The sequence below is a fragment of the Oryctolagus cuniculus genome, chromosome 9 (genome assembly GCF_051225735.1).
Source record: "Oryctolagus cuniculus isolate XC-2025 breed Fujian yellow rabbit chromosome 9, ASM5122573v1, whole genome shotgun sequence".
NCBI classification, from domain to species: domain Eukaryota; kingdom Metazoa; phylum Chordata; class Mammalia; order Lagomorpha; family Leporidae; genus Oryctolagus; species Oryctolagus cuniculus.
The window spans coordinates 84,617,754-84,761,932 of record NC_142875.1 but is presented as its reverse complement, the minus strand read 5'-3'; the positions used below and the strand labels follow the sequence as shown (position 1 = coordinate 84,761,932).

Below are 144,179 nucleotides of genomic sequence, written 5' to 3'. Positions count from 1 at the left end.
CAAGGACACCACCCTTCTCTGGAAGCTTCTGTGGAGGTGGTTGTGAGCTGCTGGTGGCGGTGGTGGGGGTGGGGGTGCACTTTCCCACATGCATTCTGAAGTTGGCCCTGTCTGCCGGGTAGGTGTTCCTGGAGTGGAAGTCCAGGCTCCCCAGGGCCCAGCCCAGCACAACATGCCTGGGACCTCCATGTGGGCAGTTGCTGTAGTGGGCTGAATCATGATCCGCAAAAGGTATGGCCACCTAACCTTGGAACCTGTCGATGTGACCTTATTTGGAAAAACAAGATGTCTTTGCAGACATCAAGATCTTGAGATGAAATCATCCTGTATTCACGGTGGGTCCTAAAGCTAGTAAGAGAACAGGAGGGAGACACGAAACATTGACACACAAGGGAGAGGGCCACATGGAGGTACAAGCAGAAATTGGATGTCTGGAGGCCTCAGGAGCTGGGAGAAGCAGGCAAGGCTCCTCCCCTATGGAAGCCTGGCCCCGTTAGCACCTTGACTCCAGAACTCTTGTGACGGTTCAGGCTGCCAGGCCTGTGGCCATTTATCATGCAGCCCAGGATACTACCAGACAGGCTCCTTGTCTGGGGCCTGTTTTAGCTGGTACCTCCCCATCCCCAGGTGTTGACAGAGCGCAGTGCACTTGCTGGGGAGGCTGCCACCTGCTGGGCGCACTCTGACTCTGCAGGCAGAGCCCCAGGGCGGAGAATCAGATACTGGTGAAGATGGTTCATCCCGGCTCAGAAGGTTCTCCGGGCTCAGGCTCTGGGAGGCACCGACTCCCCACCCCCACCGAGGATGCTTTTGTGGGCCAGCTCCTGGGGGCGGGGTCAGCACCCTCCCTTTCTGCAGGGATCCTCTCTGCTTTCCTCCAGTGCCTTCCCAGGGGGTGCCCTTCTCTAAATAGGTCCTAGTCGGGACCCCATGTGCTTTGTTAGCGTCACAGACCACTTTCTTCCTCAAGGCACCTGGAGCTTGAGACAATTCCAGTCATTTTTATCACCTGTTTGCCAACTGTTCCTTTTGGTGCATCCCCATGGCTGGCTGGGCCTAGGGTGTATGTGTGGATTTTTCTAGTTTCACTTGGAGAACAATTTCTGAGTTCTTGAGGGATGGCGAGGGTGCCTCTGGTTGGAACTCTCCAGGTTCAAGGGCAGCATGGCTGACAGGGCTGGGCGGGGGGGGGGGGGGTCTGCCACTGTGGGGCAGAGCTGGTGCTCCCAACAACATGAGTTACAGAGCGGCACACAAGATGCAAAAGTGACGTCCTTTGGTTGGTGTTTGACCTTGGACAGGTTCGTCCTATGCTGCTTTTTCCTCCGTGCAAGTATGAAGTGTGAGTGTGTGTGTGACTGTGTGTGTGTGTGTGTGTGTGAGTGTGTTGGGGTGGGAGACAGCCCCTTGCTCCAGAGTGTTTGCCTTTCTTCAACCATAACCATAAGGGAGGGGTTTTGAAGTTCTTACTCACCTCCCCCTCAGCTCTAAAGTCCTAAGATTCTAGGGAGTGAATCCCAGGAAAATGTAAGACAAAGCATTCGGCAGCTTGAGCTAGGAGAGAGCTCCAGGACCCCAGGAAAATGGACTTCAATCTGGGGTGGGAGTTCTGTACTGTTCCTCCGTTGTTTTGTCTACGCCATACTCATGGACTTGGTTTGGAGCATGAGGCCTGCGATTCCCCGGGGAAACGTTCCTCCCTGCAAAGCCGATTCGATTCCCCCACTTGAGCCTTGTGGGTGCTCAGCTGACTCCAGTGGACAGAGCAGCCCAGGGACAGAGCCCACAGGGTGGCCTACAGGAACCTGTGCTTGATGCTCGTTTCCAAGACAACGGCAAAGGCAAAGAGACAGCCTAGGGCCAGTGCAGTCCATCTCCGGTCTGGTTTCCCTGGCATTGTTCAGTTTCCTGCACCGCCTCTGGGTGCCAGCCACCGCGCTGCGGATAGACTGACGGACTAAACCGAGAGGAATTCTGTCCTTGACCCACTCAAATGGCTGTTTCCTTTCCTAACTGGGGAAACGCCCAGGCAGGGAGCCACTTTGCCTCCCCGCTTCTCAGAATGTGCAGATACGGGGGGGTCAGCAGGTGCAGCATCCCTGCCCGGGTCGGCGGTGAGCAGAGCCTCCATCCCTCTGGTCTTGGGGCCAAGCCTGGTTCCTCCAGGTGTGGGGCGCCCTCTGTTGGTGGCCTGGACCCAATGCCCTGGGCGTGGGGCTCTGAAGCCAGGTTGCGTGAGGAGCCTTGGCTGTTTCGTGCGGGTTGTCAGTCCGTCCATCCCAAGGCCCCCCGCGTACTTCTGCATGCACAGGATAACCTGTTGGTCTTCTGGCAGGTTCCAGGCTCAACTAATTCCCCGCCTTTGAAGGAGGATCCCACCGATGGTAAATGGATTGGGAATGGGGCTCATTCTAGACCCGAGTCCTCTTCCAAGAACCTGGGTTGAGGGGTTCAGGCCCTGCGTAGACCCTTGGCAGCCGCTCTTTGTCTCCCAGAGTTCCCGTCCTGAGTGGGCAGACCCGACCCCGCGCTGCGTGTGAATTTTTTGGGGGAGACGCCCGCTCCTGTGCCTGCCTACTCAGGTACCTCTTCTCCCCCTCCCCAGGTGAAGGAAGACCAGGGAGGGACAAGGCCCCAGCCGAGGCCTCTTACACCTTCCTTCCAGCCAGACCTCGGCTGCAGGGTCCGTCGCGCCTCTGCTGGCCCCCTCCCCGCTCCCCTCTTAAAAGCCAACTCGGGCGCGGGGCTTCTCGGTCACACGGGCGCCCGCTCTGGGCTTCGGCCGAGAGCGGTGCCGGTCCCGGAGCTGCGCGCATGGCGCCCTCCAGAGGCCAGCTCGTGTCACCGCAGCCTCGTGGGGCTCAGCAGGCAGAGCGCGTGGTTCTGGTCTAAGGTTTTTTTTTTTTTAACTTTTGTTTTAACACAACTGCTTTATTGAGCTATCATTAGTCTACCGTACAATTGCTCCTGTAAAATACGCAATCCAGATGGCTGTTGGCATATTTGCATTCCTGCAGCCATCACTACAAATCGCATTTCACCCCGGAAAGAATCCCAGACCCATTAGCTGTCACTCCGCGTCCCCATTCTCCTTCCCAGGCGACCCCAGCCCCGGCCAGCCCCCATCTAGTGCTGTCTCTACTGGGTGGGCCTCTTCTTGGGCGTCTCCTGTGAATGGAATCGCACACTATGTGGCCTTTTGTCTGGCTTCTTTCACAAAACAAGCCCTTGCTCCTAATTTCATTTGCAGATTGACCGTGCAATTTATCCGCCCAACTAGGACACTTTCAGGGAGAGAGAAGTAATTACGATGTGACAAGAGGATGCTCCGGGGCCGCCCCCATGCGTAGCAACAGGTGTGGCTACCGCTTCTACCGAAACAGTTAAATAATGCACCTCTCCCGCCCACTCTGAAGCGCCCGCCCCCTCCGCGCTCAATCACCTGCACTAGCCTCCAGTCTCACCGGAACGGAAGTTAATTTACTTCCCGAGTAGCTACCGCTCTGCTTACAACCAAAGCGTCCGTATGATTTATGGGAGAAATAAGACGAATTTCCCCCGAAGAGATGAGAACTGGCAGTTTTATTTTTCGTTTAGGATGTATGAAATTTGACTGCACCGGGTGCAAACTGCAAAAGCAACGCAGACGCAGAAAGCAAAGCTGTTGTGACAAATGGCGAGGGCTGTCGGGCACCAGGGCGGGCTTAATTGGCTGGGTCACGCCCGGCGGCTCTGAAAAGGGCGAGGTAATTATTTATTGTTGTGCTGTTAAGCGCACCTGGTCCACCTCATCTCTCACTGCGCAGTCTCTCCCCGGGTCTTTTTTTGAGGGGTGGGAGTGGAATTCGTGGATGTTTGTAAGCAAACGAAAAATACATTATTTTTCAATTGTAAGTATGTGTTGGGTAGAGATAGAAATTAAGCCTGTTGTGCAAAGCTGGCCCTCAACTGCTGACTGATGAGCAGGGGAGGCAGCTCAAAGATAGACATTTTGTAAAAGTTTTATTTGTTTGAAAGAGAGTGAGCAAGAGAGAGACCTCTTCTACCCACTGTGTCTCTTCCCAAGTGTCCGCAACAGCTGGGTCTGGGCCAGACCGCAGCCAGGAGCCTGGAGCTCCCTTTGGGTCTCCCACATGGTGGGCAGGGGCCCAAGAACTGCTGGACGCTGGATGGGAAGCGAGCCAGGACTCCAACCCCAGCTCCGTGATGTGGAACGTGGGCATCCCAAGTAGCATCTTAAACTCCATCCCCAGCGAGAGACATTTGTAATCCTGGAGTCCCTCCTTGGGCAATCAACCTCGATCAAATAAGGAAATCTGTCACCATACACAGCATCCAGGCCCACTGCACGCAAGACGCTCTGCCACACTCCCTCTGCACTGGGAGCAGAATATATGGAGGCTGCCTTGGAATGCTGCCAGACAAAAGGAAAAAGTATATATAGTAACCAAGAAATCACCTCCCCCTGCCCTGTCCTTGGCTCTGCTCAGGCCCTGGCGTCAGCCTTAAGCCTAAATTCTCCAAGGCACCGAAGGATTTGTCGTGTTCTGCAGTCACCAGCAAGGCCGATTTGGGCCACCTGTCACAGCGTGGTCAGGGGTCACCCCAGGGCCTGCTGGTTTGGTGCAGGCTCTGTCCCGGAAGCCAGATGTCGGGTCTAGATGCCTCCAAGCTGAGCAGGCCCCTTGTGCCAGTCCAAGTGCTGGCCCCGGATACAAATGTGCCCCCCTGGGATCCCCAGCAGCCTTTGTTTGAGCGTGTTTTGTGTGTGAGCTCCTCCATCTGGCGCCCCTTCTGCTACCTTGTCTTCTGTTTCCACCCCCACCCCCTTCGCAATTTCTCTCCCAGCTCTTTCTGAACCAATTATGCTACAGACAGATTCAGTGGGTTTCTAGGCCAGATGCTCTACAACATGGTCTTCGGAGTTGAAGAAGGGTCGGCTCCCAGGCAGCCAGGGTGCTCAGAGACCCTCGGCGTGCTGGGACAGAAGGGCGCAGATCCCTTTCTGATTCTGGCACACTCCCCAGACGCGTTCATCAGGAATCGGGCATTGCTGCTGCAAAAGCACGGCACACACTTTAAATGTCTGGCCAAGAGCACCTGCAGCAGGTCTTTCCTGGATCACTATGCCTCGTGGACTTGGCCACCGGCCACTTCTAGGAGAGAAGAGCCGCTTGGAGGGCGTCCGTCTCCCAGCCACGGACCAGATCCCCCTCAAGCCTTGTCTGCACCATTCCCTGCTTTGTTGCTTCCTCCCTGCTGTAGTGCACACTCTTCTGTATTCTCAAGGTGTGTGCTGTGTTTAAGATAGGACCATCTGGGGCTGGCGCTGTGGCATGGCGGGTAAATCCTCCACCTGTGGCACCAGCATCCCATATGGGCGTCGGTTTGAGTCCCAGCTGCTCCACTTCCGATCCAGCTCTCTGTTATGGCATGGGAAAGCAGTGGAAGATGGCCCAAGTCCTTGGGCCCCTGCACCTGCGTGGGAGACCCAGGAGAAGCTCCTGGGTCTTGGCATCCTATTGAATCAGCTCCAGCCGTTATGGCCATCTGGGGAGTGAACCAGTGGATGGAAGACCTCTCTCTCTCTCTTTCTCTTTCTCTCCCTCTCCCTCTCTCTCTGGCTCAGCCTCTCTTTTCATAGGCATCAAACTCCACTGGCTCTCAAGTCTCTTCTGTAAAGTGGTGTAGTGTTTGCACAAACCCCATGCACAGCTTCCTGCTTGTGTTAAATCCTCTCTAGATCACTTAGAATACCTGATCGCTGTGTGCGTCATTGGAATATGCTGTTTAGGGCATGATGCCACAGACAGCCTGCACATGATCGGCACTGAAGCCCGTTTTTCAGAACATTTTGGATCTCTGGTTTGCTGACTCTGTGTATGTGGAATCCATGGCTACCTGGAAGGTTAACTGTATATATTAAAAGTTGGATGTTATTTAACGAACACTCAGGCTAAGCTGCAAACTAGGGGCCCTTCTGGTGGGAGGGAGCGGCATTTGGGCAGACCCTGCAGAAGGCAGAGCTCGGGTTGTTCACTCCTGAGGCTGGGGGTCTGCAGAGTGGCAGCGTCCACATCTCCAGGGAGTGTGTGCAAAATGCAGACTCCCAGGCCCTACCCCAGACCTCCCGAGTCACCGCCTTTCCGAAAATTTGTTTTTGTTTTACTTGAAAGGCAAGGAGACACAGAGAGACAGATACAGAGAGATCTTCCAGCCCCTGGTTCACTCCCCAAATTCCCACCAACTGCTAGGCCTGAGCCCGGCTGAAGCGAGGAGCTCCCTCTGGGTGTCCTCCGTGGGTGGCAGAGGAACCCAAGTACTTCCGCCATCTGCTGCTGCCTCTCAGGGTGTGCATCAGCAGGAGGCGGGGTGGGAATGGAGTAGCTGAGATTCGAAACAGGAGCTCCGCTGACGGTGCGGCAGTCCCAGGGTGACTACCGTGGCACCCAATGCCTGTCCCTGGGTTAGAGGCTTTCAACCAGACGTCCTGATGATTTGCTCGCACATTAAAAACTGAGAGCGCCGCTCGGCTCCACACCAAGCCCTGGGATTCACAGGGACCTGAAGGCTTGAACCACCTGCCCGGGTCTCACTACTTGTGGCTGCAGCGGGACTTGAACCGAGGTCTGCTTCCTCAATCAGTGGGCTTCTGGTTTTGGCCTTCTCACAAGACCTGCGTCAGCCCTTGCCTTTCTCTTTTCTTTTAAAGACACAGTGCTGATTTCTAACTATACGTGATCCCCACGTAGAATGGCAGGGCTTTGCTCTGCCATAGTGGGCAAGGGCAGGAATTGTGGACAAGTGCTGACGTCTGACAAGTCAGAGGGGATGGCTCAGACACAAGGCCTCTGAAAATCATAAGCACACCGCTCACACCTCTCACCTCCAATGCCAAATCTGTGTCTGGGTTAATAAGGCAACTTGAAGACCTCAGCTGCTTGTTTAGAGAGCATCATCATGGTTGGTGTTTCTTCCCACAGTCTTGGGGCCGAGCACTGGGCTCTGCACTCTTGGTGAGACCAGAAACATCTCAGGCAGGGCGCACCTGCTGCCCAGGGCTCTCAGCTCCATAGCACCACCAGAGCCAGCGGCCACCATGTTTTCTGACCACAGCGGCAAAGGCCAAAGAAGGAAGAAGGTCCTGCCCCACTGCCTGCACGGGGCTGAAGTGAGGATGGCCACTCAGGCAGCCCGAGGGGCCCCCTCAGAGGCTCTCTCGCATCGTCCAAGCCCAGCCCAGGGCCCTCGGCCACCCCGCCTTACACGCGGCCGGAAGCAGCGTCTCCGGAGCCCAGGGGCTCTGATCTCCTGGTGTCTTGCTCCCTGACGCAGCTGAGTTACTCTTGGGGGAGGCAGCCATCCTTCCTGCCTTCTGTCCTCCGCTCATCTGTGATGGCAGAAGATGGGTGATGCACAAAACCTCAGAGATGCATTTCACAAAATGGGCTGCTCTATGCCCTGATTAAACAGCTGCCACCCAAATCCAAGGCTGCAGACGGAGCCCCAGCGACAACCAGAGCCACAGGACCCAGCTCTGCATGCTTCTGTCCACCTCTGTGCCTTTCTAGCCCGAGGGTTTGAGACTGGGAGGAGGGCGGGGTGGGAGGGGGCGAGCTCCCAGGACGGAGCCAGCCGCCGAGCCGTGACCGGAGTCCAGCCGTCCAGACGGCCGGTCCAACATCTGATCCAGGAGACAGCACGTGTGAGTGTTTGCCGAGCGAGAGGCACATTCAGTGTGACTAATGGGCGGAAGTGCCGACCGCAAGCTGCCACGGGGCGGAAGCCACTGTGCCAGCGCCATCTGCCCACGCTGGTGGCCCTCCCTGGCCGCCCCCGCAGTTCTGTCCAGGAATAAAGCACCAGTCGGCCTTGCTCATCCTGGGCGCAGGATTGCAAGCATTCAAGGAGTGGCCTCAGGTCCTCGCCTCGGGCCTCGGGCCTCGGGCCTCGGGCCTCTGGCTGGCTCTGGGTTCCCGTGACTGAGAGCAGTCTAGAAATCTCGGCGTCACTACAGAGAGGTGAGAGGGCGGAAGGAGGCTTTTGGGGAAAAACGAGCAGCCTCTGAGATAGGAACTGCGAGAGTCAAAGACCAGCTTGGAGTCTTGGCTCTCCACCTCGTTCTTGGACAGTCAGTGAAGTCCTCAGTTTTCCTCATCTGCGAAATGGTCACAATGTTAAGGATCTCACGGGCTCTCTCAAGACATCAATGAGAAAATACAAATGTAATTGCCTCGTGCTTATTAGGTACCTGGTAAATGTTTCAGGCTCTGGAACCTTGCTCTTTGTCATTGTGCGGGACAGGAACAGGGAGGACCCGTTCAGGTCTTCCATTGGGAAGAGCTGTTGGCTACTTGGGGAGCTAATCCTTAAGGGGAGATTTCCCGGAGCACCCAATGGGTGGCAACTGGGCCCCAAAGAGTTGTGTTCATGGCAGCGCTCTGCTGTATTTACAGGGACCCTAGTGCCGGGCTCGCTCGGATGGGAACTTGAACATGGAATTCCTTTCTACCACGGCGGAGTTTGAACACTGAAGCATCGCCCCGGGGGGGTTCACAGAAACCAGTACCGGGCCACCTGCTGGTCAGGCACAGCTCTGGGGCTGGTATGCTCTGGGTGCATTCTCCAAGTTCACCTGCTGGAAGCGGTGCTGCTGGGAGGTGGAGCCTAAGGAGAGGTGGCTGGGCGGGGGGAGCAGAGACCCTGGGAGCGGATGACTGTCAAGATCACAGGGGTGGGGCAGCTCTTGCAAGGGGCGGGGGTGATCGTAGAAGCGGATTCCCCCCTCGTGCCTCCTCTTTGGCGGGCGCTTGTTTTTCCTCCCACCTTCCCGGGGAGGCCCTCGCCAGGTGCTGGCCCCATCTTCCTGGACTTCCCAGGCTGCAGAACTGTAATAAATAACCTCTGTTCTTTATAAATTACCCAGACTCCGGCATTCTGTCATGTTAGCAGAAAATGAGCTAAGACAAGGTATTTTTGGGTAGATGTTGATGGGCAAAACTTAGAACTCCCTCTAACCTTGCTATCAGGTTTTCGTGACAATGATTTATTTTCTTTATTTGAAAGACAGACTTAGAGAGAGAGGGCAGGAGAGACAGAGAGAGACATCTGTCGTTTGCTGATTCACTTCCCAAATGGCCCTAATTCCCTGGGGCTGGGTCAGGCTGAAGCCAGAAGCCAGGAGCTTCTTCTAGGTCTTCCACAGGGGTGCAGGGGCCCAAGAACTTGGGTCATCCTCTGCTGCTCTCCCAGGCACATTAGCAGGAGCTGGATCGGAACTGGAGCCCCTATGAGATGCCAGCATCACAGGTAGTACTTTATCCGCTATGCCGCAATGCCGGCCCTGCTATCAAGTTTTATTGCAAGCAAATGTCACTTCAAATCCTGACACATTTGTTTTAAAAGAAACTAGCTATTTATTAACAAAAGAGCACACATATCACATCATATTATCTGTTTGGTGAGGTTGCTGGTATCCTAGCTCCTGTGTGTAGATCCAAAGGCACACACAACAACACTCTGAGGCAGGCTCCGTTGCTTCCACGGTCAATGTCAGACACAAGGGCTCTTCCAAAGCTGGACACAGGGGGCTGTTTATGCATTGAGCCTGAGCATCGGCCTTTTAAATCCAGGCTATCGATGTTCTGGTTGACTCACATGTCTTAAACGCCTTGATCATCTTCATTCAAGCCCATTTCTAGTATGCATCATGTTAAATATTCAGCACCTAATCTCACCGTGCAATATCCTTTCAGACATTCGCCATCCTAACCACTGCTCAAGATGTGGCTGCCAGAAGCGTTTGTTGTGCCTTTTTCTGGAGAATATCATTTCCGGGGTGCGGCTTCTCAAAGCTGGTAGTTGACGTCCCTTGTCAGCCAGCCCTGTGTACGTACTAGCCTGTGGGAAGAGGTTGAACGTGAGTCGTGGATACCCAAAGGGGCAGTCCCATGACTCAGCATGGACCCCACACAAATGAGCATTGGGGCCGCTTGTCCCATAAGGCCAGCTCTGTGATAATCACCATGGGGCCTCATTTGCCTTTAAGTCATGTATGAGGTAGCACAAGGTGGGTGAGTGTGTCTGTGTTTGACCTTCTAAAAGTTCATGGAAAAGGCATATTATGAATAAAAAGCTATGGATTTCAATTTTTTTCACCAGAATGAGTTTATCTTTTACTTCCATTTGCTGTGAGCTTTTTGAAGTTCCCTTGGACATGTGGACACTTAGATATGGCAGAGGGAGAGAGAGAGAGAGAGGGAGAGAGAGAGAGGAGAGAGAGGAGAGACTGCATCCCCAAGTTCAGGGATGGCACCATTACTGGAAGCCAAAGCACTCAACAGAAGGGCTGGATTGTTTCAGGTGGTGGACAGGCAGAGGGTGAGGAGTGGGGGACACTCCTGTCTGATGTGGGGCCAGGCCTGGGGGGCCACTCCCCTCGTCTTCCTGCCCAAAGGCACAGCCCAGGGCAGGGGCGGCTGACCCTTGAGTTGGAATTCCCTGCGGTCAGGTTTGTCCTACGCTCTTGGTCACCCAGGCCAGTTCTCCTGCATCCTGTGGGGACCGGCTGCGCCTGGTGCCCACGCTCTCGGCACGCATCATGGGGACGGCTCCGTCCTTACCCACCAGGTTCTGTAGGGTAGGCGGATGCCGCCACTGGGCCCTCTGTGAGGGAACTCAACTCCTGCTTCATGTGTCACATGGTTCACGATTTTTCAAGCGCTATTGAAGTATTTGGGGAAATTTTGTTTGGACAACTATAAAGTGATTAAAAAGAAAATTAATTACATTTTAATTATAAAATATATATACAATATATAATTTGAATGTTCCAGGACAGTTAAGGTTTTTTAAAAGATTTATTTATTTATTTATTTATTTATTTGAAAGTCAGAGTTACACAGAGAGAAAGGAGAGGCAGAGAGAGAGAGAGAGAGAGAGAGAGAGGTCTTCCATCCGCTGCTTCACTCCCCAATTGGCCGCACTAGCTGGAGCTGCACCGATCCGAAGCCAGGAACCAGGAGCTTCTTCCAGATTCTTTCACATAGGTACAGGGACCCAAGGACTTGGGCCATCTTCTACTGCTTTCCCAGGCTGTAGCAGAGAGCAGGATGGGAAGTGGAGCAGCTGGGACTCGAACCTGCACCCATATGGGATGCTGGCAACGCCGGCGGCAGCTTTACCCACTCCACCACAGCACCAGCCCCAACTCACACATCTTGACCACAGGCTGGAGATCCCTTCCTTCCAGGAACTTCTGGAAGTGCCTTTGTGTGTCACTTTTTAAATTCTGTTTCACGGCTCTCAAGACAATGAAACCCCACGAGAACCGAGGCCGGGCAGGGGAAGCAGGCAGCAGAGGTTCCCAGGGAACATTGTCCCTCCCGCCGTTCCTCTGAGGCGTGCTCTGAACTGAGCTGCACTCTTCGAAGGAGAGAAGAGACCTTGTGAATTCTGTGTCTGGTGGGAAAGGCCCGCCTTCCCCGGGCTGAGCTGCGGATTGCTGATGGAGGTGAGTCCCTGCCAGCCTCTCTCCCAATGAGTGACCTTCTGTCTCCATCCCGTCTCCCCTGGAGAGCTCATCTCCCCCTGGAGCCCAGGCCCCCCACATCTCTCCCTGATTCCCGGCTCCCATCTCGCCCTACGCCAGCCGTGCCCTCCGGAGGTTCCCAAGAGAGTCAGCGTGCACCGCGCCCCTCTGTCATGACCTGCCCCTGGGCTTCCTTCCGCCGCAGGCCTCTCCCAGGTCTTGGCCATTGCTCCCGCCTTCACTGAACACATCCGCTCTGAGATTCAAGGTCATCACAGGGGCTGCCTTCCTGGATGCATGAGAAAGTGGCCGCAACAGCATGGTACCTGGCTGTGTTAAAAGGTCAGTAACTCTGGTCTGGAGCCATATCCAGGACGTGCCACCCAGGAGACCATGAGCGCAGCTGCAGGGGTCCCAGCTCCTGGGAGGGCGGGGTCAGAACAAAACAGAGTGGATCTGTGAGGCCGCCAAGGCTTGGGACCCACCTGAGCGCTGTGTCCACCCAGGGCGGGCTCCCCAACCCCTGTGACAGCCTGCTCTGTGCGGAATGCACTTCACTGCCTTCGGGAGATGCCCTGCCCCAACCTGGCGTGTGCACGAGGGAAATGCTCGGAGGCTGTTAGTGCATCGGCTGGGTCTTGGCAAGCAACATGCTCCAGCGGTGAAGAAGGCATTGCTGGGTGAGCCAAGTGGGCTCTGCTGGAGGGAGCCCTGCCTGCCAGCTGTGCCAGCCCTGACAAGGCTCCTACCTCGCCAAGACTCAGCTCCCTCCTTGGAATTGGGACTGTGACTTGAATGAGATACTCGGGTCCTAGGTGTTGCATGCAGTAAAATAACAGGAGCTGGCGCTGGTGCTGTGGTGCAGCAGGTTAAAGCCCTGGCCTACAGTACAGGCATCCCGTATGGGCGCCAGTTCGAGTCCCGGCTGCCCCTCTTCTGATCCAGCTCTCTGCTATGGTCTGGGAAAGCAGTAGAAGATGGCCCAAGTCCTTGGGCCCCTGTACCACTTGTTGGATGGCAGGCAGCGAGCAAGTGGCAAGAGACCATGTGGGAGGGAGGGTAGGAGGGAGGGGGGTGCGAGCCAGCTTCGTGTCAGCGCCTTGCCGGAGGCTTGTGGTGGCAATCCCATGTCCCAGTGGCACCTGTCTTTCCATATAGCCCCTACCAGGGCAGCACTGACCAGCCCTCAAACTATTCCGAGAGCCTCCCCATCCTCGCAGAGCAGGGAGACGGGCCAGTCAAACACACAGCCCGACCATGGTGGCAGGTGCCGCAGCAGGGGCAGTCCCAGGGGCCACAGAGCAGGTGCTGAGGACAAGTGACATCCCTGCAGGACAAGGAGCATGGGGGAAATGAAGAGGTAAAGCGATGGTGCCTCGTCCCCAAAGCCCTGTACCCACGGTGCTCCTACCTGTCTGGGCAGCGCCTAAGGGAGAAGCCAGCAGCCTGGATGTCTCCATTTGCTGGATGCTGGTGCAGGGGCGCACATTTGTGAGCTTCCGGTCACTGCTCAGCAGGAACAGGGCCCACAGTGGCAGCTGCCCAGGCCGACTGGGGCAGCTGACTCCTCCCCCAGCCCTGCAACCATGAAGCCCAACTCCATGGTCCATGATGGTGGTAGCCACTGGTGATGCAAAAAAAAAAAAAAAAAAAAAAAGGAAGTCACAACTTAGCAGGGGCTAAGAGACAAGCAGTTGCCAAACAGGGCGGGGAGGAGGGGGTGACCAACAGCCGTGGCAGCATCCCCTACGGTTGGGGCTTAGGAAGGTCCCCTGGGAGAAGATGACCTCAAGCAGTGCACGAGGAGGCGTCACTGGCTGCACACCTGGGGTTGGCCCCCAGCTCCCCGCTCCACCTGCGCGGGCAGCTGCCCTGTGGTATTTGCATGCAAGTCCCCATGCGCCTGCTCCTCAGTCAACACTGGAAGCCTTTACTGCAGATTCCGCAGCTGCTTTGTGCTCAGCAGGCATCGGGGGGGGGGGGTGGCTCTGCAAGGAGAGAAAGACCCTCAAGACCAAGTGGGGACGGCTGCAGAGCCTCAGTCTCCCATCACCCCCGGATGGAGCTGTGGGTCTCCCCGGGGTGCTGGCCTGGGCCTTTGGAGTCTCCGGGTGGCCAGGGCACACGTTGGGGCAAGACCATCGCATACCCCAGCAGGGTTTCTGCACCATCTTGCGTCCTAACCTGACTCTCATTCCCTCGAAAAGACTGGGGGATTTTTAAAAATGCAGTTGAGGCACCGTACTGAGCTCTTCCATCCTCCGTTGCTGTGAGCTCGAGACCACATCCAGTCCCATTCTGCCCCAAACCCATATCTCAACTCCTCCATCTTTTCCCCTGTCACCCACTTACCCAGCAGTTTTCTATCCTTGCAAATGGAACCCCCATCTTGCTTCTGTTTTGAGTGAAGCTTCTGGGGGCGGGGGAGAAGTTTGGGTAGTCTAAGATTATGCCAGTCATTTAGCACCTGGTTACATGAATAAGCATGAGATGCACTTCTGTCCCATAAGGTGTGAGAAATCTGCTGGAGGTCTCTTGGAAAGATGTCATAGTTCTTAAAAAGGGTACAGAGAAGTAATCTTCCCTCTCCTTAAATGGGACATGGTGAATTGATGTGATGATTGGAGCTGCAGCAGCCATTTCATAGCCATGAGGGACCTATTCTGAGGATAAAACCCACAAAATTGAGGATGACCAAGCAAAGAGTGGAAATAACTCATGTTCATGCTGATAATGTTTGTCCACCGAGTTAACCACTCCTATGTTCTGTCCCTTCATTGTTTAAGCCAGGAGTCAGCAAACTATGACCCATAGGCCAAATGTGCCTGCTGCCTGTGTAATTTTCTAGGTAGCTTTATTGGACACAGCCATGTGCACCTGTTTCTGTCCTGGCTATAGCTGACTATGTGCTGTAGTGGTAGAGTGACGCAGTTTCAAGAGAAGCCAAGCTGAAATATTTCCTATCTGGTACTTCCTTGAAAAAGGTTGCCATCCCCTAACTTAAGCCTTTAAGAGTAGTTCCTCTATGATGTGAAACCCAGAGCGTCAAAAACCCAGAACCCTGCAAGCTGGCCTGTGCTAAAGCTCTCCTTCTTGTTTAGTTTTCGCTGTAAGAATCCCGAGCTAGTGGGTGGGTGTTTGGTGTAATGGATGAGAACCCTCTTGGGAGGCCTGGATTCAAGTCCCTGCTCCGCTTCTCCTCCATCTGCCTAATTATGCACAGCCTGGGAGGTGACAGATGAGGGCTCAGTGCATGTGTCCCTGCCACCCACGTGGAACACTGAGGTGGAGTTCTGGCTCCTGGCTTCAACTTGACCCAGCCCTGGCTGTGATGGGTATTTGCACAAATGAACCAGGAGATGGAAGATATCTCTTTCTTTCTCTTTCAAGGCATAAAACATTTTTTAAAGTTTTATTTTTAAAAAATGAATTATTGGGGCTGGCACTGTGGCGCAGCAGGTTAAAGCCCTGGCCTGAAGTGCCGGCATCCCATATGGGTATTGGTTCAAGTCCCTGCTGCTCCACTTCTATTTATTTATTTATTTGACAGGCAGAGTTAGACAGTGAGAGAGAGAGACAGAGAGAAAGGTCTTCCTTCTGTTGGTTCACCCCCCAAATGGCTGCTACGGCCGGCGCACTGCGCCAATCTGAAGCAAGGAGCCGGGTGCTTCCTCCTGGTCTCCCATGCGGGTACAGGGCCCAAGGACCTGGGCCATCCTCCACTGCCTTCCTGGGCCACAGCAGGGAGCTGGACTGGAAGAGGAGCAACTGAGACCGAATATGGCACCCTGACTGGGACTAGAACCTGGGGTGCCGGCACCGCAGGCGGAGGATTAACCTAGTGAACCGCAGTGCCAGCCAGCTCCACTTCTGATCCAGCTCTCTGCTATGGCCTGGGAAAGCAGTAGAAAATGACCCAAGTCCTTGGGCCCCTGCACCCGTGTGGGAGACCCGGAAGAAGCTCCTGGCTCCTGGCTTTGGATCAGCGCAGCTCCAGCCGTTGTGGCCATTTGGGGAGTGAACCAGTGGATGGAAGACCTCTCTGCCTCTGTCTTTACCTCTCTCTGTAACTCTGTCTTTAAAATAAATAAAATAAATCTTTAAAAAAGCCAAAAAAATAAAAAAGAATTATTAATTATACAGAATTCAGTCACAAATTCAACAAAAAGTATTGAGAATCTAATAAAACACTTCCCAACTTATTGCATAAAAACAATGAGTTGGAGGGGCAGTGATGTGGCATAGTAGATTGGGCCTCCGCCTGCAGTGCCAGCATTCCATGTGGGAGCCAGCTGGAGTCCCGGCTGCTCCATTTCTGATCCAGCTCCCTGCTGATGTGTCTGGGAAAGCAGTGGAGGATGGTCCAGGTGCTTCAGCCCTTGCACCTGGGTGGGAGACCCAAAGGAGACTCCTGGCTCCTAGCTTTGCATCAGCCCAGCTCTGGCCATTGTGGTTATCTGGGGGGTGAACCTGTGAGTGGAGGACCTCTCTCTCTGTGTCTCTACCGGTCTTTCTCTGTAGCTCTGCTTCTCAAATAAATAGATAAGTCTTAAAAACAAACAGTGTGTTGGGGCAGGCACTGTGGCACAGCAGATTAAGTGGCCTCTCTACGCTCACAACCCACATCGGAGTGCCTGAGATACTGCCTGTCACCTCCACTTCTGCCCTAGTTCCCTGCCACCCACATGGAAGACCCAGCCACAAAACCTTAGTGTCTTAAAAAGAACCGTATTTTATTGCCTCCCGTTGTTTTGTGGGCTGATGGGTCACAGCTGTGTGTTACTCTCTGGGTCTTTCACATGACTGCAGTTAGGTGTGGCCTGGGACTGACAGTGCGATGATTTGCAGGACTAACGCCAAGACGGGAGCCTGGAGAAAAGGTTCAGGGTTACAGCCTGAAAGGTTGCGATGCCTTTGAACTTCATAACACAGAACATGGCATCTTCTAGAAGAATTCTGAGCAAGAGAATGAGGTCGTCAGGTTTTTCATCCGAAAAATGAGAGCTATGCGGGGAAGGGAGACGCGATCGTCCAAAGACTTGGAGGGATTCTTGGAAGACCTGGAGGAAAACAGTAGCTGTGGAAACAGAGAGGAAAACTTGAGGTTTTTTACTTTTTATTTATTTTAAAAGATCTATTCATCTATTTCAAGAGCAGAGTTAAAGAGAGAGAGAGAGAGAGAGAGAGAGAGATCTTCCATCTACTGCTTCACTCCTCAAGTGGATGCAATGGCTGGGGCTGGGTCAGGCTGAAGCCAGGAGCTTCTTCCCGGTCTCCCATGCGAGTGCAGGGACCCAAGGCCTTGGGCCATTTTCTGCCGCTTTCCCAGGCCATGGCAGAGAGCTGGATGGGAACTGGAGCAGCTGGGATTCAAACTGGTGCCCAGGACTCAGACTGGTGCCCGTATGGGATGCAGGTGCCGCTGGTAGCGGCTTTACCCCCTACACCATGGCGCCTCCCCAGGAACTTGAAGTGTAAAGAGAAAGTGGTGCTCGCGTCTTCCCCTCTCAGCTCGGGTCTCAGCCACTGTGGGCTAGAACCAAGCAGCATTCCCAACAAATCTTGGATAATGCTCAGCATAGAGACGACATAAGAATCTTAAGAAAATTGTTAGGAATTATGCATTAATGGCTACTAATGAGCTTTCTCTCCTCCCTAAATCTTCCAAAGCACTCTTTCTGGAGTTCAGAGATCACAGCACGCTCATGTCCCTGTCACACTCTTGTTCTCGGCTGGTATCTAACTCGAGTTGTCAGCATGGCTCTCATCTTTGTCCCCTCCTCCTGGACACACACCGTTCCCCTCATGTCCACACCGTCCCATTCTGGCTTTTCTCCCACCACTCTATCTACAGTCTGTCCCTTGGTAAATGTGTCTTCTCTATGTAGTCATCACACACTAGGCTCCTCAAAGTCCAGTCCTACCCTCACCTCCCTCCTTGCCCCTTACCTCATACTCCTTTCTTAGAAACCTTACTCTAAACTCAATGGGTTGCAGTATTTCTCTGTTCCTGTGGTTCTTGCAATAGTAAGGATTATATTTGCAGAGATTGGAAAACCCTAAAACCACTATCTCAAATTCTATAAAAACATGTATCTTATACAGACACTGACAGTCCTGGACAGGTGTGGCGGCTTAGGATGACCAGAGAACAGGGCTCCTTCTGTCTGTCTCTCTGTAACTGTCAGCATCGTCTGCCATTGTGATGACCCCACGTGACTTCTTGGGCTCCAGTCATCAAAACTACATTTCTACCAGCAGGAAAGATCAAGGCAGGAGATTGGATACATGCTTTCTTTTAGGGAAACTTTAAGGAAGTCATACAAGATACCTATAGTTCATTGATTGAAATTTAGTTGAGTGGTCACCTGAGCTTAAGGGGAGACATGATGGGCCAGCTAAAAATTATGTGTCTAACACTAACAAAGAAGGGCAATTAGTGTGGGGAGCAACTCAGACTAGACTGTTACTCGAATTAAGACTTATTCTATGCATCTGCTCTCCCACAATATGGCGCTGGGAGAGGAGAAAACAGCTTCTACACAGCTGCCTCCAGTTCAACCAATAAACTGTAGGACCTGCTCCTGATTGGAGGAGAGCAGCGTGCTCGGCGTGTGGGTAGCAGAGTTGGGATTGGTGGAAGAGGACTATAAAGGAGGAGAGAGACAACATGCACCAGGAACATCTATCTGAAGGAACACCTGAGCAGCCCCCGAGAGAGCCGGCTGGCGGTGTGCCGCTCCCCCGCGGAAGTGGGGTGTCGCTCCCCCTCTTCGTGGAGGAACGACACAGGACCCTGCGCTGTTCTTTTGTCTGCTCGGCCCTCCCCGGGTTTGCTGCTGGTTCTTCCTGGGTTGGCTACCGTCCCTTCCACCTCCGTGGAAGGGCGGTTCCCCCTGCCACTTTCCCCACTTCCGCGGGGGAGCGGCACACCGCCGGCAGGCTCTCTCGGGGGCTGCACAGGTGTTCCTTCAGATAGATGTTCCTGGTGCATGTTGTCTCTCTCCTCCTTTATAGTCCTCTTCCACCAATCCCAACTCTGCTACCCACACGCCGAGCACGCTGCTCTCCTCCAATCAGGAGCAGGTCCTGCTGTTTATTGGTTGAACTGGAGGCAGCTGTGTAGAAGCTGTTTCCTCCTCTCCCAGCGCCATATTGTGGGAGAGCAGATGCATAGAATAAGTCTTAATTCCAGTAACTTAGTCTAGTCCGAGTTGCTCCCAGTTGCTCCCCACAGTGGGGAAAGTGGCAGGGGGAACCGCCCTTCCACGGAGGTGGAAGGGTCGGCAGCCAACCCGGGAAGAACCAGCAGCAAACCCGGGGAGGGCCGAGCAGACAAAAGAACAGCGCAGGGTCCTGTGTCGTTCCTCCACGAAGACGGGGAGCAACAATTAGGCAGACATTAGGAGACAGCTGGTAGCCTTTGCTACAGCTCCCCAGTCTACACCTCCAAGCCAGACTCATCTGTTGTTCCTGCAACCTTGGAATTCGAGGACGTCCCAAGCCCAAATAACCAAGGCCAAGCCTGTTCCACTCCTTGCAGTCACTTCCCCAGTGAAAGTTGCTGTAATCTATGCAGCTGCACAAGCCGGAAATGTAGGAGCCATTGCTGACTCCTCAGGTAGATAGTGAGTCCACACCGCGTCTTCACCAGGGTACAGTGTGATTCCCTGCCCCACTGTCTTTGGCCTCCTGTGGCACATTTAGGTCTTCTCCTTCCGAGGCTTGGAAGGTGCCTTGTGTTTTGGCATGGCCTCTTGCCCGTCTACCATTCAACATGGAAGGGCTTGCTCCTTGCAGCTGCAGGTCCCGCTCCATTAAATCCCACGATTGTATCTCAGCCAATCTTGTAATCCAGTCCTTGTCTCATCTCCAGTGTCATCGTCATCTTAGCTCAAGCTGCTGTCGCTTTTTGCCTGGGCCCTGGAACAGCTTCCTGTCTGTCTCACAGCTCTGCTCTGATTGCTAGCATCCGGTTCTCTTGCCAGCAGCCAGAGCGCCCTTCGCAAAAGGCCGATCTCATTTATACCAGGGCTGGGTCTCAGCGTCATCCTGGCCGCGGGTGGTTCTGCTACTCCCATCCCTGAGCAGAGGGTAACCCTAGCCACAGCAGCGGATCTCCCCCACCTGCGTGTGGCCGCGTTACTACAGTCTCTCGGGGCAGGGAGCCTACATATGCCCAGTGCCATTGACTTGGGGGTGATACTGTGGGTGAGCTGAACCTTCCTGCTGGGCAGGAGCTTCCTGCCACAGCGCCGGCCCCAGTGGTATGGGTTTTGCTTCTCCCTCCAACTAATTGTCCACGCTGGTTGGAAACCCAGCCGCTGTGTTCTGCCTTCTGAGCTGCCTCTGCCGCTGAACCCTCTCTCTGCTCTCCGCTCTTAATCCTCCTTCCCCGGGAAGGCTGGCCAGAAGCTCCTGGCCCGTGTGGGGCTCCCCCTTCTGGAATGTGCCTCCTTTGATCCGAGCTGTTTCTCTCCCCCTTGAGTGTGTAAACTGTTGGAGAACTGACGTGTGGTTCTCTGGCCTTCAGTGAAGGAGGGCATGGAGCAGACAGATGGACGGTAGCAGGAGAGGGAGGTCGGTGATTCAGACAATGCTGCTGCAGAACGCGGTCCTCCACTGCGGCCCATCAAAGTGGCCAGTGGACAGTGACTGTCTTCTGAATGGCCAGGGTACAGAACTGCCTTCTTACACTTTCCCATTCAGTATTACACCTTAGGGTTGGTCCTCGGAACCTACTACCAAAATTCACATAATTCTCAGTGGGTTCCAGCCTCATGAACTACATTTTAGGCAGCTGAGTTGACTGCTGATCCCTGGGTTCTAGGAGAATAGGGTTGAGGAAGCTAAGGAGATGAGGGGAAAAGGAGGAACGGGGGGGGGGGGGATCCGGAGGCAGCGGCAGACCCCTGAGAGGGCAGCCACGCCACCCAAGGTGTCACCGGCATCACACTCTTGCCAGGCTCCCATCCAGCAAAGATCATGTCTCAGCTTTGATCTCGCCCCACCCCCACTCCCACCACCACCCAAGGAGCAGATACGGAAGCAGGAGAAACTTCTCCCCAGGTGAATACAGCAGAGAGACAGATGTTTCCTATTGGGCATTTCTTCTTGGAACACTTCTCTCATTTATCCATTCCCGCGATGCCGGTGAGCACCGACGGGGTGCCAGGCACTAGCAACACACAACGAACAAAACAGACACGGTTTTTACCCCATAGGAAAATGGGTGGGAGCTTCTCCCAAGGGCTCTTAGAGATCTGGGCAGGGGTTGTCCTGGGTCTGCCTGGACAGGCCTGCCTGCCTGAGGTTATAACTTCCAGGAGGGGTGGGGGATGGGAGCTTGAGCTTGCTGGGAGGCAGGGGAGCCTCTGTGGGAAAGGAAACAGCACTAACCGGATCCTGCCTTTTCCATTGCGGGTGACAGGGCGCGGAAGACGGGCGAGAGCGCGGGGCGGGGTGGATGCTGCACTCCTGCAAACGTCTCCTCCGCAGTGAGCAGTCCTCGGCCGCCTGATGCTGGCCTGAGGCTTCCAGGCTTTGCTGGAGACAGAACAGACGGCCGCCCTGCAAAGCAAAGTTGAAGTGCTGGGGACACGAGAAGCACTTTCATTTGCTACAACTTGCTTCACTGGGTGCACCTCCTCTGGGTCCTCATCTCCAGCGCCTACCCATTTTCAGGAGTGTAAGGACAAGATCTTCAGGGCCAGCATCCTTCGCTTAATGAAATTCCTTTTCCTACGTTTGTCACACATCCTCCCTCCCAGGGCCTGACAGAGGCCAGGTACAAAATAAAGCCCCCTGGCCGGCGCCGCGGCTCACTAGGCTAATCCTCCGCCTTGCGGCGCCGGCACACCGGGTTCTAGTCCCGGTCGGGGTGCCGGATTCTGTCCCGGTTGCCCCTCTTCCAGGCCAGCTCTCTGCTGTGGCCAGGGAGTGCAGTGGAGGATGGCCCAAGTGCTTGGGCCCTGCACCCCATGGGAGACCAGGATAAGTACCTGGCTCCTGCCATCGGATCGGCGCGGTGCACTGGTTGCAGCGCACCGGCCGCGGCGGCCATTGGAGGGTGAACCAACGGCAAAGGAAGACCTTTCTCTCTGTCTCTCTCTCTCACTGTCCACTCCTGCCTGTCAAAAAAAATTAAATAAATAAAATAAACAAAATAAAGCCCCCTACGACTTCAGATGCAAGCTATGGAATCTCTGTAAAACACTGCTCCGCTGTGGAAAGTCACCATTTGTCCCTTAGCCTTTTCCCGTAACCTGGTCAGTTTTACAAAATAAAATCTGCAAAATCAAACACCAAGACAACAGTTGTATCCTTTTTTTAAGATTTATTTTATTTATTTGAAAGGCAGAGTTACAGAGAGAGGGAGAGACAGAGAGCGAGGTCTTCCATCCACTGGTTCACTCCCCAGATGGCCACAACGGCTGGAGCTGTGCTGATCCGAAGCCAGGAGTCAGAAGCTTCTTCCGGGCCTCCCATGTAGGTGCAGGGGCCCAAGGACTTGGGCCATCCTCCACTGCTTTCCCAGACCATAGCAGAGAGCTGGATCGGAAGTAGAACAGCCGGGACTTGAACTGGAACTCATATGGAACACTGGCACTACAGGTGGCGCCTTTACCCACTATGCCACAGCGCTGGCCCCAACAGTTGCATTCTTAAAAATTCTCCTTAATTTATGACTCTCATATTTCTCAGACTTTTATGGCCCATGTCATTGCTGGCTAAGCAAAAACAAACAAACAAACAAACAAAAAACCAAACAAACTGGTCCTGAACACTTTGAGAAGAAAAGAATAGTTAAGGTCTCTTGGTCTCAGAAAGGGGTGTGGAGCAAGGGCTTGGAATTCTCAGCAGGATGAGAGGATGAGGGCAATCCTGGGAGCCCGGTTAACAATGTCCACCACAGAGGTCAAGAGCAAGTTTTTCCCTCCCTCCTCTACCCTCACCCAGACTATGGGAGGAGGGCAGCGCTGGAGTGGAGGCGGAGGAAATGCCAGCTAGTCAGACAAGGCATCCGGGCTGAGGTTGAGAGCAGCCAACTGGGGAAAATTAACATCTTTCTCCATGGTGTGGGGCTGTGCCCTGCACGCTCCCTGGTTGGCACTAAAGAAAAGCACTCGAAAGAGCTGTGTGCCAAGCGGTGTGTACTTCCTCCGCCATCCATGTCCCTGCCTTGCGCTGAAGGCCCTAGCTCAGATCACCCGTGCCCTCCCTACCGCCAGCTCCAGGGTTTGTTTTGTCTTGTAGGCGCTCTACTGGACAAACAGGGGCACTCCAAAAAGTTCACGGGAGATGGAGTTCAAAGATAAGTTTATCTTGGTGCAAAAACTTTGTAAAAATGCATGCATACTGTGCTCATTTCCCTTGGGCTTTTTGAAGACCTATGAATGGATTTCAACATTCTTTGCATCAAAATAAACTTGTCTTGTGATTTCCTTTTCCATGAACTCCTTGAGGCATCCTTGGCTTTGGCCTCTCCTTCAGCAGCACACTTCTCTCGTGAGCGCCTGAGCCTCTCTCAGAGGCAGATGCCGCTCCAGCCCTGTCTTGCTCTTGTCTCCTCGACTTAAGTCTTGCGTTCTGCCGTCTCCCACATGTTGGACTTCCTCAAGGCCTGATCCCAGGCCCTCTGCTACTCTCTACATTTGCCCTTCAGATGGTTTCATTTGGCAACATTGCCACTTAGGGCAGGTAGCGTAGGGCAGCTGTTTGTGACACCTGCATCCCATATCCGAAGGCCAATTTGAATCCCAGCTGCTCCTGTTCCGATGCAGCTTCCTGCTAATGCATCCCGGGAGGCAGCAGAAGGTGCCACGAGAGCCTGGGCCCTGCCACCCACGTGGGAGACCAGGATGGAGCTCTGGGCTCCTGGTTTTAGCCTGGCCCGACCCTGGCAGTTCCGGGCATTTGGGGTCTAGACCAGCAGATGGAAGATTCTCTCTCTCTCTTTCTGCCTTTCAAGCAGATGAAAATAAATAACCAATAAAAGCCAAAAACAAAAAAAAAAAAACATTTCCACTGTTAGATGCCTCGCAGGCATTTAAAATGAAGATGTGGAAACACATTCCTTGAGGCCCCTTCCTCGTTCCAAACCTGACTGCCCCTTCCCGTCTCAGTAGGAGACGATGCCAGGCAGCTGGTGAGAAAGCGCTCAGTCCCGGGGCGGTCCTGGACTCCTGGCACTTCTGTCCCTCTCCCCCTAATCCGACAGCAAGTCCTATCGGGCAGCCTCCCACATCTATCTGGTCTGATTGTCTCCCCCTTCATCTCCACCCCAGCCATCCGGGTCAAAGCCACGGCCGCCTCCCTTGTGGTTGATGTAGCGGCTTCCTAACTTCCCTGCTTCCTCTCCTGCCCGTTCCCACCCTTTCCCCACAAAGCAATCATTGAAAGGCAAATGATGTCACTTCCCCACTTCCATCCCATCAGCCATGTTCCGGTGCCCTAGAGAAAAGCGTTCACAATGTTCGGCCTGTTCTGGCTTCATTTAACTTTACGACCTCATCCTATGACCGTCTCCTGCTCTCTCACTCTGCACCGGTCACACAGCAGTTCCTCAGTCTTCGAAATGCATAAAGCTCTGTCCTGCCCCAGGGCCTTTGCACTCACTGGTTTTCCTGTCGGAAACACTTATCTCTATTTTCTTGGTGGTTACTGTCTTTTTTTCTTATCATTTATCACTCAGCTCAGCATGAAAACCACCTCCTCAGAAAGAAGCTGGCTGGTCACGCCATTCTCTGCCCTAGGGACACAGCTATTTGTCTTTAAGAAGAAATCACCATTTGCTATTATTTATGTGTTTATTATACTTCACACAGGGAAAGTCACATCTATCAGGTTCTCCATTTGTCCTTAATGGCAGAGGAAATGTGCTCAAGGAATATATTTTTTTAAGTTTTATTTATTTATTTGAAAGGTAGAGTTACAGAGAGAAAGGGGGAGAGAAATCTTCCATCCACTGGTTTGCTTCCCAAATGGCTGCAATGGCTAAGGCTGGGCCAGGCCAAAGCCAGGAGCCAGGAGCTTCTTCCTGGTCTCACAGGGGTTCAGGGGCCCAAGGACTTGGCCCGTCTTCTGCTACTTTCCCAGGTGCATTAGCAGACAGCTGGATTGGAAGTGGAGCAGCTGGGATGCGAGCCGGTGCCCATATGGGATACTGGCACTGCAGGTTGTGGCTTACCCTGCTGTACCACAGCGCCAGCCCCAGGGAATAGGTTTTGAATGAATGCATTGAACTAAGATCAATGATAACTAATACAATGGCTGTCAGGGCTCCAATTTTGAGTAATGAACTATAAATGTTTTTGTGAGATTTATTTTGGGAAATATTTACACAATCTGGAATTGGGGCCATGTTATGTCTTAAAATGTACTCAGAGGGGCTGGCGCTGTGGCGCAGTGCGTTAAAGCCCCGGCTTGCAGTGCAGCATCCCACTTGGGGGCTGGTTTGAGTCCCAGCTGCTCCACTTCTGACCCAGCTCTCTGCTGTGGCCTGGGATAGCAGTAGAAGATGGCCCAAGTCCTTGGGCCCCTGCATTCACATGGGAGACTCGGTAAAAGCTCCTGGCTCCTGGCTTCAGGTTGGCCCAGCTCCACCTGTTGAGGCCAACTGGGGAGTGAACCAGCGGATGGACGACTTCTCTCCTTTCTCTCTCTCTCTCTCTCTCTCTCTCTCTCTCTCTCTGCCGCCACTCTATAAGTCTGCCTTTCAAATAAATAAATAAATCTTAAAAAAATAATGTACTCGGAGAAGTCTGCGTTAGTTTCTCAGAGGACAAAGCTACCTTCCTGTAGCAGGCATTAGAGGAGGAAGATCGCCAAAGCGAGATGATTTCTGACTCCAGTCAAAAGTGATCCCAGCAAGCTGGGCATTTAGCAGTTTGCTACTGGGAGGACGCGGACTCTGCCCTGGCACCTGCGTCTGTGAGCAAGCAGGAAGATGAAATAATCCTCTGGAAACAGAACCACATCTTGCTTCAATAAAACCTCTCAGTCTCTGCCTCGCCAACCCCCGCAGGAAAAATCACAAGGAATCACTTCAAAAGAATTATTTAGAGCTAAGAAAGAGACGATTCTTTGAAGAGGGTGTGAGGGGATATTTGAAGATAGCTGCCTCCTTGATTCAGCTGAGGTAAGGTGCAGAGAGCTTTGTCCATGGCAGCAGCATTTTTGACCAAACCATGTTCACCATTAAAAAATATACCATTCTGGCCAGGGCTGTGGCACAGCGGGTTAATGCCCTGGCCTACAGTGTCAGTATATCATATGGGCGCTGGTTGGAGTCCTGGCTGCTCCACTTACGATCCAGCTCTCTGCTATGGCCTGGGAAAGCAGTAGAAGATGGCCCGAGTCCTTGGGCCCCTGCACCTGCGTGGGAGACCCAGAGGAACCTCCTGGCTCCTGGCTTCGGATGGACCCAGCTCTGGGCGTTGCGGCCAATTGGGGAGTGAACCAGCGGATGGAAGACCTCTCTCTCTGTCTCTCTCTCTACCTCTCTCTGTAACTCTATCTTTCAAAAAAATAAAAATAAATCTTTAAAAAAATATACCATCAAGCCTCTTTGATTTTTATGACTGAACTCTGAGAAATGATCCGCGTTTATTTCATTTCCGACGATGCCATGAAGTGTACTTCATTTTATGTAGCACTCCCCTTATTTTTCAAACGTTTCCTTTTTAGTGAGTTCTCCTTTAATAATTTAGTAGTGAATGATAAATTTACCAATTAGAAATGCTACTCTTGCTCTCTGTAGGACGTTGATAATTTCTCTGACGCGCAAGGCATTAGATATTTGTTTTCACGGATTGCTTTCCAAGTTCGTAAATTCCACATGCTTAAAATGATCAGTGTCAGTGTCCCTATTTCAGCCTGAGTCTAAAAAGATGCTGACCACACCGCGGCTTCTGAGTTCTCCGGCAGCCATCACAGCAGTTGCAGGCAGCAGCAGACAGGGGGCGCTCTTCCCGCGACGCCCTCAAGATTTGCTGGTCAAGGCTTCCATGGCCTACCTGCTCCGCTCTCGGCTGGTGGCAGGCCTGATCCGAACTGAGGCCACGTGATTACTCACCCAAGGGTAGGTATGCCTCTCTTGTTACCATCCCAGTAGCCCTGGCACATAGGTAGTATCGGGACTGGTTTGCAATTGAGGACTCCAGGGCTTGAACATTTTTAATTTTAAATATTGTATTTATGTATTTGAGAGGCAGAGTTACAGACAGAGGGAGAGACAGAGAGAGAAGTCTTCCATCCGCTCGTTCACTCTCTAAGTGGCCACAGCAGCCTAAGGTGGGCTGATCTGAAGCCAGGAGCCAGGAGCTCCATGCGGGTCTCCCATGTGGGTGCAGGGGCCCAAGCTTTCGGGTCATCTTCCACTGCTTTCCCAGGCCATCATCAGAGAGGTGGATTGGAAGAGGAGCGGCTGCTGTCCATATGGGATGCTGACGCTGCAAGCTGAGGCTTCGCCTACTATGTCACAGGTTTGGCCCCAAGGGTTTATATATTTTTAAGTTGTATTATTATTTATTTATTATTTTATTTGAAGGACAGAGAGAGATCTTCCATCCACTGCTTCACTCCCTAAACACCTACAAAAGCTGGGGCTGGGCCAGGCTGACGGGAACCTGGAATTTCATGCAAGTCTCCCACGCGGGTGGCAGGGACCCGAGTACTTGAGCCATCACCTACCGCCTCCCAGGGTGCACATTAGCAGGAAGCTGGAAGGCGGAGGCAGGTCGCAAACCCAGGCACCCAATGTGAGATGTGGGCATCACATGTAAAATCGTAACTGCTGCACCAAATGCCAACTCACTTTCAAAAAAAAATTTTATAGATTAAAATATTATTATTGAATTACTTTCATTTTATTAGAAATATATAGAGACAGAGAGAGGCAGACGGAGGCATAGCGGGCACGGAGGTATAAAGAGGTTACGTCATATCTCCACATTCTGCATCTGGGGAGGGTGAGAACCAGGAGTGGATTGCACGCCCCACACTAGCAATTCCAGCTGTGTGCGTCCCACGGTATGGGGAACCACCGGAAACTGCGGAGACCGCTCCGCTCCCTCTTCCTGAGAGAAAGAGGGGTCCAGCGGCTCTGCCCCGGGCCAGGACGCTGCAGGCGTCTCAGAAGCAAGCTCAAGGCTGCGCAGGCTGACGTGCGGCGCTGGTCACGAGCAGGGCCCGGCTCACAGGGCCCCATCGCCGTGGCTTGGGATGAGCCGACGGCTCGATGGAGAAGGGTGGTCTCATTCCTGCTCTTGCCTCCAAGGACATCTGGGGAGAGTCTTGTCTCTGAGAACATCTAGGGAGGCTTTTCTCGGAGTTGAACTCCTGTAAATATCAAAACCCTGTACCACTGGAGCTGCAGGTACTTCCTCTGCTCCAGTGCGTGATAATGCTTCCCTGACTGCTGCCGGCACCGCTCCGCCGGCCCCCGTCAGCCGCCCACCGGTGCTTCCTCGTCCACCCAGATCCTCCCCGACCCTGGCAGGGAGGGGAGGAGCGGCGAGGAACACATAAGATAAAAGCTAAAGTGCAGCTTTGTGCTGAGAATCCCAAGGCTCTCCTATGCACGGGTACTATAAATAGTGGAAAGAAATATCTTTAGGGTATTACTATTTTTACAGTTGTATATCCCAACCACCAGTTACTAGGTACTTAATGTCAACTTGTGTCAGGATGTTCTGTATGCTGTTTGTTGGGAACTGATTTTTAAATGCAGTTTCTAGATCTGAAAAAAAATCCCTGTTTGTTTGTTTGTTTGTTATTTCTTTAAAAGCAGAGCAGTGGAGACAGAAAGGTGGGGGCGGGGGGGGGGAACTAGAGAGAAAGAGAGCACTTCCACCCACCAGCTCACCCTCCAAATGGCCACAACAGCCGGGTCTGAGCAGGACTGAGGCCAGAAGCTAGGAACTCAGTCCTGGCCTTGCCCGTGGCTGGCAGGGGCCCAAGCACGTGGGCTGTCCTCTGCTGCCTTCCCAGGTGCGTCAGCAGGAAGCAGAGTAGCTGAGACTTGAACCGGCTCGTTGATACAGGATGCCGGCATGGCAGGTGGCGGCTCAACCCACGGCACCACGACACCAGCCCCAGATTTGTTTTTATTCAGCACATATCCTATCAGATTGTTGTGTTTGCTTCTGTTTCAACTTCAAGTAAAATCTATTTGCGGCTAAATTGAATAGGTAAAATGTACAAGTAATAACTGAGCAAACATTTGTGACTGTAGATAAAGCAGAACGCCTTTGGAAATAGAGGATGTTTGAACAATTGTGTGCACCCAAAGTATTGTAATACACAGAGTTAAATCTCTCTTAGGTAATGGCAGATTGCAGGGGCTGTCACATCTGGCGTGTCCACAGACCTAAAACAAATGATATCAGCTTCTTAGCCTAGGAGTTTTGATTTTAATTCAAAACCACCGAGACCTATACTGGGTTTCAATGACATGCAAATGGTCACCAGGCCTTGCATGTGCCCAGGGTTACAGCTAAGAGAGCGAAGGAGCAGAGTCCTACCAAGCCTTACCATCAACGGTCAATCTGCCTGTTAGGTAAATAAGCACTAACGAATCAGAAACCCATTTAGGTTTGGGTGTAGGTTCTATGTGTTGGAGAAAGTAACCTTCTTCCCCTGGAGTTTTTAATATTATGATTATTTTATTGAAACCATAAAATTAAGATTTTGCTAAATTCTTAAGCATCTGAAGCCTCAGGCGATGTTTGCACTGTTTGGAAGCATAGATACTCTATTCCAAGTAACTATTCTATTCCCTATGCAAACTTAAAGAAATCGAATGATTTAGGTTGTCAACTAGACCTAAAGAGCTATTTTCCCAAAGTAAAGGCTTTAATAACAAACATTTGAAACAATTTAAAAGCACATCAACACAAACAGTGCTAAAATGTAAAATATCTCAGAGCTAAGGCATTAAGCAAAAAATAAGTTGCAGAATAACGCCATCATTTTTATTAAAAAAAAAAAAAAGAAGAAGAAGAAGAAGAGAAGCATAAAACACTGTGAATGCAGGTACTTGTATGTTCCAGACTATAAAGGTTCCTGAAAGGAAAGAGGAGATGAGTGGCTGGCACTGTGGCATAGTGGATTAAGCTTCGGCTTGCAGTGCCAGCATCCCGCATGTGTGCCAGTTCAAGTGCCAGTTCAAGTCCCAGCTACTTCACTTCCAATCCAGCTCCCTGCTAATGGCCAAGGAAAGCAGTGAAAGAGGGCCCAAGTGCACCCGTTGGAGACCTGGAGGGAGCTCCAGGCTCCTGGCTTCAGCCTGGTCCAGCTATGGACGTTTAGGTAGTGAACCTGCAGATGGAAGAGCTCTCTCTCGTCCCTTCTTTCTCTTTAACTCTGCTTTTCAAATAAACAAATAAATCTTTAACAAAAATACATAGGATCTCAGGCGACAGGAATAAAGCCTGCTCCATGCGTTACCCAAAGAGTGCCCAATTCTACCTCGAAGGAATCACTTTTTTTGAGCGCTCTGTTGTCGTTTGCTTAAAGTAACACTCTCCAGCAAGAAGAGTTTGGGTGGGAAGGAACGAGCCCTCTTGCTCGCTTCCTCATACTCACAGCACAAACTGATTTGTGGGCACATATTTGTACCCAGCTCAGCCTCTGTTCTAGGTCCAGCACGAGTTGCCCGGGAACATTCAGTTCAGGCTTTCACACTTGACTTTGACCTTGGAGACCGTTCTCAACTGTTTACAGCAACTTCCGCACTTCTTACTCCAGAGCTGGTTTGGGGCACCCCCATAACAGTTTGGGGAACTGAGACCAGAGAACAAATTTGCCTGTCTGGGTCACGCACCTGCCCCACGTGCTGCCTTCCGAGTGTCCTGTTGCTGGGACCTCAGGCATCCTAGCAGCTTGGGACAGGCAACAGGAAGACCCCCAAGGTCAGGTTCACTCTTTGCTGGATTGTGGATCCCCTGCCTCCCTCCAAAGGTACCTGTGGGCACATCGGCAGAAACGAGCTAGCCCATCACAGAAAGACAACGGGAAGGAAATTCGCACATGTTGGGTGCTTACCGTGTGTCGGCTTCTGCACAGATGTGAGCTCATTGAATCGCAACGGTGCGAAAACCTGCCTGGAGACTGGGTGTTCACAGTGTGGGTTTCACAGGGAGAGGCTGGTGTTGGGGGAAGCCGAATCATGCGTCCACACCCATTTAACTGCTTTGTGATGTGTCTGGGATTCGAAAGCACCTGTCTCTGGCTTCCACCTTGTCCACAACCCCAGCAGGCTCTAAGCCAAGACTGGGCGGGTGTTAGACGCAGGAGACCAGCTGAAGAGGGTGCTGCAAATGGAGAGAAAACAGAGCCGAGAGTTGCCAGGCAACCAAGGAACAGATTGTGGGGTTCTCATCTGATAAATAGGTCACAGCGATTCATCAGGACAAATCCACTTTCCAAGAAATGTGTTACAGAAATCGCTTGTAGTAATGAGATCGATATAATTATGTTCCATGCTCCCCACCTTCCAGGGACTTTCTCATCTCCCTCCCTTGGACAAGGTTGCACTGAGAGGATGTGGGTGCAGCAGGGGGATGGGGTCAGGGGGCCAAGCCCTGGGGAGAGTGAGTGGCAATTACTGGAATAAGAGGCCAAGGAGAGGCCAGGCCAGGCTCAGAGTGACCCAGGCATGGGCAGGTCTCTAAGCGGGATGGATCTGGGTTGAAGGATAGAATCAGAGTGAGTGAGGCAAGTTGCGCTTGTCCGGTGCCTTATTTGCTATTGTTGCTTTAATAGTTGCACCCCTACGGCTTCCTGATGCACCTCTCAGACCCCTGCGAAGAAACAGGCAGTAGGGGTTTCCAGCTGGCCATTTTTGACATCATCCCGTGATTATGGGTGGGCCATCAGCGCATCCCCTTTCCGACTCTGAAGGGAAGGGCTGGGTGTGACCTCCCACAGGGGCGGCCACTTCTGCCGGGTCAGTCATCTGCCAGGCTCCACAACACTTGCTCTTCGCCGCTGACTTTGGCAGAGCCGCTAATGAAGCCCAGCATGCCCGAGTCCTCTGTGCTCTGGGCCTGGTCGTCCGCCTCCTTTGGAACAGGGACCGGGAGCAGCTTTGGACGGTCACCAAGCAGGCCCTTGCTGTGGCCTGGAGGCCCCGGGCCACAAGCTGGGTGATTGAACATATGCAAGTTGTTTGCTTTGTCCCTAAAGCCCTGACCACGTTTGCAGGCAGACTGGCCTTGTTAGAGACCTGGTTCTCTTCCTTCTCGCTGTGCCTGGCCCTGCCCGCGCCAGGGATTTGCTTCCTGGTAATTAAATTAAACAATTGCACATGTGCACCGTCAACCTTGCAGGTATCAGGAAATCAAGATGTCACAAAACTTGAAATAAAATGTGTTTATGAGCAGGGTGGCATTCTTGAATTGGCAAGTGCCTTTTCTTGGAGTTTCGGACTCAGCTTTAGAGTTAGGCGAGCATGTGGTGCCCACAGGCTCAATGTCCACATCTTGGCGGCGGAGGAAACAGGATGAGTTTCCCCGGAGTCACCGCTGGTCAGTGGAAGAGCTGAGACCGAGCCAGCCCCAGACTCTCTGTGCTGTCCGTTGATGACGGGGGGCGGGGGGAGCCACAGGGGACAGAGTAGGCTGCAGGGAGAGATTTGGCTCAAGATCTTGGATTAGAGGACCCAGTGGGAAGAGGATCAGGTGTGGGGGAGGAGAGTGTGGTAGGGGCAGGCAGTGGTTAGACCCCTGGCTGGGACACCCGCAGTCCGTGTCGGGGTGCCTGGGTTCAAGCCCTGGCTCCACTCCCGATTCCGCTTTCCTGCTGCCATGCACCCCGACACAGCAGCGAGGCTGCAGCCCTCGTGTCTGCTAGGTGAGAGGCCCGGGCTGAGCCCCTGCATCCCGACTTTGGCCTTTGTTAGCGTTTTGGGGAGTGAACCAGCAGATGGCAGCTGCCTCTCTTTCTCCCCACCTCAAATAAATGAATAGTGAGCATGGAAGCAGAGGCTTGGGGCAGGAAAGAGTAAGGGAACATCCCTGGGGCCAGAGAAGGGGCTGACCTGAGAGGTTTTTGGAGGAAAGTGTAAATGAAACTTGGAGAGGAAATTGATATGCATTCATAATTGCAAAACCCAGGCTGTGCTAGCTGGTGAAAGGAGGAAGGGCTTAGCACATAGATGTCCCCTGGTATTCATAGGGAATTGGTTTTAGGATCTCCCTAAGATACCAAAGTCCACGGATACTCAAGTTCCTCATATAAGATGGCTTGGTATTTGCATAGAACCTACACAGAGCCTCCCACCGACTTTAAATCATCTCTACCTTACTAATATCTATTACAACGGACATGCCAGGTAAACAGTTGTTATGGTGCATTGTTGTAGGAACACTGACTCCCAAAAGTCTATACATGTTCAATACAAATGCAGTTTCTTTCTTTTTTTTTTTAAGAGTGTTTTAAATCTGTGGCTGCCTGAATTTCAGCATGCTATGAAGAAACTATGCATAGATTTCAAAACATTTTTTGCTCCAAAATAATTTTATCTTTTAATTCGACTTTTCACAGAGCTTTATATATTTTTTTAAAGATTTATTACCTGGCCGGCGCCGCAGCTCACTAGGCTAATCCTCTGCCTGCGGCGCCGGTACTCCAGGTTCTAGACCCAGTTGGAGCACCGGATTCAGTCCCGGTTGCTCCTCTTCCAGTCCAGCTCTCTGCTGTGGCCCGGGAAGGCAGTGGAGGATGGCCCAAGTGCTTGGGCCCTGCACCCACATGGGAGACCAGGAGGAAGCACTTGGTTCCTGGCTTCGGATCGGCGCAGTGCGCCGGCTATAGCAACCATTTTGGGAGGTGAACCAACGGAAGGAAGACCTTTCTCTCTGTCTCTCTCTCACTGTCTAACTCTGCCTGTCAAAAAAAAAAAAAAGATTTATTACCCTATTTGAAAGGGGGACTCACAGAGAGGCAGAGGCAGAGGCAGAGACAGAGAGAGAGAGAGAGAGAAAGGTCTTCTATCTGCTGGTTCCTCCCCAAATGGCTGCAACGGTTGGAGCTGGGCTGATCCAAAGCCAGGAGCCAGGAGCCAGGAGCCAGAAGCCAGGAGCCAGGAGCTTCTTCCAGGTTTCCCATGTGACTGCATGGGCCCAAGCATTTGGCCCATCTTCCACTGCTTTCCCAGGCACATAAACAGGGATCTGGATCAGAAGTGGAGCAGCTGGGACTCAAACCAGCACCCATATGGGATGCTGCTACTACAGGCAGTGGCTTTACCTGCTATGCCATAGCACCAGCCCCAGAGCTTTATTTATCTATTTTTTTTTATATTTTTTAGGGCCGGTGCTGTGGCGTAGCAGGTAAAACCTCTGCCTGCAGTGCTGGCATCTCATATGGGCACCAGTTTGAGTCCCAGTTGCTCTACTTCTGATCCAGCTCTCTGCTGTGGCCTGGGAAAGCAGTGGAAGATGGCCCAAGTCCTTGGGCCCCTGCACCTGCATGGGAAGACCCAGAGGATGCTCCTGGCTCCTAGCTTTGGATCAGCGCAGCTCCAGCCAATGGGGCCAATTGAGAAGTAACCCAGTCATTGGAAGACCTCTCTCTCTCTCTCTCTCTCTCTGCCTCTCCTCTATTTCTGTGTGACTCTGACTTTCAAATAAATAAATAAATCTTAAAAAGACTTTATTTATTTTACTTGAAAGGCATAGTTAGAGAGAGAGAGAGAGAGAGAGAGAGAGAAGGAGAAGCAGAGAGAGAGATCTTCCATCTGCTGGTTCACTCCCCAAATGGCCATGATAGCTAGAGCTTGGCCAGGAGTTTCTTCCAGGTCTTCTATATGAGTGCAGGGGCCCAAGGACTTTGGCCATCCTCCACTGCTTTCCCAAGCGCATTAGCAGAGAGCTGGATTAGAAGTGGAACAGTCAAGACTCAAACTGGTGCCCATACAAGATACCGGTGCTACAGGCTGAGGCTTAACCTGCTGCACCACAGCGTCAGCGCCTGAAGGAGCTTTTTGAAGTCCCTTGGTACATCAGCAGATCTCCAACGAGGACAGCGCTGGCTACCTTGGAGTTCTCTTCCTCCCTCTCTCTTCTATTGCCTTGCTCCATCTCCTGAAAGTGCAGAACCCTGTAATCAGAGAACTGAGGTGTCAATCTGAGAAGGTGGAGAGCTGGTCGTAGCTGAGAATCCAGTGCTGCCACGGAAGACAGACTCAGGGTCAGCTCTGAAAGCAAGCGAAGAGGAGAGAAGTGCGCATGGCAACCGAGGAGGTCACATCCACGGTGCAGGCATGGAGATGAACCAACACAAGAATAATTGTGCCCCCGAACTAGCGGGTTGACAGGTGGAGCAGAAGAGGGCCTTGAAATCACACACACAAAATCTCCCCAACAGAATGGAATCCACACCCTAACAGCACAGCCCATGTTCTTGGGGGCTTTGATGCTGAACATCCCGTGCCAAGGCAAACAAAGGAATCTCTAGGCCGCCGGAAGAATACAAGCCGACTACAAATGAGACTGGTCTCAATGCTGCACAACTACAGTCAAAGATGCACAGGGCTGGGAAGGGAAGCATTGCCTAAGATCCTTAGATCCCGTCAAGACAGCTCTCAGATGTGAGGACAAGAGGCAGGCAGCTCCAGACTGTATCATGAGTCTTCTTGGAAGAACATTTTATCATAAAACCGTAGCAATTGGAGATGAATCATGATTTAAAAACCAACCAAACCCATCAGGATATTGAGCTAAAACAGAAACATGATGAAAATATATCAGTACAGGGGCTAGCGCTGTGGCGTAGCGGGTAAAGCTGCCGCCTGCAGTACTGGCATCCCATATGGGCGCTGGTTTGGTCCCAGCTGCTCCTCTTCTGATCCAGCTCTCTGCCATGGCCTGGGAAAGCAGTAGAAGTCCTGCACCCATGTGGGAGACCCAGAAGAGGTTCTTGACTCCTGGCTTCGGGTCAGCACAGCTCTGGCCGTTGCGGCCATCTGGGGAGTGAACCAACAGATGGAAGACCTTTCTCTCTGTCTCTCCCTCTCACTGTCTATAACTCTATCTCTCAAATAAATAAATAAATAAAAATTAAAAAAAAAAACAGAAACATGATGAAAATATATCAGTACAGAGCAGGATGTGTAGCAAGATGGAAAACTATTGAAATCATATCATCCATGAATTTTGGAGGGGGTCAGATGAGAGAATTAACATCTCCATTTTTTCAGAATAGGCTTGATCAGCTTGGCCTAACGCTGATGTGTTGATGCAGTGAATACAAGCTATAGCCCTAGCCTCTACCCTCTTCCCTCCCCATAACTGCTCTTTCCTTAACTCCAGGGGGATCATTAGGAAACAACCCCTCTGTGGGGAAGACATTTTTATGTGACAGCCAGGGATTCCTTCAGTTTCACTTCAGTTTCTTTGACAAATTCAGCTCCAATTCAGTGCCTAGAAAATTAAGACCAGCTGCTAGTCTGTGGTCCCAAGTTGACAGGGGGAGTTTGCTTGTTAACTGTTCCAGCTGTCTACAGGGAGAGCAAACACACAGTGAGTGTTTCGGTTATGTGTGCGGAGCCAGCGGTCACATGAGGCATCTCTCCATGTGGAGAACCTTTGGCACAGCTTAGAGCTTGTGCTTTTTTTTCTTTTTACAAAAACAATAAAGTAATTTATAATTCACAGTGCTGAAAAAAAGCGGAGGGGCATGACCGTCTGAATCACACGGGGTGATGTGAATTCGGACGGTGCTTGTGCAATGGGCTTGGAGAAAGCCTGGACTTCAAAGGCATTGGCAGAGCTTCCAAGGCCCCTCGCATCGTGTTCCTCGCTCAGCTTTTCCAGCCGCATTTTCCCTCATCCCTCCCCATGAAAGTCCCGTGTCCTGTGCTCCGGCCGCTTGGAGCTGCTCCTAATTTGCTGGCTGACTTGCCCTCTCGCACTTCTGTGTCTTTGTGTTCCAGCGGCTTCCTGTTCCTATTTCCTGCCTAGGTACCTGCTTTTTGTTTTTTTAATTTTTCTTGTGGTAAAATAGGTATAACACACAATTCACTATATTGGCAATTGTTAAGTGTCTGATTTGGGGGTTTTTAAAGACTTCCACCATGTTGTGCAACCATCACCACTCTCAATTTCCAGAACCCATTCATCTTCCCAAGCGGAAATCCACTGAAACGTTTACTCTCCTTTCTTCCCTCTCTGGAATCCCAGCAACAGCCATTCTACCTTCTGCCTCTGTGGAGGAGAGGACTCTAGGGACCTCCTAGGAGTGGAAGTCCTGATCGTAGTTGTCATGGCTTACTTTATTTGGCAGGATGCTCTGAAGGTTCATCCATGTAGTAGCATGTGCCAGAATCTCCCTCCTTCTCCAGGCTGGCTAATATTCCACGGTGTGTCGTTATCACACTTCGTGCAGTCACCCATCGATGGTCCTTTGGGTCGGTTCCCTCTTTGGGTGTTGTGAACAGTGGTGCTGTGAAGAGTGATCTAAGAGCCAGCAGTGAGCTGTCGTGGGTTAAGCCACACTCTGCACCACCGGCATCCCATATGGACGCCAGTTTGAGTCCAGGCTGCTCCTAGGGAACTTCTGATCCAGTTCCCTGCTAATGCACCTGGGAAAGCAGCGGAAGACGCCCCCACGTGCTTGGGCCCCTGCCACCCATGTGAGAGACCTGGATGGAGTTCCAGGCTCCTGGCTTGGTCTATCCTTGGCCATGGCAGCCATTTTGGGAGTGAACCAGCAGAAGGAAGATCTCTCTCTCTCTTGCTCTCTCTCTCTCTCTGTAACTCTGCCTTTAAATTAATTAATTAAAGCAAAACAAAACACCCCTCACTGATCTACAAGCCCTACTGGTTTTCAAGGGTTCCACTTAGACATCATTGTCTGGAAGCCGTTCCTGATTTTCTTATTGTTCTCATGACATCTAGCGCATTGCCATCCTCCACAACTGATCTATCACAGCCTCCACTTTATGCACACTGCTTGCCATCTTCCCTGCTTAAGAGCAGGAAGCATTTCAGAAGCCCCAGTGGCTCACGGAATGCTTAGAGCACAGGCCGCTGTGTGTGGGAGGGTTCCTTGGCCAAGCTTGCCACAGCTGGGCCAGGAGCATCAGGGCCCGTGAGACTCCCACAGACGCTCTAACATGCAGACCTGCCAGAGTCCAAAGCTGGTACGGGAAAGAGGAACACGAAGTTACAAAAACGAGGAAACAAGAGAGAGTGAGGCCAGGTCTCTGAAGCTCTCAGGGTGGGAGAACCACAGGCCACGCGGGTTGCTGGGCCTCACATCTCTTGAGCAATTTCTGTAGCAGAGCAATTGTCAGAACTCTCCAGGGAAACGGAACCAACAGGATGTGCGGGGGAAGGGACAGAGAGAGAGAGAGAGAGAGAGGGAGACTGTAAGGAACTGGCTCGCACTGCTGTGGAGGCTGGCGAGCCGTGATAGCCCCGGGCTGAGTCAGCAAGCTGGAGTCCCCGGGGAGCTGATGGTGGCAGGTCCAGTCCGGATGCCTGCAGGCCTGAGACCCAGGAAGAGGCAATGTTCCAGTTGGAGTTTAAAGGCAGAAAAGAGCTGAGCAAGCAGGAAGAAGTTTTTCTAACTCAGGGCGGATTGGAGGTTTGGGTTCTGTGGAGTGCGCCCACGGATGGGGTTAGGCCCCTCTGCTCCGTCAGTCCACGCGAGGCTCCGATGCTCATCTCACGCCACAGCACGCTCACAAGCCGCACATCTGGGCGCCCTGGCTGTGTGGCTCAGTCACGTGCAGCCCCAACAGCAACCGCAGCTCAGAGCTGTCCAAATCGTGCCTGTGCCCGGGTTTCTGGGGCTGAGATGGGGCAGTGACATTCAGAGGGGAACCCGCTTACCTTGCAGGGAGGTGGAGAGAGCTCCTCCCTCAAAGGCAGCTGCAGGCCACCCGCCGACGCGGGGTCAGGGTCATGGCCAGCTGGCTAGGAAAACTCATCCGAAGATAGGAAACTGAGAACATCAAACAATGACTATTGATTTGAATCTTATTTTGAGAAAATGGAATTCTAAAATTGAGTTAAACTAAACTGGGGGAAAATGAGGAGAAAGCAAGCTACACTTCAGCTCCTTACGCTGCCTCCGGTGTGGAGCCCGGGTCACACACACTTTCCTTCCAGAACATTCCGCTGAAGCTGCCTCCCAGCAACTGGAGACAGAGCAGCTATGCTGAGTGAATAATGAGCTTATTTGTCCCTTGGAGAAAGAGGACTGGAAAATATAACCCTGGAGCTTTCCATGGAGAGAGGTGTTCGTACTTGCGTTTCAGAATTCAAGGGAAGGAGGGGGCGTGCACAGGAGAAGTTGAAAGCTTCATCTTTGTCTCCTAAGACTTTGGGTGGTCAGTAAGTGCTTTCTTTGAAAAAGGCCAAAGAGTAAAGTCTGGAAGAGAATGACTCTTTTATTTTAAGATTTTATTTATTTATTTGAGAGGTAGAGTTACAGACAGTGAGAGGGAGAGGGAGAGAGTGAGAGAGAGACAGGGAGAGAGAGAAGTCTTCCATCCGCTGGTTCACTCCCTAAATAGCCGCAACAGCCGGAGCTGCGCTGATCCGAAGCCAGGAGCCAGGAGCTTCTTCCGGGTCTCCCACGTGGATGCAGGGACCCAAGGACTTGGGCCATCTTCTACTGCTTTCCCAGGCCATAGCAGGGAGCCGGACGGGAAGTGGAGCAGCCGGGACTCGAACTGGTGCACACATGGGATGCCGGTGCCACAGGCAGAGGATTAACCCACTATGCCATGGTGCCAGTCCTGAAAATGATTCTTACAAACAAATTACTTGGCTGGAAAGAGGGAAGTTGCAGAGAAAGCGTGAGAAGTATTTGTGGCTGTAGGAAGGGAAAGGTATGTGAGTCAAACAGAGTTTGAAGAATGTAGGGCAACAGACAGAGGAATGGATAAAGATGTGGTATATACACACACACCAGGGTATTATGCAGCCACAAATAAGGGGGTGAAAACCTAGTACCAGCGGCAAAATGGAAGGTCCTGGGGATCTCTATGTTAAGTGGAATGAGCCTGGCACAGAAAGACAAATATTGCGTGCTCTGTCTTATATGTGAAAACCGAAAAAGTCAGCCTCAGAGGAGGAGAGAGTAGAGGGGTGGTCACTGCAGGCTAGGACTTGCAGGGCAGAAAGGGGACGGAGGGAAAAGGGGTACTGAAGACCAGAGCAGAATGAGATAGGAGGAACGAGTTCCGGTGCTGCACAGCAGGGCTGGCGGTCTGCAGTTTACAAAACTCCTTTATGGGTTTAAGAAAAATGAGAAGAGACTTTGGAGGCTGCAAACACAAAGAAATGATAAGAAGATGGAGATGCTAATGACCCATTACACACTGTATATGCCTTTTGAAACAGCACACTGTTTACCTCGTAAATATGTATGGTTATTATATATTAACAAAAAACTCTTTTTTAAACGTAGGGGAGCCCAATTGAGACGAATCCTCCTCTCCTGGGAGGCCATATTTGTGGAGAGACACCTGAGCTTTGGGGAGGTGCAGGAAGGAACAAACACTGTGAAACATGAGGTAAGCGCTCAGTGTTGCATGTGTCACACGCGTCATCGCCAGCTGTCTGGTGAAACAGACGTCCTAGGTCTCATGCTACTAATGAGAGAAGGCCATGTAACTTACCTGAGTTTACCTCGGTCTTGCGGTAGGACCCACAAAGATGCCCACGTTCCAATCTTGGCACCTGTGAAAATGTTGCATTACACAGCAAACAAGAGGTCAGGTCACGGATGAAATTATGGCTGCTCCTCAGTTGTCCTTAACGCAGAGCTTATCCCGGATTCTCCAGCTGGACTCCAAGTCATCACAGGGGTCTTAAGAAGTGCAAAAGGGAGGGAGAGGATGGGGTCAGGGTGGGGCATTGTGTGTACGACTCAACCCACCGTGGCTGGCTTTGAAGGTGGAGGATGGGGCCACAAGCCAAGGAATGCAAGTGGCCTCTGGAAACTGGAAAACCCAGGGAAGCTGATTCCTCCCTAGAGCCTCTGTGCGGAGGTGCAGTCTCTTCATCACCTACATTTGAGTCCAGTAGGATGTTTTCAGACCTTCGGCCTCCAAAGCTGGAAGGCGAGCCATTTGCATTGTTTTAACCAAGTTTACGCTAATTCGTTACAACAGCAACAGGAAACTCCTAAGCATCCCTGTGATCTTTCTTTTTTTTTTTTAAGGTTTATTTCTTTGAAAGGCAGAGTTATAGAGAGGCAGAGGTAGAGAGAGTAAGAGAGGTCTTCCATCCGCTTGTTCACTGCCCAGATGGCTGCAACAGCTGGAGCTGCACCAATCCGAAGCCAGGAGCCAGGAGTCTCCTCCAGGTCTCCCACGTGGGTGCAGGGGCCCAAGGACTTGGGTCATCTTCTACTGCTTTCCCAAGTCACAGCAAAGAGCTGGATCGGAAGTGGAGCAGCCGGGACTAGAACTGGTGCCCATATGGGATGCCGGCACTGCAGGCACCCACTACGCCACAGTGGCAGCCCCTCCCTGTGAGCTTTTGATGTCATATTGTCTTTCCCATGGCCAACTGTGACTCACTTGTCCATCCAGGCCACTTAAAGTCGTGATGTATATCACATATAAATACAAGGCATTTTTACACATAGCCTTTCATTTGTCCCCACAACACTTCCTACAAGCACAGTGGGGTGAGCCTTCTCTTTTTTTTCTTTCTTTCTTTTTTTTTTTTTTTTTTTTTTTTGACAGGTAGAGTGGACAGTGAGAGAGAGAGACAGAGAGAAAGGTCTTCCTTTTCCATTGGTTCACCCTCTAATGGCTGCTGCAGCCGGCGTACCGCACTGATCCGAACTCAGGAACCAGGTGCCTCTCCTGGTCTCCCATGGGGTGCAGGGCCCAAGCACTTGGGCCATCCTCCACTGCACTCCTGAGCCATAGCAGAGAGCTGGACTGGAAGAGGAGCAACCAGGACAGAATCCGGAGCCCCAACCGGGACTAGAACCCGGTGTGCCAGTGCCGCAGGCGGAGGATTAGCCTACTGAGCCGCGGCGCCAGCCCTCTTTCTTTTCAATACTTAAGGGAACTGAAAAATGGAGTTTAAATGAATTCCTCAAGATCATGCAGCTTTTACCGACTGAAATAATAACATGGGATTGTGTTGATGTCTTCAGGGTGCCGATTGCTCATCAGGCCAAGAAAGGAGGAAATAGGAGCAGGTAGGAAGGGACAGGGGGCTGTCCAGGAGGTTCCCGGATGCACAGGGACGTGCAGGGTTCAGGAGTACGGGGAGTGGTGAGGATCAGTGGTGATAGGGGCCAGCCTAGGCCAGGCTGCCTGTGTGGTCTTGACGCTCCAGCCAGCTTGTAACACCACCCTGTGTGTGCCTTCACTTTATTCCAACCTCCTTCCCTCTTCTGGCTCACTCCTAGTGCCTTGGGATGGGAACTTGCAGAAAAGCCTTAAGATGTTAGCTTTTCCCGAGTCTCTATTTTGTTGCGACCCTTAGCTTAGACAAAGCTATGGGACAGTCACACTTTAGTTGAAGCATAAAAGTGGTTCCTCGGAGAAGCTGAGTATGCGAGGAAGATTGATGATTAAGTAGAGGTCCCAGGAGCATCCTGGATTGGTCTTGTGGGGAAAAAGGCAGTGAGGGGCTGCCTCCGAGTGAACGCTGGGTGAGCACAGGCAGCCAAATAACCTTGTGCAGCTCGGTCCTGCAAAGCCACACGGTCGGGAGAGCAGGGCGGAGGTGTCCTTTGCCCACAGAGAAACACCGGGTAAGGCTCCGATGAACATGTGTGTTTAACAACAGCCACGTACGCTTTTTAAAGAGCAGGGAGGAGGGACGTAACTAACTCAGGGGAACGCTAACTATAGGACAGAACCAACACTGGCGCCACTCTGCTTCTCCAGTCAGCTTGAAGGTCACGTAGCTTTGCAGGAGGGCCTGATGGGCCTGGGCCACACCAGGGAGCAGTTTGCCTGATTGGCAGAAGGCGGGGGTGGGGAGAAAAGTGCTCTGTTGGGATCGCCCACAACCTTGCCTTGGAGAAGAGCAAGAATGGACAGAGAAATCCAGCAGGGGTGGAATCGGGGCTGGAAAGGAGCACAGGCTCATTGCACTAATTCATCCTAACACCGACGCCTGATCCTCTGCACCTCCCCGCAATGCAGGGCCCAGAGCTCTCCGTGGGGCCAGCGCTGTGGCGTACTGGGTAAAGCCGTCACCTGCAGTGCTGGCATCCCATATGGGCTCTGGTTTGAGTCCCGGCTGCTCCACTTCTGATCCAGCTCTCTGCTATGGCCTGGGAAAGCAGTAGAAGATGGCCCAAGTCCTTGGGTCTCTGCACCTGTGTGGGAGGCCTGGAAGCTCCTGGCTCCCGGCTTTGGATCAGCACAGCTCCGGCCATTGTGGCCAATTGGGGAGTGAACCAGTGGATGGAAGACCTCTCTTTCTCCGCCTCTCTCTAACTCTGCCTTTCAAGTAAATAAATAAATCTTTCAAAAAAAATCTACCTCCCTGTGAATTCTGTCCATCAGCTTTGGCCACTGTTGCAACTGACGTGAGATATAATAACACTTTTCTACATAGAGGCCCTGCAGATATTTGAAAATGGGGATCTGTCTCTTTTCTTTCTGTGGGGGTTGAACTTCCCCATTTCCTCTGATGGCCCCACCCACGGCATCATTTCTAGATCCTCAGGGTCCTTCTCGGTCATCTATGAATGTACTCAGGTATGTTCGTGAACCTGAAATGTGGAACCTGGGATGGAACACCACATTTCTTGTGACCTCATGTGACCGGAGCACACTCCTGTTACTTGTATGTTGAGATTTATTGTTTAGTGAACAAAGTGTGAGATCGAATGTACTCTTTGGGAGCCATTCAACCCTATTGAGCCATAACTAATGTAAAAAAAAAAAAGTTTTGAAACAACTTCCTGTCTTCAGGTCAGAGCATATATCCTAGGGGTGCTCTGGTTATTTGATTTCCGTTTATTATTAAAAAATGTTAGGATGAGCACAGTATGGTGAACTTTAAAAATTATCCCAAGGAAGAGACATTTTTTTAAAAAAAGATTTATTTATTTATTTGGAAGTCAGAGTTACACACAGAGAGAAGGAGAGGCAGAGAGAGAGAGAGAGAGAGGTCTTCCATCCACTGGTTCACTGCCCAATTGGCCGCAGTGGCCGGAGCTGTGTTAATCCGAAACCAGGAGCCAGGAGATTCTTCCGGGTCTCCCATGTGGTGCAGGGACCCAAGGACTTGGGCCATCTCCCACTGCTTTCCCAGGCCATGGCAGAGAGCTGGATCGGAAGTGGAGCAGCCAAGACTCGAACCAATGCCCATATGGGATGCTGGTGTTTCAGGCGGTGGCTTTACCCGCTGTGCTACAGCGCTGGCCTCAGGAAGATACTTTTTAAAAAACAAAAGGCTATTTCTTATTCAGCATTAAAACTCCAGTGCCAGCATAGTTGCAGGCATAAAGAAAACTCTAATAAATATTTGATGAATGAATCAATTGCTCTCAAAAATAACAGACACAGGACTAGGGAAAATGATATCAGATGGAATTTGTAGCTAAAAAGGAGTGTAGACTTTTAGAACTGGTAAATATACACATAAATGTAAGAGCATTAGCAAGGAACTGGATCGGAAGTGGAGCAGTCAGAACTCGAACCAGCGCCCATATGACATGCTGGTGTCACAGGCGGCATCTTTACCTGCTATGCCATAACTCCAGCCCCTAGATTTTTATATTTAAAGCAAGAACATACTATACGAGGCTGGCGCTGTGAAATAGTGGGTTGGGCATCCATCTGCAGCACCAGCATCCTATATGAGCACCAGTTTGAGTCCCGGCTGCTCCACTCCCTATCCAGCTCCCTCTAATGGCCTGGAAAAGCAGTACAAGATGGGCCAAGTGCTTGGGGCCCTGCACCCATGTGGGAGGCCCAGAAGAAGCTCCCGGCTCCTGGCTCTGGCCTGGCCCAGCTCCGGCCATTTCAGCCATTTGGTGAGTGAACCAGCAGGTTCTGTCTCTTCCTCTCTCTGTTTGTAACTCTGACTCTCAAGTAAATAAATAAATCTTTAAAAAGAAAAAGAACATACTGCATGAAGTTTATAGGAAACACACTTTAAATATAAAAATATTAAATGCTTAAAAATACAAGTACGGAATGGAGTGGGCATTTGGAGCTGCATGTCACATGCTGACTGGGACAGCCCGCCCGTGTCTCATATTGGGGTGCCTGGGTCCAAGTCCCAGTTCTGCTCTGATTCCAGGTTCTTGCCTGTTGCACCCTGGGACGCAGCAGGTGATGCCTCAAGGAGTTGGGTCTACGCTACCATGTGGGTGACCCAGATTCAGTGACCAGCTCCTGACTTGAGCCTGGCCCAGCTCTGGCTATTGCAGGCATTTGCAGAATGACCCAGAGGATAGGAGATTGCTGCTTGCTTCTTTTTCTCTGTCTTTCTGTTTCTACGTCTTTCAGATAAATAAAATAAATACGCAGAAAAGATACACTTGGAAACTCCAGTCGTTAGAAAGTTGCAGTGGGGATAAAGCATCAAGGAAAAAGTGGAATTTAGGAAAAGTAATATCTGAAAGAAGGAAAGACATTTTGTGGGGCTGGCGCTGTGGAGTAACAGGTAAAGTCGCTGCCTGCAGTGTCATCATCACATACGGATGCTGGTTTGAGTCCCGGCTGCTCCACTTCCAGTCCAGCTCTCTGCTGTGGCCTGGGAAAGCAGTAGAAGATGGCCCAAGTCCTTGGGCCCCCTGAATCCACATGAGAGACCTGGAATAAGTTCTTGGCTCCTGGTTTCGGATCAGCACAGCTCTGGCCATTGTAGCCAACTGGGGAGTGAGCCAGTGGATGGAAGACCTCTCTCTCTCTCTCTCTGCCTCTCCTCTTTCTGTGTAACTCTGACTTTCAAATAAATAAATCTTTAAGAGAAGAAAAAAAAAAGAGATTTTGTAATGCTAAAAGGTTCAAAGAGATATAGCAATCTTGATTGCGTATGCACCTAATTACATAGCTTCAAATGAAGACTAACCAACAAAAAGAAGAATTAAACAAACCCAGATTTATAGTTGGGAATTTCAACAGTTCTTTCAGTAATAACTTGAAAGGTAGACAGAATATTAGTAAGACCTGAACAACCATACCAACAAATTTTATTTAATTGGTATTTATAGAACACTGCACACAAAAATTGTGTCCATAATACACCTTCTAACCAAGGGCTCATGGAATTTCCACCAAGGTAGATCCTGTGTTGGGCCATGAAGCAAGTTTTAGTACATTTAAAAGACTTGAAATCATACAGAAATGTTTTCAGTCTCTAATGGAATTAAATTGGAAATCAATAACCAGGATAGTTCTTGGTAATAAAACATATACTGCTGAATAACCCGTGGGCAGAAACCACAATGGAAACTAGAATTCTTTTGACTGAATGAAAATGAGAATGCAGCATATCAAAGCTTGTGGGATGCAGTTTAAGTAGTGCTTAGAAGGAAATGTATGCTTTAATACTTATATCAGGAGGAAAAAGTCCATCTAAACTTCTGCCTTAGAGGCTTGAAAAAGGAAGAGCATATTAAAATAATAAATTGAAAGAAAAAAACAGTAGAGATCAATGAAATAGAACATTTGTAAGTAATATAACCAATGAAAAAGGCTTCAATAAAATCAGTAACATAGCTGGGAGAGAGAGAGAACAAGTGGGAGGGAGGGAGGGAGAGAGAGAGAGAGAGAGAAATTACCTGTATCAGAAGTGGGAAAAGGTCACATTGCCACAGCTTTTACAGGCATGAAAAGGATAACAGGTAACTATTATTCACAACTTTGTCAATAGGTGTGCCAGTTGTAAAATGAACACCTTTTTTGAAAGACACCTAATAACCACAACCGAAACATGGCAGAATAGAAAATATGAATAGCAAATTGATCGTGGTGGCAGCTACAAGGCTGCAGACATTCATCAAACACATTGAATTACATACTTAAAATAGGTGTGTTTTATCTATGTAAATTATACCTCAATAAATCTGACTTAAAAGAAGACCTAGAGGGGTAGGCTTCTGGCACGGTTGGATGCCTGCAGCCTGTGTTAGAGTGCCTGGTATCAGCTCTGCTGCAGCTTTCTCTCTCTCTTTCTCTCTTTAAAGATTTATTTATTTATTTGAGGGGTAGAGTTAGAGAGAGAGAGAGAGAGAGATCTTCCAAATGCTGGTTCACTCCCCAAATGGCCACAATGGCCAGAGCTGGGCTGATCCGAAGCCAGGAACCAGGAGTTTCTTCCAGGTCTCCCACGCGGGTGCAGGGGCCCAAGGACTTGGGCCACCTTCTGCTTTCCCAGGCCACAGCAGAGAGCTGGATTGGAAGTGGAGCAGCCGGGACTCAAACCTACTACATATCGCCCGCCCCTCAGCTCTGCTTCTGATTTCAGTTTCCTGCTGATGCACACCCTAGGAGGCAGCAGGGGATGGTTCAAGCACTTGAGTTCCTATCACTCTCTTCTTTTTAAAAAACTTTAAGACATACAACTTTCATGTATTTTATGTATACAGATTTGGGAACATAGTGATACTTGCCACCTTACCCTCCTTCCTGCCCACACTCCCACCCGTTCTCCACATTCCTCTCCTTTTCCCTCTCTTAAGTCTTACATTAGTCTGCTTTCAGTTTACTTCATACTCAAAATTTCTGTCTCTCTGCCTTTCAAGTGAGAATGGAAGTTTTTTAAAAATTAAAAAAATATTGGCCGAAGCCGTGGCTCACTAGGCTAATCCTCCGCCTGCGGCGCCGGCACACCGGGTTCTAGTCCCGGTCGGGGCGCCGGATTCTGTCCCGGTTGCCCCTCTTCCAGGCCAGCTCTCTGCTGTGGCCAGGGAGTGCAGTGGAGGATGGCCCAAGTGCTTGGGCCCTGCACCCCATGGGAGACCAGGAGAGGCGCCTGGCTCCTGGCTTCAGATTGGCGCAGTACGCCAGCCGCAACGTGCTGGCCGTAGCGGCCACTTGGGGGCTGAACCAATGGAAAAAGGAAGACCTTTCTCTCTGTCTCTTTCTCTCACTGTCTAACTCTGCCTGTCAAAAAAATTTTAAAAAAATACAAAAGACATCGGTCACAGCTGGAATTGTTAATCAGGGGGTTTTGCTTTATTTGCTTGGAGGACTGCATGTTTCTGGGCTGGAGGAGGTGGCCCAGGAGAAAGGAAGAAATTCAGGAGACACAGGCAGTCGCCAACTTCCAGACATCTTCGATAGAGGGAATGGGATCTACGGTACAGCTTGAAAAACTGGTCTCAAAGAGGAGCGGCTAACAGAAGAGGACGCAGAACTTACATGTAGATCCTGACCATTGCACACATGGCGGAGGGAGGCGGGACTTGGGGAATTCCTCTTCTGTTTGTTCCCATGGGGTCTGCACAGAAGTCAGTATGTGGCGAGGGCGCCAGTGGCCGCACCAAGCCGTGCACTTAGACCAGTGAACGAAATTTGTGTTTTCCTTTAGTCCTATCTGGCTGTGCAGTTGCGAGTGCAGAAGGGGTCAAGAGTTGGACTTAACCAGGTTTAGGATTTTGCCTGCAAAGCAGGAGAGGGTTGAGAGAGCTGAGGGTATTTGCAAACAGCAGGATTAAAGGAGCGTCCACTGCATTCAGCTCTGTGGGGGAGGGAAGGAAATACACCAGGAGGGGGCCCAAAGAGGAAGCCCAGTGCTGTGGTGCAGCAGGTTAAGCTGCTGCCTGCTACAGCAGCATCCCATATGGCTCCAGTTCGAGTCCCTGCTTCTCCACTTCCGATCTAGCTCCCTGCTATGGCCTGAGAAAGCAGTGGAAGATGGCCAAGTCCTTGGGCCCTCGCACCCATGTGGGAAACCCTTAGCAAGTTCCTGGCTCCTGGTTCCTGGCTTCGGCCTGGCCCAGCCCTGGTGGGTATGGCCATTTGGGGAGTGAATCGGTGGATGGAAGATCTCTCTCTCTCTCTCCCTATCTCTACTCCCCCAGTAACTCTGCCTTGCAAATAAATAAATGAGTCTTTTTTTAAAAAAAGAAAATAAAATGCACGAGGAACAGAGAAATGCTGTCGGGTCGTTGGCTACAGACGGAGGTGAGGCTGTTGGGGTGCCGGGTGGAGTGACCCAGGAAAAGGGGGGAGGTTTCACACTGAGACGGTGGTGGGGCTGCTGGCAGGGCGGAGGGGAGGACCCGGTCATGAGGATTCTGAAGTCATCAAGAATGTAGCAGGAAGGAGGACTGAAGGGAGTGGGGTCCTTGGATGAGGACAACAAGGAGGGGGACCGTGATGGGGGGAAGTGGAGGTGCTGATGTGATACGGTGACACCCGGAGCTGGAGGCAGGATGGTGGTCCCTCGGGAGCACGGAGGCCCGAGGAATGCCAGGATGCGGGAGTGAAGACCCCCCCGACCCCCAATGTCTCTGAAGAGGCTGCACAGCAATAGGCTGGGCTCTTCAGAGGCGTCCGTGTCTTGGGAGACGAAAGGCCTCTGGGAGTTGTTCTGAGTGAGAGAATGACGCGGCCTGCCAGCTGCAGGGCACTGCGGGCCGGCGGGTTGGATCCTATGCGGTGGGGAGCAGGGGAAAGAAATTCTAAGACATTTCTAGGGAATCGGGGGTAGAATTTGGTACTGGCTGTGTTTAGATAGTATATTTAACCCCATGTGACATTTCTTGGAGAGAACTGGGATGGAACAGACCCATAGTATTTAGGGATACAGCATCAGGAGATGTGCACTTTAAAAAAGATTTATTTATTTATTTGGAAGGCTGAGTTACACACACACAGAGAGAGAGAGAGAGAGAGAGAGGTCTTCCATCCGCTGGTTCACTACTCAAACGGCCGCAACAGCAGGAGCTGTGCCAATCCGAAGCCAGGAGCCAGGAGCCAGGAGCCAGGAGCCAGGAGCCAGGAGCTTCTTCCAGGTCTCCTACGAGGGTGAAGGGCCCAAGGACTTGGGCCATCTTCTACTGCTTTCCCAGGCCATAGCAGAGAGCAGGAGCAGAAGTGAAGCAGCCGGGACTCAAACCGGTGCCCATATGGGATGCCGGCACCACAGGTGGCAGCTTTACTGGCTACGCCACAGCGTTGGCCTTGAGATGTGCACATTTAAGAAATTCACTTCTTGCCTCCAAACTCTCTGTCTCTATCACATGTATCTAATTTCTCTCTATATAGAAACAGAGAGAAAAAAATGAGCCAGATATGTGGTTAAGAAATATATAGATTAGATTATTTTATAATTTTATGTGTTTCAAATTTTTTACACAGCTGGGGAAAATTTTTTAAAATGTATAGTCTTCATGTAGTCAAACATTGGTAGTTTCCCCTATGTGAGGAAACATTTGAAAAAGCATGTGGTTCACTTTTGAGCTCCGGTAAGCTCCAAGGTGGACAGCGCTATGACCATTATATCCCGAGTCTTGTGTACTTTCTGGCACACTGTAGGAACTTATTACTTGTTTCTTTTTACATTGTTTTTATTGAGATCCAATGTATGCCCAGAAATTATATGCAGTAAGTGTACTCATCTGTTATAAGTAGACAGCTTAATGATTTTTTTTGTTTTGGACAGGCAGAGTTAGACAGTGAGAGAGAGAGATAGAGAAAGGTCTTCCTTCCATTGGTTCACCCCCCAAATGGCCACCACGGCCAGCACTACGCCAATCTGAAGCCGGGAGCCAGGTGCTTATCCTGGTCTCCCATGCGGGTGCAGGGCCCAAGCACTTGGGCCATCCTCCACTGCACTCCCGGGCCACAGCAGAGAGCTGGAGTGGAAGAGGAGCAACCGGGACAGAATCTGGTGCCCCGACCGGGACTAGAACCAGGGTGCCGGCGCCGCAGGCAGAGGATTAGCCTAGTGAGCCGCGGCGCCGGACAGCTTAATGAATTTTTAAATGGTGGTATTAAATTAGTACCAGGTGGCCACAAACATTTCGATACAGGACATTTTCAGCACCTGGAGAGCCCCCTCATTCTCTCCTGGTTAACAGCACACCACTACCTCACTCCCCACAACTGAAGGTGGTCACTGATTTGACTTCCATAAACTATTTTTGCACGTTTTTGCATTTTATTTAAATGAGCACATCCAGTGTGTATTTCTTAATGCCTGGCTTCTTTCCTGGATGTTGCATGCTGCAGGAGTGGGCTCTTTGCTTCTGTTGCTTTGGTGCGGCTCACTGAGAATATCCTGCTATTTCAGAATCCATTCTGTTGCTGATGGGTATCTGCGTTGTTTCTGGTTTGTGAAGGCAATAACTGAGTATCTTGCTTCTTATGAACAAGCACAGTTTTCTGTTGGCTACTTATCCAGAAGTAAAATTGCTGGAGCAGAGGGTGTACAAAATGTTTAGCTTTGGCAGACACTGTATACAAGCCCTCAGTGACACGGTTGTTCGAGTGTCCACCCGTCTAGGAATATATGAGCACTTCGTTTGCACCCACATGCTTGCTAACACTTAGTATTGTCGGGTCTTTTCATTCTGGCCATTCTGGTAGAATGTAATGCTATTCCATGTGGTTTTCACACTGGACATTAAACAAATAAATGAAAATGGCATGCCAACAAAATGGAGTATCACACAGCCACAAGGTATGCTTTAAGAGAACATTCTATGCTGGGGATATGCAAAGATGAAAAATATAAACTCTGTATGTAGTGTATTTAAATTTTTAAGATTTATTTATTTGAAATAATTTATTTCTTTGAAAGAAAGAGAGGAAGACACACACACACACACACACACACAGATAACCTTCCATCTGCTGGTTCACTCCCCAAGTGGCCACAACGGCCAGGTCTGGGCCAGGTTGAGGCCAGGAGCTTCTTCTGAGTGCAGGGGCCATCTCCCACTGCTTCCACTGCTTCCCCAGGCCATAAGCACCGAGCTGGTTTGGAAGTGGAGCAGCCAGGACTCGAACCAGAGCCCATATGGGACGCCAGCACTGCAGGCGGCGGCTTTCCCTGCTACACCCTAACACAGGCCCCTAAAATTTTAATGTAGGCATGGGAGTAATTCCTCCAGACGCCAAGAGCTGATTTGAAGGTGGCGTATGGAGCATCAGTTGAGGTGCTCTTGGAACGCCTGCTCCCATAACAGAGGGTCTAGGTTCCAGTTCCAGCTCTGGTTCCTAATTCCAGCTTTCCTGGGAAGGCAGGGACTGATGGCCCAAACGCTTGAGCCCCTGCCCTCCATGTAGGAGACAGGGACGGAGCTCCTGGCTTTGGCCTGATCTCGTCCTAGCTGATACAGCCATTTAGGGAGTGAGCCAGCAGATGGAAGATCTGTCTCTGCCCTCTCTCTTTCTCTGTCTCTCTGCTTTTCAAATAAAAATGAAAACAATTAAAAAATTTTAAAAAGAGGGCCATGTTAAAGCGGGAGGCAGCATCTCCCAGTGGGCAGGGTCGGCAGGCCCAAACCCCCACCAGCAAGCCAGCGAACAAAACCAAGAGCAGCGTGAAAGGCATCCCTCCTTTTAATTCATGTTGTCAAAATGGACTTTTGAAGCCAGGAGATGCCACCCAGGCTGCAAAGGAAGAGCCTAGGAGGAGAGCACACTGGGAATGCCTGGGGCCTCAGAGCTGGAACACGAGTTTCCTAAACAAACTGCGCTAACGGCTTAGGACGATCCCCGGGAGCCCAAACTGCGCTAACGGCTTAGGACGATCCCCGGGAGCCCTCTGCCGAGCAGCCTACACCCAAAGAGTGCCACCTAGATTTGCCTGCTCTGTTCTAGGCCAGCCTTAAACCAACCCTGGAGCAACTGTAAGCACCAATTGACCCAGCAATTCCTCAAATACCAAATTACAAGCTGAGCAGAGTACCTAGCACTCTAAAAAAAAGAGTTATGAAGGCAATTCTATTTTCAAAAACAGTTGATTCTGGGTGATGACATTACTTTTCTTCCTTCAGACTTTTCTATAATCATGAAATGTTCTACAATGAATAAAAATCAATTAAAAAAACCTTTTATTTATTTCAAAGGTAGGTTGACAGAGAAACAGAGGTCGCCCATTCACTGGTTCACTCCCTGAATGGCTGCAGCCACCAGAGCTGGGCCAGGCCAAAACCAGGAGCCGGGAGCTCCATCTGGGTCTCCCATGTGGGTGGCAGGGGCCCAAGTACTTGGGCCATCTTCTGCTGCTTTCCCAGGCACGTTAGCAGGAAGTGGAGCAGCCGGGACTTGAATTGGTGCCCATATGGAGTGCTGACGTCTCAGGAGGCGGCCTAACCCACCAGGATACATCAACCCCAGACATCAATCGTATAAGCAGAAAAAAACAATCAGGCATATATACTAAGGCATACTTGCCCAGTTCACCGCCCAAATGCTGTTATCAACTGGCGCTGGGCCAGAACTCAACCTAGGTCTCCCACGTGGGTGGCAGGGACCTAACTAGTCCAGCCATCACCTGCTACCTCCCAGGGTGCACATTGGCGGGAAGCAGGATCCCAGTGGAGGGGCTGGGACTGGAACCAGGCACTTGGATGGGAGGTGTAGCCACGCCAGGCAGCGACTTAAGGGCTTCGCCAAACACCCACTTCCAAGAGATTTTTTTTTTCCTCTTAGCAAAGTGAACACAAACTCATCTTTGTATTTTCTGACCTTTTCGCGAGCTCATTTCAGAAAGCTTGGAGTACACGTTGGCGTTGTATCACTAGAGACGCTTTGGACTTGCCCTAGCAAGTACATCAGGTTACCCAGCAGGCGGCCTGGGCGCTCCAGGGCCCGTGGCTTCTCCTGCTGTGGCTCCCACTCGGTGAAACTCGTGGCATCTTCACAGAGCAAGGCCCACCCAGCAGTAAACACAACCTCGCTCTCCCACCGCCAACCAGCCACATCAGAGCTGGGGTAAGGGCCAGGCTTCCTGGAGTCACGGGAAAAGAAAAGCCAGGGCCCGTCCAGCTTGGCAGCCGCCAGAGTGTGCTAGTGTTATCCACGCGAGCCCACGAGGGCACACCCACCCCCCTCCTCGGTGGGCTCCCAACTCCCGCTGCCTCCTCCTCTCCCTCCGGGCCCGAATGAACCCAGGAAGAGCTCCTTGCTGCCCTTAGCTCTGCTAGCCCCGTTGGGTGGCATTCTCAGCAGGTCGAAGAGCTACAGACTCTGAGCAAGTAAGGTGGGTTCTGCTCATTAAGCCACTGTGTCACCACAGGGTCTTGCCTCAGTGTTCGTCTGAGCAGGCTCAGAACAGAACTCCCCAAGCCCCGGGGCCGGCGTTGTGGTGCAGGGACAGTCCTTACTTCACCCCAGAGCTGGTCCCAACGTTCCCTAAGACTTCTTTCTGTTGAACAGCCTGTGTGCGTGTTTTTCTACCTTAGTAACTAACAAACCCCACCTCAGATTCCCCGCCAGCTTCCATCCTTAGGGTCAGCATGACCAGTTCTGCGTCCTGTCCAAGCTCTTAACAGGGTGCAGCTGAGGCCACGTCTCACTGCTGAATTCCTGCATCCTCTACTCAAATACATGTCTTTGGACATAGAACCATCCACGTATTTTCCATGGCCCTTCTGTGAACTACTTTTCTAGTCCACATTGGTGCCCAGCACACACTGTGTATTTCCCACATCCAGCCCTAGGCAGGTTTGCCGGGCACTGGTTCTTAGGCAAAGTCGTGCTTTAAATATCCACTGTAAAGTAACCCTCGTAACAACCCTACCGAATAGGATGATTTTACGTAGGAAAATCTGAGGCTGCCTTAGTAGCTGGCTCAGTCACCCAGCTCAAACCCAGGCCTGACTCCCAACTCCAGCTATTTTTGTGGGGTTTCTGATTTGAAATCTCAGGTGCTACTGGATGACTGCAAGCTTCTCCCGCCACATCGCAGACTTCTCTTCCACCCAGTAAGCTTCAAGCAATGCTTCACATACTGAATGTCGGGATATGCAGCAGCTACCTTCTCAAACCAGTCATGCGCTCTGCCCCTTTAGGAAGCTTACCCAGCCCCTCGCTCACTGGCCAAACACTGGACGAGAGTGACACGCCTTCTCCCGAATGTCGATTTACAATGTCTACTCTGTATTTCTTAAAAGCTGTCATTTTGAAAAAGAGGCAGAAATATAAACATTTGTCCCCATGGTCAAGGACCACAGATGAAACTATTTTTCACACTGCAGTATTGGCTTACAGCTGGAAATCTAAGGGCTGGATGTTTCTCACTTCATCTCGGCCATCAACTGTTCCCGAAGTCAACCATGCCCCCACCCTGTGCGGACAAGAGCTGTAACCCGTTGCAGACTTCTGGGGGGTGGGTGGCCGGGTAAGCTAGCAGTCCCAGAGTCACCTGCCTCACTTGGGGCACAGACCCTGTGCCTAGGAAACCGCCAGGAGTCTGCGGTTTGTTTCTGCCCTGGTGACAGGCTATGTACTATGTACTACACCTCTTTAACGCTCCCTCCCGCCTCTATCACTCTGCTAGTAAGTGACTCTAGTAGAAGACGATAATGGGAGAAAGTAGAGTGCCTCTAAGATGGGGTTCTATTGACTGGGATGGGAGGAAGGCACGTCCCATGCTGGTTGATCACTTCTCTTCCATTTAGGTAAAATAAAGCCACAGTAAAACCTGAATTTTACTCAACAGGATAATAAAATATATTGGCAAAAAAAAAAAAAAGAGGAGAAAGATAGCAGAGAGGTAAAGGACAGGAAAATATACCAACATTATGAATGGAAGTCACTGAAAAGAAGAGAGAGATTCTACAATAGATGAAGAAAGTTTTAATTTCTTTTCACATTAAACATTATCACAATCAGCTAACAGAAATTACTTTAACATTGGTCACGATGACGTCATAAAACTAAGGATAAAAGCTTTGTTATGGAAAAAAACCTCCTTTAATGTGAATGGTGATGTTAGGTTCGTTTCGTAAGATACAACTTATTTAGAGAGAAAGCAGAGTTCAGACCAGGAGCCAGGCTGGGGTCTGAGTGATGGAAAGCTGCTCTCCCTGCCCAGGAGCCCTGTGGGGAGGAGCGGAGAGGGCAGCGCGAGGGGAGGGGCACTAGCGCAGCCGTGATGCAGGCTTCCGTCCCCAGCGGGGTCTCTGTGGCCCTCGCCTTCGGGGAACAAAGCTGCTGTTTTTGGCAGAAGGATTTTCAATAGTAGCCTTGGAAAAGATCAATCATATTTCATCCATCAGGCGGTCCAAGGAGTTATTTTCAACGGGACAGCTGAGTTTTTTTTCACATATACACTATTAAGGCATTTAAATTTTTGGTGTTTTCAGTATATAATTTTACTGATACTTTTTATTTTTTTCATTTTGTACAATATGATATTAAGTGACATAATTCTTTCTCTATGAATGAACCAGTTTATCTCACTTGGCAAATTCTAAATCGAGGTCTTATTAAAGGGAAATATATAATGTGGGAACATACAGAAAAATATATTGAAAACCAAGAGAGAATATTTAACCATCATTAAAAAATCATAATTAACTGACAATCTTTATGGAAAAACAGAAGAGTAATTAGAATTAAAATAGGTATTAAAATAATTACCAGTAGTTTGTCTTACAAAAGAACAGAGCCATAAATGGCATCACTGCCCAATTAAGTAACTACCAGATTCTTCTTCTTTCAACACCAACAGAATTCACATTTGAGCTGGTTAACAAGGCATATAAATATTTAACATCTCCCGACTATAACACTTTAGTGAAAACAGAGGCTACATAATTCTATCCGTTGTGTGACTGCACACAAATTAACTAGATTAAATATCAAAGACACACTGGGAATACTCCCAAAACCAAGAATAGAATATTAATTTAATGAATTTTTAAAGACTCAGAAATAAAACTAGAAAACATGGATGAGACGCTGCATTAAACAATTAACCTAATCAAAACCTTTAAAATTACCACCAAAATGCACTACAATATTTTTTATTTAGTTTACATAAAGAATCTATAAGTACAGGTTGCAGAAAGAAAATGTTTAGTGCTATTTACATTCGTTTTAAAACTCTGCTCTATACAAATTTAATTCTGATCAGTAGGAACAGTATCTTCGTAGATCTACTGCATATAAAGCCTCGCATCAAAGCATTAACAATGAATAAAATAACCTGATTACATTTAGACAAAGCTGACCATCTGAAACCACTTACACTTAATGTTTGCAAGGGTCATGGACACTCCTTAGAAGGACAGAACATAATGTCAGCCTGCAACTTCATTTTTAAAAAGGCTAAAGTTATTTATACGGATTATTGTTCTATATTCTACACGCCAATCTATATTTAGGTTCTACAGTTAGGTATTTTATAAGTCTTTTATTAAATATATTCTACATATTATTTGTAATTTCATCCAGGAAGAATTTCTTCCCAGTGAAAAAATATAAAATCTTTCATATTTTTACAGGTTTGGATGAAACTAGCTCATGCTTTAGTGCTGTGCAAATTGTTTTTAGCATATCAATCTTTAAATTATTGGTATAAAATAAAAGGGCATTCTTAATCATGTATGCCTTTAAAAAATCAGTTTTTGATTTTAATACAACTGCAAGCACTGATACCCAATGCAACTACATAAAGAAACAGAACTAGTTATCATGGAGATGCATCTTTGAATGGTAAGAATTCACCTGAACTCTCTACTGAGTATGCCTGACACAGGGACACTGTTACAGATGAGCAAGTATTAAGGAAAATTTCAATTTGCTGATATTCAAATACACAAAACTGATCAGTCAACGAGGTTTTCTGTTTCCGCACAGAACGAAAGCCTCCGGGCGACTGGAGCCCGCTCCCACATTAAGGCTCGGAGGTGCAGCCCCCTCCTGTGCTGTCTCAGCAGGCACTCCGCTAGTGCAGGACTCAGTGCTCGTGCTGAGGAAAAGCTTGGTTTGGTCAGCCCTCTCCCGAGCGCTTTAGCAACAGGCACGTTTTGTTTCTGTGTTTCCATTAGTTGCAGGGAGAAGTCACACTCAGGGCAGCATCCTGTGTCTGCACGCTGGATCCACCCAGCATTTGACTCCCTCTCCCATATTTTTCCCTCTCCAGTTGGCCCAGTCATTAATTAACTTCAGTAACTGCTGGGTGTCTTCCTGTGGGGAACTGTACGTATAAGTATTTCTAGGTACCACAGACTGTTATCAGTTCTCCTGGTGAGGAAAATAGTGTCAATCTTTTTTAGTGCAAACTGTATTTGGAACACCTGATTTGTTAGTTCTGGTGATGAAAACCTTCGTGGCAGCAAAGTGGTTTCTGCTACGAGAGGGAACTTGTTAACTTTTTTCCTGGAGATTGACTACTTTCAAAAACCAATATATTTTAAAACTGCTCAACACAATAATACAAGAAATAAGAAATGATAGTGAAGAATGTTCCTGGTTCTCTTTAGCTCCTTGAGCAAAGACGACAGTCCGTGAGTAGTTCAGCTCTGGGATGCACAGGCAGGCTGCGCCGCCAGGTCTCTGGCCCCATGGCTACAGGATCACACAGCAGTTGCTCTCGCCCGTCTTCTCACGGTTCCTCTGACCTAGGAACGGAAGGAAAGCTGAGCTCACAGAAGTGCCGGAACCAGAGGCGGTGGCAGCAAGGCAGCCACGCACAACAAGAACTGTCTTGTTTCACTTTCTTTTTACGTTTGCATTTTTTAAATTAAAAGGCCAATACATGCTTTTTTATTTTAGCATGTTTCCAAAGTGGTTATTGGCTTGACAAGCTCTATTCATGAACTGTGAAGACCTCCTTACTCAGAATTTCCAAGGAAAACCCGGCCACCGCTGAGCGTGACGTCTGTCTCTGTGACTCAAGTGAGCCACCTTGGCACGCAGCTTACCTTGGGAGTTTGGCTCTGGCAGCGTCTCCCTGGCCACCAGATGCATCACTGTCGTTTTGCCGAAAGGAAGTTTCAATGCTATGTGAAAAGTAGGAATAAAACCGTTACATATATAGTGACCCACTAAAATCACCAATCAGAGCCAAAACCATTTAAAAAACTCAATTGCTTTTTGTATGATCTCCTCAACAGATCGAACTTACCAAATGGAGCATCTCCTCTACAGAATTAAATTAGGTTCATATTTTCAGAAATAATATTTACAATTTAGAAATCACTCTTCCCAGATATGGCCATTAGCTTGACACAAATATCCACATTATTTAGGAAGAGGATACAAGAAAAATATACAATCGGTTAATATCAGAGATCGCCTTTAGAGGAGAAGAGAAATAGGAGTAAGAAAATTTTTAAACATGCTTTTTGTAGATAAAGGATAAAAAAAATCTCACATTAAGAGACATGTCTCTCTATATAATTACATGTCTAATTAGCTGCCTAACAAAATTATTGCACTGAAAAGTGACTTTAATGTAGAAATATAAGAAATGACAAATTATTTTAAGCATTTATTCTCAACCTTCTATTCTTAAATTAGAAAATAATTTGAAAAGGTTAGATAAACAAGAATGTTTGCATTACTAATAATCACTGTTTTCTAACCAAGTCTTTAGATGTTTTTTCACTCAAAAGTAACATTTACTATGTAATATTTCAGACACAGAGACAATATCAAAATATCCATCCACACATCAATGAAGTGAATACAAACCTTGAGTTTTATGACAAATCTTTCTGTTCTGCGTACAAAAGTAGTCAGTATATCTCACTTCTAGAGACGTCCCCACAGCTGGGATGCTGCAGTTCTGACACCTCAAACTGCCTTCTCTTCACTAACTACAAACTTAAGTAAGGCTTGGGACCAAGACTTGAGCAAGTTCTGATCCTCCTGCTACCTGCCTTTTCAGTCTTGTCTATTTTAATCAAGGTGAGTTTCTATCTTATTTACAGTAGGCCAGCATAATTTAGCCCATTAACTTCTGAGGTTCAAATGAAGCAGAATGGCTCGTACACACGTACACACACAGAAAAATGAGTCTTTTAACTTACTATGTCTGATTGAACACAAAAATGCAAACAAGTATTTTTACAGAATTAAAAGTTCACCAAAGTTTTGGTAAACATGTTAAACTCTGAAATGAACTTAAATAGTGCATGTAACAAGCTATGAATCACTCACATCCTCCTCTTGATGGCATGGATGATCTAGACTGGGCTAAAAATGGTCTTCACTCCTGACCAACTGCATAGCTCTGAGAGAGTTATTTACCACTGCCTAAGCCTCCACTTCCTCAACCTAAGTTGTAGATGTATTTCTTGCCTCTTACAGTTGCGCCCACTAAATGCAGCAATCTAAGAAAAGTACCTTGGCCAGGGCTTGGCAAAAACAAACAAATAGAAAAAGCATTAACTATTACCACCATCATTAGCATTTTGTGAAATCAAAGGGAAACAAATCTCAGAAAACAGGCAGGTGGAATGGAATTGAAAATTCAAGGAAAGGCCTGGAAAGTTGAGCAGCTTACCATCTGAAGTTATAAAGTTAACTGTGCAGGGATGATTATTTTTCTCTGCCATTTGAATTTGAACTAGAAATGGTACTTATTGATGCTTATAACATTAAGGGTGAAGGAAGAGAGATACTAGAATCTAAAACGTGGTCTCATTCCTTCACTGTGAATGCTTCCAATACTGGGCAATATACGGAACAGAGGCTTTCAACCTTTAATGTATATAAAAAAAATTACCTGGTATATCAATTCAGTAGTGAAACTGGGAGATGAGGGTGAAGGATGAGGGGGACATACATAAATCTGTATTTTAAAGAATTTACTTGAAAGACAGAAACACAATTAGAGAGAGAGAGTGACAGAAATCTCCCATCCACTGTTACACTTGCCAGGCACTGGGGCCTGTCCAGGCCAGGCCAGGCCGAAGACAGGAGTCTGGAACTCAATATGGGTCTCCGTGTAGGCGTAGGGATACAACCACTTGAACCATCCATCACCACTGCCTCCTCAAGGCACACATTAGCAGGAAGCTGGAACCAGGTTTGGAGCTGGGACTCAAACCCAGGCACTCCTACATGGGATGTGGGCATCCCAAATCTGCCAATCACCATAGAAATGTGCATTTTTTTTTTTTTTTTTTTTTGGACAGGCAGAGTGGACAGTGAGAGAGAGAGACAGAGAGAAAGGTCTTCCTTTGCCGTTGGTTCGCCCTCCAACGGCCGCCGCGCTGCGGCTGGCGCACCGCACCTATCTGAAGGCAGGAGCTAGGTGCTTCTCCTGGTCTCCCATGTGGGTGCAGGGCCCAAGTACTTGGGCCATCCTCCACTTCACTCCCTGGCCACAGCAGAGAGCTGGCCTGGAAGAGGGGCAACCGGGACAGAATCCGGCACCCCGACTGGGACTAGAACCCGGTGTGCTGGCGCTGCAAGGCGGAGGATTAGCCTAGTGAGCCGTGGTGCCAGCCAGAAATGTGCATTTTAATTTAAGTACTGGGGGGTTTCTCATGCCCATATCTCAACACTGTATTTCAGGAAACACTGAGCTGGGATGTACTGAACATCAAAGCTTCAGCTGATCATCTTGAACTTCCAGTTAGTAAGGCTGTCACATCTTTCCTTTAGTGGACTCAAGTTCTATATGACTAAAAGGTTACACCCCAAAGAGGATTCTGGGCAGTTAAAAGACTTCATTGCCAAAATTTCCTATCTGAAACTTACTAAACACAGAATCTCAAGACAGCGGAAAATGCCCAGGCCTCCTCCTTTAACCTTTCTCAGTGACTGAATTCCATCAATGGCTGAATCCCTGATACTTCACAATCACCCACTGTTGACCATCACCTATGACAAGGCTGTTACTCTTTCCTGTGGTGCATCATTCTTTCTCTAGGCAGCTCAACACATTCAAATATTCTTTCTTATACTGAATAGAAAACTGAATGCCTTTGATTTCTAGCTATAGGTCTTAAGTCTAATTCACAGGGCTATGCTGAGCAAGTATGGGGTGCTGACAAGTCTCAATCTGTTTCCACACTGGCCATTCAAAACAGCGGTTACCAGTCTGTTTTATAATTCACATTCACGAACACAGGAGGAGGTAGGTGTTTGGCCTAGTGGCTGACACTGATGAAGATACTTGTGGGCTGGTACGGTGGCACAGCAGGTTAAGCCACTGCCATCTCATACGAGTGCCAGTTTGAGTCTTGGCTGCTCCATTTCTAATCCAGCTCCCTGCTTAATGCTTGGGTCCTTGTCACCCATGTGGAAGACCCAGATGGAGTTCCAGAATCCTGGCTTCAGCCTGGCCCAACCTCCACTGTTGCAGCCATTTGGGGAGTGAACCAGCAGATGGAAGATCTCTCTCTATTTATTTAAAATAAATAAAGAAACAAATGTTAACAGTAATAATAAGATACTGTGTCCCACAGTAGAGTGCCTCAGTTGGATACCCATAGCTACTGCACCAGGGAGGCAGTGGTGATGGTCCTAGTGACTGGGTTCCTGCCACCCATGTGGGAGACCTGGACTGAGTTCCTGGCTCCCAGGTTTGGCCCTGCCATTATGGGCATCTGCCTTTCCCTGTCTCTCAAGTAAATAAATGAAAGATTCTTAAAACTGCCACAGGGTGACTAGCTGTGTTCATCAACTTGAGAGAACCATCTACAATCCTAGGTTCCCTCACTAAATCACCATGGTCAGAAATGGTTCGTTTTGCTTTTTAAAAGATTTGACAGTAACAAACACAGAGTTACACTAATAATGATATGTCAATTTGTTACTTATCCTAAAACAAGTTTTTAAAAAATATCAGCAAAAATTCCTATCTTAGAGGGAATGAATATTTTAACGTCAATTATTATTATTTTTATTTTTTGTTTATTTGACAGGAAGAGATATAGTTAGTGAGAGACAGACAGAGAGAAAGGTCTTCCTTCCATTGATTCACCCCCCAAATGGCTGCTATGGCCAGCACTGTGCCGATCCGAAGCCAAGAGCCAGGTGCTTCTTCCTGGTCTCTCATGGGGTGCAGGGCCCAAGCACTTGGGCCATCTTCCACTGCCCTCCTGGGCCACAGCAGAGAGCTGGACTGGAAGAGGAGCAACTGGGACCAGAACCCGGCACCCATATGGGATGCTGGCACCGCAGGCAGAGGATTAACCAAGTGAGCCATGGCGCCGGCCCCTTAACCCCAGTTATATGCTCTTTAATATGAAGTTGCAGTTGGAAGGACACAACAAAAAGGAGTGGAAACTGCTTACAATGGTCAATATTCAAAGGGAAAAGGGAAATCTCAAGATTCACTCGTTTATCAAGAAATCAAATTTAACCAAAATTTACAAATTTTTAATCCACACAAGATCTTGTGTGAGCCACAGAGAATTATAAAAGACTAAAACATGGCCTCACCCTTCATGAATGTACAACACAGCCAGGAAGCGAACAGTCAATGACATTGAGGCCTGGTCTATCTAACTACGCAAAAACCATACACCAAAAGCTTCTGTTTTAAAATGGAAAATACTGCTTAGAAGAAGTACTTTTTAGGTCAATTTTAACACTGCCACTCAAGTTTGATAAAGTGTGATAATACATCTTGAAATGTTCTGTTGATTTGATGTTGTCATAAAAGCATTTGTGTTCATCTACTCTAGAACTTATCACATAGTGGATTTTATCTCTGTCCTATGTAATACCTGAGTGCCTTGAATGGAGAGATTCTATCTTACTCACTGTGTTCAGCACAGTGTTGGCACATTAAGTATTCAATGAATATATGCTGAATGAATGAATAAAAATATTCTACTTTTAAGGAAAAACAATTGAAATGTTTCATTGTTACATTCAGAGAAAAAAGACTATACTGAAATAAAGGTATATTTAAATAGATCATTTCATTTGCCCACAAATTTCCAATTATCTGAGTATAAGTGAAATACATTTATTAAAACAAAACAAGCAGGGCTGGTGCTATGGTACAGTAGGTTAATCCTCTGCCTGAGGTGCCGGCATAACATATGGGTGCTGGTTCTAGTGCCAGATACACCACTTCCGATCCAGCTCTCTACTATGGCCTGGGAAAAAGTAAAATATGGTTCAAATGCATGGCCCCTGCACGCAGTGTGGGAGACCTGGAAGAAGCTCCTGGCTCCTGGCTTTGGATTGGCGCAGCTCCAGCCATTTGGGAAGTGAACCAGCGGACAGAAGACCTTTCTCTCTGTGTCTCCCTCTCACTGTCTGTAACTCTACCTCTCATATAAATAAACCTTAAAAAAAGCAGCAATATTTATTTAAAAAATAGAACAAAACAAGCTCTGTTGATAGCAGAAAATGCTCCCCCCTAAGGGGGCACTATTGAGCTACATTTCTCCAATCACATATAAAGACCAGTATCAGCTAACAGTGTTTACCAAGCACCACTTGCTTGCTACTCTAAGGAGTCTAAGTGCTCTAATACATAAACTAATTTCTCTCTCCCCATCTAGGTGGTAGGCACTATTGTTATTACATTTTACTGATGAGGAAACTCATTGGCTAAGACACTTGCCCAAGGTTACACAGCAAATAGGCAGTGGAGTCAGGATACAACTGGGACAGTCTGGATCCCAAATCTGCTCTTCCAATCTCCTTAAGATACTGCTGCTGGGGGGAGGGGGAGAATGCTGTGGGTAGAGCACTGCCTGCAGTGCTGGCATCCCACATGGGCGCAGGTTCAAGTCCTGGCTGCTCTACTTCTGATCTGGCTCTCTGCTATGGCCTGGGAAAGCAGTTGAAGATGGCCCAAGTGTTTGGGCCCCTGCACCCACGTGGGAGACCCAGAAGAAGCTCCTGGCTCTGGACTGGCCCAGCTCTGGCTGTCGTGGCCATTTGGGGAGTAAACTAGCGGTTGGAAGACCTTTCTCTTTGCCTCTCCCTCTCTGTAACTTCAAATAAATAAAAAAAAGATACTGGTATTCTCCTAAGTCATTTACATTCATTCTCACATAATCCATAATTATATCAGTTGAAATCAAATGGAAAATATTCCCTCATTATTACATTTAAAAACCAATTATCATAAATTTTTCCCAATTAATATCTCCAGTTTTAACTTCAAATATTACATCTAAATTATATTATTCAGAAATGCAATAAAATTATACTTATAAAAGAGTAGGTATGAACTCTATTATACAGGGACAGAGTTTATTTCATTAAGTAAAGCACATGAATCAGAGTTAAATTAGATCTAATAGAATGCAAAATATAAAGGAGTAGCCATACCAAAAACAGCCAGAAGTCATAGTTTGAATTTATTATTATTTTTTAGTAAACTGAAGATATTAACATTCAAAATGAAGAGATAAAGCTACACACCATGAACATTAAACCCATTACAATGGTGGTTATTACCTCCTAATGTGACGTTTCCATGTAGAAATCGTCCTTGATAAATAAGTCGTAGAATATTTGGACTGCTGACCTGTTCTTCTTCCCAGTCTGAAAAGAATCCAGTGATCTGGTTAGGTGCATTTCACCACATAATTAAGGTTTCAAAAATTCATACCTAAATCAGTTAGAGTATGTCGAAGAAAAGACCTAGAGCTTCCCATAAGTGAGATACAGGTTGAGCATTCTTAACCCAAAAATCCAAAACTTAATGCTTAGAATCTACAGCTTCTTTTTTTAAAAAATATTTATTTATTTACTTGAGAGGCAGAGTTATATAGGCAGAGAGAGAGAGACAGGGAAAGGTCTTCCATCGGCTGGTTCACTCCCCAAATGGCTGTAATGGCCAGAGTTGGGCCAGGCCAGAGCCAGGAGCCAGGAGCCAGGAGCTTCCTCCGGGTTTCTCATGCGGGTGCAGGGTCCCCAGTACTTGGGCCATCTTCCATTGCTTACCCCAGGCCAGTATCAGGGAGTTGGATCGGAAGTAGAGCAGCTGGGATTCAAACCAGAGCCCATATGGGATGCAGGTGCCGCAGGTGGATGCTTAACCTATTACACCAATGTGCTGGCTCCAGAATCTGCAACTTTTTGAGCAATGACACTAAAAAGCCCCTGAACCCATGTGGGAGACCCAGAAGATCCTGTCTCCCGGCTTTGGATTGATGCAGCTCCAGCCGTTGCAGCCATCTGGGGACTGAACCAGCGGATGGAAGACCCCACCCCCACCCCCACCCCCCGCTCGCTCGCTCGCTCGCTCTCTCTCTCTCTCTGCCTCAGCCTCTCTGTAACTCTGCTTTTCAAATAAATCTTTAAAAAAAAAAAAAAGTTTCAGAGTTTGGAACATTTCAGATTTTGGATTTTCAAATCTGGGATACCCAACCAGTAACCACTGAGGTCTATTTTAAGTATTTCAAAATCTGAAAAAGCTCTAAACTCTAGAACATTTCTTTTCCCAAGCATTCTGGATAAGCAGCACTGGCTCTTGCTTATTCTCCTCAGCAAGTGCTACAAAAATACTAGTTTTAACTTCTCAAAGAATACTAAAATGTCCCAAATTGTAACCCATAGAAGTTTATAAAATGCAAATGAGTTAGGAAAAATCTAATCCTAGTAAAAGATACGTCCTTTGAAGATTAATTTCAGGGGCCAGCACTGTGGTGCAGCAGGTTAAAGCCCTGGGCAGCAGTGCCGGCGTCCCATGTGGGCACCGGTTTGAGTCCCGGCTGTTCCTCTTCCGGTCCAGCTTCCTGCTAATGAGCCTGGGAAGGCAGCAGAGGATGGCCAAGCAAAGTGCTTGGACCCCTGCATTCACAGGGGAGACATAAAGTAGAAACTTCATGATTTTTGAGTTTTCAAAATGATGAATTTGAGTTGGATAAAATCATGGCCTCTCAGGGACTTGAGCCCAGCAGAAATTGGGAGAGGGAGAAATGAGTTTCAATCATTCCCTGGTCCAAACCCTAGGCCTTTCCCTTCCCCTTCTCTCCTTCTGACAAGCCTTTTGTCTTTTATTCCTCTGTTCCCAGATTTTTTCCTCTTCTGGAAGAAATTCATAACTTTCCTAATTATTGTTTAATAAAATATTTCTGACCAAAATGGAAACATTCCATAGACATAAAGGCGAATGACAGTAACCATTTAATTTAGAGGGGAGAGAGGTGAATATTCCAATAATATTTAAAATACTATTTTAAGATGCAGAGACTTGGGAGTCTCACATTGCATTCTCTTACACTGCACTGTCTTACACTGTTCATGATGTCCACATCCTGCTCTGGTTTAGTATACTATTTCTCTTTCCCTCTCTCCAAAGATCTGAAATTGAGAGAGGCCTTAGAACAAGGCTTACATGAGTATTTTCAGGCATTATTAGTATTTCTCCAATAACAGCTCTGTGCCAGATTTCTGCCTATTAGCTGTATTTCCAGTAAGCTACATAAAGGTCTGCTAAAGTAGATGAATTCCTTCCAAAAGCACATTTTACAAAGTATTTCCCTCTACTGATTTAATGTTTACTACACCTTTGTCATTAGCATCAATATGTGCACTTGTGACCTTCAGTACTTTACACAACATAGCAGATCTAAGTCTTTAATTTAAATATTTCATATAAAATTATTCCTTCACATTTCCTATAGAGTCTAAAATTGCTGAGTAGATTTGGCAAACAATGAAAATTAAAAATTTTTCAAGTAATATTTAACTGATATGATTAATACTCAGCACCTATAACAGTTCATTCACTTCAGAATATGCATTGGATTCTTAGCTTTGTTTATCATTAACCAGAACTTTGTAAGGAATTAAAACTAATTTTAAGTCAAATAATTATGAAAGTAAAAGCATTTTTCACCTCAAGTTATTATATTGCCCAAATAAATTTTTCTAAATATCCATGTATCAAGATATCTGTACTCCATCAAAGCTCCATAAAAGTGAACTTTTACATCATACTTAGCACAACATCACTCCTTCCATTTATGAAAATGCCTGTCAAACTGACAGTTACCTATCCCGCCTGGTTATCAGGAATATGTAACATTCTTAGCTCAAATTTCATCTACTTTAGCTTTTCTGAAATTCCTTCTTGCTCTGTTAGCTTTACTCCCTTCCTTTTTTTACGAACTAGCCCCCTGGTTACCAATGGGAAGAAAGACCCAGTAATTCAAAGTATTTGTCTAAATCAGGGTTTCTTAAACTCAGGACTGTGGGCTCACAAAGACATGTTCTTATGGTCTCAAAGTCCTCATCAAGAATTTTTTTAAATGATGTTTTCATTTTAACAATAATCTGGAACAGATTATCTGGATGATTCAAATAATTACTTTATAACCAAGCGCAGCCTTGGGATTTTAGTGCCCATGAATGCACGAGGTTTACGACTGTACTGGCGCCGAGCAGCCAGCACTCCTTTAATTGTCAAGAGACTAATGAGAAAAGAACAGAGGTTCATTTACTGCATATATTCTAAGAGAAGACTGAATGACAATTTGGTACACTTATGAATGAAGGTTTTGTTGTGAACCTACAGATAACCTAGCTGTCACACACCCACAGGCAGGCCATATTCAACAGCACTCATGATACAAGCAGTGGGGTTGCCTTTAGCAAAAATACATTATTGGAACATTAATGTTAATTTGAACATTATTAGTTTTAGAGTTACAGTTGCATTTTCTTTATAGATCTGTTTTAGTTCCATGGATATAGTTTTAATTGGGTTTTCTGTTTCTACATTTAAAATTATACATTATAAGTAATTTAAGTCACTACTAGGGAGAATCTGTAAGAATTTTTTTCCTATAAAAAGATTCTACATATTATTTAAGGTTAAGAAACACTGAACTAATCTGATTCATTTTTTGTATATATACACTGTTTTCTCTGTTAGAAAAAAAAGTCTTGTCCTCTAAAAGTTCAAATTGCTCCTAATAATGTAAAATCAGCTGTTTAACAGTTATAGCCCTAATCGTATATGCCACAAAAAGGGCCAAAAGGACAGCTGGAGAAGTTTAAAGGAAGAAAGTAAATCAAAGATTCATTTAAGGAAGGGAGGTCAGAACCATCACATAGAAAAGAAATCAGAGAAAGAAGGAGACCCCCCACACACTCTCCAAATTTGCTTGTTATAAACGCTGGCTTGAAAATGGAAAGCAAAAATGGACTGCACATCTTCGTCACATTTTAGTAGTTCAGAGAACATGAACTGACACAAATTAGATGTTAACTTTGTCTCACTCCTAACTTTTACATAAGCTTTGTACAGAGTAGACCAATGAGAACAAATTAGAATCTGTGAAAGACAGCTTTTCTTTCCTTTCACTTTGTGTTTATGATGCAAACAGGTTTATGGATATAAGTACAAATATATTAACTATTTTGTGGTTTGCTCTTTAATACTTTCCACTAAGGCAAAAAACAGGGATTTTGTGCACTGGGCTCTTTCATCTTTTGGAATGAGATAGCTGAAATACAAAATCTAGGGAATGATATAATGATCTCCTTTGAATGAGGCTTATACCTTCAATTATTTGTTTTTCGATATTTGTAATATTTTCAAAATGTGAAACAAGGTAGAACATAAAGAATTAACATTATTTGTTTTTAAGAGAAAAATCCCACTCACCCATTGGCCAGTTGTCATACACATGCTTTGCAATGTCAGAAGCAGAATCATTAGGAGAAAACAGGAACTCTTTTGTTTTTCCGCTTACCAAGATGAGGCGCAAATTTATCTGAAAGAAGAGAGTGATTTTTTTATTGTAACTCTTAAAAGATTTTTAAGTTAAAAAATATGATTCACAGGTTTTTTCATTTCAATCACATTCTAAATATTATCAATGCCAACTTGTGGTTTTACTTACTTAATTCTAAAGCTTTTTTAATGCAAAGAATAGGAATTTTGCTATGATTTTATTTTCCATTAAGACATATGTGTATGTATGGCACATATGTATATGTATGAGCAAAGGAAAACTAAAGTTTATTGTACTTTCAAATATAACTACCCCAACAATGTTCAGAATTGGACTTTTGCAGGTTTTCACTATTACCACAGAATACAAATTTTGCATGTCTTATCCTAAACAGAAATATATCCGTAACTAAGAAAATAAGTATTATACTTTTACCTTTCAAAAATTATACAAACCCAAATTAACCAGAAACTATAATTTAAATTATTTCATCATGATTAATAGGAATCTATTAATACCTGCATACCAAGTACACAATCACTTATTATTTTGGTAGCTGGTTGGGGAATGTGGAACAAAGGATGTAAATTTACCCTCAGAGAAAATTCTGAGGGAGAAAACAGACTTGAAATGTTTGAGACTTACTGGATTCACACTTTCAAGTAAATAAGCATTTCTTATACCATCCTCAATATATTTTTCAAAATGTTCACTTTTAAATTTTTATCTGGCATAATTGTTATTTGTAAAAACTACCAAACTTATTCATTTCCCCGTAAGTCATAGAAACATGGCATGGTTTCCTACAGCTCTGGGCCTCTGATTAAGGGGTAAAGACGACCTTCCTGGAAGCTGAGCCCTGGGACTGGGCAATCTAGCCTCGCTTCTTTTCTACAGAACAGAGAATGGCATTGTACCAGCTGAATTGTGCCAGGTCCCAGGTTGCACCCAGACTCTCCTCTTCAGTTACAATATTGTTTTCCTTATTAAAAATACCAGAAAATCTTTTAAGATGCCAGAGTCTACAATAAATAAATCGGCAGCTACTGCAGAACCATCTAGATACTACTGAAGACCAACAGCACTCCCAGAGCCTCACCACTATGAAAATGTGTTGAACGTTCTATCTTCTCCAGAAATAAACAACTGCATTCAGTGGAATGCAACTGGACTCCATATTAGATGAGTGGAACTGGGTTCCATATAAAACCTGCATTATAACTATAGATACTTCAATAAAAACTCATTTTAAAAATTTATATTCATCTTCTGATACATCCAGTAAGAATTTCTTACTGTTTTTTTCTAATCAGAATGAAAGCACACCAAAGAGTCACATACAGGAAGAGATCTGATGAAATCACAATGCTGTAAAGTAATATGATCCAGAAACTGTGTGTTCCATTTGAACAAGTTCAAGTTTGCAAAATGATTAAACAGTAAAATAAATAAAAGTACCACCTTTTTTATTTCTTATAGCAAATAAGTAATAAGTGATTCTTCAAACAAAGTACCCAAGATTTATGCCACACAATGTAAATTTTAGTTCTCATGGAGCTATTATTCATGGCTATCTCCTTACATATGAATATTAACAAAGATATAAAGCCTTCAGTCATTAATGCCCAAGGAATTATGTGCTTTAAAATAGTCTGGCTATAAATGTTTATTTAAACAGGGAAAAAATTAAACTCAAGCTTCCAAAGAACTATGTAAATTATATGAATCTAGTATTTTTTGGAATAGTTTTCTAAGTTTAAAAAATTAATTTCCTTTAGACTTTTATTCAAATTATAATATTTAAAAATAACAAAAGGAAAATTTAGTCGTTAGGACCTATAAAAGTACCACTAAAGCATACTTTCAATTCTTCCCGCTGTCCACGACTACATTAGTGGAAAGCTCAATGATGGTAGTCCCTACCATGGAAATCCGAGCAGTTGTTAGTAACAGGAGACACAGGTCTAGGTGATATGACCTGAGAAGATGCCCACCATATATCACATGAGAGAAAGCTAACTGCTTCGTCACTGCTGACTGACCGGTATCTTCTGGAATCCTTGTATGTTGAAGCCCTGACCCTCACAATGTACTGCACGTGGAGACAAGGTCTTTAAGTGCTTCTAACAGTTTACAAATCTAAAATACAAAGCAGAGTTTGCTTATACTTTAGTAGTATAAACGTCTCTCTCTTTTACACACACACACACACACCCACACACCCAAACCAAAGTCTAGAAAGATGTACCAAGTACTAACAATAGTGACATCTATTAAAGTTGGATTCTAGTTTCTTCTTTATGTATTTCTGAATTTCCTTTCATTAAATATGTATTACTTTTAAGAGAGAATATGACACTATTTCAAAGAATATCCTTAGTCATCTCAGGATATATCTCACATACTATTAAGATTTTAAAAATTGGCCGGTGCCGCAGCTCACTAGGCTAATCCTCCACCTGCGGCACTGGCACCCCGGGGTTCCAGTCCCGGTTGGGGCGCCAGTTCTGTCCCGATTGCTCCTCTTCCAGTCCAGCTCTCTGCTGTGGCCCGGGAAGGCAGTGGAGAATGGCCCAAGTGCTTGGGTCCCTGCACCTGCATGGGAGACCAGGAGGAAGCACCTGGCTCCTGGCTTCGGATTGGTGCAGCGCGCTGGCGGTAGCAGCCATTTGGGGGGTGAACCAATGGAAAAGGAAGACCTTTCTCTCTGTCTCTCTCTCTCACTAACTTTGCCTATCAAAAAAAAAAAAAAAGATTTTAAAAATTGTTAAACATATCAAGTGCTGTATCAGGATGGGCTTACAAAGCAATTTAAGTATTTTCTTGCATAGATATTCCCCTTGAGGATATAAAAATAATAATAAAAGCACACTATGCACTCTAACAAATGTATCATTTGGGTGAGGGGTGTTCCTAATGTGGCTGGGCTATACACTGTAGGGGCACAGGGTATTTGAGAAATGTCCAATGCCTTTCTCTCAATTTTGCTGTGAAACCTCAAACTGCTCTAAAATAAAGTCATCTTCTTTCTCTATAGCTTTTTTTTTTTTTTAAAAGCTAAGCATAGAGATACAGGACTACAATGTTTTAATATGAAGTTGTAAGAGTTTGTGAATCCTCTGAACACTATGCAGTGAACTAAGTTAAGGTCTTTTGTTCTAGAAGTTTGGCATTCCCAGTTACTCTCTGAGTTCCTTTCAGCAGCTTAAAAACAAAACAATACACACACATCTCCATCTATAAACATTCTGGGTTCACGCTGAAAATTTCTCAGCATTCCCTAATTTTAAAACTGACACACAACACTGTCAGCAATGCACTGGTAGGTAACACAGGATCCTTCCTAGGCACACTGGCCTGTTTCACACGCTTAGGTTCTGTCTAACCCCAGGGAAAGCTGAATCTGTAACTTAGGGTGGAGGCTGAAAGTGGCTTCAGGCTCTGAAAGTCAGAATAAAAAGCAGCAAGATTTATCTACTCAGGGGGCAACTGACCATGCCTCTGGGGAGGGGGGAAGGGGAAAATATGACAGCTCTGAAGAGTAAGTCAGTAAGTACATAAATCTTAGAATTTACTAAGTCAGACAGTTCAGGGAAGAAGCTTCCATTCCCATTACAAAGAGCAACAATAAACTCTCAACATTAAGCTTTTAACTGAAATAACAAATTGCCTGAAACATTCTCAGCGCCTGCTGCATTCCGCATTCCAGGTGGTCAACCAGTATTTACTGAATTTCAGTTTCTCTCTCAAGAAGCAAGTGCAGACTGGAAAGGTCACAGCTAGGATTTCACTCCTGGCTTCAGAGTTCTGGACTCCATAACAATGACCAGTGCAGTATACAGACTGGGACCGGACAATAATGCTTTCTTAGTAATGCTGTGGACAGGTGGAGTTCATACTTGTGAACACCTCAATCTACAATTTGTTGTGTTAGCAACATGCCACAGTTACTATAAAGGCTATCATTTATCAAAGCATTTTGAAAAGTAAAATTCTGAGCCAACATATCAAGACATGTATATTGGGCCTCATTTTCAAATGAAGGCAAAAACTGGACTATTGATATGGGAGATTAACAGATTGGTCTTGACTTATTATGCTTCTACTGATGGGACAAACTTGCTCCTACACTGGAAACACAAATCTGCCTCAGAATTCAATTATATCTTAGGATTCAAGTGCATCTTAGGACTGTAATACCAACGAAGAAAAATCCTGACTTCCTTCAATTTCCTCTAGAAGAAATCTTGAAAGTAATCACCCAGATAAACACTGAGATACTCAGCTGGTCACTAGTTAACTGTTCCTCTTTTATAGCAAGGATCTCCTCGGGCTTATTCCTAAAATCATGTCAATTATAGCTTTTTGCAGTAACCGTTTGGTAATTTCTATAAATATGAGCTAGTTCCATACAAAACATTAAATATTTATTAATGAAAGATCTTTTTAATTCCTTGAAGCTAAGCTAAATCAATCTATAAAATACATGTAAAAACCTCTGCTTGTGGGGCAATGGGATCTTCTACAAATCAACAGTAGGTTAAAAACAGGACATGCATAGCTTAAAATATGATACACTTTGTATTCATACTTGTCTAAAAAGAAAACTTAATCTGGACTCTGAATGACTTGGTAAGAGATGGAACTCTTATTATTTAATAAAATTCCCAGGAGATAGAATTTAGATCTTCTGAATGAATATGTATTTTATAATTATTTTTGTAGCAAAACAAATCTTAACAAGACTACTAATGAAGAAGAATGGCCATGATCCTTTCCTGCAAGGCCAGTGGAAGAATGTTCCAGTGCATGCAATTTCAAGTTTATCAAAGTTTTAATTCAAATTTCCATTTCTACTTGATAGAGTACATCTATTTGGAGAAATCTCATCCACAACTTGATTCACACAATAATGTGTTTTTAACTGGTCAGGGTGGAGAAAATGAGGGGAAAGAGACAGGAAGAATGGAAGATGGAACAAACAGCCTTTGGAAATAAAGCAGGCAAGGTGATGGACCACACCTTTCACAAAGAAATAGACACTACTGTTTCAAACAAAGAAACCAACACACTGACCTGAAAGACTTCTCTCTTCTCTTCAGAGTTTTTGAGTACTGGCGCCCTTCCCTTCAAATGTGCAGCTTCCTTGTGGGCAACGATGCAGAGAAGCACCTCTGCCCTAGTAGCTCTCATTCCTGCCATTTTGAGTGAATGGCTAAGTGGTGAGTGGGGAAAGATGTGGGACCCTCTTTGCAAATCACTTTTTAAAAGCCATCAACTTTTCTCAAGGAAATTACGCTGAGGGGAAAAAAGTTAATCCCAAATGGCTGCAGCCTGTATGGTTCCCCTTGCATGACAAAACTACAGGGACGCCTGGTGGCAGGTGTCGGGAAGGGGAGGTGGAGGCAGGGCTGCGACTTCTATACAAGGGAAGCATAAGGGGCCTGGTGATGGCACTGTTCTGCATTTTAACTGCGGGGGCAGTCACCTGTCACAACTAAAAAAATACATATATACACACACATATATATATACATACATATATACACATATATACATATATGTATATACACACATATATATAAACACTCTATACAACACAAACACACAGACAAATGCCCGTCAAAGTAGACAAATCTCAACAGCCTGTGAGTTTTATCAGCCTGTGATATTCTACTGAGGTTATGGAAGATGCTACCATTAGCGAAAACGGGGTGAAGAGTATGTAAGGTTTCTCTGTATTACTTATAATTATCCCAAAATAAAAATATTTTCTAAAAACTAATAAATTTTTCAGAAATTCATATGGTGTTTATTGTGTGTCTTGCCTTTGGTTATTCATGTTATTTGCATTTGAAGATGAACAGTGCCTTCAAAAAATAATTCTGTATATTAAAATAGCTACTTGATCTAGAAAAAAAGGACACAAACCTATCTGAAAACAGGCAAATTTCTTTGTCCTAGAGTTATGGGTTTATAAATGGTATATTTTGAATTTTTAAGTGTCCCATGAAGCAAAAAAAAAAGACTGAGGGAGAAGAGAAACGTGTTCATTTTTCTACTGATTTAAATTCATGGGGCAGGTATTGTGGTGTAATGGGTTAAGCTGTCACCTGAGATGCCTCCAGCCCTACTTGAGTGTTGGATCAAATTCCAGTTGCTCTGATTCAGACCCAGCCCCTGCTAACACATCCGGGAGGCAGCAGATGACGGCTCAAGCACTTGGAACCCTGACTCTCACGTGACACACCCAGATGGAGTACCTAGCTCCCAGCTTTGGCCTGGCCCAGCCCTGGCTGTTGCAGGCATTTGGGGAGTGAACCAAGGGATGGAAAACAGAGTGAGCTCCCATCTGCTGGTTCACTCCCCAATCATCTATATGGTCAGGGCTGGGCCAGGTTAAAATTGGGAGCTAGGAACTTAATCCAGGTCTCCTCCATGGGAACAGGAACCCAATTACATGAGTAATCAACACTGCCTTCCAAATTACATTAGCAGGAAGCTGGAGTTAGGAGCTGGGGCTGGGAGCTGATACTCAGATACAGGCCATAAGTATCTTAACCACTAGATTAAACAACTGACCCCATCAGCTTTCCTTCATTCATTTATTCAAACATTTTCTGAAACAGAAACTGTGCTGGATGCCTGGATTACCAGAGATTTCAAGATTTCATAACCTTGAAGCTATGACAGATAACTATGGGAGAGAGGAGCAGCCAGGATATAAAATTTGAGTGTCGACCATGTATCTTTTGCTGAATGAATGTTTAAAATGACTGGCCCAGCTGTGACCATTTGGGGAATGAACCAGGGATTGAAGACCTCTCTCTCTCTGTCTCTCCCTCCCTCTGTAACTTTGCCTCTCAAACACATAAATCTTAAAAAGAAAAAAATAAAGTAAAAAATAATGACCTCTACTGAGTGGCTTACTATAGCTCAGATAGTGAACTTTTAATTGTCATTATTCCTTTACATACAACACGTTTATAGTGTGTTTATATATGTACATATATAAAATACACTTACATGTAGTTATATTAGGTATTACAATTAATCTAGAAATGACAAAGCATACAGGAGAATCTGCCTAGATTATATGCAAATAATAGGCCATGTTATAGAAGGGAATTGAGCCTTCTCAGATTTTGGTGTCTGAGGGGGATCCGAGAAGCAACTGTCAGTGGATACCAAGGGAGGACTGTCTGCCAAGTTCTTGGGGCCTTTACACACATCGTTCCTTCTGCCTGCAGAGCTCTGCCCCTGCACCTCCTATCCCAGCTCACATGCTCTGGTGTATTGCATATGACAGAAGATGACAAGAGAAATCCCCCTGAGCCTAATTATCTGGATGAAGCCATCAAACTAAATTTTTGAAAAAGGGAGTAGCAGAAGAAATTCAAAATAGAACTGGAGGAGCCAAGAAAGCATTTCTCTTCCCCACTGGAATGGAGCAGCAATCATATTTGTAAGGAAGTCATATTAGGCAGCCATAAAACGGATTTTGACCTTTAAGAAAACATATCTGAATCCCTGCCTACGAACGTACTTGTATTTGATGGCTTAAGAAATGCAGTTGTAAACTAAGGTACACTGAGATTTGCTTAACAGAATGGAGCTATGGGATATTGTTCTATATTCTCTTCAGCACTTAGCACGATGTAGATTCTACTATATGTTAAATAGGAAATCTTTATAGGTGAAATTTCAGTGGGACCACTTGTTTTTAATTGTAGAAACACTTACCCACCATAACAGGAAGATAAAACAAAGTCAGAGAGCTTTTGAAGCTTAAATTTCCATGTAAAAATTTTACAACTTCTCATTTACTTGGAAGGTGAATTTCCAAAACATTTTAATGCATAACAAAATCCAGGAGGAGAACCACAATTTAAAGCAATATTTAATATTTTATTAATTTATGATCATTCAACTATTTAATTAACATAATTTTGAACACTGAACATGAACAAGAAACTGCTGTAAAGATGAAAGAACAATAATAGTAAATTACTTGCCTTTTATCCAGATTCAATTTTTTTCTCCAACTCGGTTCATAATATAAGTACATTTCAAAGTATGCAGTTCAGAATTTGTAAGGCATTTAGTGCCCAGCATATGGTAAGTACATAATTAGCTGGCTATTATCACAAATTATATATCATCACCATCATAATCATCAACAATTTAGAAAACCACATAACACTATACAGTGCTCTTTGCTTAAGTACTTTACAATGTATATTTACTTTAAAATAAGTTTGGGAAACTTTTATCAAATCCATGAAAATACAGACAATATATTTTCTTCAGAATTCTTGCAAATTATTCTTAAAATTACAATTTTTTCAAGTTCTAAATCCTTTAAAGATATGAAACACACTGTTCTGAAATTAAATTACGGCCTGTATCCCTTTAAAAACTGCATGTAGGATACTAACCAGCTGCTTTAATGTGTTATCAATATGCAAAGGTAGCAGTCTAATTTTCTATAGGTACTATCAGCTAAACAACAAACCTGAACCAAACCAGAGTACTTTTTCCAGGACACTGGATTTGTATCTAAGCAAACTTTTGTTTTGAGCAGTTGTTTCTGGTCTCATGGCTCACTAAATTAACTGCTGCATCAGTACAACTGTTTCTGAAGCACCAAAGCTTGTTTCACAAGGGCTGAAGATATTAAACTAGAGATGGGAGGAAAAGGGCTGGCAAAGGAACAGAGGGAGAGAGCAGATTTTTCCAATATATGTGATATATTTTCACATCTTTTGGGGAGATGATCATTCTGCCTACCTCCCATTAATGCAAACATGATGACAGAAGTTCTATGGTTAAGACAACCAGAAATCATGGGGAAGGAAATTCACATTTACTGAATATCAGTTAGGTACCAGAAGTTTTCCTTACATGTATTATGTCCTTTGACTAGTTCTAGCATGTATCCTATTTCAACATCTAATAGATAGTACTTTTAGTTCCCTCTTATCAACTAGGTATACCAATAAATCCTAGCATCACACAGAAAAATCTTAGATGGGGGCCAGCATTGTGGCATAGTGGGTAAGGCTGCCATCTGTGATGGCATCCCATATGGGCACGGGTTCAAGTCCTAGCTGCTCCACTTCCAATCCAGCTCCCTGCTAATGCACCTGGGAAAGCAGAGAAAGATGGCCCAAGTGCTTGGGCCCTTGCACCTACATGGGAGACCCAGAAAAAGTTCCTGGCTCCTGGCTTTGGACTGGCCTACCTCTGGTTGTTGCAATTATTTGGAAAGTAAACCAGCAGATGGAAGACCTCTCTCTTCTCTGTAACTCTGCCTTCCAAATACATAAATAAATCTTTTAAAAATATTACATGCCTTTAACGATAGTCCTCAGTTATTCAATCCTGAATAACTTTTAAAGCTGGACAGTCTCAGAATTCATCCAGTTTATAAACAGGGTCTATCAGAGGCGAGATGGTAGCAAAGCACAATAAAGAGCCCAGATTTTCTCTCTCCTGGGCCAGGAAGTATCCCAGTATACTTCAGTACCACCTCAAAGCACCTTCTCAATACTCTCCCAATAATTTTTTAATACTGCATTTCTGTGCTATTCAAATAGTCACTCCATAAGGGCCTTTCTCCTAAGAGTCACAAAACTTTTGAGATGAAATATTCTATAATCTTGGAGCTGGTGCTGTGGCATAGTGGGTAAAGCCTCCACCTGCAGTGCCGGCATCCCAGATGGGGGATGGTTCGAGTCCTGGCTGCTCCACTTCTCAACCAGCTCTCTGCTATGGCCTGGGAAAGCAGCAGAAGATGGCCCAAGTCCTTGGACCCCTGCATCCATGTAGGAGACCTGGAAGAAGCTCCTGGCTCCTGGCTTTGGATTGTCGCAGCTCTGGCCATTGTGGCAATTAGGGAGTGAACCAGCGGATGGAAGACTTTTCTCTCTGCCTCACCTGCTCTCTGTAACTCTTTCAAATAAATAAAATTTTTTAAAGAAATATACCATAATCAGTGTGCTGCTTATTAACTGAAAATTAATCTTGCATTCCTCTGAGCCATGGAATGTGTAAGGAATTCAAGTAGATATTAAGTGAAAAGTGGTTGGAAATGGTGGAAAAATTCAAACAATGTTGTTGCCAGAGGCCAGGGGATGGGATAATAGAGTTACTACTTGACGGATATAGGTTTAGCTTTGCAAGACAGAGTTTCTCAGATGAATAGTAGTGATGGTTGCAAAACATTAGAAACACACTTAACATCACTGAACTGCACATTTAAAAATAGTCTATATGGTAATATTTATATGTATTTTATCACAACCTAAAAATCAACCAAAAATTTAAGCAAGTTTTTTTCACTGCAAGAGGTCTTCTTACATGCCAAATCCTGAGGGTAAAGGAGTCCTACACTAGAGTGTTCAAGACTGTTCTACTTTAAAATGACACTTAAAAAACTAAACACACGAATGTGGGTTAACAGGCACCAGGCTAGCTGCTGGAGAAGATACAAAACATAGCCACTAACTCTACAGTACTCTGGTTTTGCTTTTTTTGTCTGATGGCAGGAGGCGGTGGGGCTAATACAGATAGGCCACTGACACTCAAGTCTGCTTACTCATTTTAAAATTTGTTGGGAATGGTATATTGCCATAGAAAGAAATTTTACTTGTAGGGGCCAGCTCTGTGGTGCAGTGGGTTAAGCCACTGCCTGCATTGCTGGAATCCAGAATGGGTGCTAGTTCGTGTCCCAGTTGTTCCACTTCCAATCAAGCTCCCTGTTAATGGTCTGGGAAAGCGTCAGAGAATGGACCAACTGCTTGGACTCCTGCACCCATGTGGGAGACTGGAAGAAGGTCCTGGGTCTTGGCTTCAACCTGGCCCAACCCCAGCTGTTGCGGCCATTTGAGGAGTGGATGGAAGATCTCTCTCGCTCTTTCTGCCTCTTCCTTTCTTTCTGTAACCCAGCCTTTCCAATAAATAAAAATCTTAAAAAAAAAATTTTACTTGTCATGGAAAGTCAGTCCTACAGTACTGTACCTTTAAAAATGCTGAAATAACTATAACGAAAATAGTCAACTTGTGTGTGACTTTCTCCCTATTATACTATAATGGAGAATTAAACATTTCTATCACTGTTCTATGGAAGTGTAAAATATACCCAGAGATGAGATGAAACTAAAATTCACATTAAATAAACACATAAAAACATGAATTGAATAAGGCTTCTACTTCCCACATCCTTTTCAGAAAACATGGGGGGAAGGATTTAGACTTGATGCCATGGCTGTGGTTAGAAAGGAGAATACTTTTTTTTTTTTTTTCAGGCAGAGTGGACAGTTGAGAGAGAGAGAGAGACAGAGAGAAAGGTCTTCCTTTGCCGTTGGTTCACCCTCCAATGGCCACCGCGGCCGGCGCGCTGCGGCCGGCGCACTGTGCTGATCCAAAGCCAGGAGCCAGGTGCTTCTCCTGGTCTCCCATGGGGTGCAGGGCCCAAGGCCTTGGGCCATCCTCCACTGCACTCCGGGGCCACAGCAAAGAGCTGGCCTGCAAGAGGGGTAACCAGGACAGAATCCGGCACTCTGACCGGGATTAGAACCTGGTGTGCCGGCGCCGCTAAGCGGAGGATTAGCCTGTTGAGCCATGGCGCTGGCCTAGAAAGGAGAATACTTTTAATGAGTGCCTTTACCTTATGAAAAAGAAAACTAATGGTTCTCAAAGGGATTGTTCTAGATCACTGTTCAAAGTCTCATCTGGCACTAGTATCATATGATTAGCCCTAAACAAAAGGGCATGTTATTTAGAAATATAAAAATTTTATTATATAATAAAAGTAATATACATAGGACATATAAACATTCAGTAATGATCAAATCATTCCTATCAGTCACACTTTACACTTGAATTAATAAAGCTGGAATGATGCAAGCTCAATGTCTTTATTCCCTCATCATCAACTCTTTATCTTTGATTCACTATAAACCTGTGCTATTGAAGTCATGCTCTGAAATCCTACCTTTAAAGGTCACTTATGACTAATAAAAATGTAAAAAAAAGCTTCTCATTACTCATATTCCTTAGTTTTTTGGCAACACAGCACATAATTTAACTCCTTCCTTCTTAAAAATCTTCCTTCATTGAGTTTCTGTAATTCCTGAAGCGTGTTTTTGGAACATGAGCCCCCATGAGATATTCTGGAGGAGAAAAGGGTTCAGCAATCCATACAATGCCACTTCAGATATCCTCCTCTTGGAGACATATGCCATGCATGGTTTCTAAAGCCCAGAGAATTCCTATACTTTTAACATGGTTCCAATATTAAACCACAAAACTATTTTTCTTTCCTACCCCAAAGATCTAGCTTTTGGTAAAACATTACCTAGGAAAGAATACTCCTATTTCCTTAAGTCTATGAGTCTTGCTTTTTGTTGTTGTTTGTTTTTTTTTCGTTTCATAATAAAATATGGGCTTTTCCAAGGTTCCCATATTAATATTTCCCTTTCTTACTACTCCATCTTTGAGAGACTTCACCCACTTCCAAGGCTTCAACTGCCACCAATTTGGAATAGTCACACACTGTATGGTGATGTTTCAGTCATCATTGGAGTACATATACAATGGTCCTACATTAGAATGGAGCTGAAAGACTGCTATTGTCTAGTGACATCGTATTCATCACAAGGCCCCAGAGCAATACATTACCCCCACGTTTGTGGTGATAACACACTGCCAGTCATAAAAAGCAAAGCACATACAATTATGTACAGACATGATTCTTGATAATTACAATAAACTGCAAATGATGTACATATTTATTTGCAAGGCAGAGTTAGAGAGAGAGAGAGGCAGAGACAGAGACAGAGAGAGAGAGAGAGAGGTCTTCCATCAGCTGGTTCACTCCCCAAATGGCCGCAATGGCCAGAGCTGCAACGATCCAAAGCCAGGAGTCAGGAGCTTTTTCTGGGTCTCCCATGCAGGTACAGGAGCCCAAGGACTTGGGCCATCTTCCACTGCTTTCCCAGGCCATAGTAGAGAGCTGGATTGGAAGTGGAGCAGCCGAGACTCAAGCCGGCGCCCATCTGGGATGCCGGCACTAAAGGTGGTGGCCTTACCTGCTGTGCCATAGTGCTGGCCCTCAATCCTTATTTTAGAGTGTATTACTACTTATACAAAAGTTAAAATGGGGCATGTCATGTCATCTTGGCAACAGACTCATCCATCTCCTCTTCACTGCATCTCTTAATTGTATCATTTTCTTGTGCTCAATTTAATCTCATGTTGTTTTGTGTCGTGTGGACCTAGGAACAATAGGCTATGTTATACACACACACACACACACACACACACACACAGCCTGGATGTGTTGGCTATGCCACTGAGGTGTGTGGAAGTACAGTGAATGACATGCACACAATGGTGAAATTGCCCAAGGACACATTTCTCAAAAAGTGTGCGCACTGTAAAGTGAGGCATGTTTCTATTCTCAAATTCTATGGAGAACCACTTTCATTTCCCCAACTGTTGGCTGACTATTTCCAATTAGGTAGCGCTTACTGTCCCCTTAAAACTGATTAGGTTTAAAAGTAAACCTATTTCTGCTTAAATAACAGGTTAAATTTTCTGACTATTTCTAAATTCTCCTGGTCTCCTCAGTCATTCGGGCTTGAAAATCTAGGGTCATCATTTAGTCCTGCCCTTTTTCTCACCCCTCCTTATCCAGTTAGTAACTTTCAAATTCTCTCTGCTGTCAGGGTCCTGGCGAAACTCATCTTGCAAACTGTCACTCTTCCCAGTAAACTGTGGTCTAGATAGGTAACACATCCTGATTGCTTGAAAGTGCTACACAGTACTTGGCACGAGGTATACAGTTAATCAATAGTCTACTCTGAAATACGTACTATTCTCTTCATGTTACAGATGGCAAACTGGAACCCTGAGGTTAAGTAACCCCTAAGAACACAGAGTTCGCAATTCAAACTCTTCAGTCAAACTATTAGTATTTCTCTACCCAAAGTCCTATTTCAGCCAAATTGACACGTTCATTATCCACCCATTCCTATCAAGAATCACCAGAATGACTTCCTGATTGCTCTCCTCTTATTCTGAGGCCTCCTTCTAAGCCTGTGTGAGCTCACAAGCCCTTACTACTCTTTCTTTCCTCAGAATTTCTACTCCATCATTGCTGTCACCTATCACTGGTGAGTTGTCCATGCCCAACTGGGAACAATTTTGATTTGCTTCTTGTCTCACTATTATTATGAATAGTGTGTCCTCTTTTACTGCCACTTTAAAGGATAACTTTAAGGTCATTCTACATATACCACACCAGTAACTGTAGCAAGATACAGTTTATATAGGTGTCTTAATTCCTCTGGAAAATCCACCTTAAAACTTCTTGTATGTTTAGCACCAAGAACAATGTACCCTGTATGTGGTTCCAGAACAATTTTGGAGATGATGTGCTTTGGCTACATTTTGTTTCTCAATTAAATCCTGCTTTTAGATAAAAAAAAAAAAGAAAGAAAAACAATGAATTTTAAATAAATCATATACTTAATTCCAATCATAGCACCTGAAAAAGTAAGTAGTTACTATGTTGGAAGGAAGAACTAATATTGTACCAGAGTATGCCAGGATGCAGGCAATATTCCTAAAGTATTTTAATATTGTACCTGTAATTAGATATTTTAGGTATAAGCAGGAAATGAATCTACCAACAGTTACCCTGAAATGTTTTCTAATTTTTTTTTTTTTTGCTGGCATGCACAGTTAAGAATATAATAGACTATTTCCACATATGGAATACATGTTCTAAAACAGACCACACTATTTTAAAAAAAATTGCCCTAAAGTTGGCTAGAAGAAAAAAAGTTTAAAAATCACCCTATTCTTTATTACAAGTCTGTCAGTCAACTCATTATTCACAAGTGATAGCAAGCTCTCCTATTTAAGAAGAATACATTCTGTTTGTCTATGAAGAAAACGATTGTTTCCTACTGCCTGTGCTTTGCTGTGCTATTCAGCTTGCACAGACAATTTGCATCAACCTGTGACTAGTGATACTGTCACTTAGTGGTGCCCCAGATAACCATGACCTCATGTGCTCTAATATTGAGATTCTCGTTATAAATTAATGTTCTGAACTACTCATGAATTCTTACTTGCATACACGGCTCTTACTAATTACTATTCATTAAAATTTAAAGTCCTAATCATTTATCAAGCTACTTAGGATTGGTGTGACAAACTATCCAGTAGGAGAGCCCATAACAAGCAGGAGGAGGCAAAAGTGAAAAACGTCACTGTGTGACATTAAATACAGTTATCAGTAGAATACAGCATAAAATTCTGTGTCTATGCATATTTTCTAAGCTAAGAATGCTAATTAACAAAATCATGAAGTGCTAGTCACTGGAGGTAAATACATCATACCATTTTTAAAGTGAATGTTCATAAACTATACTTGTAAAGAATATAAATCCAGCAACATCAAACACTTGGTATTATTATAAAACAGAAAGCAAAACAAAGGGCAAGATATAGCTTCCAAGACAGGAAATAAAGAAGACTATATTATACATAGGGGCCTATTAGAACAGCTTTGCTACTTTATGAGACTTGGGAACTTTCTATAATGAAAACCAGAGAGATAGACATGAAAAGGCAGAGTTCTCCAAGTGAGAAGGAAAGGAAGGATCTCTGAGTCAGTGACCAGGAGCTGAAGTGTGGATTACTTGTTGACTCCCAACTTGCAGACAATTAAGGTCAACACTGGCTGCCTTGTGTTGGCACAGGATGGTGAAAGAAAAATCTTGTCCGCTTACCAAGGTATAAATGAAAAGATGAGTGGGAAATTTCCTTCCTAGTGGAAGAACAGTGGACACACAGCTGTAATTACACCGCATTAACCCTCAAATTATAGACGATGCCTCTTATCACAATGACTTGCAACTTAGCTTCAGAGAAATTAAAATCTGCTTAAAACTGATGTTATTCCTTGTGAATCATACTGGCACTCTTGAAATCGCACTTCTTGTAAGTCAGTAACTTGGCCAAAACTGTTCCAAGACAACAGATCCAAGCACAAATTAAACTAAAATGTCACAATCTCTATCAAGTCAAAACCTCCAATTGTATATAAAATCAGGATTTAGGATGTCTTTAAAAAGTGTGTTATGAGTGATTGTAGTGAGAGATGGTTTTTTAAAATCTTTTAAGTTTTTAATGCCAGCTTAAAAAATTTAGTTCTGTTGATCAGAAAAGCCTGAAAAGAGAACAGAAAACGATTAAAAGACAAAGGAAAAGGAATATTACAAGCGGTCTAACAGAAATAGATAATAAAAATTAAACTATTTGCTAAGAGGCTAAAGATAGAAGTTGCTTTGACAATACCTGAGATAGCTTTGTGCACAGAAAACACTATTTAGAAATTTCCTTCAAGTTTAGTATTTTAAATTAATACTTGACTTACAAAAGTTACAAATTAGAAGTTAATTCTAGTTTTAAAGTTAGCGTTAAGCTTTTATTCAATATACAAATCTGTCAAAATGTGTAATTTATCCATGGCCTTCAAGTAACTACCAGCCATCACTCATTTGTGAGTTCTGTATCAGCAGACTCAAACAAGGATCAAAAAAATATTTGGACAAAAACCAACTATCTGTATTGACCATGGGCAGATTTTTTTTCCTTATCATTATTCCCTAAGCAATACTGTGTAATAACTATTTACATATTATTTGCACTGTATTAGGTAATGTAAGTAATCTAGAGAAGATTTAAAGTTTACAGGAGGATATCTGTAGGTTATATGCAAATACCATGACATTTCATAACAGGCTTGAACATCTGCAGATTTTATTTATGAGGATCTTGGAACCAATTCCTGACACATATAATGAAGGATAATCGTACTTAGATTTTAAACTGCAATTTTAAATTGAATAGCTTATATTTCCCTTCTAGATATTTCAACTACATGATGGCATGTCTTTCCAATAACCTAATAATTCTTATAAATCTATCAAACTAAACATATAAGACTGATGAACCTTAAATTCCCACAAATGTTACAACACTGTAAATAATTTGTAAGCCTTTATCCTAAAAATCACAAACAAAATCTATACTCAATTACATATCTTAAATTGCAAGTATAAAGACCAAAAAAATGTTCACCATTTAGTCATTAGAAGATACCTTTCCAAACCCTCTAGGATGGCTATAATCAAAAAGACTGTCAATAACTTAACAGTTATCCTGAGATTCAACAAGTCCAGGGGCCGGTGCCATGGTGTGGTGGGTTAAAGCCCTGGCCTTAAGTGCCGGCATCCCATATGGGCGCCGGTTCGGGTCCCAGCTGCTCCTCTTCCGATCCTGCTTTCTGCTATGGCCTGGGATAGCAGTGGAAGATGGCCCAAGTTCTTGGGCCCCTGCACCCACCTGGGAGACCTGGAAGAAGCTCCTGGCTCCTACCTTCGGATCAGCGCAGCTCAGGTGTTACGGCCATCTGGGGAGTGAACCAGCGGATGGTCTCTACCTCTCTCTGTAACTCTTTCAAATAAATAAAATAAATCTTAAAAAAAAAAAAAAGTCCAAACCCAGCTACAGTCAAACGTTGCTATTGTGGTAACAAAGTAGTAGTTACATATTCTTATCTGTTAGACATTTGTTTCTGAAGATTTAAGGTGAAATGACCAGACAGCTAGGGTTTCTTTCAAAATACTGGATTAGAAAGAAGTGGCTGGGGAAGGTGGTGTGAATAGGTATAACAAGAATCATGTATGTTGCTAATTGTTGATGCATGGTGATAGGTACACAGGAGTCCATTAGAATGTCTCTTCTGCTTTTAAGATTTCTGAAAATTTCCACAATGAAAAATTTTTAAAATTTGGAACTTTAAGGCATTCTTAACTTTCCAGGGACTTTTATCTGATAAGAAAACAACTCTATCATCACAATTTAACCATGAACTTTTTAGGGTTTGCCTCACAGTGGTAAGTCTTCCTCAGGATCTCAGAGGCCTTGTTGGGATCAGGATGTACTCCTGCCTGCAACCACAACTGCAAGGCTAAGCCTGTTCTCCTGCTGATACAGTAATGACTCCATAACTTAAACAAGAAAGCCTTTGGTAGACTATCATGAGCCTAAACGATGTCTTCCTGCCCTCAGACAAGACACCCATCTGCTAGAAAGTTGTCAGAGAATATACAAATCACCCTTTTTATAGTCAATAAAAATATGAAAAAAAAAACTTTCAAAATAATCAAAGACCCAAATGGTACCCCAGCTTTAATGGAAGAGCCCGTTGAACAATTGTGTATAGAAACTCTGATGCTCAGATTCAAGTTATTTAGTCAATATATATAATACCTAACTTTTCTGCCAAATGAAAATCTTTAAATCTTACTAAGGTGGCTGCCTCACTGATTAGATTTGGTATTTATTTAAATCATGATGTGTAACTGTCTTCTTATAAAACTACAGAACTTTAAACTTGCTAAAATATGCATATTTCCATGTATTTCCTATCTTTTAGAACTTCAATTCTTTTAGGGGATAGAATGATTTAATCTTGGATTTCTATCATCACTTGTTCTAAATTATGATGACAACAGATAAGGCCATTCTACTAAAAGATATCATTTGAATATTCTTTTAACCTTCCTAAAAGTACTATTCTACTACAGCCACAATACCTCAGGGTTTCACATCCCAGACTTAGAGAAATTACAGTAAGATTTAGAGAAAAACCTAAGGGCAGGAAGTACCTGTCAAAGAAAGTGAATATAGTTTAAGTTCCTTTTCTCTTTAACTACTGACATTTCAATTACAGTGCCATGGAATAAGCAGTTAATATATTTATAAATTATTGATAAATTAATTAGTAGAAATGCTTTATGAATGCACAACTTATCAAACAGGTTCTTAAGAAAAGCAATTGCTAATATATTCTTGTTCTCCACATTTTAGTACCTATTTTCTGTTGGTTTTTCTTTATTTTTGTCTCCCCATCAAAGCTGTGTATCTCTTCAGGCACAAAGGGGAAAGCAGAGGAAATTATGTAAGTCTCACAGCCAAGGAAACAGGCTTAGCTGGTGAGTAAAATGTGGTTTGAAGAGTACAGACAGAATCTTACAACTGAAGGTCTCTGTAAGATACTTTCATCAAGATGTGGTTACCTGGTGAATCCCTCTAATCCTCTTTGAAGTCTCCTAATGCATTATCTTCCACTGGCCAGGACACACTTCTAATGCCACACGAATATTTCCCTATGTATTTTCACAACCTCAACATTTTCAAACCTATCACTTAATTGGCCTTACATACATTACCTATAGGCATTTGAAAGACATTCTTTGTAGCTGCTAATTTACCTCTTGTAATTACAAATAATTACAAAGATAAAATAAAAAAAATACAACATTTAATGTGTATTCTAAGTCCTTAAACTGTTGTTCATTTTGTATTTATATAGTAAGGAGTAATTAATCTTTCATCAAAGAAAATAGCTGTCCTTGAACTGTCTTTATCCTAACCTTACTCAACTCAACTTCCTGTCTTATTTATGAAGTCTGTCATACATTTAAACCTGTAAATCCTTTGAGAATAAATAAAACACCTATTCAAGTCACATATCCTCAACTACAGCATAAACTCCGTAACAGCAGGATCAGGACACTTTCTATTCCTTCTGTGTCTGTCTGTTCCTACTTTTCTTCTCCATTGTTATGTTAGACAGTGTTCCAGTGGGTATTTGTGGTAGTAACATATTAAACATCCTTAATGAAGGCATGGGAAAAGTACTGAACCAGCAGATCATCCTCCCTAAAGTGCGTCAATAAAATCATCAGGGGGTCATTAGAGAGGAAGAGAAAAAAGCCTACTACAGAAGAGGCCTTCAATAATCTCTAACAACTACTGCAGAGGTACCCTAAAAAGAAGAGACTACAGGCAAATGCTTGCTATTGTACCCATTCTGAAGACTCAAGATTCTTTAAACATCTGCAGTCATTCTATCAATTTTTGCAGTATTTATACCATTATTATTTTGATCGCTTAAGTTTGAACAAGGTCTTCCAAGGCACATGACTCATTAGAAAGTATGTGGAAAACAAAAACTTCTAAGTGATCTTACTTTCTATTTACAACGATTACAACTTTATTTATTTCTATATACAACTATTACACAAGATACCTGAATTATTTGTCAAATGAGGGAAATTAGCAAAGAAACCCCAAGCTTTTAAATACTTAACAAACTTCATCATTCTAGTAATTACTGACATGTGTGAAATTTGTGATTATTTGAAGTGATAAGTAAGAAGAGAAATACTTACTGACTGCTTACTATGTATCAGAAATGGTGCTAAGTACAATTACTCTGGTAGATATCATCTTTACTTTCCAGATGAGAAAACTGAGGCTTAACAGGTTAGACAACTTGCCAAAGGTTAAGCAGAAGACTGGATACAACTTTAGTTCTGAACACAAGATCTGAAAACAGGCTTTTCCAACCTCTACACGATATTTTAGACTGGGTAATTCCTTGTTGTGGGAGGCTGTTTTGTGCACTGTGGAAAGTATACTACCGTTTCTTGTGTCTGTCTGTCTATCTATCTATCTGGATATATACTTTGCCATATATCTTCTAAGTGGCAACATCACCTTGGATGAGAATCACTGGGCTAAGCCTTTAAGTTGTTGAATCATCAAGACCACATTCTTAGAAAAATCTAGGGCAACACATTAACTTTATATTGTAAATTATTCAGTAAAAAAGGATTACTCCAAATCATTCAAAAATAAGACTAACTGAATATATATAGTCATATAAAAAGATCTTAATGGTATCTAAACTCAATAAATTACATTATCACACATTATTGTCTTTGCTTTTAAATACAAAGACTGTAAGATTATAAGTCTGGCAAAAGCAAGCCTTTTTGAGGGTGATTTTTCAAAGTAGTCTCCCTGGACCAGCTGCATACAACTGTTGCCATTGTGAGGCTGGCGGTGAGAGTGGGAATAGCCCCACTACCACCACCACTGTCCCAGTGTCAAATCTTACATTTTGAAAGTAATTGCAAACCCAGTTTAGGACCACTTTCGTTTTCTGTTCTCGATTACCTCCTTTCTACATCACATTCATATATAAACTTTGCCTCATTATTTTACAAATCACATTTGCCTTTTTCTGAGCCTAGAACAGTATTATGCAGTTTATCACCATTTTATTTCAGATCATGTTTTGAAAGTTTTTTCTTATTCTTAAATCCAGATCTCAAAAGACAAATTTGCCACAATTGTGGATATTGGGGGAGGCCAAAAAAAAAAAAAAAAAAAAAAAACAAACTCCAAATTGGGAAAGACTTGACCTAATAGCAGAATCAACAGATAGAGAATAAAATTTCCTAAGATGATGGAGGGGTATGTTAGTAAATAAATCACTGAATTTCACATGTAAATTTAAAATATTTTTTTGAAATTCTAGTTTTGACATCTTCCTTGAATATGAAGAGATACTAACAAGTAATGACTGATGGGTTAAACTTCAGCCTCTCATTTCTCCTTCTAACTTGAACTGGATGAATTAATGAGTTCTGTTTAACATGATCTTCAGGCTATGCATATAGTCTGTGCAGTATATGAAATATAAATGTATATAAATGTTGTATAGTATATGAAATACAAATGAATTTCATGTTTAGAGTTGTATCCATCCCCAAGATATCTCATTATATATATGCAGATATCTGAAATAAAAAAAAATCTGAAATCTGAAACACTTCTGCTTCCAGGTATTTTTATGATGAGACAATTTACCTGTACCACCAACATCAGTGCTATAGGGTTTTAAAAAATATTCACATATATGAATTCACTGAATATTCATACCACCCTCATTTTCTCATTTTGTAGTGACTCATCCAAGGTGACATGCAAGACAGGGCTTACATATAATTAATACTCCGTTCAGAAGACTACTTTGAAGCTCAAGTGAGATAATAGGTATGTGAAAGTATTTTGTAAACTCAAACTTTTTGCAAAAATGTGAAGTAGCATGTTGTCCATGTTCTCTTATTAGGGAGATTATAGAGGTTGAATTCAATGAGCTCCAAAGTTATGTCTCAATATAATACTGAAAAGGAGCTTTCTTTTCTTGTTAGAAAAGTTAACCATAAGGAATTGCATTCCGAGGGCAGGCATTGTGGTGCAGTGGGTTAGGCCCGTACCCCATATAAGAGTGCAAGCTCAAGTTCCAGCTACTCTGCTTCCAAACCAGCTTCCTGCTACCATGTATGGGAAGCAGGTGATGGCTCAAGTACTTGGGACCCTGCCACCAATTTGAGAAACCCATCTGGATTTCCACGCCTGTCTGTTGCAGACAACTGGCAAGTGAACCAGTGGATAGACAATTTCTCTGTCTCACAAATAAATAAATCTTTTAAAAAACTGGATTCCAACTACCTAAAGACTATGAGCATTGGTAATATTGTATGATCATGCTCAACAGAACACAAAATTTTCTTTTCTTCAGAATAATTTAAGTACCTCTCCATGATACGAATCATGTGTTCAGAAAAGAATTTTTCTGAGCACCTACAACAGACACACAAAGCACACAGGCTGAACAGCACATACGTCTCTGACAACATAGAGCTTACAGTATGGTGACAAACACACAAAAGGCAACTGGAGAGAAAACCCAAGGAAACAACAGGGCTCTAGAATAGGAATCCAGGGAGAGAGAACCTGAGGACGGCCTTTGCTGAAGACCTCATTGAGGAGCTAACTGAGACCTGAAGTAGGTACCAGAAATGCGAGGAAGAGATGGCAGAGTATTCAAAGCATTGGGACTAGAATGTAGGAAGACTTCAAGCAGAAATGAAAAACAACAACAACAACAACAACAACAACAACAACTTGGTACATCTGAGGAAAGAGAAGTACAAATGTCAGAACAGGAACTGAGGAACAGTGAATGGTACAAAGAAGGCTTAAGAGCAGGCACGGGCTGGGAAGGAACCCACACTGAGAACGAGTTAAAACGTTTTCATCAGGGAACAGCACATACTCCATCATTTACATTTAAGATCACCTGCTAAATGGATAAATAATTCTTTCTTTAGAAAAAAACAGAGGTAGGAGACCAGTTAGGGGCTGTTAGAATAGTTCTGTTCAAACAGCAACAGCCTGGACAGGTGTGGGGGCAGTGAGGACATGCTTAGGTTAAGGATATATTTTAGGGGTAAACAACACAGTTTGCTGCAGTACCAGGTGTCAGTAATGGAGAAACTGAGGAATGAAGGTTACTGCACACATGCATTTGAGCAACTGGAGTCAATGATGGTGGTCCATCTCTTGGATCAATGCTAAGTTTGAAATATCTGTAAAATATAAAGAAAATAACTGCAGATGTACACAACTGGCTAAATGACTTAGGAATTCAGAGGCGAGAGTCTGTCTGGGCCAGAAATACAAATTTGGAGGTCATCAGCATTTAAGGTGCATTTGAAGCCTGGTGACTGATTCTGTCACAGAGAATAAAATTAGAGATGAGAGCTCAGACTGAGCCCAGAAGACGACTAACATTTAAAAAGCAAAGAAAGAGCTGGCAAAGGAAACTGAGAGAGAGTAGCAAATGAGATAGCAAGAAAACCTTAATGTGCATGCATGGGAGCCAAGAGAAGAAAGCGTGAAAATAGGCCAGATGAAGTTGGTGAAGCATCTTCTGGATTTACAATCTGAACACCAGTGACCTAGACTAGGTCCACAGATATGCAGTATATTTTATACACTTTTTTTTTTTTTGCAAATATTTACTGACTACTTAATATTCTATTGAGTGGAATATATAGGTATCATTTATATAATGGTAGGTTTTTTACACATGAATGAGGTATTTTAAACTCAATTAAGGAAGATGATTTGCCATTTTCGAGCTGGTACTGCTCACAACACATTCTGCTATGGCTGAAATATGGTTGGTCCCCACCAAAATGCATGTTATGGCTTAATGCTTCAGTGCAGAGGTGGGGCTCAGAGGGTGTGTCTGGACCACGAGTAGATTGACGGCATCTTCCAGGAGTGAGTTCAGAGTTCTCGCAGAACTACATTTGTTACTACAAGCCGGGTTATGAATGCACTCTCTGTTCCACACAAACCACTTGCCTTTCAGCTTTCTGCCAAAGGAGACCCCCACCAGATGCAAAACACATGCTGGTGCTTTACTCTTGGACTTCTAGAAATAAACATCTTTCTTATCCAAATCACCCAATCTCAGGTATTCTATTAGAGCAACAGAAAACAGACTAAGATACAAATATGATTGGGAGCCAGAAGTCTGCTTAGGAAATACTAGCAGCATACAAGACACAGAGGGACACAATACAAAACTACTATTTAAAAGATGGCAATTATGTGGATGTTGTATTCTTTGTTCACCATTAACAATTAGAAATTTTGAGATTTTAGAATGAAGACCAAAAGGAAGTACTAAAATTTCTGGTACCTAGTCATGGGCCCTTGATATATTTCAAGTCAGTGGGGCGTTAGGTTAAAATACTTGCTTCTCAAATGAAATACTGCTGAGGAAAAGCCTTTGCCTTTCCATCTTTCACTAGCTGCAACATGATATGATGTTTAGAATTACAGTAATCTTTGGGGGCCAGCATTGCGGCATAGTAAGTTGGGCCACTGCCTGAGACAGGCATCCCTTACAGCACCAGTTCCAGTCCTGGCTGCTCTGCTTCTGGTCCAGCTCTCAACTAGTGTGCCTGGGAAGGCAGTGGAAGTCGGCCCAAGTGCTCTGGCTCAGCCCCAGCCGTTGTGGTCATTTGGGGAATGGACCAACAGACGGTCTCTCTCTGTAACTCTGCCTTTGAAATAAATATATCTCAAAAAAAAAAAAAAAAATTGAAAGAATTACAGTACTCTTCAGCCCATGGGGAGACCAGGGCAGGGAGGAACAGGAGGAGTCTGGAGTCTGGACCCCCAACACACTCTCTGGCTACTGTCCTTGTCCTGAATTGCCCCCTTCCAGATTTCTTGCTACAGGAGGAACTGTGAACCCTTCATTTGTTTTAAGCCACCAAGTAGAATTCTTGTAGTTACTAATAACTGCAATAACATGCTGGTTATTAAAGTATTTTCTAACAAAGTAATGTTTAACAGCACAGCACCGGGCCATTAGAGCTGTGGTAAAACGCCACAGAAACTAGCAGTGGCCAGTGTGACCTAGTTCTGAATACCAGGGACTGGCAGGGACTTCTAGGAAATTTAATCCTTCATGGACAAGAGAGATCTGTGGAGTATGGTGGTTGAGCTGTGTCTGCCATACTCTGCACTCCATCCCTGGCCAATGCCCTTTCTGCTTTAGCACTCACTGTGATACCTGGAACCCCGTAGATCAACGAACAGGAAGATGTAAAGTCCATCTCAGGGCCGGCACTGTGGCATAGCAGGTAAAGCTACCGCCTGCAGTGCCAACATCCCATATGGGCGCCAGTTCGAGTCCTGGTTGTTCCACTTCCAATCCAGCTCTCTGCTATGGCCTAGGAAAGCAGTAGAAGATGGCCCAAGTGCTTGGGCCCCTGTACCATGTGGGAGACCCAGAAGAAGCTCCTGGCTCCTGATCAGTGCAGTTCCAGTTCCAGCCGCAGCAGCCATCTAGAGAATGAACCAGTGGATGAAAGATTCTCTCTCTCTCTCTGCCTCAGCCTCTCTGGAACTCTACCTTTGAAATAAAATAAATAAATCTTTAAAAAGCAAAATGTCCATCTCCAATAATGAAAAAACCTGGCTGCATGATAGTTGTTTGCTAGCCACAAACTGCCTTCCTCCAAATCTCCTGGTAAGTGGGGTGATTAAACGTCTAGTGACAATCATTGTTAGTTGTGTTTATGTTTTGCTCACATACACCTTCCTACATACCTCCACCTCCGCAGAGCTAAAAGCATTCCTAGCTGACACACTTTACATTTTTTCTCAAACATCCATGTGTTGAGGTAGGTGCCATGGCACAGTAGGTTAAACCTTTGCTTGGAGTTACTGGTTACTCTGCACTCACTATTCTGTGCCTCTGATCCAGCTTCCTGCTAATGCACCTGGGAGGCAGTGGATGATGCCCAAGTACTTGGGTCCCTGCCACAAACGCAGGAGGCCCAGATGGAGTTCCTGGCTCCTGGTCTTGACTTGCTCAGCCCTTGCTATTGCAAGCATTTGGGGGAGTGAACCTATGGGTAGAAGATCTCTCTTTCAAATAAATAAACCTTTATAAATAATAATAATAATAATAATAATAATAAAAGGTCCACGTGTCTTCACACTGTCCTCTTACTGAGCAAAATTTTCTCCCTTACTCTGGTTTGTCATTTCAATATATTCTCCAATATATTCTGAAATTGTACTAACATTCTCATACTTGGAATACTAACCAATCTAAACTTCATCAATTTTTAGAAGGCCTGACTGAATTCCTGTGTCCTTCAAGAAGGCTCTCCGACCCTCTCTCCCACTCCACCCTACTCCTCATCTGTAACTTTCCTTTCAAGTCAAGTCAGGAACCAGCCAACTCACAATCATTTCCCAGGGTTTCCAGGCTGGGAATGTTGCACTTTGGCTCCTACTATTTACTATCTTTTCTCAAATACCTAGTTGCAAAATCCACTACTCTTTCTTCTGGAGATTGATTCTTTGCTAAGAGTATAAATCAGAAGATACTGGGAAACTTTCCTAAAACACATATGGCCAGGCACCACCCTAGATCTACTGAGTCACTTTCCAGTTCACATATGCTTAAGACCTCAGGAGATTTTGATACGTACCCCTTGGTAAATTTTTTCTAACTCTATATAGATTTTTAGAACTGCACTGTTCAATATCGCAGCTGCTAAAAGAAAATAAACAATATAGTGGCTACTGGCATTACTGAACTATTGAGTGAGATTCAGTTACTAGAAAACTTTTAAGTATGTTTGGAACTTGGGTATTCAAATTTAGTTTCTGAAGTGGAAATTTTATGAAATATACAATTTTTCTAAAGAAAATTTAAGATCTGAATTGAGATGTTATGAGTATAGTATGAAAAAAATAAAATACCATTAATAATTTTATATTGAAAGCCAAATTACATCAAATTTCATAATTATACAGAATTTCTAATAGGGCCAGGGCTGTTGCAGAGTGGGTTAACACCCTGGCCTGAAACGCTGGCATCCCATATGGGCACTGGTTCGAGACATGGCTGCTCCACTTCCAAGCCAGCTCTCTGATATGGCCTGGTAAAGCAGTAGAAGATGGCCCAAATCCTCGGGCCCCTGCACCCAAGTGGGAGACCTGGAAGAAGCTCCTGGCTCCTGGCTTCAGATCGGAGGAGCTCCGGCCATTGTGGCCAATTGGGGAGTGACTCAGCGGATGGAAGACCCCCCCCCCCCCCATTCTGTGTGTGTGTGTAACTCTTTCAAATAAATAAGTAAGTCTTAAAAAAAAAAAAAAAGAATTTCTAGGAAGACTTTTCTATCAAGTCTAATAATAGTATTCTATGTTTTTTGGGGAAGGGGGTCAGATTTTCTTTTGGAAAGTCATAAATTATTATTTTTTTGCAACAAGGAAGGGAATTATCTTTAACAAGAATCAAAGCCTGGATAAACACTAAATACAACTTAAAGCAAAAGCAAACTTATTAAAGTAAAATAAAACCGTTGTATTTAATCCATTAAACTGCTATGTTCTAATTCACTCTGCATTTTCAATGAAAATAAATAAACCTGTAAACAACATACCATAATACTCTCACATGCGAAGAAAGCCAGAGCCATTTTTGAAATCAGATGAAAATCCTACTCAGATGCCCATCAGCAGATGAATGGAAAAAGAAAATGTGCTATATATATACAATGGAATACTACTCAGTAGTAAAAAAAGAATGAATGAAATCCCATCTTTTGCAATAAAATGGATGCAACTGGAAACCATTATAGTTAGTGAAATAAACCAGAACCAAAAAGGCAAACTGACATTTTGAGAACTGATTATTGTTTATAGCCCTTGTCTCTATTGTTGAAGAACTGTTTTTTCTTATTATTATTTGTTGAATTCTTTACTTAATGGAGGGTTAATCTTGTGATTATAAAATGAACTGAAAGTATGTCATAAAAATTAAAAGAATAAGGAAGGAAGGAGGAGGGAGAGTGGGAGTGTGGGTAGGGTGGGAAGTATCACTGTGCTCCTAAATCTGTATATATGAAATTTCTTCACTTTATTAAAATTTTTTTTAAAAAAGCACTGAAAACCAGACAGGCAAAAAATCCTCAGAAGAAAATGATGCCACTAGTGAATGTTAGTAATACTGTTCTGATTATCTAATGAAATAATATTCAGAGTTACAAAAGAAATGCAAATCAGCCTTCTTGAATTCATTCAAGAAGTTAATTCCTATTCAGTGATTAGATCTAACCTAAAACAGTTGTTTCAGATCCAATTTAGAAGCATTTTTAAAAAAGAATATGTAATGTTATTTTGCTTTAGATTTTGTGAAATTATCTCATTTATTTTATAGCCAATGTGAATAAATACAGATTATTCAATTACTTCAAATATGTTAAGCAACAACAAGGTTTCTTAGCAGTGACATATTTCACTAGAAACTGAGCCTGCCTGGTAGCTTATAGGTATTATTAAGAAAAACAAATTCATATTCTAACAGAAAACTTAATCTAGGAAAGAAATTCATAGTAACAATGTGAAAGTTTCCTAAAAGTGCTTATAATTCACATGCATAGATCATTAAATATATAAAGATATACAGTTTACAATTAAATCAGATAGCAATCTTATTTCCCAGACTCCAAGCCTAATTTTGCACAAATGGGACAAAAACTAGAATTCTTCCCACAACTGATTGAATGTGATCGCACATTCTTTTTTTTTTTTTTTTAATAAAGATTTATTTTATTTATTTGAAAGAGTTACACAAAGAGGTAGAGACAGAGAGCGAGTCTTCCATCTGCTGGGTCACTCTCCAAATGGCCACAAAGGCCGGAGCTGAGCCGATCTCAAGCTAGGAGCCAGCAGCTTCTTCCCGGTCTCCCATCTAAGTGCAGGGGCCCAAGGATTTGGGCCATCCTCCACTGCTTTCCCAGGCATGCATTAGCAGGGAGCTGGATTGGAAGTGGAGCTGCAAGGACTGGAACAGGCGCCCATATGGGATGCTGGTGCTGCAGGCTGGGGCTTTAACTTACTGTGCCACAGTGTCGGCCCCTCACCTATTCTTTTCTAAGCACTGGAATAGGCCCAAAATAGAAGGCTGAATAGATGCACATGTTCCATGCTCTCACAACACATCAGCTACAGGTAAAGACCAAGCCTGATTAAAGTATGGCCCAGGTGGACTCATCTGAAAATACAGATCTCCAAAGGACTCTAAAGTATCACTGAAACACACTGGTTATGTGTGGTTGCAGTTAGTGAAGGTCCAAAATTGAAGAGCATAGAGGTTTTTTTTTTAATCAGCGTTAGTAAATTTTACCTAAATTTTAAATGTTCTAAACTTAAAAGTTGTCTAGCTAATAAAAACTATTAAACTAAGAAATTAAAACTACCAATACCTGGAAGTTATTATCTAAATTTTTCTAGAAAATTGGCTAGTAGAAAAACTATTTAATTAGTTAAGGCATCTGTTTCTATAGAAGTGTTATAAAAAAAATAAGTTTACTTCTTTTCTGTTAAACATATGTTGAGCAAGTATTTAAGGAATATTATTGGGGCCGGTGCTGTGTGCAGCAGGTTAATGCCCTGGCCTGAAGCTCCGGCATCCCATATGGGCACAGGTTCTAGTCCCGGCTGCTCCTCTTCTGATCCAGCTCTCTGCTGTGGCCTGGGAAAGCAGTGGAGGATGGCCCAAGTCCTTGGGCCCCTGCACCACGTGGGAGACCCGGAAGAGGCTCCTGGCTTCAGATTGGCACAGCTCTGGCAGTTGCGGCCAATTGGGGAGTGAACCAGCAGATGGAAGACCTCTCTCTCTCTGCCTCTCCTCTCTCTGTGTAACTCTGACTTTCAAATAAAATAAATTTTTTAAAAAAGGATTATTATTATTATTCCCCAACCATTAGTTCCCAGTCAATCAGAATTGGCCTAACCTTCCTTGGGCAAACACAGTAACAAGTGAAATGTCAATTCACTATGATCAAGCATTAGGACTTCAAATATGAGTTAGTCAAGTGGGAAGGTGATGGTTGAAAATATTTATGATAAATTTGATTTAAACTTTTGAGATCACTTCGTTCAGATGTTATAAAATTGTAAAGACATGTACTTGGGGAAATGGCCTTGAATTACCAACCTAGACAGATCAAAAATATCAACATTAAGCCAACTTTATCAAAGTTAGAACTTTGTTAACTTCCTAAACACATAAATTTGTGAGGGCCAGCAGCCAAGGAATATGTATAACCCACAGCTAAATTTTAAAACAAAGATCTTCATTTTATTATTGCTCTTCTGAATGTCACTTTATTCCCAAATACGTATATCTTCCCAATGCAGAACCATAAAACAAAACTTCAGGCATTACTGATATTTTGCAGGAATTCTTGGTGTTTCTGGTGTTTTTACTAGAAATCTATCATTATGTTACCAGATGATTTTCTATACCTAGAGAAACAGCTGGTGATGTTATTCACATGGTAATTAAGCAGAAAAACATGTGCGGAAGTTGTCTAGAAAACTCCCAGAATGCAACGAAGAAACTGAAACTTGTCTAAGCTTTTACTTCTGAGGCTACCTTGTGAACAACTGAATAATCTATACAATCCTAATGTAATCCTTCAATATCTATCTCTGCAGAGAGCCATACAAATGTCACTTATCACAAATTTAGAACATCAGACAGGTGCTCAGGAGTATTTTCCTCTATACTTTCAGATTGCTATGCTAGGAATTCTGACAGCTTTTCAAAAGTTTTTTCTTTACTGTAATCAGGTTCTGACTTAAAAGAAATGATTTTTTAAAAACGCTTTAACTAATTTATTTTCATTTTATTTGAAAGGCAGAGGGATACAGAGAGAGCAAAAAAGAAAATAAACATCTTCAGGTTTACCAAATGCTCTCAACCGCCTGGGCTGGGCCATGTCAAAGCCAGGAGCCCAAACTCCATCTGAGTCTCCCATGTGGGTGTATTGGAGCCATCACCTGCTGTCTCCCAGCATGCACATCAGCAGGAAGCTAGATCAGAACAAGAGGAGCCAGGACTCAATGAGGCACTCCAATGTAGGGGTGTCCAAAATGGCCACTTCACCACAGTGGTCAAATGCCTGCCCCAATATTGTGTTATTTAAAAACACATCAGGGGCAGGTGTTTCACACAGTAGTAGTGGTCTCTCTGTAAACCAAGGATTTAAAATTAGATTTGATCCAGAAAATGTTTTAAACTTTTGCTTTTATTCAGTTTGAGTTACAGAAAAAATAACTTGTTCTAGCCTGAACTGATAGCAAAAGTTTATTTTTAAAATTTGATGCAGCTGCTAGTCTAGCAAATTAGTGTAGTTCATTCAGAAATCTTATTTTAGTCCTTGTTACAAGTCCCTGGCATAGAATGCCACATCACACCAGCACATAGCTCTGACAAAAGGAAGTTCAAAAACAACAAAAGCTAAAAATGAGAAAACAGTCATATCCTACTTCTTGTTCACATATGCTCACAAGCTTTCTAATTCATGATCAAGTCTAAATTTAGACAAAAGAAAAAAAGGATACTATCACACACATCCTTTTCAGTCAGGAAGAGAAAGTTAGTATCTGTAAAGCCTTCAAGCCACAGGAATTCAGGGACACTTAGCATCAATTATTTACATAACTACTGTTCTCTTACAGAGCAAAGGAAAGAGAGAACTGTTTTGGGCACTCAACCAGAGGTAAAAATACTATTTATAAGACAGAAACCTAATATTTTCTCAAACCTAATACTTTCTCAAATTAAAGCCAACTGAAGACCTGAAGGATTTTTTTTTATTCAAGAACTATTTCTAAATGTTGCGGTAGTTTTTGTAGCCTTTCAAGAAACAGTTATCTTTCTTAGAAAGGTCTTAGTTTACACAATACCTATGTCCAAGCATGCTTATGCTCAACATTAGTGGCCTATGTATAAGTTTGTATATTCTGATAGCAAAGTAAGACTTTCTGCTCATAGTATGTTAAAAAAATAAGCTGTCTCATGAACTTTCCCATGCTGTCTAGCCTTCCAACGTTCATCAAGACAAAACTCACTGTAAAGCTAAGCCCATTCTGAAATGTCAATTTTTCAATGCCTTCATATTATTATGTTTGATAATATTAGGTAACTACTGCTAGTTTTTGAGGCTGAGATATGATCATGATTGTTTTCAAATATATATATAGTGTGTTAAAATGTTTACCTGGAAATATTAATCATTAAAAAAAGACATGTGTGATTTGTTTCAAAACATCCAAGAGAAGCAAACAGAATAGGATTGGACTTAGACAAACTGTTATTACTGGTCATGAGTTGATCACTGCTGAAAGCAGCATACAGATACATGGGGGTTTCATTGTAACACCACACCTCTGCATATGTTCAAAATTTTTCTAAATGTGTTTACAAAATCCCACCTTGGTGACTCTCTGAATGTTATAATCTGAAAGACATGAGTCAGATCCCATGTAAAGATAGTCATTTAGCTTTGGGACGCAAAATGAAAAACAAGGGTTTTCAAACACTTAGTGGAAATGAGATTAAAAAATTAATTTATTTTGGTGCAAAGATTTTGAAATCCATGAATTCCAGGGGTGTCTTCAACAAGTTTATGGAAAATGTGTATCATGAAAAAACTATACATGGATTTCTAAAAGACATTTTTTTCCAGGATAAATTTATCTTGTAATTGCAGTTTTCCAGGAACATTTTGAAGCCTCTTCCCATGTGGTATGAAAGATGAAAGGGCAAGGTCAAGAAAGGTTATCTTGCTGCATATATATATATCCATTCCAAAAGTCCTGGAATAAAAAAACATGGTCATAGAGTACAAAAAAAAATTAATATAAGATTCCAGCAAACCCATATAAACTAGAGAGTCTGTTACAAAGATACTTCTACAAATCCCTAAAAAAATTAACCTATCAAGTCATGGGATTAGAAGACTTGATATAATAAAGCACTTATATTTGCAGTAACTGATCCTGGATAACTACAGCTTATTTAAAATAATGAACTGAAATCGAGGGGGGTGGGGCAGGCATTGTGGCGCAGTAGGTTAAGCCCCTCAGTATCAGAATGCCTGAGATAAGATTCCCACCCACCACTTCTGATCCAGCTTCCTGCTAAAGAACACTGGGAGACAGGAGATGACAGCTCAAGTACCTGGGTCCTTGCCGCCGATAGGTGAGATCAGGATGAAGTTCCCGGCTCCTGGCACTAGCCTGGCCCAACCCCAGCTCTTATGGCTATCTGGGAATTGAACCAGCTCCAGCTGTTGGGGCCATCTGGGGAATGAACTAGCAGATGGAAAACCTTTCTCTCTGTCTCTCCTTCTCTGTAACTAACTCTTAAAACTGTGTCATTTCTAATGTACTGGATAATTCAAAAACTTTACGGAAAACTCAATTAACATAATGAGGGATAGGAGTTTGGCCTAGCAGTTAAGGTACCAGTTAAGATGCTAGTACCCCATATCAGAGTTTCTGGGGTTTTATACCCACTTCCAGCTTCTCACTAAAGCAGACCTTCGAAGACAGTGGTGATGTCTCAAGTAACAGTTCCTGCCACCAGCGTGAGACCTGTATTGAGTTTCCAGCTCCCAGCTTCAGCTTGGCCTAGTCCTGGCAGTTCTGTTAGGCAGAAGTCAGGAATTAGCCTATGTGTGTTCAAGAAGGGCCTGAAGACCAGCACCTACTGTGGAAGCTCCAGAAGCCCAGCATCTTGCACTTCAAAGTCTTGCTCAGACCCTGATAACCTCCCAGGAGGTCTCAGCCCTTCTCCCCAAGGAAAGCTCCCAGGAGAATTCTCTCTCCTCAGAACCAACTAACAGGAGGCAATAAAACCTTCACAGATGCCCCAAGGGAAGCCCCCCTACTACTCTGCTCAGTGAAAATCTTGGGAGGAATTTGCTAATTTTCACCCAACAAACTCTTCTGCTAGGTCTCCCCATCCTTTGTCCTGGAGGAGAGGGGGGAGGTGGGTAAACAGACTCCCTTAAAAACCTGGGAGTTTAAACAAAGACTGAGCACTCAGCCTTCTGCTCTCTGCTCTCTGCTGAGCCCCTAGCCTGGCCTGCCCAGGTGTATTCGCTCCATTCAACCATGTAACTTTCTCCCTATCCCTTATCTCTATCTCATGCCTGAGTTCTTTCTTGCATGAAGACAAGAACCCCAGGGCTTCCATGGCCTTTTCTCCAGTGACAATTGCAGGTATTTGGGGACTGAACTAGTAAATGGGAGTTCTCTTTCTCTCAAATAAATTTTAAAAAAATAAAGAAAAAAACTATGAAGTGTGAGACACATTTCAGTATGTTGAAATGCTTATTACGCAAAATCACAGGGAAAAATAAAATGCCTTCCCTATGACACAGCAAAGCTGAACTTGTATTTACTGTTTACAGCTATGTCATTTCATAATCACCAAAGTTCTTAGGAAACTAATCAAATGGTTTAGAAAGCTTGATGTACTACTATCTTTTGCAGCCATCCTACAAAAGTTTATCAGTAGCATTAACTTAAACCCCGTAAAAGTAATAGCGTGGGCTACAATGGCTCCGCAGATGCTAAGGTTCCCTTGGAACCCGAAGACGCTGTCCTTTCCAAAAGAACATGCTGAATTCTTTCATTGAGCTAATATTTTCTGTGTGTATCATTTATTCACTGGATATCTATTCCACAGGTAGTAAAGTTTAATACGCCAATAAAAGCCTTTTACTTGCTTTGTTTCTCCACTACAAGGCCATTGAAAAATTGATTTTCTTTAAACTTACTTTTGCTTTATGGTGTTCTACTGGTTTTATTTTTTTCCCCCAACAGGCAGAGTCAGACAGTGAGAGAGAGAGAGAGAGAAAGGTCTTCCTTCTGTTGGTTCACTCCCCACAATGGCTGCTACGGCCGGCGCGCTGCACCAATCCGAAGCCAGGAGCCAGGTGCTTCCTCCTGGTCCCCCAGGTGGCTGCAGGGCCCAAGCACTTGGGCCATCCTCCACTGCACTCCCAGGCCACAGCAGAGAGCTGGACTGGAAGAGGAGCAACCAGGACAGAATCCAGCGCCCTAATTGGGACTAGGACCCGGTGTGCCAGCGCCACAGGCAGAGGATTAGCCAAGTGAGCCACGGCGCCGGCCCGTTCCACTGGCTTTGTAAAAACAAAATACATTAACAATACTGTCACTGGAATATGCTGCCTTGGTTGAACATATCTAGCAGGGAAAGTAGCTTATAAACAGGCAGACACTGAACCCAACCAATGAACTTTCTAAAATGCAGTTTCTGCAAAGTAAATGATATGTTTAAATTTTATAAATCATACAATTAGGCTTTTATTTCCTTTTTCACTTTTGGTAGGTGGGGTAGATAAAATTTTAAATACAAGAAACTTTTTGCCGGCGCTGTGGCTCACTAGGCTAATCCTCCACCTGCGCGAGCCAGTACCCTGGGTTCTAGTCCCAGTTGGGGTGCCGGATTCTGTCCCGGTTGCTCCTCTTCCAGTCCAGCTCTCTGGTGTGGCCCGGGAAGGCAGTGGAGGATGGCCTAAGTGCTTGCGCCCTGCACCCGAATGGGAGACCAGGAGGAAGCACCTGGCTCCCGGCTCCTGATCAGCACAGCGCGCTGGCCGTAGTGGCCATTTAGGCGTTGAACCAACGGAAGGAAGACCTTCCTCTCTGTCTCTCTCTCACTAACTCTGCCTGTCCAAAAAAAAAAAAAGGAAACTTTTTAAGAATCTTGTGTTCTTGTGTACCAGAGAGACACAACTTATAGATATGTATTTTATTAAAAAAAAGATTTATTTTATTTTGAAAGGCAGAGTTAGAGAGAGAGAGAGGGAGGGAGGGAGAAGTAGAGACACAGAGAAGTCTTGCATTTGCTGGTTCACTCCCCAAATGGGTGCAATGGCTGGGACTGGGGCTAGGCCAAGTCATAGCCAGGAGCCAGGAACTTCATCTGAGACTCCCACATGGGTGCAGGGGCCAAAGGACTTGAACCATCTTCTGCTGCTTTCCTAGGCACATTAGCAGGGAGTTGGATCCGCAGTGGAAAAGCCAGTACTGGAACCAGCACCCATATGGTGCTGCAGGTGGTGACCTTAACCCCCTACGCCGCAGCACCAGCCTGGCTGCATTTTAAAAATGGAAAAATGGTGGCCAGCGCCACGGCTCACTAGGCTAATCCTCTGCCTTGCGGTGCCGGCACCCCGGGGTTCTAGTCCCGGTCGGGGCGCCAGATTCTGTCCCAGTTGCCCCTCTTCCAGGCCAGCTCTCTGCTGTGGCCAGGGAGTGCAGTGGAGGATGGCCCAAGTGCTTGGGCCCTGCACCCCACGGGAGACCAGGATAAGCACCTGGCTCCTGCCATCGGATCAGCGCGGTGTGCCGGCCGCAGCACACCAGCCGTGGCGGCCATTGGAGGGTGAACCAATGGCAAAGGGAAGACCTTTCTCTCTCTCTCTCTCTCACTGTCCACTCTGCCTGTCAAAAAAAAAAAAAAGGAAAAATGGTAGATATAATATGTTAACAAGAAGCTGATTTTATCCTAAGAAAAGTTCAGGGGCTGGCATTGTGGTGTAGCATGGTAAAGCTGCTGCCTGCAACACTGGAATTCCACATGGCCACAAACCTATTCATGTCCCACTGCTCCACTTTCAATCCAGCTCCCTGCATGGCCTGGGAAAACAGTAGCAGATGGCCCAGGTTCTTGAATCCCTGCTCCTGTCTCCTGGATTCCACTTGGCTCAGCCCTGGCTACTGTGGCCACATGGGGAGTGAACCAGCAGATGGAAGATCAATCTCTCTTTCTCTGTAACTCTTTCAAAATAAATAAATAAACCTTTTTTTAAAAATTCAGACTTAAAGGTTTTCTTAGTGAATATAAACTTCCCATAAAAGGAAGTATTAAGACCTCCTCAAATCAGAACACTTCAAAATGAGTCAACTGTGTATATACGAACATAGGAAGTCTAGAGGGCAGACAGCAAAAACACTAATAGCATTCATTTGTAAGAAGCAGAATCTCATAAATGGTGTTATTTAATATATCTTCTAATTTACAAGCTTTATGACAATCCCATTGCTTTTCCGATTAGCAACAAAGTTAGAATGAAGCAATAAGGGGACAGTGCTGTGGTGTGGCAGTTTAAGCCACCATCTGTAGTGCTGGCATTCCACACGGGGACCCGTCTGAGTCCAGCCGCTCTACTTCTGATCCAGCTCCCTGCTGATGGTCTGGAAAGCAACAGAGGAGGGCTCAAATGCTTGGGCCCCTGCACACATGTGGGAGACCTGGAGCAAGCTACTGGCTCCTGGCTTCAGCCTGGCCCAGTCCTGACCACTGCAGTCATTTGGGGAATAAACTACAGATAGAGTCAGTCTCTCTGTCTCTCTCTCTCCCTCTGCAACTCTTTCAAGTAAAAAATAAATAAATAAAAAAAAAGCAGTAAGTTTAGATTTTTAAACGAAAAAAAAATGAATAGAATATGGCCAAGAAAGAGCAAAATGGGAAAAGCCACACAACCACTTCCTTTAGGAATTGCTGGTCAGGCACAGTGAGGGATCACAGACAAGGTAAATGTCATGCCTTTTACTATGGAGGCTAAGTTACATTTCACTGATGCTGAATGGCACATTAACATACTTAATAGCACACATGTGTACTATTTTAAAGTATATTTTTAAAATCTTATTTTCTGGTACATTTCTCAGGTAATTAAAACTTACCCAAGTTATTCAAGTTATCTGGGAAACCAGAAAAGGTTTTTACCATTTCAGGGCAGAATCATTTTTACCCATTTTGAGATAGCTGCTTAAACTGTCCCAAAAAAATTCCAGCTGCCTATCTAGTGCTTCTAAAATGACAAATGAAATAAGTAAGCATTTCTTCCAGAAATGACTCATGAGTTGGCATAATTTGAGAATCAAAAGTATAAGCCTAGCGCTCTGCACGACATACACCCTAAGAGTAAACCAAGAATAAAGAATCTAGAGCAAATGTTTTCCCAGTTTTTTACTTTTTCTTGGCTGCCTATCCTAATTCCCAATGGCATAAGGTAGACAGTAGTTTGGGGAAGGAAAAAACTGTTTGCTTGCTTCCTATGCCAACTTGGAGTTTGTCTGCACCTCTGAAAAGCAAGATGTCCCTATTTTTTAGTAAAACTTTCTTTCTCTAGGTGCAAACTAACAAGCATCAAAGCATGATATGAATAGCTGCTACCAAAAACTCAACTATGAGGTAAATTTATAATTTTTAATCCTTCTCTCCATTTTTATATTCTTCTGGAGTTAAGAAGACATCAAAGATAACTTCCAGGTTCCTACAGTACTTGTTCTTTTTAAAAAGATAATTCATCAAGCTTGATTATATGTCATTCTACATCAAAGTAGACTGATGACAGTACATATGATGATAGAAGCAAATGATGGATGCAGACACTAAATGAAAAAAAAAAAAAACTAGAAAAATCAGAAAGTAAAACCCAAGGCTTAGCTTTCAGTGACCATCTGAAACACAAGACAAAAAAAAAAATGTCAGAGATCTGTTTTGTCCATTGAGAAAATTAACTATGCAAACCATTGTCCAATATAGTAGCCACTAAACTCAGTTCCTCAGTCATACTTGCTACATGGTAAATATTCAACAACCACATGTAGCTAGTGGCTACTTCATTGGACAATACAAAAAGAATATCTCCAACCTGTTTAAAGTTCTATTTAACAGAATTGCAGTGCTAATTCGACATTTGTTGAGTATTTTGTATCTCCTAGGCATTATGCTAGGTACAGGGGAATAGAAAGGAAGGGAAGACCTCTCTCTGTCCTCAAGAGTACAGTCTAATGGAGCAAAGAGATTAAAGTATTTACCATTTACAAGTACTAGTGTAGAATAATACTTGTGAGAGAACAATTGATTCTGCAGCCCAGATCTGAGTTCAGGCCAATTACTTAGGATTCCAAACCTTTTACCTAGCTTCCTTTATCTACTTTCCCTGCAGACTTGGCCTTGGTCACCTGAGCATTTTGATGGTACAGTAAGCAGTGCTGAGAAGCATCCCTATCTGGAAGTTCCTAGACCATCAAAGCAGAGATGTTGACACCTGATGAGGATTGAGGTTAGTTCTATCTGTATGGAGCTGCTTTATACTGCTGGCAACCCCTGAAGGAAAAAGCCAGCCTGTATCTCTGGCTATTCTTCCTTGGTCCCTCCCAGGAGGCAGCTTTGCCTCAAGGGTCACTTTGGTTTAGAGCTACTGGACTTAACTACTAGCTGCCTGATAAAGTCTTAAGACTTCACCAAGGAATTAACAGTGCTGTTGAAGACAAATCTCAGGTGCAAACAGAGTGAGAAAAGAGGCACATTCTGCGGAAATGCTTTCATCTGCAAGGATGCAAGAGAGAAGCATAAACATTAACAGAAAGATTTGTGGGCAAGCAGGGGATCATCACAACGCAGAAAGAGGATACACGCAAGGGAGTAATAGCAGCAGATGAGGCTGGATTGCAGCCACCACCAAGAGCCTTAATGCCACATGGGAAGGAGCCTGGCCCGGACTGACCTATGAGTGATAGCCAGCCATTATTAAGTAGAGTGATCAGATGATGAGATCCCTGTTTTTCAAAAGACAAACCTGGGAAAAGGGTGGTAAGCAGACAGTAATGGATAAAGGAGAAAGACATCTAGATGGAGAACCGGTTGAATATAGTGGTGATAGAGAAGAGGAATTGATTTCAGAGACATTAGGGAAAAAATGGTTGTCTCTTGACTATTGACAGGATCCATCTGGTACACTGGGAATTAAAAAAATGTATGCTGCCCAAATTAATGAGGAAAATAATGAGATCATATTCTGGTTTCTCTTCAGGTCGTAAAATAATGAGATCACTTAGATCACATAGAGGTCAGAAATAAAAAACACCAGAAACACAAAACTTTAAGGGACTGGCAGAAGAAACAGACTGAAAAAGAACAAAGAAATCAAATGAGGTAATATTCCCTCTGCCTAGAATACAATTTCCTAGGATAGCTGCCTGGCTCGCTCCCCATCTCCAGACCCTCAAACACCAACACTACAGACTCCTGTCCCTGGTCACACTACTTAACACTGAACACCAAGGGCAATTTTAGCACTCCCCAACCTCCTTTCCTGCTTTATCTCTCTCTGCAGTACTTCTCACCATTGAATATACTAAACATAAGGAGACTTTTTAAAGTTCAGGGAAATGGAATTTGAAAATAAAAATATGGGGCTGGTGTTGTGGTATAATGGGTAAAGCTGCTGCCTGCAATGCTGGTATCCCACATGGGTGCCATTTCAAGTTGTGGCTGCTCCCCTTCAATCCAGCTCCCTGCTAATGCACCTGGGAAAGCAGCGGAGGACGGCCCAAGTACTAGGGCCCCTGCACCCATAAAGGAGACTAAGAAGAAGCCCTGGACATTACAGCCATTAGGGCAATGAATCACCAGATGAAAGATTTCTCTCTCTCTAATAAATAAATAAATCTTAAAAAAAAAGATTCAGTCAAGAAAATAAGAAGACATGAAATAAAGGAGGTGAAAAATGGTCAAAAGGATAGAAAAGTAACACACACACACAAAATCTAAGAATATAAAAAAGTCCACCTAACAAGCTGGCTTCAGGAAAATCAGCAAGCTTTAGAAACACTCACTTCCCTCAGTAATAAAGGTAGTTAACACTAGACCTATGTGGTAGGCTTGTTCTGACAGTTTTTTGTGTTTTTTTTTTTTTGAGACTTAAACATGCTTCAAGTAATGAGCTTGGCACAATGTCTATAAGTTATTTAATCCTGTAATCCACAAACATTTACTAAGAACCTAGCAAACAAAAGGCATCCTACCAAAGTATTGGTTATAGTGGCAAATGGAAAATATATACCTCCTGGAATTTGTGGCCTACTAGAGATATCAAATGAGCAAACTACAGAGGTCAACAAGTGCTATGGAGGCCAGCAAGGGTCTTGTGACAGAAGTTAAGCAGGTGAGGGCAATCTGAGATACGATTATCTTACAGAAAAGCTAAGATGCTAGTACTCATGCACAGAGGGTATAGAAATACATGGATAAGTAGCCCAGGCAAAAGGACTAGTGTGTACAAAGGTTGAGCATAGCTGTGGAAAAGATCCTGCTGCATGTCTAAGGAACTACAAGGAATCAGACTTGGCCTAACTGAAATACAGTAAGTCAAATGAGGCGAGATCATTGAAAAAGGCAGTCAGACCATGAAGGACCCTGAAAGGCCATGTTAAGAGCTGGGAATTTACTCTTCAATGGAGACACTCGAGCTATTTTTAGAAAAGGTATTACAGGGGAATGTAAATGGAAGTAGGATTAGTTCCAAGACCAAGGCAGCAGTCCAGGAGAGAGGCAGTGCTTCCACTTGAGTTGCAGAATGGAGAGGAAGAGAACTGGATGGATTCCAAATACACTTTGAAATGAATTAGACATGGGGGACAGGGGAAAGAGAGGAATCACAGGTGACTCCTGAAGATGCCGACTTCAAGCAACTGCTTGGCTAATAGTGTTATAGTAACAGTTAAGTACTGCGTTCACTTTAACTACTCTTAGTATTTGAAGGATGGAAGAGAGAACTATCAACACAGCTCAAACAACAAAAAATAGAAGGCACAAAAAGAAAGGGTACTTAAATCTAGCTATGAGGGAATAGCAATATCAGATTGAATTTCCTACTGAAAACAACTATCAAGGTGAAACAAGAGCTGCAAATGATTCACAGAAAATACACATTATCTTTAACTCCATTTTCTATCTTTAACTCCATTCTCCGTTCTGAATAAGAAAAATCTCCATTATATAAAGGCATAGAGGGAGAAATCAAGAGCAAGGACATCAGAAGCAAAGATCCCCCAAGAAGGGGAACTACCTTTCCCCTTTCCCCTTGAGATAATGTCAACTACTAGCAAAGGGTCAGAGGCCAAGTCAAAGGCAGCATCCCAGAATTTGTATCCATCTATGGGACCAGGCAGAGTAAAAGTGGTGCCAGCTTTTGGCACAGGAATTAAAGCACCACTTTGGAAGCCTGTGCTCCCTATCATGAGTGCCTGTTCAAATCCAGGCTCCATTCCTCATTTCAGCTTTCTGCTAATGTGCACCCTAGAAGACAGTGGGTGATGGCTGGAGTAATGGGTTCTTGTCATTTATGTGGGAGACCCAGACTGAGTTCAGGGCTCCTGGCTTCAGTCTAGCTCACCTCCACCTGTTGCAGGCATTTAGGAGTGAACCAATGGGTATGACTGGTCTCTCTTTTTGCTTTCAAATCTGAAAAAGAAAAAAAGGGGAAAAAAAAAAAAACACCCTGGAATTCTATGAATTCTATACTAGCAAGGTAGCCAAGAATTGAGGATCATAGACAAAAAGGAACTTCAAAGAGACAAGTCCAACGTTCTGCTCAACTCCTGCCCTTGAGCACTGTGCTGAAATCACAGATACAGACTGAAATTCAGCAAAAAGATGGCTCTAAAAGGGCTAAAAGCTAAGCAGCTTTCACAATACATGAACTTCAGGACTTGCTAAGGAAGAGGGATCTTGGTAAATACTTCAATCTTCCAACTGAAGTTTAAAAGGGCTATACAACAGAGGGAGCCCTATTAAAAGTTCTAACTTCAGCTATAATGTCATATCAATCACTGATGAATTAAAGCGATCAATGTTCTTCTAACTGCCTGCCATAGAATATTAAATATATCTGGAAGAAGATAACCATCACTCACATCCATAATTTTTCATCAGGATGTTAATAAAACATTAGCAGGCATCCATGGAAAAAGGATCAAATGATCAAAAACCAGACAGTAAAAACAGACTCACAGATGAACTGGGTATTACAGTCATTAAACAGGAATTTTGCAAAAATGATTAATATCCTTAGGAAAACAGATGAAAAAATCATGAAAACTTGAATCCATTTAGTGATTAAAATACAAAAGCCCAAACTAAGAAATCAATAATTAGGCATAACTGCATACTGGATATAGAAGATACAAGTGAGCCTGAAGACAGGTTAATAGAAAATACTCAAAGTGACAGAGGAGAAAAAATGGAATGGAAACAATGAAAAAACCGAACAGTCCCATAATTGTAGTTCCAGAAGGAAATTAGAATTTAATACAAGGAATTAAAAAAATAGAATTCAACAGAAAAAATAAGGAATTTTGGCTAACATTCTTTAAACTGAAGGCAAGGGGCCAGTGTTGTGGCATAGTAAGTAAAGCCACAGCCTGTGATGCCCAAATGGGCACCAGTTCAAGTCCCAGCTGCTCTGCTTCCAATCTAGCTCTCTGCTAATGCACCTGGGAAAGCAGCAGAGGATATCCCAAGTGACTGAGCCCCTGCACCCATGTGGGAGAGACCCTGAAGAAGCTCCTGGCTTTGGACCAGTCCAGCTCTGGCTGTTGCAGCCATTTAGAGAGTAAACCCTCTCTGCCTTTCAAATAAGTAAATCTAAAAAAAAAAAAAAAAAAAAAAAAACAAAATGAAGACTTTTTCAGGCAAACAAAAATAGAATTCATTATCAGAAGATTGCACTAAAAGTAATACTAAATAAAGGAAGTTTCCTACTTAAAAGGAAAACTATCCAGCTGCAAATACACAACACAGGAAGAAATGAAGACCTCTAGTGTGGGGAGCAACTCGGACTAGACTAAGTTACTGGAATTAAGACTTATTCTGTGCATCTGCTCTCCCACAATATGGCGCTGGGAGAGGAGGAAACAGCTTCTACACAGCTGCCTCCAGTTCAACCAATAAACAGCAGGACCTGCTCCTGATTGGAGGAGAGCATCGTACTCGGCGTGTGGGTAGCAGAGTTGGGATTGGTGGAAGAGGACTATAAAGGAGGAGAGAGACAACATGCACCGGGAACATCTAAGGGGAACATCTGAAGGAACACCTGTGCAGCCCCCGAGAGAGCTGGCCGGCGGGTGTGCCGCTCCCCCGCGGAAGTGGGGAAAGTGGCTAGGGGGAACCGCCCTTCCACGGAGGTGGAAGGGTCGGTAGCCAACCCGGGAAGAACCAGCAGCAAACCCTGGGAGGGCCGAGCAGACAAAAGAACAGCGCAGGGTCCTGTGTCGTTCCTCCACGAAGAGGGGGAGCGACATAATGGTGCCGTGACTCGGATATGAAGCCTAGGCAGGGTTTAGTGTCATTCCTCCATGAAGAGGGGGAGCGACACTCTAGAACAAAGTGAAGTGAGTAATGACTATATTAAACAATACTATAATTGTTACCATTATCTCATCAACAATGGTTTGGGGTTTAAAAATAAAGCAAGGGTGGGCATTTAGTATAACAGTTAAGATGCCAACTGAGATATTCACATCCCCTACTGGAGGGTCAGGGTTCAATTTATGGCTCTGCTCCTGATTCCATCTTCCTATAAATGTATACTCTGGAAAGCAGTGGTGATGGCTCAAGTGCCTGGATCCCTGCCACCCACATAGGAGACCTGGATTGAGTTCCTGGCTCCTGGTTCTGGCCTGGCTGAATCACAGCTATTGTGGGCATTTGGGAAATAAACCAGGGGTTAAGAGTTCTCTCCCTTTCTCTCTGCCTCTCAAATAAATAAATAAAATAAAAATTATAAGATAAAATAAAATAAAGCAGGGGTAGGTGTTTGGCTTAACACTTAAGACACCAACAAACCACACTGGAGTACTGAGCTCAATACCCAGGCTTCAGCCCCTAGCCCAACTTCAGTCCTTTGGAGCATTTGGGAAAGGAACAAGCAGAAGGGAGCATTCATATTCTCCCTCTCTTTCTCTACCCCTCTCTCCCTCACAAACAAGAATTTTGAAAATAAACAGTGGAAAAGGAGTAAATGGGATTAAGTTGTTGTAAGGCCCTTCCATTATCTTGGAAGTCATAAAGGCAATAACCTATGACAGACTCAAATCAAAGATGTATATTGTAATCTCTAATCAATAAAAGAATTTATAATAAATACACTAAACTGGGAACTATGGAATAAATGCTTGATTAATTCAAAAGAAAGCAAGAAATGAGAGGGGAAGTTATAAAAGACTCACCTAATATGGTCAATTTAAACCCAAATAACCTTGTACATAATTATATTACATTTAAAGTAAAGATTATCAAACTGAATAAAAAACAAAACCCAATTATATGATACTTAAAGAAATTCATCTTCGGTATAAGGACAGAGATAGGCTGAAAGGAAAATGGAGAGAGAATCCAAAGGAAAAATCTAATATAAAAAACAGACTTTAAAGCAAAACAGTATTACTAGATATAAAGATATAGGGTTGAGCCAATAGAAAAATGCAACAATTATAAATTTATTTTCAGCTGATAATCTAGCCTCAAAATATATGAGGCAAAATCTGAGAATACTAAATAAAGGAAGTTTCTGAGAATTCTGAGAATTCTCACATAGTTGGAGATTTTATTAAATTTTTCCTCAGTTAATAGTGATATAATAGGCTGAACATGATTAATAAACTTGATATATATGCACACCACACTCAATTTTTGAAAACTGAAAACAGGTGCCAACAAATTATCCACAACTGGAATCATAAGATGAATGGTTCCAGACCTCAACAGAATTAGACATCAATAACAAAAGACAGGTGGAAATCTCCCAAATACTTAAATATTCAGCAATGTAACCATAGGTCAAAGAAGAAACCACAAGAGAAACTTTAAAATATTCTGAATTAAATAACAAAAAATAATATACTTGTGAGACCCAGCTAAAGCTAGCTTTTAGAGGAAAATTTCACAGACATAAATGTACACATTAAAAAAATATCTTGACAGTCCAGTGCTATGGCATAGCAGGTAAAACCGCCACGTGCAGTACCAGCATCCTATATGGGTGCCAGTTTGAGACCCGGCTGGTCCACTTCTGATCCAGCTCCCTGCTAATGGCCTGGGAAAGCAGTGGAAGATGGCCCAAACACTTGAGTCCCTGCATACGCATGGGAGAGCTGGAAGAAGCTCCCTGGCTCCTGATGGATTCAACTCTGGCTGTTGCAGCCATCTGGGGAGTGAACCAGCGGATAGAAGACCCCCCCCCCCCCCGCCGCCTCTGCCTCTAAAGGCTAAAAATTAATGACTTAAGTAGCCATTTCAAGAGACTTGAATTAAAAGTAAAAGCAGAAACCAGTTGAAAGTAAAAAGCAAAATTTAAATCTGAAAATTGGTCCTTTGAAAAGAACGTGATAGGGGCCAGCACTGTGGCGCAGCAGATTAAAACCCCAGCCTGCAGCAATGGCACCCCCTATGGGCGCCAGTTTGTGTCCTGGTTGCTCTTCTTCCAATCCAGCTCTCAGCTATGGCCTGGGAAAGCAGAAGATGGCCTAAGCCTTTGGGCCCCGGCACCCACAAGGGAGACCTGGAAGAAGCTCCTGGCTCCTGGCTTCGGATCAGCTCAGCTCTGGCTGTTGCGGTCATTTTGGGAGAGAACTAGCAGAATGGAGACCCCTCTCTCTCTCTCTGGCTCTACCTCTTTCTGTAACTCTTTCAAACAAAATAAAATAAATCTTAAAAAAAAAAAAAAAAAAAGACTGATAAAGAGGCACAAATCACCAATAAGCAGACTTAGAAAGCAAATATCTTAGATACTATAAATACCAAAATTATAAAAGGATATTGTGAAAAACTATCAAAATTGACAAAGAAAAACAAAATGTGAATAGTCTTTTCTGTATTGAAAAAAAGAGAATCAATTTCCATAAGAAAACTCCAGATGGCTTCACAAGTGAATTTTTTGGAACATTTATGGATGAAATAAATCAATCTTCACAAATTTCTAGAAAATAAAAAATATTTTCCAGTTCATTTTATGAGGTCAGTGTAACCTTGAAGCTTACATCTGCCAGATTTTACAAGAAATTAAAATTGTTAACCAATCTTTTCACAAACAAAAATGAAAGCACTCTAAATAAAATATAACCTAGCACATTAAAAGAATAATAGCACAATGAAAAAAAAAAAACTAGGTTTATACACAAATTCAAGGATGCTTTAAAATTAGGAAACACGCATCTTCCCCCCTGCCCCCGGCCACCCAATTTATCTATCAGCAAAAGCTACATTTCTAAGAATTTTATCTTAAAAGAATAATCAGACAAGGCATGGAGACATGTTTAAGAATATTCATTATATTAAGGTTTATTGTTGCCTTTCAAAGTTTATTTACTTCGATTTATTTGAAAGACAGAGCAATAATGAAAGAGTAGGGGGGAGAAGGAAGGGCAGAGAGAGACAGAAAAGAGAGAAATGGACCATCCATTCACTGGTTCATCCTCCCAATGGCTGCAGCAGCCAAGGTTGGGCAAGGCTGAAGCCAACAGCTAGGAAATCTATCTTGGTCTACCACATGGGTGGCAGGAACCCAAATACTGGAGGCATCACCTGCTGCCTCCCAGGGAACACATTAGCAATAAGCTGAGTCTTGAACCAAGGCTTCTGAATGTCCCAAGTGGTGGTTTAACCAGCTATATCACAAAGCCTTCCCTTGTAATAGCTTTCAAATGCCTGCCATGGTTTCAGGGTGGCCCCTAAAATTCATGTGTTGAAAACTTTTCCCTAATACAATACTGCTGACAGTTGGGACCTTGAAGAATGACAAGGCAAAGAGGGCTCTGCCCTCATGAACAGATTTAAAGCTTTTACAGCAGGAGTAGTTTAGTCCTTGCAGAAGTGGGTTAATTAAAAAGAGGAACTGTGGCAGTGTTGTGGCGTAGTGGGTAAAGCATCCCACACGGGCACCAGTTGGACTCTGGTTACTCCACTTCTAACCCAGCTGTGTGCTAACAGCCTGGGAAAAGTGCTTGGACCCCTGCCACCCATGTGGGAGACCTGGATGAAGCTCCTGGCGCCTGGCTTTGGCCAGGCCCAGCCCCAGCAGATATGGCCATCTGGGGAATGAATCAGCAAATGGAAGATCTCTCTCAAATAAATAAATAAAAATTTTTTAAAAAGGGGGGGACAGTTCAGCCCCCCTCTCCTTTCTGTACCTGCACCCCTCCACCCAAGCCCACCTGATGCATTCTGCAGTATTAAAATGAAACAAGAAGGCCCTCACCAGCTATTCCTCCATCTAAGACTTCCTATCCTCCAGAAACTAAGAGCCAAACACACTTCCATTGTTTATAATCCATGCAGCCTGTGGTCTTCTGTTACAGCAGCAGAAAACAGACTAAAACAATGCCCACGAATGTGGAATTAGCTAAATCATTCATATACATGTGTCAAAATCAGTTCAAAATTATAAAGTGGTTCTATACATGTATCATGAGAACATTTTGTCTAGACACAATTGCCGTCTTAAGTACATAAACAAGATTCAATGCCAAATTTTGACAATTTTCTTCAGCACAAAGAACATTTTCTTCTGAAATCTAGTCATAAAAAGATAAATAAAAATCTAGTCACAGAAAATTATCCAAATAAAAAAATGCCATTAGGTTTGAATCAATCAATATTTAAGAAATTATAAAAGACAAAAACAAAACCCCTGAAGCACTAAATCCTTTACGAGTCAATCTACTTGTTAGATATATAAACAAGCCGCTGGTGCCGCGGCTCACTAGGCTAATCCTCTGCCTTGTGGTGCCGGCACACCAGGTTCTAGGCCCGGTCGGGGCGCCGGATTCTGTCCCAGTTGCTCCTCTTCCAGGCCAGCTCTCTGCTGTGGCCAGGGAGTGCAGTGGAGGATGGCCCAAGTGCTTGGGCCCTGCACCCCATGGGAGACCAGGAGAAGTACCTGGCTCTTGCCATCAGATCAGCGCGGTGCGCCGGCCTCGGCAGCCATTGGAGGGTGAACCAACGGCAAAGGAAGACCTTTCTCTCTGTCTCTCTCTCTCACTGTCCACTCTGCCTGTCAAAAAAAAAAATATATATATATACATATATATAAAAACAAGCCAAAGTAGTACATTTACAGGAAAATTCCTATTATATTAATGCATACATACACAAGAGGACTCAAAGTTCCAACAAGTTGACAGAAAGCTCCCTTTAACAACTAGTAAAATAGCCAATTTAAAAGCATTCCCTTCTACGTTACACATTACAAGAATATATAAAATCAGTTACATTTCTGCTCCACCAGGCTAACTCAAGTCGGTAGCCGAGTCTTGAACCGGTGCCCTTATGGGATGCCAGCACCCCAGGCCAGGGCGTTAACCTGCTGTGCCACAGTGCCAGCCCCCCAAATACTATTACTTTTAACAAGAGAGCATCATTATTGAATAAGCCTCCATTTTTTAAATTCTTAATTTTCTAGTGCATGAAAGCTGGTTTTGGGAGCTGCCAGTCACAGCTGACACACTTAGCTCACAAAGATGCACAGATCCACAGAGAAGACGATGTAGCTTACTGGCTTACCAAATCAATACTTTTTTCCATTCTATCACCAATTAAGCAAAACTGTGTTAAAAGTCAGAGTTATTAAAATTTTATTTTCCTGATGTCAAATATCTTTGTAAACTAAATCAAGTACTTCCTGCTTTTGGTGTTCCCAATATAAAAGTGGGTCCGAAGTCCACTGAAATTCTTTGTAAGAAAGATTTTAACAGATCCAAAGTATCTAAACATGCTTTCAAAATGTTCTCTTCGTAACAGTTTCTTCTGAAAAGCAGATTCTTTTCCTTACTCCTTGTTTAAAATGTCAATTTTCTTGAAGAGACAACTTAGTGTGTTTTTTTTTTTCCTCAAAAATATCTGCTAGATGACATACTATTGAAAACTTCTTGTCATCATGGAAAAAGATCTATGTCTAGAAATCTCTGTTGTAACATAAATAAGGGATCCATCTGTAAATTCTCTTAAGGGGCAAGGTGTTCAAGCCAGCAATTAAGATGCTTGCTAAGAAGCCCACGTGCCACAGCACAGTACCAGAGTTTGCTTCCCAGCTCCAGCTTCCGATCTCAGCTTTCCTTCTAGTGCAGACCATGGGAGGCAGCAGCCATAGCTCAAGTAACTGGGTTACTGCTGACCATGTGGGAGACCAGGATGGAGTTCTTGAGCTCCTGGCTTTGGCCCTGGCTCAGCACATGTCATTTGGGACATTTGGGAAATGAACCAGCAGATGGGAGCTCTCTGCCTCTCAGACATTTTTAAAGTAACCGTATAGTATAATAGAAAAATTCTGAGAAACCCCTGGCACTGCTGTAAGCTTCTACATTACAAAATTCCCACTTCTTCCCTCAAGAAACCACACTCACTGTGATAGCCTGAATCGAAAAACCTAGTAAAACCTCAGAGCCAATCCTTCACTGATAGAAAAAAATCTAGCCCTCCACCATGAATTTCCGGGGGCACTACAGAAGTTCTAACATTGTGATTTTCACATTTCTACTGACTTGCTTCACCTGATTTTGTAAATCACTGACCTAGTAAAGGAGACATGCAGCTTTCCAATCTATATTAAGAACTGAGAGCATCTCACTTGTGGCCTGCAGATTTAACACTACATTACACAGGCAGGTAACTTACAAACACTACTAAGTACAATCAATATTATTCAGATGGTGGCGCTGAGTCACCGAAAATAAGTTGTGTGTAGTATATTCTACTTAAGTAAATACAACAGTAGCCTAAAAATATTAAATTAGGCTATCTTAAAACACAACCTCCATGTATTGAGATTTACTAATTCAGAATGACTTATTATCCAAAGTGTCCAGGTTAACAAGAATTCTACAGTCACCTACAATTTTTTTCCCCAGAATGAGAGGAATCTGAAAATCAAAGAGCATATTTAAGAAGTTTATCTGTCAGTTCCTAAAGCACATTTCCTATGAGATATTATGAAAACACAGCCATCAGGTCTTCACCCACTAATTTAAAATTTCAAGTTTTATTATTTAAAAAGGTACATTTCATTGTCAATATGATAACAGGAGCAGACATCACAGGCTTCATATTTAACACCTCTGTCAACAGTACTAGTATGAAACAATAATTGTATTTTCCATAAATAACAATGAGAGTAATGCTTCCTGAGTCAAGAAATGTCTATTCTACTTCAGAAATTTCAGGAGATGTAACAAATAGAAGATATTTATATCCATATAAACTTGGCATCTGTCAGAGTCCAAAGCACTGAGGGAAAATGGTTCACAGGAAGGAATGCTCACTGTGGGATGGAAGGAACCAAAGGCTGTTTCACAGAGGAGGGCATGTGAACAGCGGTAGGATTCCAGACTAGAAAGAAGCCACTCAACGCTGGGGAAAATAATTTGTCATGTTTCTTAATAAAATGTCTAATTCAAAACACCAATATAAGACACATTCAAGGGCTGGCACTGTGGCACAGCGGGTAAAACCACCACCTGCAGTGCCAGCATCTCATATGGCCGCTGGTTCAAGTCCTGGCTGCTCCAAACCAGATTTGGGTCTCTGCTATGGCCTGGGAAAGCAGTGGAAGATGGCCCAAGTCCTTGGACCCCTGCACTCACATGGGAGACCCGGAAGAAGCTCCTGCTTTCAGACTAGTGCAGCTCTGGCTGTTGGGGCTATTTGGGGAGTGAACCAGCAGATGGAAGACCTCTCTCTGCCTCTCTGTAACTCTGCCTTTCGAATAAATACATAATTTTTTTTTTAAAAAAAAAAGGGACATTCAAGTAAAACAATTTAGAAATACATTAGTTATTAAGGCACTCATTATGCCATACACACACATACCCTGCCAAAACCAAGACCTGTGGATGCTCAAGCGCCTTTTATTTAATGGCACAGTATTTGCACAGAACCTATACACCTCTGCCTCTGCACTTGAATTCATCACTAGGTGGCTTATAATATCTCATACAATGCAAATGCTATAATAGTTACTCTGCATCACTCAGGCATAACGACAAGAAATGTCTATACATGTCCAGTACAGATGAAAACCTTATGATCTGCAGTTGGTTGAACCCTCAGATATAAAACACATGGTTAACAGAGGGCTGACTGTATATGGTATTTATCTATCCTTTAGCTTCTATTACCTCCCACTTACCCTAAGAGTCTAGCAAAAGAAAGAAAAATAAAAAGCAGCCTAAGTATAAGAAGACTCTTTTGACATTAGCGATCTCGGTATACTTTTCTCATGGTTAATAATTTCCTATTCTTGGAACTTTTTCCTAGCATGGCCTTTTTCCCTTGTATTTCTGCATCTATCATTTCACTTCAACTTGGAAAAGTTATAAAAGTTTACTATGAAAGGAAATTCATTTTAGTAATTTCCTGTCCACAAGAGGGCTCCAATATTTCTTCCATGAATGGAAAATGCATACCAAAAATTACCATAGGTACTGTTTTAGCACATGAGACACAATGAAAGATCTGGAGTTGTCATGATCTCCTTTAACCCCAGAACACAGGTTGTGACAATTTCTGCTGCAGTCTACATTAATAGTTTTTAAAGATACAGAGCTTTTCTTTAACTTTAATCAACTGTAACGTTTCAAAGATCAAAATTGCTTTGCCAATATTCTCTCAATGTCAATTTCTCTCTCCGGTAGATTCTTCAATTTTATGGACATCATAAAGTATAATTTAAATTCAAAGTGCTGAACAGTAGCACAAATGCTATATACAATACTTTTACAAATATAAGAATCTATGTCAGCATCCTTCCCAATCCAGAAAGCAAAATTACTACCTTATCTATCCTGTCTTAGGCCTTACTACTAACACCAGTAACAAACATTTTCCTGCAGAAGATCGATGGTTATTAACATAAGTCATGCTACAATTATATACAAGAAATACTGCCCCCTCACGAACTATGATTTGGGTTGATAAAAAAAAAAGTAAAGGAATTGAATCCTTTAAATACAATGTATAATATTCTGTCCACATATTTTCACATTTTGCACAATTACTACACTGAGAATGTTTAGTACATCCATTCAAATTCAATCACTCTTAGCAAAGGAAAAATCAATATTTCATATAAACACTTTTATATTTATACGACACATATATTATAGAATGTTAATTGGAAAAGTACCAACTGCAAATTTTTTTTAAGGATACACTAAATTTCACTAGAGTGCACTGCCCCCCTCCAAAAAAGAGACTAAATTTGGATGCCAAAAGTGAGACTCTGTGCTAAACACACAAGTTTATTGAATGTCCTGTCTAATAATAAATTTAAATGTAAGTTCTATTTACAAAACAAAAACCGGCATTTTTCTAAAAACCTGATTCTAAAGTCAGGATCACAGCGGTTAGAAGACACTACCAAAAACATCAATCGATTTAGCAAGTCCTATAGCTTAAGAATGAATTACTTCTAATGAAAACATGACAGGGGTTATAACTTCACTGCCCCACCCCATCTCTCCAGTAGGATTTTCCTATAAGGCTGACAAGCACCATTAAAATGCAAAAGAGCGTAACATTTGTTTCCGAATAGCACAACATACTAGCTGTCAACACTTAGGAAGCTTAACATTTTACTGCACCTAGCAAAAAATGCATATATGCATGCTTGCAAGTTTATGGATCGTAACAATACACATCCTAATCAATTCAGAGTTGTGCTGCAAAGGAAATGTTTTTGATGTGGGAGTGGTGACACAGGCTTTTGCAAGATCCAAAGAGTGGGAAACTGCTCTCAGTTTAAGTCATGAAAGGTAAACTCGAATTAATTGCTGACAAATATGGAGCATTTGGTCAACAACTTCTAACCATTATGTATGGTGGTGTATTTCAAGATGAGAATGCTAGGCATATGACAAATTCAGGTACTTTTAAGCAAAAATGCCATGTAAGTCACAGCAAATGACGGTTTAAAAGGCTTCATCAAAGACAATGATCCTAACCTCCAGCAAGCTGGCCAGCTAGAAAACAAGACATTAAAAACTACTCAGAACAATCGAACTTGTGCTGTTCCTTAGTACTCACTCGCAAACAGCATCACCGGGGCATTATATGTTTATTACATAATAGAGCTTTGCCCTTGCATATCACCTTTAATCAAGGGATCTCAAAGCACCTCAGAGCCATCAAGGCCTTAACATACAATCTAAAACAGATAGCTGTATTTTATAATTGCAACTATTAACAAAAGCCTGCCCCTACTTCCCAGTCCCCGGATCCCGACGTCGGCTTCCAAACCCTCCAGTGACTTAGAGACGGTATTCCCCCAAATTATCTCCATTTGTGACGGACGCTACGCACATTTCAGCTTTCCTTCGTCACCGGGCCTGAGGAAAGCACTGGCACGGTCTTAACGACTTAAATCTACTGCATCACAACTTCTGTGGCAGGGTAAGTGGTACTCAGGGAGAACCTATCTTGCACGGTGATGACATAAAATGGAGGCTTTAGAGAGAACAAATCTCTGCTGGAGGCAGCGAGCCCACAGAGCAGGGGAAGCGGCACCTCCCCCGCCACACCACCCCGGTCCAGAGACCTCCCCAGGCAACTTCAAGAGCAGCGTAGAGGAACCCGCGTCCAGCTTCCCCTCGCGGTTCTCAGGTGGGCGCGCCAGGAAGAGAGCGAAAACTACACGGACAATGCAGGAGCCCTCCTACTCAGAACAGAGGAAGGCTTCCCGAGGCCACCCAAGAGACAAACCCCGTGGTTCCTTTGCATTTAAATAGCGCACTAAATGAGAAATCAAACACAAGCAAACGTCTCTGCACCAAGGTCGAAATATCCCGCTGAGGAGTCCTTTAATCTCTCCAATCTTAAACATCTGCAAAGGAGGTTTCCTCCCATAGAAGTATTTGACATTTTAAAATGCAGTCATCAGCAAAGTTCCTTTTTATTTTTTCGCAGGAATACACACTCAAATGCTAACTCCGGTGAGCACATCCGCATTAACTTCCATTCTCCATAAAGCGAGTTCTTCAACTTCCTATTAACTGCATTCTCTGAGTCCTTAGGGCTGCAAAGTGTCATTTCACACTCACACAAAGCGCCCGCCAGCACGGTAGAGCTACACCGTGACTGTCAACAGCCTCACAAGCCTAACCTTTAACAAACAAAAAGAAAAGCGTCAATAAACAAGAGAGTTCTCGAAGCGACCAAAGCTCAAGAGGCCGTTTCTGCAGCTTTCAAAGTCTACGGATGTAATAGCACTACGTATCTGGCACTGCAAATCCTGGGCTAGACACGAAAAGTACCGATAGGCGGTCAGCCGAGAGTTGGGTAGGAAAAAAAAAAAAAAAAAAACTAAACATCTGGAATGTTTCCGTCTCCACAGTCGCCCGCTCAGACGCTGCAAAAGGCTCGCAGCAAGTGCTGTGCAGAGCCCCGTTCCTGAAAAAATACCAAGCTTGCGCCCACTGCGAGAGTGACTGAGCGCGATTGTCCCCGGCCACCTCCGGCTCGAGGAGGGCCGGCCGCCCTCGGCTCTGCCCCCGGGCACTGACGTTTCCCGAAGCGCTAAAACACCAGCGTCCCCAGGCTTCTGGCAAAAACAGCCAGACGGCTCCTTCCCTGCCAGGCTGCCTGGCTACGTTTCTCTTACTTCTTTTTCCACGGTCCTCAGCGATTGAGAGAACACGCAACTGCATGAGAAAACCCATGTTCAAAGCAGTCCCTTTTCGAAAAAGAGAGAAATCGGAAGCTCCAACTTCTCCAAATCCGCCACCGCGGTGGCTTCTCGGCAGCCCCCGGCAACCCCTCGCCCCACGCCAGCGTCCCTGCCGATCAAACAAGATGGGAAGCCGCAATTAAATCAGAGTGTCACAACTTCACTTACCATATCCGCCGGGACATTACTGGACATCTTGCCGTTTGGTATGTACTCGGATGTTTACGCCAAAAAAAAAAAAAAACACCCCCCCACACACAATATAAACAAACAAAAAGACCAAAAGTCTTCGAGCTGCAGAAATAACCCTTCGCGATGTCAACTGGTCCGCGATGTGCTTTCCAAAAAAATAAAAACAAGAAGTTATTTCGGAGCCAACGTGCTGGCCCGGCCGAGGTTCCGTGCGAGGAGGAAACAATCCCCAGGAGCCGGGCGGCCGGAGCGGGGGGAAGCTCTCGGGACAGCGGCGGCCCCCGTTGTCGTCGTCGTCGTCAGCAGCAGCCCTAGGACCGGCCGCGCCAGGTGAACGGAGCCGAGTGACACACGGACATGGAGCGGGGTGGGAGGGGGTTAAATCCGCCTTCCTCCTTTCCCAGCCCCGGCAATGATTCACACTCGCTCCCGAGTCAAGTCCTCATTAAGCAGGAGAAAAATGCCCCGGCGTGGATGTACATAGATAGCTATGTAGCTACACATCGACGCGTGAGCCGTGAGTGGCAAGTGGCCGCGGACCCCGCCGCGCGGGGAAACGGCTCAACTCGCGCCGCCGGGGCGGAGAGCCGGGCCGCGGAGAGCCGAGCTCAAGGGCATTTAACTCGTGGCGAGCCAAAGCGCAAGCTCCGGGCCGAGAGGCAAGGCGCAGGGCGGCCAGGACACCGCACGGCCCCGCCGGGTTCAGGCCGCGAGCGCCTCCAGGCAGCGGCGGAGGTCCCGGCGCATCGTCTCCGGCTCCTCGGCGCTCCTCTTCTGCCTCCGCCTCCCCCGTCCCCGCCTTCTCCTCCCCTCCCCGGCCTCGCGAGCTCCGGCGTCGCCGACTTCGGCAGCTCCCCGGAAGAGGCCGGGTCCTCCCTCGCCTCAGCCCGGGAATGGTTTCCTCTCCGGGCTTTTTGTCTCTCCTCCTCCACTTTTCAGCCCCACACGCCGCGGCCACCTCCTGTCATCGCCTCTCAAACCAACATGGCGGCGCCGGCGGCGGCAGCGGCGGGGGCGGCTGCCCGAGCGCGAGTAGGGAACACCGGGAGAGCGCGGCCCCCCTCACAGCCGCCGCCCCCGCGCTCCCTCCCTCGCGGGCACCGAATGCGTCACTACGGAGACCACCCTCGAGCATCACGGGAAGTGTAGTCCACGCGGGGGTGGGGTGCAGGAGGGGGCCGCCGAACGCGTCCTCGGCGCACTTCGAAGCCACGCCCCCCATAGCAACAGTTACTAGGAAAGAAAAGCTCCCTTCCTGGCTACTGCCCAGGAGTTAGGGGATACCCTGCTTCAAGGAATGCTGTGATCCTGTGAATTGTTGGTTGTTGAGGCGAAATAATTCTGCAAGGAGACATTCCCTCATGCATGATATGCACACAGCGTTAAAAATACGGTCTACGGAATCATTCCTTTTCATTACAGGAAGCTTTCCGCATCTTGCAGTCGCAAACGGTTTGGTAGCAGGATTTCATCTAGTTCCTCTCAACATTACATTTTGAAGATCAGAAGCAACCATTGATTTCCAATAAGGTCATGGAAGTTCAACAGGAACAAGGATCTCATTAAGCAGTGAGAATGTTTTAACATGTGTTTCTTGGCGACCCAGCGCTGTAAAGCTACAATCTAGTTAATTGAAATTACCCCAAACTGCATTAGATACAATAGTATTATCACGACAAATCTATATCAGGAAATAACTACTACACACTGCATGGGGATTTGATTTACCAGACTAGCTCCTGAATTCTAACTCCTGATGTAATTGAAGACTTAGGCATCTTCTGCAGGGGCTAATGAACGCCAGAGAATAATGCCATTATTGAGAAGACTCAGGTGGAGAATGTGTCTACTCTAGATTTAGGAACCAGACACAGAAACCACAAATGTTCATCTGAATCCCCATTCATCTCTTTCTTAGTCCTTAGGCAAAGTATTTTTTTAAGGGGGGGGGGGCAGCTCCATAAGACACCTGTATAAAATGCCGATGGATTTAGAGCTGAGAGCCAGCTCTCCCACCTACAGCTCTGTGACCTCATCTGTGAAACAGTCTTGCCTACCTTCCAGGGCTAAGGATGACTTCATGCATGGGAAGGAACTCACTTGGTGAATAATCACGCATCCTTGGATGTGAAATGTAACCTAACTCATTCTCTCACTCAGCATACAAGCGTGCCAGGCACTCTGCTGGGCACTCGGAGATGAAAAATGAATGATCTAGTCACTCTCCTTAGGGAGCTCAGTGTCTGGAAGCCTGTGTCATTCCCCACAGCAGTCTCTCCAGATGGGTTCCTCTCTCAGATGGAAACTCACAGAATGCTTTGAGTGCCTGCCTCTGCCTAGCCTGGCTGGAGCAATTCCAAGCAAGACGCGGGCCCCACATCTCCCGGGAGGCAAAGAGATCAAATTCTCAAAGAGATCAAATGGCACTGGAAAGCAGGGACCCAACCTCACCATGACTGGGCTCCAGGACTTTGTCCAGATACTTCTCAGTCTGTTCACGGTGGGGCGGTTTTCCATGGTCTCTGCTATGCTGTGTAGCTCTCATTCCCCATGTTAGCCGCCACAAAGCTGCCATCAGCCGGCCCTCCCGGGAATCAGGGAAGAATAAAACCCTTCAGTCGCCAAGCTCAGGAGGGATGCTGGAACACATCTGGAAGGATCTCACCCACAAAGCTGGTCCCTCTCCCCGACATGGATCCTCTGACAGCCCTGGTCCTGGCTCTGCTGGGCCTAAGAACTACCGGAAGCAGGCAGACAAGAAGCATAAGATGACAGCAGGTATCAAAGCACCAACTCGCCCTTTCTCTGCTGCTTTTCAACAGCCCTGTAGTCAGGGATGGAATGACTCCCTCTGCCTGCCCGAGACCTTGACATTTTTTTGCCTTGTAATGTTGCTGCTTGCTCCTGCTACCACCACCAACCTCTCTGAAGGCCACATCTTTCCCCCGGAAAATCACTGCACCTACCTGTGTTTCCAATTACTCTTCTAAGAGAGCTGAGCCATTACTCTCCATAAAACTCATTATAACTCTTCCCTGACAGAGTTAAGGCACAGGGAGCAGTCCGGAACACACTTGCAGATGTTCCTCTCTCTCCTCTCTGTGTTCTCTGCCTGCAGCTCAGGTGGGTGAGCCTGGGGCTGCAGACCGGAGCCGAGCTGCCTACAGCAGGGAAGGGTTACATCTCTATACCATGAGTCTATTGTCAGCATCAGACAGAAGGAAGTGAATGACACAGCATTTTTTGTAACAGGAAAAATAACTTCATAGGAAATCAAAAGACCTGGCTCTGCCATGAATTAGTTGTGTGACCTTTGCCAAAGCACTTTGCTTTTCTGAGCCTCAATTCCATCGGAGGAGCTTGAACTAAATCTCTAAGGTACCTTCTAAAAGTCTATGAATGTCAAGTGCTAGGAAAACAGAGCGTAGCATCCATGGCCTGTTCAAAAAAAAAAAAAAAAAAAAAAAAACACCTCTCCCAAGTGATTGCTTATGGATATGAGGGTTTGTTTTTATTTTGAGGAGGGTGATAAAAATGTCCTAAAATTAGATTATGGCAATGGTTATACAACTCCAGATATTCTGAACTGTACCCTTTAAAAATATGAGTTGTTTTTGACATTTTAAGTGGTGGCAAGATACATCTAACATAAAAACAAGCAGTTTAACCTTTTTTAGGTGTACAGTTCAGTGTTAATAAGCACGTTCACGTTGTTGTGAATGTGCAACCATCATTTTCAGCCATCCACAGAACTCTGTTTAGATTTTACTTATTTGAGAGGCAGAGTTATAGAGAGAAGGAGAGGCAGAGAGAAAGGTCTTCCATCTGCTGGTTCACTTCCTAAGTGGCCACAGCGGTTGTAGCTAAGCCGATTGGAAGCCAGGAGCCAGGAGCTTCTTCTGGGCCTCCCACGCAGATACAGGGGTCCAAGCACTTGGACGATTTTTACTGCTTTCCCAGGCCATAGCAGAGAGATGGATTGGAAGAGGAGCAGCCAAGACACAAACTGGTGTCCATATGGGATGCTGGCATTGCAGGCGGAGGCTTAGCTCACTATGCCACAGTGCTGGCCCCCCATGAACTCTCTTCATCTTGCAAAACAGAAACTCTGCACTCATAAGACATTAACTCTTCTTCCACCTCTCCCTCAGTCCCTGGCAACCACCATGCTACTTTCTGTCTCTAAGATTCTTAAGCACGCTAGATCCCTCGCATGAGTGGAATCATACAGTATTTGTTTAGTGACCAACATTTCACTTAACATGAGACTGTAGGGGCTAACGGAACTTCTCTTCCATCCCTCCATTCCAACAGATTCAGTAAGTGAACTTGTTGAAATAACTGACAGTACATGCACAGGAGAAAAGACGTGCTTGTTTGTTGAGCACTCAAAGGAAACTGAATACTCAATAACCCAATGAGGTCTAGGAGCTTACATACCTTCTTCATAGGGGACAGGAGAATGGGGAGGGCATAGACTTTTAGAGAGGGACTAAATGAATTTCAGGGGAGATGAACAGGTTCAAAAAGAGCACACCAAATTCGCAGGGCTCTGGGTATGGTGTCAATGCTAGTCTTGCTTACCTGGGAACTAATCTTTCCTCTCTGATGAGCTTGTAAGAGGGGGCCCAAGACAATTGCACTCCTCTGGAGGGACTTCCCATGGTCACATAAGGGAGCCTGAAAGAAATCCAATCCTTGTGTTTCAGGGAAATGTAGGATGGAGAGACTGAAGTCCAGGAGGAAGGTCAGAGAGACCTTGAGTACGCCTCTTCAGGCCAGTGTACTTACCACTTACCATATCAAGTGCCACACTTTGGGGTTTTGGTTGCTGAACCCCCAGATCTCTTCAAGATTCATCTATGCTGTAGCATGTGGCAAAATTTCCTTCCTTTTTAAGATTTCCTGGGGCTGGCGCTGTGGCGTAGAGGGTAAAGCCACTGCCTGCAGAGCCAGCATCCCATATGGGTGCCAGTTCTTATCCTGGCTGCTCCACTTCCCGTCCAGCTCTCTGCTGTGGCCTGGGAAATCAGTAGAAGATGGTTCAACTCCTTGGGCCTCTGCACCCATGTGGGAGACCTGGAAGAAACTCCTGGCTCCTAGCTTCAGATCGGTGCAGCTCTGGCTGTTGTGGCCTTTTGGGGAGTGAACCAGTGGATGGAAGACCTCTTTCTCTCTCTCTGCCTCTGCCCCTCTGTAACTCTGCCTTTCAAATAAATAAACAAATTCTTTCTTAGAAAAAGACTTCTCAACATTCCATTGTATGCATATCTCTTTTTTATGCACATTTTGTTAACCCACACATGCATGGATGGACCCTTGGGTTGATTCCACCTTTTGACTATTGACAAAGGGGTGGGTTTCATAATATTTAAACCATATTTCAGTAAAATTGTTGAAATATGCCTACCCTGTTTGCTGTGGAAAGGGGTCTAAAATGATTCCCATTTTAGGATTATTCCTTAAGGTCTTCTCCAGGAAACACACAGATTTAAGCTGAATGGAAACATTACTTTCTGTGAGGCCAATAACCTGAGTTGATTGTCTCATGTTTGCCATCCATCGTCATTTACAGAAGATCGAGGAGTAAGTAGGAGTAAGTACACGTCACGAGAGGCAGTGGACTGTATGCCACAATGCCTGGGGTGGGGACCCCACAGGGAAGAATGCGTCCTTATTTTATGGAGCTTTCCTGGGAAGACCACTCATTTTAGAGATCGCTGGGGGATTCTAGACTCATTGGGTCAACTAGTGAAAACCCTTGGTTTTATAGGCATTTGAAAGAATTTGGAAATTGGATTATTATTTACAAGTAACTTACTAACACAACACAGTCCCAGGCCATGCATCATGACAGCATAAGGCAGCAATGCCCAGTTTTGTACAGATTGGCAGCTTTGCTGTCTGCCTCTTACACTGTCATTCGTCTTCCCATCACTGTGTGTCTTGAGTCTCCCACTGTAAATGAACTCTTGAAGGAACAGGGTGGGTCTTATCCATGTGTGTATCTCTAGGATGTAACATAATGAATAGCACTCAAAACACCCTGTCAATAAGGCGTCATTTCACCGAAGAAACGAACATGTGACCTTTCAAAATCCTCCCCAGTTTGGTGATTCTATAGTTGAGGCTCACTTTTTTTTAAAGGTTTATTTATTTATTTGAAAGTTGAAGTTACACAGAGAGAGGTGAGGCAGAGAGAGAGAGAGAGAGAGAGAGAGAGGTGTATTCCATCCACTGGTTCACTCCCCAATTGACTGCAACGGCCAGAGCTGCGCCGATCCGAAGCCAGGAGCCAGGAGCTTCTTCCAGGTCTCCCATGCAGGTGCAGGGGCCCAAGGACTTAGGCCATCTTCCACTGCTTTTCCCAGGCCATAGCAGAGAGCTGGGTGGAAAGTGGAGCATCCAGGACTTGAACCAGCGCCCATATGGGATGTTGGCTCTGCAGGGGGCGGCTTTACCCCCAAGGATCAGCCCCCAAGGATCACCTTCTTAATGTTATCTTCCGACTTTGAGGTGTTTTGTTTACCCAAAAATGATTCCAAGGTTTAGCACAGTTCGTCTCCAAAGACTAGGAAAAAACGCTAATGCAAAGGAAAGTTTTCAGATTAAGTCTGTAGAAGTTGACCTTGGAATCAGTGAGAGTTACATCCTTTAGTGATAACATGTTTTTAGCTTTTTTATTTATTTGTTTGCAAATATAAATCCATGTGAGTTGGAAGGTTTGATTCAAAGATCACCAGAAAAGTCACACAGCCCTTGCGTTTTGTGTCCTGTTGATACTCCATGATTCATTTCTTCTGACCTGATCCCACTTCTGCCCACACTTTGGGTTCATTAAACCATTCAGTGCTGGAGCCGGCACTGCAGTGTAGCGGGTAAAGCCACCACCTGCAGTACCGGCATCCCATATGGGCGCTGGTTCTAGTCCTGGCTGCTCCACTTCTGATCCAGCTCTCTGCTATGGCCTGGGAAAGCAGTAGAAGATGGTCCAAGTCCTTGGGCCCCTGTACCTGCATGGGAGACTTGAAGGAAGGAAGCTCCTGGCTCCTGGTTTTGGATGGGTTCAGCTTGGGCCATTGTGGTCACCTTTGGAGTGAACCAGTGCATGGAAGACCTCTCTCTCTGCCTCTCCTTCTCTCTGTGTGTAACTCTGACTTTCAAATAAAATGAACAAATCTTAAAAAATTCAGTGCTGGAGCTAGAAGGAACTTTTGAGATGTTGTCATCTCCATCCCGCCCCCTCCCCATAAATGAGGAAGTACCAACTTCTCGAGAAGCAGTCACATTTTCTTTGTAGTTTTTGAATGTAGCCAAGAATGAGTTTCCTCTAAGACATTTCACAAAACAAAAAGCCAGACCTGATTCCTAGTGGTCTTATGCACTTGTTGCATTATTATCTAACTTTATGTTGAATCATGATAGATATGTCAAATAAGTATAGAATTTACTATCAAATTGGTATCATGAAACACAGTCACCAATACTGGTTTTGATTATAATGAAAATCACCGCAAAATCAAAGGGTTATTCAGTCAGAAAAAATTTTAGTGCCTAAAGTAATAAAATTCTATCAAAAATTTTTAATACCATGTAAGCATTACATTTCTCTCAGCATAGGCCTGGGAATGCTCCTTAACATTAATCTTGTATCATGAGCTGTAAATTCTTTTGTCTTGTACCTCCATAACCTCTAGCATAGTCAGTCTGTGTAGACCTTTTACTCCAGTTTGTTGATTGATTGATTGATCTGTAATTATTAGACTTGTTCAAATTGTGTTTTTCTGTGTGTTCACCAAGGAGGTAGTGGTACTGTTTACCAATAAATATATTGTGCATTATATTAATATTTAGCAGAGCAGAAGAACGAATCAGAAAGAGCTTCCTTCAAAGTCTCGTGTTTGCTCTTGAGGGCTTCCACGTTGACAATGGACATCACCCAGGTAGAGAATGACTGTAGCCACAGAGTGATCCCTGTCACTGCTGATTCGGTTCTTGAGTCAGGCCTTGTTGGGCAATTGCCCACATGGTTGAGTTTCATGATCCTATTTCCTAAACTGAATAATCCAGTTAGCACGCTGGTTAGAGATCTCACAGAAGAGCTGGGAGCTCAGCTGGCCTGCAGGGGCAGCAGCACTGTACAGAACTGATTCCCCCATCTCACTTGGCATCTACTCCGGCCTGCTAGGAGCCTTCGTCTCAGATTACAGGCTCATCTCTTTTGGAGGATTCAGACATGATTAATTTATCACAATGACAACCTTTGACTTGATGCCACAGAGAAAATAGAAGACCTGAAATGAACTTGACTAGATGAGAGACAGAGAGAACACATTGGGTAGAAGTATGGGCTCTGGCTTCAAATCCTGGCTCTGATATTTGCTAGATGTGGAAGCTAGGGCAAGTTGCTCCATTTCCTCTTCAGTTCAAAGAGAGAGGAATGTGATGAGAAATGAAAGCATGCATGAATTTAGGACATTACATGGAAATATAAATTTCAGACAGCACTTTCCACAAGCTCCCGGTTAACCACCTTAACAATTGTCATGATGAAATGGGACACCACTATTCATATGTGATAGAAGCCCTATTATACCAACCTCTCTTAGAACATGTGTTGTCAGTAATTTGTTCATGCTCAGCACAGATCTATCCACATTGCCCGTCTTTCCTTCTAGAGATTCCAATGGAGCCACATTTATGCAAATAGTGACTTCATGACCTGGAAATCTGGACCCCAAACTTGTGTATTTCCCTCAAGCTGTGCAGGCTGCATACCACACACCTCGAGAGCAAATGGTTGGTATCAGAATTTATGTGAATGGCGCCCCCTGTAGTTATGTAATGCAACCAATTAATCAAGGTCAAACATGGTGGACCATTCACTTCCACGTGGCATTCCTGCTCTTCTTCCCTCACACTTCACCCAGACTCTCCACTGCCAATACCATGGATGTCTTTCTGGCTTTGTCACTTCTGACCAGCACTCTGATTCCTTGACACTGTAGACTGATCCCTTGCCCTCGATAGGCTCTCTAGTCAGACTGGGTGGGACTGGATGCCAATTATACCACTCACTAGCATTGCAGCACGTTTACTTAATCTGAGCAAAATGTGAGCCTCTTTACCCTCTAGTTTGGTTCATGGTGGCTTCTACTTCACAGGGTGGTTGGGAGGGCCAGAGAAAATAAGAGGAAACTTCAAAAAATTCATGAAAAATGGAATTAAAGGATGTTGATTTTGGGACCAAAAATTTAAAATCCATCCACAGCTTATTTGAAATATGTCTTTTCCATGAACTCATTGAAGATCCCTTGTGCATTCAGGTTAGAAGGCACTCTGGGGCTGGCGCCATGGCTCACTGGCTAATCCTCCACCTTGCGGCGCCGGCACACCAGGATCTAGTCCCGGTCAGGGCGTCGAATTCTGTCCTGGTTGCCAACTCTTCCAGGCCAGCTCTCTGCTATGGCCCGGGAGTGCAGTGGAGGATGACCCGCATGGGAGACCAGGAGAAGCACGTGGCTCCTGCCATCGGATCAGCGTGGTGCGCCAGTCACAGCGCGCCAGCCGCGGTGGCCACTGGAGGGTGAACCAATGGCAAAGGAAGACCTTTCTTTCTGTCTCTCTCTCACTGTCCACTCTGCCTGTCCAAAAAAAAAAAGAAGAAGAAGAAGGCACTCTGGAAAGGATCCCTATCACTTTTTTAAAAATAACCCACAGTTTTCTATGATACCACCTTTGCCAGGTTTTCTACCACTTTGTTCCCTCTTCATCTCCTTTACTAATTTCTACACATCCGACCTTCAAATGATGATGTTCTTCAGGGTGCTAGTTTTGGCCTCTTTCTCCTCCTCTCCCTTCTCGCTTCCCACTCACTCCCCTCCTCTATCTCCAACTCCAGTGGCTTCCAGTTTGCAACTCAGGCATAGATGATTCTCTCAGGCTCCAGACCCAGATGTCCTAACTGTTCATTAGAACTCTCTAGTGGGATGTCCCGCTGGAATTCCAAAGTTAACACATTGCAAACCAGAGTGTCACAAGCTTGCCCACCAAACCTCTTTCTCTTCCTCTTCATTGTACCTCCTCATTCTCATGGTCCATCATTGAGTTTTCTCTGTCACTCATCTCCAGTATCCAAGTCCTAGTGTCCACTTTCTTAATATTTCTTGAGTCAGTCGTCTACACTTCTGCACCCATTTCTACAATCCTAGGTTCTCTCTTCACAAGTTATTCCTGGGGCCAATTGCCAGCCCTCTATCTTTGTTCATACCCTCTAATAAAGTTTAATATCAGAGGCTCTCAGATAATAATCCAAGATGAAGTTTTCATTAACCTGTGGGAAAGTGCTGAAAATAATGCAACGAAAAGCAATCTATTTTTCAATTTAAATATTCTCCCTTTGTTTGGAGAGAGTGTTCTTCCTACATTTTCAGTGTTAAAATAATTTCTTTGAAATGATTGATAGGAGATTACATATATTTTGAGTTAATTTTCCTATATATTGGTCCCTGAAAATACCTAAAAATGTTTTATAAAGTTGTATACTTAAAATGGGTGGGAGCAGGTGTTTAATGCAGTAAAGACGTCACTTGGATTACTCATATGCCATGTCAGAATGTGTGGGTCCAAGTCCCAGATCTACTCCAAGTTCTAACTTCCTGCTAATGTGCACCCTGGGAAGCATAAGTGATGGCCCAAGAAGTTGTATCCCTGGATTGTGTTCCTGACTCCAAGACATTTGAGATGTAGATCAGCAGATGAGAGTTTTTTCTATCTGTCTCTTTGCCTTTCAAATTAAAAATATATGTATTTTAAAAGACAAATTTTTATGCATCTAGTATACTTCAATAACATTTTTGAAATATTTCCTTTTTTAAAAAGAATTTTATTTATTTATTTATGTGAAAGGCAGGGTTACAGAGAGTCAGAAGGAGATAGAGAGGGAGATTGATCAATCTTTCATCTGCTGGTTCATTCCCCACATGGCACAATGGCCAGGGCTGGGCCAGGCTGAAGCTGGGAGCTAAGAGCTTCTTCCAGGTCACCCACCTGGGTGTGGAGACCCAAGCACTTGGATGATCCTCTGCTGCATTCCCAGGCACATCAGTAGGGAGCTGGATTGGAAGTGGAACAGCCAGGACTCATTGGAACTGACACCCTTAAGGAATGCTAGTGCTGCAGGCGGTGACTTAACCCACTGTGCCACAGCACTGGCCCCTTACAAATCTTTTCTAGTAATGAAATCTATCAATTATTCTGTCCAGTACTAGAGGGCTCTTTCAAAGTTTAACATAATAATGCCATACTCAGTAATGATCATCCAAACTGAAAATGATTGCATTTGTTTATGTGCCTAGCACAAGGTTGAATAACTTTACATGCAGCAATCCTCACAACAAGTTTGTGAGGTGGGTTCTACCATTATACCCAATTTATTGATTAAGAAGCTGAGGTACAGATATAGCTCATAATAGTTGATTACATAGTCGATTACATAACTTGTAAGTAGTGGAACTGCAACTAGGACCTAGGTTTGAATGACTAAAATTCCAATGATTGGAGCTGATATTGCAGCACTGAGTTAAGCCAATGATTGCAACACAGGCATCCCATATCTGAGCTCTGGTTCCAGTCCTGGCTGCTCTGCTTCAAACCCAGCTTCCTGGTAACACACCGGGGAAGGCAGCAGATGACAGCCAAGGACTTGGGTACCTGCCACCCATATGAGATACCCAGATAGAGTGCCTAGCCCCCAGTTTCAACCTTCCCCAGTCCTGACTGTTCTATCATGTTTCTGCCTCTCTGTCACTCTGCCTTTCAAATAAATAAATAAATGCAAACCACTGATTGGTCTTTTTTTCCCAAAGAAACATTTTATTTAAGGAATACAATTTCATGATTACAACTTTAGAAATATAGTTATTCTTCCCACCGTACCCACCCTTCCACCCCTCCTCCTCCTCCTTTTTCCCTTGACCGTCCCGTTCTCCATTAAGATTCATTTTCAATTAACTTTGTACACAGAAGACCAATTCTATACTAAGTAAAGATTTCAACAATTTGCACACACATGCACACACACAAAACTAGTTGAGAACAAGTTTTATAGTCAACTCTCATAATACAACTCACTGAGGACAGAGGTCCTGCAGGAAAATTAGTGCATAGTGACTCCTGTTAATTTAATAATTAACATTCTTATGTATGATGTCAGTGACCACCCAAGGATCTTGACATGAGTTGCTTAGGCTATGAAAGCCTTTTGAATCCACAAACTCCATCAATATTTAGACAAGGCCATAAGCAAAATGGAAGTACTCTCCTCCCATCAGAGAAAAGCACATCCTTCCTTGATGGCCACTTCTTTCTGCTGAGGTCTCACTCACAGAAATCTTTTGTGTAGAACATTTGTTGCCACAGTGTCTTGGCTTTCTGTACCTGAAAGGCTCTCATGGGCTGTTCAGCCAGACTGGGATACCTTAAGGACTGATTCTGAGGTCAGAGTGCTATTTAAAGTGATTGTCACTCTATGAGTCTGCTGTGTGGACTGCTACCCATGTTGGAACATTCTCTACTTTTTAATTCTATTATTATCAGACACTTGATCCTATTTATATGATCACTTTAACACTTAATCCTATCGATATGTTCACTTTAATACTTAAGATGGCATTTTTACCAACCAGCTTAATGGGATTTGGGGTCCCAATGGCAAGTTTTTAAACTGTACCATTAGAAGTAAGTCTGGGGGCCGGTATTGTGGCAAGAGTCGGTTAAAGCCCTGGCCTGAAGCACCAGCATCCCATATGGGTGCCGGTTCTAGTTCTGGCTGCTCCTGTTCTGATCTAGCTCTCTGCTATGGCCTGGGATAGCAGTGGAAAATGAACTAAGTCCCTGGGTCCCTGCACCAACATAGGAGACCCAGAAGAAGCTCCTGGCTCCTGGCTTCAGATCGGTGCAGCTCCAGCCATTGCGGTCATCTAGGGAGTGAACCAGTGGATGGAAGACCTCTCTGTTTCTACCTCTCTCTGTAACTGTCTTTAAAATAAATAAAATAAATCTTTAAAAAAGTCTGTAGGAATGTAGGAAGAACTATCCAGCTTTACAGTTATAAACTTCATCCTCCTCTTATTCTTACTCTTTATTTATTTATTTTTATTTATTATTTGAAAGACACAGACAGAGAGAGGTAGAGACAGAGAGAGAAGTCTTCCATCCACTAGTTCACTCCTCAGATGGCCACAACAGCCGGAGCTATGCTGATCTGAAGCTAGGAGCCAAGAGCCTCCTCCGTCTTCCACATGGGTGCAGGGGCCCAAGCACGCCATCTTCTACTGCTTTCCCAGACCACAGCAGAGAGCCGGATGGGAAGAGGAGCAGCCAGGACTAGAACCGGCGCCCATATGGGATGCTGGCACTTCAGGCCAGGGTTTTAACCTGCTGCGACACAGCGCCGGCCCCTATTCTTACTCTTACTTTTTAATAAGATCCATCCTCAATTGATTTTATACATATATGATTAAATTTATGTTAAGTAAATAGTTCGACAAATATTATGAAGAAAAAAAAAGCTGTTCCTTAACAGTCAAGACAAGGGCCGTTCAAGTCATCCCTTCTCAAAGTGTCAATTTCACTTCTACAGATTTCCTTTTAGCTGCTCTATTAGTTCTCACAGGTCAGGGAAAATATATATTATTTGTCTCTTGGGAACTGGCTTATTTCACTAAGTATGATGTTTTCCAGATTTATCCATCTTGTTGCAAATGACCGGATTTTTTTTATTGCTGTGTAGTATTCCACAGTGTACATATCCCATAATTTCTTCATCCAGTCTTTGGTTGACAGGCATTTAGGTGGATTCCATGTCTTAGCTATTGCAAATTGCACTGCAATAAACATGGAGGTGCAGATAGCTCTTTTATTTACCAAATTCATTTCCCTTGGATAAATTCCCAGGAGTGGGACAACTGAGTCAGATGGTAGGTCTATATTCAGATTTCCGAGGTATCTCCATACTGTCTTCCATAGTGGCTTTACCTACATTCCCACCAACAGCTGATTGGGGTACATTTTCCCCATATCCTTGTCAACATTTGTTGTTTGTTGATTTCTGTATGAAAGCCATTCTAACTCGGGTGAGGTGAAATTTCATTGTGGTTTTGATTTGCATTTCCCTGATGGCTAGTGATCCTGAACATTTTTCATATATCTGTTGGCCATTTGGACTTCCTCTTTTAAAAAATGCCTGTTTAGGTCGTTAGCCCATATCTTCACTGGGTTGTTTGTTTTTGTTATTGTGGAGTTTTTTGACCTCTTTATCTATTCTGGTTACTAATCCTTTATCAGTTGCATAGTTTGCAAATAATTTCTCCCATTCTACCAGTTGCCTCATCACTTTTCTGAGTGTTTGTTTTGCGGTACAGAAATTTCTTAGTTTGATGTACTCCTTTTGTTAATTTTAGCTTTGATTGCCTATGCCTCTGGGGTCCTTTCCAAGAACTCTTTGCCTGTGCCAATGTCTTACAGGGTTTCCCCAAAGTTCTCTAATAACAATTTGATGGTGTAGGGTTGCAGATTTAGATCTTTAATCCATGTTGAGTAAATTTGTGTGTAAGGTGTAAGATAGAGGTCTTGCTTCATCCTTCTGCATGTGGAAATCCAGTTTCCCAGCACCATTTGTTGAAAAGACTGCCCTTGCCCCAGGGATTGGTTTAAGCTCCTTGGTCAAATATAAATTGGTTGCAGATGCTTGGATTGATTTCTGGTGTTTCTATTCTGTTTCACTGGTTTATCCATCTGCTTTTGTACCAGTATGAGGCTGTTTTGATTATAACTGCCTTGTAGTATGTCTTGAAATCTGGTATTGTGAGGCCTTTGGCTTTGTTTTTGTTGTATAAGATTGCTTTAGCTATTCAAAGACTCCTGTGCCTCCATATTATATTGAATAGCAATGGTGAGAGTGGGCATCCTTGTCTGGTTCCAGATCTCAGTGGAAATGCTTCCAACTTTTCCTCATTAGGACACTGGCTGTTGGTTTTTCATAAATTGTTTTGATTGTGTTGAGGAATGTTCCTTCTATACCCAATTTGCTTAGATTTTTCATCATGAAAGGGTGTTGTATTTTATCAAATGCTTTCTCTGCATATATTGAGATAATCATATGGTTTTTGTTCTTCAGTTTATTAATGTGATGTATCACATTGATTGAGTTGCGAATGTTGAACCATCCCTGAATAACAGGGATAAGTTCCACTTGGTCTGCTTGGATGATCTTTCTGATGTGTTGGATTCGATTGACTAGAATTTTGTTGAGGATTTCTGCATCTATGTTCATCAGGTAAATTGGTATGTAGTTCTCTTTCTAGGTTGAATTTTTTTCAGGTTTAGGAATTATGGTGATGCTGGCTTCATAGAAAGAATTTCGGAGGATTCTTCCCCTTTTCAATTCTTTTTGAATAACTTGAGAAAAATTGGAATTAGTTCTTATTTAAACATCTAGTAGAATTCAGTAGTGAAACCATCCAGTTTTTTTTTTCTTTTTTGGGAAGGCCTTTATTACTGACTCAACTTCTATCTTGGTTATGGATCTGTTTAGGTTTTCTATGTCTTCATGGCTCAATTTAGGTAGGTTGTATGTGTCCAGGAATCTTTCCATTTCTTCTAGGTTTCCCAGTTTTTTGGCATACAGCTCTTTGTAGTAATTTCTGTTGATTCTTTTTATTTCTGTGGTGTCTGTTGCTACATTTCCTTTTTCTTTTCTAATTTTATTAATTTGGGTCTTCTCTATCCTTTTTTTGTTAGTTGGGCCAGTGGTGTGTCAGTTTTGTTTATTTTTTTCAAAAAACCAGCTGTTCATTTTGCTGATCTTTTTGCATTTTTTATTTCAATTTTATTGGTTTCTTCTCTAATTGTAATTATTTCTTTTCTCCTACTAGTTTTGGGTTTGGTTTGCTGTTGTTTTTCTAGATCCTTGAGATATATTGATAGCTGATTTATTTGACATCTTTCCAATTTCTTTATATAGGCACCAATTGCTATAAACTTTGCTCTTAACAATGCTTTTGCTATATCCCATTAGTTTTGATATGTTTTATTGTCATCTTCATTTGTTTCATGAATTTTTTTTTAACTTCTCTTTTGATTTCTTCTATGACCCACTGTTCATTCAGGAGCATGTTTTTTAGTCTCCATGTGTTCGCATGTGTACTGGAGATTCCTGAGTTGCTGATTTCCAGCTATATTGCATTGTGGTCAGAGCAGGTGCATGATATGATTTCAATTTTTTCTTAATTTGCTGAGACTTACCTTATGGTTTAGCATGTGGTCAATCGTAGAGAAAGTGCCATTCACTAGTGAGAAAAATGTGTATTCTGCGGCTGTAGAGTAGAAGGTTCCATAGATATCGGTTGAGTTCATTTGGTCCATAGTGTCAATTAACTCTGTTGTTTGCTTGTTGATTTTCTGTCTGGTCAATCTGTCCATTGCTGAAAGTGGGGTATTAAAGTCCTCCATTACTATTGCATTTGACTCTACATCTCCCTTTAGATCTCATAACATTTGCTTTAAGTAGCCAGGTACCCTGTAATTAGATGCATATACATTTATAATAATGACATCTTCCTGTTGAATTGATCCCTTAACCCTTACATAATGCCCTTCTTTGTCTCTTTTAACAGTTTTTGTGTTAAAGTCTATTTTGTCTGATATTAGGATGGCTACACCAACTCTTTTTTTGCTTTCTGCTGGCCTGAATTATCTCCTTCCATCCTTTCACATTCAGTCTGCATGCATCTTTGTCGGTGAGATGTGTTTCTTGTAGTCAGAAAATAGATGGGTTCTGTTTTTTAATCCATTCAACAAGTCTGTGTTTTTTAACTGGACAGTTGAGGCCATTTACATTCAAGGTGACTATTGATAAATAATGACTTTGTCCTGATATTTTTCCAAAAACATTCCTATTTTTTATTTTGGATTTCCTCTGCACTTATACTGGAAGATTTTCTTCCTTTACGTTCTTTCACAGTGATGACCATGTTTCTGTGTTTCTGTGTGCAGCACATCCTTAAACATCTCTTTCAGGGCTTGACGGGTAGTGACAAATTCTTTCAATTTCTGTTTGTTATGGAAGGTCTTTATTTCACCTTCATTCATAAATGAGAGCTTTGCAGGGTATAGTATTCTGGGTTGACAATTTTTTTCTCTTAAGACTTGGAATACATCTTGCCATTCTCTCCTAGCCTGCAGGGTTTCTCATGAGAACTCTACTATGAGTCTAACTGGAGAACTTCTGAAAGTAATCTGGTGCTTCTCTTGTGCATATTTTAGAATCTCTTTATGTTTTACTGTGATGAGCATAATTACAATGAGTAGTGGCAAAGATCTTCTCTGGTCATGTCTATTAGGAATTCTGTGTACTCCTGTACTTGGATATCCCTTTCTTTCTCCAAATTAGTGAAGTTTTCTGTTATTATTTAAATAAAAAGGCCTTCTAATCCTTTCCACACTTCAGGAACCTCTAGAGCTCATATGTTGGTTGGTTTGATAGTATAATGTAGATTACCAACAGAGTTATTTTAGTTTTCTAATATCTTCTTCCTGTTTTTGGTCTGATTATATAATTTCCTGTGCTTTATATTCTAAGTCAGGTATTCTTTCTTCTGCTTCACCAATTCTGTTGTTAAGACTTTCCACTGCATTTTTATTTGTTTTATGGAATTCTTCTTTTCATTTTGATTTCTCTTTAAGATCTCAATTTTGTGGGAGAAATTTTCTTTCATGTGATGTATGGATTTCCATAGCTCATGCATTTGCTTCTGATTACTTTAATGTAATCTTATCAATTTTTTGAATTCCATGTCTTTCATTTCTTCAAGACATCTCATCATCTTCACAATCTAATATTGAAGTGTTGTGTTCTTTTGGGGGTGTCATGTAGTCTTCCTTATTCTTCTTTCTTGAATCGGTGTGCTTGTTATTCAGCATTGGTGCAGATATTTGTTTTTTCTTTTTTCTCACTGTGGCAGCTTTTATCTTTGTACTATGCCTATGTACATTAATGGAGTATATGCTTTCTGTGAACATCTATAGGCGTGTGGTGGGTATGTCAGGGAGCTCTGTTCAGTTATCCAGGGTGAAGGGCATGTCTAAGAGGACACACCCAGGTTTGGCATGGTAAATCTCCACTTTTTTTTTTAATCAGAGGGGAGATTTATTCTACTCAGGTGAGCTCCTCTCCCTCAAAGGAGACCAATGCTTGAGCACTAGCCCCAGTGGGTATAATATTCACCCACTCTACCACAAGGACCTCACAAAGGACCTGTGCAGTCCTCAATGTACACTCTGATTCCCCAGCACTGTCCCTCACCAGGTAACCAGGGAGCCTTGAGCATGTGGAGTCTTCCACAGTGACTTCCCAAAGTCCCAGCCACACTGTGAGCCCTCCCATTCAGTCTCAATGTTTTCACAGTCCTGGCACACAGCTTCCCACAGTCATGAGCACCCAGCTGCCTGTTAGTTCTCCCCACCAGAATCAGGAGTCTCGACTTGTTGCTGGTTGCTGGGCATGGACACGAGCTGGTATAGCTGTTACATATGTCCAAAATGGTGCCCACTCTATTGGTTTGTTACAGGACACGATTGCAGGGTTATCAGATAGAGAAAAATGTGCCCCTTCTTTTTTTTTCCTCCTCTGGTTTGGCAGGTACACTATCCCCTATGGGGGCTCCAAACCAGGTTCCCTGTAGGCTCTTCCTGCAGCTTTATCAGCACTGGCTTGGGCTGCTGCAGTCTTGGTCTCACCTCACTCTTCTACGACAGTGCAGTAGCTCTTGGCTGCTGGAGTTCCGAGCTATGGACGTCCACACCTTCCACATAGGTCCACCATGTCCCTCTAATTTTGTAGAGTTTCCTCTGCCATTTTATCCTCAACTTTTCCCTGAGACTGCACTTTCTCCGCTTTTTTAAAACTATCTTCCCCTAGACTAGAGCAGTAAGCTCCCTCCCTACTCTGCCATCTTGGAAGCCCCTCCACTGATTGACTGATTGGGTTTTTTTTTTTTTTTTTTTTTTTTTTGACAAGCAGAGTGGACAGTGAGAGAGAGAGAGAGACAGAGAGAAAGGTCTTCCTTTTGCTGTTGGTTCACCCTCCAATGGCCTCCGCGGCCGGTGTGCTGCGCTGATCCGAGCCAGGAGCCAGGTGCTTCTCCTGGTCTCCCATGGGGTGCAGGACCTAAGCACTTGGGCCATCCTCCACTGCA

The 144,179-nt window shown here is 44.6% G+C and overlaps 1 protein-coding gene and 1 long non-coding RNA gene across 3 annotated transcripts; both read right to left on the bottom strand.

The window, feature by feature from the left end:
• Positions 1-10,851: 10,851 nt before the first annotated feature.
• On the bottom strand, positions 10,852-13,282 carry LOC138843702 (uncharacterized). Of its 2 annotated transcripts, XR_016213751.1 has the most exons (4): positions 12,942-13,282; positions 11,857-11,951; positions 11,215-11,424; positions 10,852-11,094 (listed from the first exon to the last, which is right to left on the bottom strand). It is a non-coding gene; the product is annotated as an uncharacterized LOC138843702 (long non-coding RNA). The 2 variants fall into 2 exon arrangements; XR_011378661.2 differs by having other exon boundaries at positions 11,215-11,951.
• A 41,942-nt stretch (positions 13,283-55,224) lies between these two features.
• Positions 55,225-125,042, bottom strand: UBL3 (ubiquitin like 3). The gene is made up of 5 exons (XM_008273523.5): positions 124,900-125,042; positions 68,941-69,049; positions 64,779-64,865; positions 58,319-58,396; positions 55,225-58,015 (listed from the first exon to the last, which is right to left on the bottom strand). Exons 1-5 carry the CDS (start codon positions 124,924-124,926, stop codon positions 57,963-57,965), a joined length of 354 nt encoding a protein of 117 aa, XP_008271745.1. The 5' UTR covers positions 124,927-125,042; the 3' UTR covers positions 55,225-57,962.
• Between the last annotated feature and the right edge of the window lie 19,137 nt (positions 125,043-144,179).

What these genes read in the sequence shown, in the direction of transcription:
- UBL3 (XM_008273523.5), bottom strand. Translation starts at nt 124,926, where the DNA reads ATGTCCAGTAATGTCCCGGCGGATATG. An exon ending in GTAATGTCCCGGCGGATATG is followed by an intron (nt 69,050 to 124,899) that starts GTAAGTGAAGTT and finishes CTCTTCTTTCAG; the next exon opens with ATAAATTTGCGCCTCATCTT. An exon ending in GCCAGAGCCAAACTCCCAAG is followed by an intron (nt 58,016 to 58,318) that starts GTAAGCTGCGTG and finishes TTCCGTTCCTAG; the next exon opens with GTCAGAGGAACCGTGAGAAG.